Source organism: Amphiura filiformis, chromosome 1 (genome assembly GCF_039555335.1).
Source record: "Amphiura filiformis chromosome 1, Afil_fr2py, whole genome shotgun sequence".
Taxonomy (NCBI): domain Eukaryota; kingdom Metazoa; phylum Echinodermata; class Ophiuroidea; order Amphilepidida; family Amphiuridae; genus Amphiura; species Amphiura filiformis.
In genome coordinates, this window is record NC_092628.1 from 71,376,308 (window position 1) to 71,490,346 (window position 114,039).

General features: G+C 36.2%; 1 protein-coding gene across 3 annotated transcripts; it reads right to left on the bottom strand.

Annotated features, from left to right (window-relative positions):
* Positions 1–3,382: 3,382 nt before the first annotated feature.
* Positions 3,383–84,654, bottom strand: LOC140152574 (D(2)-like dopamine receptor). Of its 3 annotated transcripts, XM_072174975.1 has the most exons (3): positions 14,764–15,144; positions 9,438–10,067; positions 3,383–5,004 (listed from the first exon to the last, which is right to left on the bottom strand). In XM_072174975.1, exons 2-3 carry the CDS (start codon positions 10,042–10,044, stop codon positions 3,827–3,829), a joined length of 1,785 nt encoding a protein of 594 aa, XP_072031076.1. In that variant the 5' UTR covers positions 10,045–10,067; positions 14,764–15,144; the 3' UTR covers positions 3,383–3,826. The 3 variants fall into 3 exon arrangements, with proteins under 3 accessions (XP_072031076.1, XP_072031085.1, XP_072031069.1); XM_072174984.1 differs by lacking the exons at positions 9,438–10,067; positions 14,764–15,144 and adding an exon at positions 84,005–84,654; XM_072174968.1 differs by lacking the exon at positions 14,764–15,144 and having other exon boundaries at positions 9,438–10,108.
* Between the last annotated feature and the right edge of the window lie 29,385 nt (positions 84,655–114,039).

The window sequence follows — 114,039 nt, forward strand, 5'->3', positions numbered from 1 at the left end:
ATGTTGAATTCTTTTAACTGAAAATATAATTTCAAGACAATCTGTATACATCGGGTGAGAAGGCACTACATGATGGGTTCTGATCGGTACCGATTAGTGGTGGACAAAGAAGACGATCACCACAATGCTCCATGCTTTTTAAAAGACCCTAAAGTCGAACAGAGATTTTAAACAGTTCTCTCAACAAATATTTGACTTACTTGATATTTCATCCCACATCCATGTGATTTCATCCCGGATTTCATCAGAAAGTGAGGTAGAACGGTAAACATTTATAGTGACCCGGGCATGTGACCCATGTCACATGACGTGATGATCGGCTTGTCGACGCTGGGTAGCACGTGTCTCCCTTTGTCCTGGTTGAGATCGGGGCATGCTTCTTTGCCTCTTTGATGCTTCTTTGAAGCCAACGAGAGTCTGACCCGTGGGTCACATGACTAGGTGTTTACCGCTCTACCTCACTTTCTGATGAAATCCCATGGATGTGGGCTGAAATATCAAGTAAGTTAAATATTTGTTGAGAGAACCATATACTCTAGAAACTGTTTAAAATCTCTGTTTATTTATCATGGATATAACTCAACAGTTTAACTTTCACAAACCCTAAAGTCGTGTTCACACGGTCGGCCCTAACCGACTTTTTACTGGTAATAAGCGACTTGTGTCCGACCGTGTGAACACGACTTATAACGGGTTCCTGATACATGCAAATTCCCATGAACATAATGTGATGCGATCAAGCAAAATCAGTTGGAACTTGGAAATATCAAATTTTCAGTTTCTTATAGGATAGTAAAAAGCATTTACAAAGCTGGATTTTGCATAAAATCCCATTGAAATTGAACAACCAATTCCAAAGATATGAGCAATTAAAGAGTTTCCAAAACAACAGGAAACAAAAGGAAATAGTTCTTTTGTTTGGCTATATCTCAAAATCAATATTTCTGAGTTCCGACTGATTTTGCTTGATCGCATCACATATGTGACCGTACACTACGAATAAGCCGTAAATCGGCCCGGTCAATTTTTAAAATGGTATATCATTTTACTTAAAACGATATCCAGAAGCGGGGTTTTGGTGTCTCTTTTTCACATTGCTGGTAAATATCAAACAGTCATAATTGGCGGTCATTTCAAATCATCCCCAAGTCAACGAGGTTCAGGAATGTCCTCTCATTGTTAATTGTTGGATATACAAAATGCAATGCTTTGTAACCCACCACTTGAACAGGATTTAGCCAAAGCAAACAATTATTTAAGAATTCTATAGAGATAGGTATATAGAAGCTTATTATCCTCTTCAGCAATAGGATTATTAATTGGTTTTGAAAGGTGTTTAATTCAATTCAATTCAATTCAACCGGTAATAACGCATTTATGTCCGACCGTGTGAACACGACTTAAGTGTGAAATTGGCTATTTGCACATGAAAAAAACATTATGCGAATGTGTGTATAAAAGATGTCATTCAATTCAATTCATTTCAATTTATTTCACTATTACCGGTTGTAAGTCACTTATTTCCGGTAATAACTCACTTATGTCCGACCGTGTGAACTCGACTTTTGAATGATGGGCAAACAACAATGGTCACTCTTTATTATTATTATTATTATTATTATTATTACAAGGATTTATTGAGCGCATTTCCACAATGTCCAATGCGCTTTACATAATAAAAATACATACAAAGTACAACTACAAGCAACAAAAATACATATCAAAAGCCTTATATAAAAATGGCAATATTACCAACTTCAACAACAAAAATATACATAAACATATCTGCATGGAAATTCAAAAGAATAAATTATTATAATATTAAAACCATTGTATTTATATGAAACATCATTCAAAACCAACATACATAAAAGTAGCCAAAATTAAAACAAATGACTACGGCTAAAAACCTTTGGGAAAAGAAACGTTTTTTTCGTGCATGCACTGATATGTAACCTCACTCTCTCAAATTGACCGATTGAAAAAATATTATTTTTATAACTGTTTGTGATACACTGGCATGTGCTGCATGGTTGGAATGAGATTTTAAACTTTTTAGAATTAATATTTTCAATGATTGAATTCTTCAACACTGATCAACAGAGACTAGACCAGCTTAGACCATTTCAAATCAACATCGGAAAAGTTCAGAAAACCAGGTGCACTTAGCGGTATAGCTGAGAGGGGGGGGGGGGAGAAAATCATTCACGGTACCCTTTTGAGCGGAAATACAGGTTTTTTAGCCAATGTCAATGATGGGGTCATCAGGTAACATACCGTATTGAACTAAGGGACGCACCATTAGATTCTCAGGGGGGCATGGGAGTTTAGGTCAGGCAGAATTTTTTTTTTTTCGTGTCCGAAGGCAGCAAATGTTTTTTTTCGCCGCGAAGTATTTATTTTTCAATTTTATAAATGTATATCCTTTATACAAAGTTGGGTGGGCGAATATTTTTTTGTACTCATCAGAGAGGCAAAATTTTTTTTTTCGTCTCACTTGTGGGCGAAGGTTTTTTTTCGTCTCACTATAGTGGGCGAAGTTTTTTTTTCCGTCTCATCTGATGCCCCCCCCCCCATGGAAATCTAATGGTGCGCCCCTAACACCTCCGCTTTTTGGCACTTCATACAATATGACAGTAATGGAAAGAAAAGTGCACAAATGCAATAGTTTTCAGTACAAATATTTTGGACAAACAATGTCGTTATAGATGTAAACATTAATCTCTTATACAAGACATACCACACACGTACTTGATCGTGTCTTTCGTGCAGATTTGTGTTCAGGCTAAATATAATAGTTGGGTTTGTGTTAGCGTTTGATGACCCGGAATTATAAACTGGGTCAAAAAATGCAGGTGTCTTCGGAAAACTTCGATTAGATAAGGTCTATATAAGAAACCAGCACTAACATGACTAAATAGAACACTATAAAATTTTGACGAACAACTCAACTGTTGGGTTGGGTAAACATTCATGAAAACAAAATGTGAGTTGTTATAGGTGGTTCAATGTTGGGTAACGATTTCACAGTGTACGAAGCCCGAGTAAGAAGCACAGTTTTAATGATGAGAACAGAAGCTGACATAATGGATTCGAAGTAAATAAAAAAATGCATTAAGGGCTCAGATAGCGACGTTTTCACAAAAAATACTCTGCATGCAGACGTTGCTATCCGAGCCCTTAAGCCTACATTTCTCAAACGTGTATCCACTCTTTTCTGGGTATCTTCGTCAGTGGTTATCGAAATTCACTCTTTAAGGTGGTACTACACCCCTGGCCAATTTTGTGCCTATTTTTGCATTTTTCTCAAAAATTAAAGCGCATTGGTGATAAGTAAGATATATATATTATAGGGGCAAGGACTTGCAGTATAGTAATACTGCACTGAAAATTTTATTTCAGCACAGACAATTTGTGGAGTTACAGTAAAAAATGAGGGAAAACCAATATTTGATAAATAAAACAATAACTACTTGTCTTGAGTCACTGAAATTTCAGTGTAGTAACTGGATTCCTTGCCCCTGTAATATACATAACTTTTGTTACCAGTGTTATATAGTTTTTGACAAAAATGCAAAAATAGTCACAAATTTATCAAGGGGTGTAGTACCACCTTAACATAGGCTTTGGGCGATTAAGTACGTTTTATTTATATTTTTTTTCTATTTTGCTTACATGCTTTAAAAAATAAATTAATCTTTATAGCACTTTCAACAATTATTTTTTCTATCGCTTATAGAATGACCCAGTTATGAAGCCAATCTTGTTGTCCACAAAACGCCCAAAAAGAATAATTGTTTTCATTTTACCAAATGTTTTCAATAATCTATTCGTGACTTCCGTGAGCATTTTGTGAATATGTTTGATTTATAATCGATCCCTGATCACCTGCTGCTGATGAGTTTAAGCTATTAAGCGATGCTTTGTTTTTAGAACAGAGATTACAAAGGATGGCTTTATATCCTGCTCTGAACCTGTTATTCATTACACCGTATATAATTGGATTACAACAACTATTGAAATATCCTAAAATAAGAGTACTCATATCAAAAATTCTCGGTGGTGGATTTTTACCAAAAACGTTCCAAAACATAGCGACACAAAATGGCAACCAACAAATGATGAAACAAAATATAACAACAACGAATGATTTGGTTAATTTGAGTTCTTCTTGTCTTCGTCTTCTAGTGCGGTCGTTTTCGGTGGCTCTTCGTCGAATAGTACGCGTTGGCACCATCGATTTCATAAGGCTCCCGCCGTGATGGGAAAGTCTGTTTAAAAAAGTTGGGCGATCTTCTTCAATGACCATCGATTGTCCCTTATTAGAATATGCTTCTTTGGTGCTCTTGCTGTTAGTTTGAAGATTTGCTGCGCCTCCCAACTCTGACGCATTACTGATGTTGGAGGAACCCTCACTGCTTATTTTTCTGTCGAGCAAGTGTCCATCTTGTTGGTGACTATTCTTACTATGATTATCATTATCATTTGATTTCTGACCATTGGTTTGTTCAAATGATTTTGAATTCCGCGCATGCTTCTTCGACGGTACCTTCAAGTTATTTAACACTGTATTTTCCATGTGATCAGAAACTGTCGTAGTGTCTGTCTGTCCTGAAGAACTGGATGCACAATTACTTGATGTAACACTTAGTGTACTATTCCGATCTCCATGTAAATTGTTCTTGGTGGTGTTATTGGTATTGGTGGCTTCAGAAGGATGGACCTTTAAGGTCACTGGAGGGATTGGCATACGGCTACTTGTGGAATTTCTCTTCATACTGGTGTCCACACGTTGCCGACTCTTTCGCACCACTCGCAAAATTTGCACGTAACAAAAGGTCATAACAGAACACGGACCTCCAAAACAAACACCAACCATGAAGAATGTGTAAGAGACGCTTGTTGTCCAGTCGCAGAAACAGAAGGATTGTTGAGGAAGATAGTCGTAGATGCCCCAGCCCAAGAGAGGAGGACAAGCTAGGAGACCAGAAAATAACCACACACCTGTAGATAGACAAAAATGGAAACAAAGAATCTATTAATTTAAGTCAAGTGTTTGATTTAGTTTTCGTTTGGTTTTTATAATTTGTAATTCCATTGAATGTGATTGGCAGGAATTGCAGCTTACGTAGGCTAGACCTGATTTCGTAACTCTTGTGTGCTTCCTATTCAAAAACAAAAACAAAAAAACATTTGGACGACACTTGCGTATAAAATCATATCAACAGATTATTGTCTTGAATTTGGAATGGATCCGCTCCAAACAATAGTCTGAAGTTTTATATGAGTGAATCAAGCAAATATTGAATCCAGGGATTATTATTTTGTTTGTAATTGTATCGAATATTATTATGTGCATCCATTGACATTTTCCTGGCAGGTATAATAAAACAATGTATAGGGCATCACTGGTCATGCTGTTGAAACACACATATCGATAATTCTGTCAAAAACGTCTCTTCACGTTGTGCACATACCAAGAAAGTGAGAAATTTCGTTACACCAAAACAAAAGTACTTGACACATTTGGAGAAAACCTTCTGATAATTACAAACACTCGCTGAGCAGCAAGACCTTCCTCTAAGCTTTTAATCCGATAAGCTGATTATCTATTTGTTTTCATGAATTGCAAGACATTCTTTGATGTATTACTGAGCTCAATCATCTGAACTTACTGGAGCGTGAGCCACCCAGGCTGGTGGCTCAGCATAGTATTTTATTAACAGAAGGTTTTCTCCAAATTCGTTTCCTAATGAGATATTTTGTGCATGATTGGTGGCAGTACCATTAATGGAATTACAATGGATTATAAAAAACGTTATGAAAAGGCCCGATCTTTCATTGTCTGCAAGTTACAAGTTGTAAATCAAATACTTGAATCACACTGTTAAACATGGCCAAAGAACACCGACCGAAAACTTTTGGAGTTTTATCCTCCACCTTATCACTCAGGTGAAACGTTGACATTTAACCTGGAAATCGTAGATGTATTTCCTGAAATATTGCTGAATCCCATTCTAAATACAACCTTGGGCTTTCCGAGATAAGATTATGTTCTGTAAAAACGATAAAGTATTAAAAGGGCGTCATATATCGTCCGGATTCCGGAAGATATATAAGCTATATATACACGTGGACTACTAGCACCATGACGGGAACAATTTCGATAATATGATTAAGATCGAACCTGTGGGTAGGGTGCAATAATTGTAGCGTGATTCTACGACGTAAATATTGTTCCGATATTATTTGATCGGTTCACCATGTTCACGAAGACGCACCGGTCGTGAAGACGCACGTCTTAACTTGTGATTGATACGTTTGCTTTACGTGTGATATATCAAACGTAAGATCTATCGTATATAGGGTGTGCGAAATGGATCCAAGGTTGGGATATATGAAGTCGAAAGCAAAAATAATTATAATATGGTCATATTAAAGCAGATGTCAATTATAAAAATATTACAATAACGTCTTGAATCACAGACTGGTAAGAGGGGTTATGATTAGTGCGATGTTAGCAAAATTATATATAGAGACTGTTATGAAGTGAACATTATAATAATAATGGTGAATACAAAATTTATGGCACAACCAATATACATGCTACAGTACAATAATTGTAAAATTAAGAAGAGGATAAAGATCAATATTATCTAATATTACATTTTTGAAAAACAAATATTGCGACATATTCTTCCAATACTACACTCAAAGTACGTGAATCAAAGTACATTATAGTCTCCCATTAGTATAATTCATTTCCTCTGCATTTTGTCAGTATTAATACTAATACAAGTACAGATAATGGATTAAAACACTTAAATTGTAGAAGTCAAATAATTTTCATAAGGCAATATGATAAAACATATCTTCAGGTTTTGTTTAATGGCCCAAATGGGATGCGATTAGGCAAATATGTTTTCTTCAACACGCATCAAAATATCATACCAATATCAAACACTTACTAATTTGATAAAGGCCGGGGAAAGTAATTATTCTTAGACTTAGACATGAACCCAGAACCTCTAATAAAAACATATTTTGTATGAAATATATCAAAATTCATCACTATTATGAAGTAATATCGTTTATACAAATCATGGATGTACGAGAGTCTTTCATGAGCAGATTTAAAGGTGAACTTGTTTTTCCTATAGATTCATTTCCATGCCTGTTTTCATAATCTAATTTGAACCATAGCCACAGGATGGGTGGATGTATGTTTGAAATGCCATGGCCGGTGTTTTTAGCACAACTAAGTCAAAAGTAGTTTAGAAATATGTTATCGCAATCCAGAATAATATGGAAAAGTCAGCATTTAGCAATTATAATGTTGATGATGATCACTTTTAAAGTTCAAAGATGCTTTTTAAAATAGATTAGATTAAATCAATTATGATTCTTGACAAAATTAAAAGAAATGAACAGAGATCCTCAAATTTACCAGATTCTTACCGGGCATGCTTACCAATATTGGTCGACGGCATTTATGTTATTACATAATGGACGGATGCTGTTCACACTTCCCTATAGTGTCACCCAGAACATTACAAGGTCATTGTTACTTTCGCTCGTTTTGGGTGGTTCTGTTGGATGTGGATACCACTTCTCATACAAATATACATCAGGTTCATCTTTGATTTACTATTATCATGATTATGTTATAAATGTAGACTATTAAGTATTATGCTATCCTACATGTTGAATTTAGCGTTGAACATTGTTCCTTGCAATTAGGTTTAACAAATATTAAGAACGTTTTCGCTGATTCTTTTCTTGCAATTAAAATACGTGATGATATAGTTTCAATTAATTTTTTAATTTCTGTACCTGCATTTGTTAATATAAATGTTACATTTAGATTGTAGAGGCCCGTCAGCTGCTTGAAGTTTCTACATTTCATATGAAAGAAATTCCCGGAATGTTTTATATTGCACGTCCAACAAATCTTGTCATTCCAATACATTTTTGTAATATGGGACCAATATCATGTAAAACCATTTTGGAACATCTTAGTAAGTTCAAACCATTAGAACGACCAATTGTTGAACCTTTCTGAAAGGGGTCTCCTGTCATGGTTCAATGCGCCATCCAACAGTTCTGCGGACATACTCTTATCTTATGATGCATCCGCCATTATTCTATGATCAATTCAATGACAGAATTCCGGCAACCAAAGATTGATATTTATGCATCCATGGCACTGCACTTTTGTTCTTAGTACATTTCCGTGGTTTTTCAACTATAAATATTAAAATAATTATGGTTTTGTTCATAATAATGTAGAATGGGTTTCAATTTTATGTAAAGTCACTACGAACAACAACAAGAAAAAAACAGCAAGCCAACATACGGCTTAAAATGGCAAATTTCTTGACATAGTTGCGAAAACAAAACTTTGAAGCTATATTTAGCTACCAGTTTATCCTTCATTCCTTCCTAACATAGAGATAAAAAATATTTTTATCTCGATGTTCATACCGTGTCATCATGGCTGTGTAGTTGAGAAGGAATAATGGCGATATATAGGAGTGATAATGCTTTTGGCAAGTTGAGTGAGTCCACAGTCTGTAAATAAGATATGGTTAAGGCCTTTATGCCCTTAGAGATCGGCTGAAGACAAGGACATGTTATTCCGGAAGGTCTCTGGGTCGGTTCCAGATTCCAAATCACTGGGTACACTTTTGGCACAGTATTAGAAAAGTGCTCAAATGAGTCAAATACATAATGGTGTAAATAATGGTAAACTATCATTCTTAACAATATCCCAGTGGGCACATCAGGAAAAATGACGTCAATACAACGTCGGAAAAATGGTTGTAAGATGGTTGTATACAAGTTATTTTGACGTAAATTGGTTAGTACAACGTTAAACCAACCAAAATTTACCTGTCGTAAAATTATGTTATTACACCGTTGAACCAACCAATTGACGTCAAAATAACTTGCATATAATACAACCATCTTATAATCGTCAGAAATGCACCGATAAATCGTACAGGAGTTTTAATTGACATGGTTAATACAATTTCCCATAGCTTTTATCAATCAAGGATTACATTTTTAGTGAAAAAACAGAACAACTATCGGAAAAAATCTACTTTCCGCAATTGACAACAATGGACAGCATGTACATGCAGAAGATAAAGCAGTTAAGGAAACAGAGGTACAGTTGCTTCGGTGTTTAGTAATAGCATGAATAGTAGTATGTTATGCAGATCACATACCAATTATTATAGGTTGGTTAGAATGATATGCTGCAGCGTTGTTAGTTCTCAACTTGCTATATTAGTCTTTTAATTAATGTTAGTTAGATAAATAAAGCAATATTGATGGTAAGCATTGCCGAGCTGGCATCATCCACCGGTTTTAGTAGTAGATTAGTAGTAGCACAAGCTATAGACACTTCTTAGTAGCCAGCAATAATGACTCACCAGCAATTTTCCATCCCGTATGTTTTCTGGTGTACCATCTTCTAAACTTATCTGGATGTACTATGAAAATATACCGGCATATTCCTATCGCTGCAAGGGACATAACCGAGGCAACAAAAGTCAACATATTTATATATCCTAATATCACGCATAAGGTGTTCCCGAAGATCCATTCCCCTCTTGCGACGGTGAAGATGGTGAAAGGCAGATTAACAACAGATACCAGAAGATCAGCAGCGCTGAGACACAACACCATAGCATTGGTGACCGTCTTCAAGGATTTTTGTTTGAATACAACAATCCAAAGAAGTAGATTACCCCAGAAGGCTAATATCCAGATGATACTGAGTATAATAGTTTCTATGATGCGCTCAGCTGGTATATAATAAATATAGTCCTCATCATATGATTGGCTTGGGTTTGGTGTCGAGACATTCAAATCCGTGGTTACATCAACAACTGTGGTGTACAAATCGTAGAGTGGATCTGTACCGTATACAGTTTCAACGATTTCTGAGAGAGGCGGTAAAAAAGTTGTAGAAACGTCCAAAGGAAATTCCATTCCGTCCAAAATCGTGACAGCGTCTTCTGCTTTTAGCGGCTCCATTATATCATTCCGTGGTTTACATTCTGTAAGAAGTCGTATATAAAATGAGCTTGTTACACATTCAATGAGGAGGTACAGTAAGCAACATAACAAATTTTGAGTGGCATATCTATATGGTTACATAGATAGGTCGTTGCCATAAACAGGAAGATGGGTCTGACGTTCCAATTGTCTGGTGGATGTTTGCTTTTACCCAACTTGAATCAAACCCAGGAAGGCGAGTGGACATACGTGGTCTAAGGTAGACATGGTAGACAAAACTAGTTTATGTAAGAAACACGCTGAACGTACGTAATTATGGGCCTTCAGTTTGAAAAACAAAAACAAAACATGTGCATTCCTCGTAAAATTTTTCGCATATCCTCTGTAAATAATTACATGCACGTACGTTGAATATACTTGCAAACAATGATACTATTAAGCTAGATGATTGTGTGTCTTAAGCTAATAACAGATGCATTGCTTGCATGTAAGCAGTAAGTAAACTAAAAGTATACTACGCCTTTATATCAATATTGTAATGGTATGTAAGTGTTGTGTCAATCCAAAAAATAATCCATGCCGAAATGGAAGAGTGGAAAGTGTCATATGAGCTGATGAGGGAAAATTGGGTTCTACAAAAGCAACGTGAGTTACGTGATGGTTATATAGATTAGTATAAAAGCGTATTCTTCACAGCCTATCACTCCAAAAATAGTTGTCTCTTCTTGTTATAATAATTGAAAGAGTGTCTATTTCATTCTTGTACTCTTTGTAGAGAGTATGCACATGTTGGAAACTAATAGTGATAAAGGTTACTGGAAACTGGCGCAAATATCTGAATATGACACGTTTTGATATCAAACTAGGTCTAGATATTATTACATTTGGCGCAGGATGATAATTCCGGTATACTATCTATTTCAGTTTATGGATCACAGATAATACGGTGCATAAAGACCTTTACCATGACAAGACGCTCGCGTGCTATTACTTTTAATAATTGACCCGTTTTACAGTTGTAGTGCACGTATTACGTGATCAGTTCCTGTTGATATAATGCTAGTGACTTTTTTTTTATTTTGGTTCTTTTTATTTTAATGGAAAGAAATCGCAATAAAAATCCTTCAAACTTAGGTAAAAATATACTTCAGTTTGAGATATTTTGAATTATACTCATCATACTCATGTGGTTGAATTGTCTCTTTCGTCTCAGACAAATTGAATTGGTACTTTCATTTATCAATTTAATTCCTGATAATCAGAAGCACTTGCTTGGCGACATCGTTTTCTATAATTGCTTTCTTTATACACCTACGTTTAAGCGATGTTTCGTATTTTCCGAAACAATAGGTTATTTGAAAGATTTTAATCAGAGTGAATTAGATGCGCATCCAGCTATCTCGCTATGCATGTGAAGCATCACACATGACATAGCATAACTCTGGCTTAAATAATTTGATAATAATTATATTATTCTGGGTTCGAGATTTACATTCAACATAGGTTATGTTTGTATACAAGTTCAGTTGTTAAACGGTGCGCGAGACCGTGGCAGGTGATTGTCTTTAAAGAAATGAACAATATATAAAACTACGGGTATATATATTTTGTTTTGTTTGTTGTTTGTTTACCAAGGTTGGTCCGTAAGGGACACACACTTGAGTCTATGGTAAATACATGGTTCAGACCTATATGTAATCTATTTGGCGGGGGAAATTGATACTCTGAAAAATATTTTTCCTTGTCAGTTTGTTTCATAGGATTTACACACGTGTTTTCTTGTCGTGTTGAAAACTGATATCAAATCTTTGATCATATTAATCTTGGTCTTTGACACTTTGCCCTGACATATAGCATCAATTACATTGTGTCCAATACCGAATGGAAACAACGTGAAGGTCTTCATTTTCACTATAAAAAATAGAATTTTCAAAACTTCAGCATAAGAGTGCATTCCGACGGCGCAAGTATATAAGGGCCGTTACAGACTTTTTATTGGATGTAGAATATGTAATATGTCTTCGTTATTTAATCTATTATCATTATATTTCCAATCATGTGTAACGTCTAACGAATGTTTGATGATGTAAAGTCGATAATATATTTCCACCAGACATTCTACATAACATATTATCGATTTTACGTCATCAAACATTCGTTAGAAGTTAAACATTACATTGCCATGATTACTGAAAATAGAATGACAAAGACATGTTACATCAATTACCCTACGTCACTATACCCAGAGTCTGTATATGGCCCTTAATAGTAATACGGTATAGAAAATTCAATTGTTTGTATCAATTTACTGACTGAGCAATTAAAGATGTCCTTTCACGCTCTATACCCTTAGATAATTACTAGGGCAGTTGGTTCATCCGGTTCTGAATCTAAGGCACTGTGGCAATGGTGTCACGGATCCATGCGTAAATATCAACTGCGGATATCAAAACTATCGAAAAGGCGGAATATCAAGATCTAAAGAAGAAATCCGGTAACACTTTGATAGACGATAACATATATATATATATATATGCAGTCTTCATTTGTTTTTTCTTTAGAGAGTGTCAATTTAATATTCAAACCCATTTCAGTACTGCGCTAGCTTCCCCCATCAGATGCCCCAATAAAAATCCACAATTACGAAAATTCATCTTCTTTGCGGCAATTTTGATATAAATTTGGATCAATTAAAATTCATTACGAGACCAATAAAATAATATTTAGCGTAAAGCACTTAATTTAAATTTATCATTATTGTGTTTTGGACCCAGTATTTTCACACTCTTGGATTCATCGAAACACAATAATGTGCATTATTATGTTTTGATGGATCCAAGTTGTGATAATATTGATCCAAAACATATTAATGATAAAATTGATGCTTTACGCCCAATATTTATTGGTCTCGCTATGAGTTGTAAAATATTGGACTCGACTACGTCTCGTGCAATATTTTAAAACTCATAGCTTGACCAATAAATATGGGCTCAACCGATCCAATTTTATATCAATATTTGTTGATTCCCCCCACTTCAAATTAACTTTCGCCCAATGCTCCCGGAAGAATTTTTCTGGTGCCGCCACTGTATATGAAAGTCAGTGTGTTAGGGTGTAAGTCAATATTTTAATTGCAGATCGAAAGTTTGTATATTGCCCATAGAAAACTATTCTGGTTTCCTATTGCTGTTATTGTGACTTTCCTATGACTTTTCTTCTCACAGTGGGGTTCCGATAACAAAAATATAAGTTTTTACCTGTAGTTTTTATTATAAAAATGCCGTACTACTGTCATTGTGGACACATATACATGTATAGTGCAAGCGTCTATGGTGCAAGTGATGCTGCAACATGTTTTAAAAACGCAAGACTACAACTTATACCAAGCAAATGGACGTACAATAATTAGCTTTTGTTCTCATGCTACGACAATAATAATAGCCAAGTTCAACGAAGTGCGTGATGGCATTTTATCAACTGCTTTGCTAAACGAACGTGACGTTAAACCGTTACTTACGGAGTATTGTCCTATTACGGGTATTAAAGGCCTATTATTATTATTCAGATAAATTTATTGTGAGAGGGAAAATACAAAACGTTTCTCAAAATAAAGCAACTGTTGATGCGAGTGATCCGAATTCTTTGCTAAACTTTGTTTTGACAACGCAACGTACTTTACGCTTTTAATAAATGTTTGAATGCTCTTTTGCAGGTGTCAACGTCAGTAAACATGATAATAGGTCAAATTGGAAACGACCGAAATTTAGCGGGATGGTGCTAAAATGTTGGTAAAATTTGTCCATTTCACCTGCTCAACAACAAAGACTTGTTTCCATCTCGGTTGCTCTTTGAAAACTGTAATCTATTGAAGCGCAGCGACCTATATCTACAAATGTATATAATAACTAATGTCTTGATATGAAAATAATTTGATCACGGACTATTAAGCTTGGAATATTGTTTTGAAATCTATATGTTTTGGCAGGTGATGGTACAGTATTAAAAATTTAACATTTGCGATGATTCCCTACAAATTTCACCATGACATAATTTGCCACTGGTGGGCAATATGGATTATGTGAAATCAAGAAACGACGAAGATCTGATATAGTTGCTTTCAATATCTTTTTAACAAGTAGTTGTTTTCATTGCAAGCGATGTAACTTTAAGGCCCGGTTCACACTTTTCATTTTCGCGAGTATTCAATGCAACAAGTATTCATTATTCAATGTATTTCCACTCCATTTCCAGTCATTTTTAACTTTTAACGAATTTACACAAGATATTCGACGTCAAATAATTGAATGAAAACATTTAAAAACAATAAATTGAAACAGTTTGACCAACGAATACTTGACATACGAATATTTGACGTCGAATGTACTACAGCTTCAATCTTCTTCATGTTCTTATCGTCACCCTACTACGATAATTGCCGTTAAATCATTTTTTTTGTAAATTTGAGAACAAAGTACAAAATGCGGTTCAAGCATGCATCAGTTACGTAATTACCCTAATTATTTCGAATTATTCCCTTAAATTTGTATCATTTTCATTTGTTCTTGTGCATAGAATAGTGAATAAATGCTTGCACCATATTTTGTAATTTGTTCTCAAAATTACAAAAAATAACTTGGGCAATTAGCGTAGTAGGCTGACGTTATGTTGACATATATTTATTTTGTTTGTTTGTTTGTTTGTTTGTTTGTGTATGCAGTCGGTCTTGAACTTACTTACCTTTAATCAATCTATCTAAATGCAAGTGGCAAGAATTTTACATGAAAGGCCCAACTCTGGCTGTTTCAATCTATACTAGTCGAACGAAAATCTACTCCATCAATTCCACCAATCCTCCATAACCACTTCGACCATTATGATACTGGTAGGTTATATATTATCCAAAAAGCCAGACGTCGGAATTTCACAGTATTTTACTCCGTGTAGGCCTATTGATAATCCGAATTCTAAAAAGAATGGCGTTCTATCCGAGTTGTTATTATCATAGCAAAATTCTACACTTTAGATGAACTGGTTCGATCCCGCAGGTATGATACCAATATCTTTTGTCACCAAAGTAATACATTGAAAATGCAAACAGAGACAGTGACCACCACTGCAGTCACTCCCACTGGGTATGGGTGAGTCAGATTTTGTTGCTACTCAACTGGAAACTTTGCGGCGCAGTGTTGTTATTTGCAATATCAAATTAGTTTTGGTAGAGTGCATGGTTCACTTTCAGGAATGCATGCCTCCAGGTTTGGTGTAAGCGTGTAATAGCCTACGCCCACTAGCACCGAGACTGAAACTAAACAATCGTTTTTAAAAAAATGAGAAGATATTGTTTATGCTTAATTTAGAACAAAATACACTTTATTAAGTTCTTTTTAGACATATAACTGAAGCATAGCTATTTTTATTTAGTATCTGTAATTATAATTACATTGGGAAGATTTGGCATAATATTTCTCACACGAAAACCTTCACCATTTTTCAAGTACGAGAAGATCGTGACAATCTTTAACAATCAGATTTACAAATAACATTATTTCGTACGGTTCACTAAGCCAGACAACTTACAAGTCCCTGAACTTCTGAAAGTTTTGGCCGTGAAAATGTGTGATGTTATTGATGTGAATGTGATGTATTTCCAGTTATAAAAAATAAAAGATGGGGCATAACATATTTTGCACAGTTCAGTAAGCCAGAAAAATTACCTTCTAAAAGTTTTAGCCTATATGGACCATGAAAATGTGTGATATTATTGATGTGAATTTGTTGTATTTCCATTTATAAAAAATAAAAGATGGGACATAATTCTGTGGAGTCATGTTAATTGTTTTACCGTCTACAATATTAATATGTAGTCACATGATACTAGCGTGTTTCCAATTCAAACTCGTTTTTACAAACTGACCAAATGCGATCACTTTTAGGTGCTGGATTTTAGATGTTTGGATGTTGTTGTTACTTCATTCATATGTTTGATTTGTCTTGTGGAAAAGCCTTTTGCATCATGATATATGTACATGTAGTCATGGTGATGGCCCACGATAGCCTCATCCCAATGGCATAATTCAATAACCTCAATTACATAATCATAGTGCAACATTTGACATCAAGTTGCAGAGTATAAGTTTTTGTACCTAAATTTTCAAAGGTCATTCAATGAATGTAAAAATGTATTGGGTTTAAGAACTGCGCCCCTGATAGATGAGCATGTTGTGGATCCTAGCGATAGTGCTACAATACAACATTGTTCAAGATCTGTGGTTTTATTGGTTTTGAAAATCAGTGTAGGCCTACTCTGTCCTAGCTCACTCATACAATAAATACAATAATAATATATTAATAATATATTGGATTGTAACAATAATACTGTATTTGTTTTTAACCCAGCCAGGCCTATGTCAATATGATCAACATGGAGCCTATGACCAGAAAATCGACAGTGGGTTAACATGGTTGAATGAAGCACCACAAATCCTGTCACTCGATAACCAATTCTGACCGTGCAAGTTTTCCGCTCCAGATAAGGGTGACCTGGTAGGCTTTCATAGTTGCTATTCTTTATCATTTTGGCAAGAAAAGTAGAACTATATAAGGTCAAATTAAAAAAAAATCGTTTCACGTCTTGGTCATTTTAGCCTCGCGCGAATTCATTCCACTTAAGGGGGTACTATACCCCTACTCAAATTTGAGCCTGTTTGTGCATTTTTCTTAAAAATTATAGCCCACTGGGACAAGTAAAATAGGTATATTATAGGGGCAAGGACTACAACTACTGCACTGTAAATTTTATTTCAGCACAGACAAGAGTTGTGGGGTTACAGTCAAAAATGAGGGAAAACCAATATTTGATCAATAAATCAATAACTACTTGCTTTGGGTTGCTGAACTTTCAGTACAGTAGTTGTAGTCTTTGCCCCTATAATATACATATCTTACTTGTCACCAATGTGCTATAATTTTTGAGAAACATGCAAAAATAGGCATAAATTGGCCAGGGTGTAGTACCCCTTAATGCACCATATTTCATGACAGTATATATGGCAAACTGTTTTGCACGCTTCTCGCACATTTATACCATAGACTAATATTCTGTCGCGAATTTTCGGATTGGTGTAAAATAAAACCCTCCTCATCACCTATCGTGAAACAAATTTTTAATTTTATGTGGCCCAATGTATTTTTTTAGCCTGTTTATTATGCAAGAGGTGTTTATGATCCGCCACATTACCATTTGAAAGTGGTTTGACTATAATAGGAAACAAAAACAAAAATCATTGATCGAGCTATATCCTTTTTATTTTTATGAATTGTTTTTGTTAATTGATTATGAATCAATGGATTGTGCATTCCCGATATTAAATTTAAATTGATCTAATTGATTTATAATGTCTAAACCGTGTTTGAAAATTGGTAAACTTCCTTTGACCTGACGAAAATAGCACATTTTAACCAACAGACTGTCAAAATATTAGTATCTTCATGATAAACATTATTATTTTGCGTTCATCATGATTATTATTTTGTAAATTGAGATTGTATAATCAAAACATTTCCATATCAATCAAACGAAAAAAGTGATGTCAGTTTTGGTAGAAAAAGAGGCAAGCATTTTTGACTATAAAAGTACATTGACAAAACTTAAAACCCACTGTTATAAAAGTAACCCTTACAATGACAAAGCCTAATGTATAGGGCGTCCGTCTAGAGATCGTAAGGTCGTGGGTTCGAATCCCATGCCAGCATATTCCCTTGTTTTTCAAGTTGGTGAGCCGGTCGAGCTTCCGTCAGTTGTGTCTCTGACTTCATCAGTCCGTCAGATGTGTTTCCGACTTCATCAGTCCAGAGACACATCTGATGAAATCTCGACCTCTCACACAGGGACCGATCGTGGTGTACCATGTGTATCGGCACTGTGATACACCGTCGGTCACGGTGGCCGTCGGTTATCACAGTGCCGCCTACATAATGGTGTACCGCGACCAGTCCCTGTGTGAGAGGTCCGAGATTTCACTGAGATGTGTCTCTGGACTGATGAAGTCAGAAACACATCTGACGGACTGCTGAAGTCCAGGGCCGGATTTACCTTTTGGGGGCCCTGGGCCAGGCCAAAATTTGGAGGCCCCAAAACGCACCGTGAGAATGTGCACTCAAGTGGCCAAGTTTTGGTTTAGATATAAGATCGAAGGTGTCGGCGGGGGCATTATAATTTAGAGGGAGACAAGCATATTACTAGGGCATTTGCGCGCGAAGCGAGCGAAAAAATTCAGTTTTAGACATATATTTTAGCCCAAATTAAAGCTGAATATTTGTTACATGAGCCAGTGCTAGCGCAGCGCGCAAAAATGTGCAATTTTGTACCCCATTTTGGCCCAAAATAGAAGATGCACAGGCAATTTTGGGCTCCCCAAAATTTGGGGGCCCTGGGCCCGGGCCCATCTGGCCCAATGGTAAATCCGGCCCTGTTGAAGTCAGAGACACATCTGGCGGAAGCTCGACCACTCACACATGGACAGGTTGCACCGGTAATGTGATAACTGACGGTGACGGTGTACTCGTAGAAATTGTAAAATCTGGGAGTAAAATACAACACATTGTTATGAATATATGCTGACCACTTTATATTATTTTTTCACGATGACAATATTGCACTGTAAAATCAGAGTCCCCTTGAAATCAGTGCTTTGTCATTCAATGGCTCTTGAAAGCGTACTGCCCTTACTCTGTCAGTAGAAAGGCTAATATTGACTGTAATATTTATCATTTACATTATATAAGATAGGAATTCTTTCAAGTTTCAAGTAGAAGCTTACTGAAAGACTCTGAATAATTATATGGTGTACAAGCCGGTATAGATTGAGGACCAACCAATAACCCTTTGGCAAGACTCCAATCATTATACTATAACTAGAGCGGTTACCGCACCATAGCTGACCCATGTGGCTTCAGCTATTGACCCAGGTCTTATGAGGAGTGTTACCCCCGGTGGGAGGAAATAATTTTCTTTATTTTGTTCTTTATCATTTGACACCTCTCAAGGGGTCATACCTTCTTGGCATTTTGAGATATGAAAAGGACCCACATGAATATTGACCCGGGTCTTATGATGAGTATATCACCCCGGGTGTGGAAATATTTTTGTTATATGCTTTTCTTTGTTCTCTTTCATTTCACACCACTTGGGGGACATAACTTCATGACATTTCAAGATATGGCCATTTTGGCTTTTCGAGATATGAAAAGGGCCAAAGCATGAATATTGACCCAGTCTTATGAGGAGTGCTACCCCGGTATGGAAATTATTATTATTATATTCTTTACTTTGTTCTCTTTCATTTGACACCACTCAGGAGGTCATACCTTCTTGGCATTTCGAGATATGAATAGGACCCAAAATATGAATACTGACCCAGGACTTATGAGAAGTGTCACCCCGGTGGGGAAATAATGTTTAGCATATGCTTTACTTCTTTCTCTTTCATTTGACACCACTCGGAGTCATTACCTTCTTGGCATTTTGAAATATGAAAAGGACACATATGAATATTGACCCGGGTCTTATGATGAGTGTCACCCGGGTGGGGAAATATTTTATTATATTGTTTACTTTTTCCTCTTTCATTTGACACCACTTGGGGGTCATACCATCGTGGCATTTGGAGATATGTCCATTTCAGACCAAAACGTTAGTCAGTTGGTAACACATAATCTGACATGCTTAACTCGCGAACGCAAAATCGGAATCAACTGAAATTTGGGAACAAGCTTTTTTCGTGGATATCTACTGAAAAATGTCATTAAATGTTTTATGAACACGATGAAAGCCATTCGCTATTTGATACAACTTGGCCCTTGGCACCTTCGCTTGCAAATATTTAGTGGTATAGGAAATTCACATCTAGCTAACATGAATAACGGTGGCCGCAAATCGCCCTCATACTGCAGTTACTGTCCGTTTTCCTATACACAATACACAATACACAGTGCTCTTACCATTGACGCGAAACCTCTAAAAATAGCGTATGTTAAAAGTATGGGTAATTGCCTAGTTAACGTCGCTGTGTGAAAAATAACCGGCCAATATTAAAAGTACTCTTCTAAAATTCTAGAAAATATAGTTTTGTAACATGTCCTAAATTTTTAGCTAATTTAGATGTTTGGAAATATTCGTTCTTTGGTGTTTTAGCGTATGTTGTAATAGTACATTGCCTAGTTAACGTCGCTGTGTGAAAAATAACCGGCCAATATTAAAAGTACTCTTCTGAAATTCTAGAAAATATAGTTTTGTAACATGTCCTAAATTTTTAGCTAATTTAGGTGTTTGGAAATATTCGTACTTTGGTGTTTTAGGAAGGATATGTAAACGACAGATAACACCAAAAAATATGAAGAAATTATTTCCAAACCGTGTTAAACCACCATGCTTCTCATTTTCAAGAACGCTGGTTAACATTAAGCAGAGTATTGTCTCATTTCGTAAACAAAAGCCCACACAGAATTGTTCTCTAGCGTTCGCTTTATAATCGTTCACCCAACTGAAACTATAATACCAGCTCATTGCTCCATTGTACATGTAAAGCAGAAACATTATATGTTGTGTGGATTTAACCAGAGAAGATATGATTTAATCAGTTGAGCTGTTTTCAATGAGTGTTATCTTGGTTTAATAGCTTTTAATGGGGTTTAAGTCCTGCAAAGGTCGTGGTGAATTTACTGTAGACATGACTGCATCATGTGTCAGGGCTGAGCGTTTTAATTACGTAAGGCATACAGACGTTGGCATAATCGAACGACTGTCTATAATCAAAGGGCCAACCCTCTGCTCAGATTTTGAGTCCCATTGCACTATACGTACAATAAGTACACCTCATTTATTCTCTTGCTTATTGCATATGACACAATATTTGCTTGGTGTACTCTTGCGTATTTACTCCTGTCACCTCTAAATCCAAGATGGCGTCCAAAATGATCTCCTCTTTCACATGCTAAAATTGTTGATCATAAGTGATAATTACGGATTAGTATCATTGAAAAGATAATTAATTGCTCTATATTTTGATACCAAGGTTAACTAGGTACAGGAAACTTAACAGTGAGATTTTGTCTCATTTATATATTAGCGTAATCTTACTTATTTAATGCAAAGAACATTTCCATCCACTACGTCATGTGAATATAATGGATCAATGTTCAACCATGGAGGTATATAAATAAATGGAGAATGATCGCCAGAATTCTAATCTCTTAAGTGGAGATTATCCTATTACCTCTATTCAATGAGTCACCAAACTTGAATGGCCAGCCACTTCAGCCAAGCTATTGATCTCCACGATGGTTATGAGACTCTACCATGGTTCATTGATCGTCACTCCCAAAATTTCCTCATAGGAATTGACCCTACATTGACCCGTACCGGAAGGCTTGTAAAAGAGACTGTATAATGACGTCAGCTAGTCAATTAGCTGTTCAAAGTCGCCAGTTTTGATAGCTTATAGTTTCAATGTATGATTGTGCGAAAAACCGATGAAATTTGGATGTTCTGTTCTCAAGTTATGAAACTGTTTTCTACACTAGTTGTGCCGTAACTTGACAAATATACTTAGTTTTCATGTTCATATATTAAGCTTTTACTGGGGTCTGAGGGAGTTCAAATATAGTGCAAATGAAAGCAAAACGTTTTTACCTTCCGATTGTGAAAAAATTATGTTGGGCCAATTTGGGCCAATTGAGTTAAGAGCGAGTAAGATTTACCGGAAGTACTTCGAATTCAGCTAAAATCTTTTCATCATCATTAAACTTCTCATTTTATAATAAATAATTATCAGTATGTAGGCCTAAATGATTATTAATATTATTAGGGGCCATCATTTTTTTTGGAGGGGCTTTCCAAATAGGCCTATACGGGGGGTCATAACTTTTGGAAAGAAAAATAGGGGTCATAGCCTAATTTAATTTGTCAAGAATCATGACCAAAATGTAGGGGGTCACAATATGACCACAGATATAGGCCTACAGATAGGGTGTTTATTTTATTCAAAAGACTGATTTCAATGCAATTTTTTGGCGAAAATGACATTTTGATATCAAATTTTCTGAAACATGAGCACTTTCCAATAAACATTATAAGTAACTGCATTTAGCACCCCATTGAAATAAATGACCAGTGAAACAGACTTAACAATGTAATCAGCTTAGCATAATCAATATCCCCTGAAATTGCCTATTCAACACTAATTGGTCATAACCAACGTAGTACAAAAGATGCTTGGCTAGATCATTCTCCATTTATTTATATACCTCCATGGTTCAACTATGCAGTTTGCAGAATCTTTTTCAGCAATGCCGCGATACTTTTGTGTTGTGTGTGTTGAATGCGAAGTTGTCCTAGGAATAGGAGGAATATGATACCTTTAATATGAGGACAAGATGAACTCTAGATGGTCTTGAAATGGTACCAATAAATGTTGCGGAAGAGTTAGAAATGTTCATTTATATATATAACTTTGGAGATCAGCTATATATATATATATATGACTGCTGACTACCAAATGAAAAGACAATATGCAAGTAACTTACGTTTTTGTCTGAAATAGTTGCTGTCCAAGAGATCCGCGGTGGACTACTTTAAGTGCGTAGGCTACCGATTTCCAACATACCGATCCACCCAATTCTTTACTTCCGCTCAAAGCAATATTACATTAAGGTTACTATTGGTAGTTGCACTTGCTTTCTTGCCCTGTGGGGCCATTATTATAATATTGGAACTCCATTAATTGCAAGTCCTCACTGTGGGAGTTTTTGGCCTCAGCCCTGCCGGACTTGCGGCCTTGATGTTTTTGTACCGGGGCCAGCAAAGCTGGCCGCGGTACTTATTAGTTGGATATAAAAAATTGATGTTTCTAGGCTATGTATGAAACAGAAATTCATAAAGAAAGCACGTACCTGAATCAAGTTGTTTTGATGATGATTTATGCTTGTAATGTGTCAACATATAACTTGTGGTTGAACGGATATCAGAAATATTGTGTTGATTTTGCATGGTAAGGTAAAATAGGTATATGTTTTAGGAAAATAATTTTTCTGAATCTAGACTAGGAAGTTTTGCTGGTTCTCTTCACTAGAACACTTATCTTGGCAGGCTATGGGATCATGTGGGCAGACACACCGGGTACCATACATGCTTTGTGTGTGTTCAGTATCTCAGTGTGTTGTATGGTATGTGATCCAATATCTCTGGTGACAGCTACCTGCTCAGTTCTGATGACATATTTAATTTACACATCTTACTCTATTCATGTTCCTAGTGCTCTGTCTGTGGTGGTCTGTTATCTTAATATGTGTTGGATAATTTTCAACTACATGTAACATGTTTGACCATGCAACATGCAGTAAACATGGTAAAAGTTGAGTCCCTCACATCGAAGACCTGTAGGCCTATTAATAAATAAGCAAGATCACTGAATATTGGAAATATGTACATTTCCTGGTAACACGATGATGACCAAAAGCTATTGATGCACACATGACCTTCAAATATTTGGGTCTATTTTTATGATGACAAATATGTCACAACTAGAATGAAGCTTTAGGACATAGGTCCTAAGTAATGATTGAATTTTGTTACTAAGAATATTATCAGTAAACATTCAATTCTTTGCTTTAAAGGTGCTATTTTTGGGTTCAGTTTTCGAAAAATAATATTTCTCGAAATTTTGCTTGTTACTTTGTATGCTTTAAAAATTCTCAAAAAACAAAAAGAGCTATGAATGAATTAATCTATACTAGGGCCTATAAGGTGCGAACGTCAGTTGTTTTTTAGGCCACAAGACCATTTAGCAATCCATGTATGTGGGGTATTATGTGTAGGGGTGTTTGTACCCTAACAGTGTCTGCTTCCTACTCATGCCATCCAAACCTGGTGATAATAATATTTGAATAGGAGGACATGTGAATTAGCGTCAACTAGGAATAATCCTTTTCACCATGATTACCACCAATCAATCAGTACTTCCCACCATCCAAAATCTCCCTATTTTGTCAGCCAACAATATCACATAATTATCAGAGATTACCCTATATGTTTAATTGCAAGCATCCAACCAAGGCCAATCAATTAGATGTACATCCTTGAATTACAATTGTCATTTTAAAACTATGTCTCACCTGTCAAATATTACACATTACAAGCATCTTTCAGAAGGATTATTTAATCTTCACATGAAATCATTCCTGTCCCGGTACATCCCTTTTTAAAGGGTTTTTTATTTGTTGATACTTAGACTTTCTGAAAGGCCCGTTGGTTATTTTCCCACAGAAATATTTCGCGACTCGCTGCTCGTCGCTCCGCGACTCGCTGTCGCGGCTTCGCTGCTCCCTCCCTACTTGACAAGGATCGTCGGGAGGGATAGTGAGTCGTCTTTGACAAAGACTAGTTGATACTCGGAAAGCAAGGTGAATGCGTAATCTTAAGTTATCCACAGCCCGTTTTTATGGACAGCCCATAACCCATTTTATTTCTACCCCTTAGCTTCCCTCATTCTTCTGGCCCTGCCGCTCTATCGGGGACTAAATTATAGTTTAAGCTTGATCGCCATTGTTTTTGGAGCAATTATTGTTTCTTTGCAATCCTGCGGGGCAACATTGAACAATATCTTTTTTTACGCAATATTGTTTTTACCCGGGGGGGGGCACTCAACACAAATGACCATACGGGTATGCTCCCCCGGAAAGACCCCCCTTTTTGGGTTTCGCAGCTCCGAAAGACCCCCTATATTTGACCAAAATAACACTCCGAAAGACCCTTGATTTTGATAATTTCAGCTCTAAAAGACCCCAAAATTGCTCATTCCTCATATTTCTTGTTTTTTCAGGCGATTTTCAACCCAAAAGCCAAGAAAGACCCTTGATTTTGACTTTTCGCAGCTCCAAAAGACCCCATTTTACTTGTTCACAGCCCGGTTCGCAGGTCCGAAAGACCCCCTTTTACCGGTACGCCGTCAGCTCCCAAAGACCCACCACCTCAAAATTCCGGGGAGCATACCCACCAAACATTTTGATGTGCCCCCCCGGGGTTTTTTACGAATGAAATGAAAATGGAATGGACATTGTTTGCTTGTCTTTGTGTTGTTTCACTTTTACCTCATTGAATAATTACGGGGAGATATTTAAACAAGCTGCTCGATAGAAACAAAGGTAATATTTTTGTTATATAAAATCACCAGAGTAACAAATCAACATGTTGAGATAAATGTGTATCAAAGCCTGACATAACATCTGTGAAGTTTTCAGATGAACTGAATTCAAATTAAGAATATCATATTTATATGAACAAAAATCACAAAATAACCCAATTCATCCCAAATATTGCATGCCGTTGTTTTCTATCTTGCAGTGATTATTTGTGATATTATCAAGTATATTTACCACTTATGATTATAATATACGATGATAATATACTGAAATATCCATTAAATTGGTCATATGGTTCTCGAAATGTATGGTAGTTCTCACTTCGCTGGAAATAATAATAAAATATATAAGTCTCCAACCGCGAAAATAACACCTCGCGAATGTATGCAATAATGTATTACAAGTTTAGGGAAGGACTGGGCAATCGCGAAAATAACATTCGCGAAAATGTGTCTCTCACTCCAAATCGCGAAAATAACTGTACGCAAAAATTACCACTTATAGAGTAATGTGATGCGATCAAGCAAAATCAGTCGGAACTCGGAAATATTAAATTTTCAGTTTCTAATAGGATAGTAACAACATTTACAAAGCTGCATTTTGCAGAAAACCTCATTGAAATTGAACAATCAGTTCCAAAGATATGAGCAATTAAAGAGTTTCCAAAACAATAGGAAACAAAAGGTAATAATTCCTTTGTTTGGCTATATCTCAAAATCAATATTTCCGAGTTCCGACTGATTTGGCTTGATCGCATCACATATTTGTTTTATGGCCACCTGACTCATTAGGCTTAATCGCACCTGGGTGTGCTGATAGATAGTTCGTTCGTACTTGCCGTGGATGGTGACAAAACATGACTATTTACCTTGTTTATTTGATTTGTCAATTATTATTCCTGACTTGTTTTTAAGAAACTCGCATTCATAATAATTGAATATGGCATTTGAAGCGTTATTTTCTATTCGATCTGTCACCCAGAGACCATTAATTTTCATTGTGAACAGCAACTTTCAAAATCACTGATTTCATTGATCATATTGATTGTTTTCAACAACAAAAAAAGAAAGAAAAAAGCGCAGTGATTTATAGTGCGCTACGCACAGGCACAACGCCTAGACGTTGATCCACAAGCCTCAGCACACTTTACAGGTTGTCGCTGACCACTATGGCCCACATCATTCCATAAACCATTAAACAACAATTCAGGGACTTTGCTGCTTCAAGAGCGCACACCCTAGACATTCCACAAATAACCTTCGCAACCAGAATCAGCTTCCCGAGTTTCGTACGGGTTATTACAACGAGACAAATAAGCAGTAAGTTCCTTGTCCAGGGGAATTTCAAGCTAACTCAATTTTTCCACGAGAGCGTCCTAGGCACCGCCAGGGTTCGAACCCGCAACCTCTCGCACCATAGTCGAACGCCTTATCGATAGAGCTAACTTGACTGCTAAATGGCCTCAAAGTCATTTGAGGCCATTTAGAATTATTACAGAAATTCACTGTTCTAAGCTTTTGTGGGACTGTTTTGGTTGTCACCCAAATGCCTCATTTTTTTAAAAGCCGAAATAGTCAAATATGAGGTTTATTTTAGTAACTGATCAGATGGCAAGACAAAACTACCCAACCCTGCCATGGCGCGTTCCTAAAGAGCTAGCACAACCAAGTTAGTTCCTTTTAGGAATGCACCATTTAGACCTCTGTGAAACTGGTTTCATTGAATACCTGGGTTGAATGGCGACATAAATGTATGATAAATATCGATACCAATTTTAATTACGCCATAAATTTGATTAGTATTTCTCCCTGAAGTACTTGACATTATATTAACATACATACCAGTACGTTGTCTTCATTAGCTTTATACATGTAGCATCAATTTACCCATTTTGCTATATAATTGTTACTTGGTAATTTAATATGTAGGCTTTCAGTTTGGTAGGCGAAGGTCAGTTACGTTCTTTTCTATATAATTACATATATTGATGTTTTTTCTAAGTGATTTTACCAACGTTGAATGTGAAGGTGAGTTACCATTACAAATAAGTTCATTTCTATTTGACTTTATGCATATTGTGATGTACCCTGAGTTATTTAATTTGATTATTTATCTTTGTTTACAAAATTAGAGTTATTTCATGAGTAATGACCTTTTCGAAAATCCCTCTCATTCATTATGTTGATCAAAAACAAATTGAATCATTTCTAATTTTGTATAGTTGGAAATTCCCATTTCAAGAATGTTCATTGTGTTGAACAATCGTGAAAATCCCAATATTGTAAGGTGGATTGGACCACAGTTCCAATATCTGTGATTGGACGTTATATTGGAATTGTTCTTGGGATTTCCCAGATTACATCATATGTTGTGAAGATGTGAATGAAGTAATTCGCTATTAATAGAACGTGACTTTTGTATTTGGTATAGCCTATGTATAAGAAAATGTAAAAACACAATTCTACACAGCTTCAAGGAAATTTCGAACCAGAAATATTTTATGTAATCAAGGAACTACAATCCAGTGCGTAAAAGTAAGGTAAAGGTAAAGGTAAAGGATACGATCCTGTATAAACAGTGATCGGCATGCCCATCTCTCTTTCATTGGCGATTGGGCCAGACTCCTCCATGTAATGTTGCCATAGGGGGATCGCTACACCTCCTGTACAGCGAGTCTGTTACCTTCCCAGCATTAAAGAATGCCGATACCTATTTATACACCTGGGTGGAGAGGAGTAATTGAGATAAAGTGCCTTATTCAAGGGCACAACACGGTGGCGTCGCCGGGGCTCGAACCCACAACCTTCAGATTATGAGTCGGAGCCCGCGCCCGTTCCGCTCGGCCACCGCGCTCCAGTGCGTACCTCTTCCAAGAAAAGAATATATTCCTCTGTCGACCTGCTGAAGTCTGGCTTATGAAACAACACATCTGTCAATGTAAGTGGAAACAGGGAGACAACTGTGAATGGAGGTCTCCATTAGAAATTGTGTGGAAGGTGAAAGAGACCATGTTGCGAGAATTTTATGCATAGGATATAAAAGTCTTCAATGGACTTCGCTGAACAGTGATCTTCGAAGGACAAGTGAATAAGGACATACATCAGTACTTTGAATTCAACAACACGAAGAAGGCTGCTCGCTAAGACAAATTATTACACATAGTATAATTGTGTGTATTTATGTTCACTAATAAGACTATTGTTCAACCATACTTTTCTTTTGATGAAAAGACTCAGATATTGTTAACTTAATTAAACAGTGTGTTTTGTTGTGCATTCTGAGTCATTAACGACTCGTAACAATATCTCTACATGCTTTAAGGATAATTTTGTCTGTAGTGTTTATCCAATTCTAAGAATTCTATTCGCACTTAACGAAATCAGATAAATATATTTAAATAATAATAATTAAAATAATAAATAAATAAATAAATAAATAAATATATAAATAAATAAATGAATAAATGAATAAATACAATTCTCATTAAAAAATAATTAACCAGGAAAACTAATATTGAACAGGTAGGGATGAAATCAAAACTCGACCAGCGGTTGATCGCCGGTTCCGTTTCGTCCGGTTTCTATTGTTCTAAACAATGGAAACCGGACGGAACCGGACGGAACCGGTGGTCGAGATTTGATTTCATCCCTAAATAAATATAGTCTGAAGGAACTCATTTAAGGATAAAAAGTGTTGCAAACGACATATTAAAAAAATACGAAATATCTTCCACGATTAAAATCTTATGGTTCAGCAGACCTTTTGTAGATAAAATGCTGTCAAATATGAAGAAAATTCTAGTACAGTTGGGACATCGTAAGTGTTTCACACGTTTGAGGAATAACCCGGGCAATAATACTATAACAGGCTATGTCTAACTGCAACATAATATTTTTAAAAGATTCGCTTGGCCCTATAATATGATAAACATATCACACACTTTTCTTAATCAAACTTGATTTCAATAGATAGCTTAGATAACCATTAAAGTGTTACTTACACAAAATAACGCAAAATTTGTTAATGAATATTGAAGTGACGAATGTGTCAAGGACAAGTTTTAGGCACGAGAAACACGTAGTGCCATATTTAAAATTGAATTTAATCATCGAGATTTTGTATTTATATCGAGATTATTTATATCTCGATGATTATATAAACGCTAGCAATTGGAATAATCATCGACGTCCATGGTTAATAGGGCGGGGGTGGCACTAAATTCACGGTTTTTATATTAGCCACGCAAAACCTATGGCGAACTTGGTTGTCTTGCTCTCAACAAAGTTAGGCAATTGGATATCGATCGGTTACGAATAATTATAATTCACATCAACTCTTACTCGGCTCATGTGATTGAGGCCACCACATATAATAAAGGTGTCGTAAATTTAGCGAATCGTTCCTGTTGAAGAGAGTAAAAAATGCCCTCTATGGCGGTCACGACGGGCGGAAATGGGTCAACTACTATGATCAGGCAGCAGTGATAGTTTTTCCAAGAAAGTCTTCTAATTTGATCTGGGAATGCCTTTTTGCTATAGTAATGTCGAATTTAGGACTTACTGGCAATAATACGAAGGAAATGCATGACATGCATGAGATATGAAATACAAGTGAGTATTTGAAGATACAAAAACCATGTGATACCTCACGTGACCTTGCATTATGGTGCCGTATTTGTCTGTGTGTTCGCATTCATGTCCTCCTCATTGTCATGTGACATATCAATTTGTAAGCGCACTTAAGCAAAGTCATAGTTCATTGAATTTACAACTGTATGACAAAACAGGCGAAAATAGTAACTTTTTGCACAAGATTTACAATTTAAAGAGAATTGGCCATTGCTCATTCTAGTAGTGTATGGACAATATAAGTCTGCTTTTTTATTTAATGACATAAAATTTGACAAATATTGTAAGGAGGTTTTGACTTTTAAAACCTACATTTTGGTCAAAAAATGTGCTTGGATAGGTAGTTTTCAACAGATTTACCACATTCGTCTTGCTATTACATTGAATTGCGTTATCTGTTGACCTAGTGACGAAAAGTGTTTTTAGGGGGAAGTGTTAGCTTTCGTTTGATATGCAATTCTGATTGGATGAAGGAAACACTTGGGGTTTCGACAAAAACCAAATACAGAGGCCCATTTTCCAGCTAGAAGCTTCACAGCTCATACGATGCTATGCACTCAACCGTGTAGTGTAATTAAAGACTGTATGGAGACAATTCACTGCTTGCTGTTCTCTGCTTGGCAGCTCTTGGACGAAAATATGTGCTCAGGTGTATCGAGGTGGAAACTGTGCGTAGATGATTTATAAGAGAATCGTTTTGTATAGAAACCTTACCATATGATAAAAATATCAATCTTCACTAGTCAAATAACAATGGTATCTGGCTCCCGGCATGAAATATTGATTTTATAAATAGGTAAAGAAAATAACACAATAGTGACTACGGTGTTAGAGTAAAGCACAAATGAACCAAAAAAAGTCTGAGGTCACACTGAGGTTGCAGTGACGTGTCTGGGATTGAAAAGCACATGGGCCAGCCTGCAGTATTTTAAGATTGGCGGCTGGTTTACATGTAGTTAATTGTCATGCGTATACTCGATTGTTATCTTGGTCAGTTAACATCTCTTTTAGATGCTGATAAATCGTGTTTATTGCACATCTACCTGTTAGAATTCACTGTTTCTGTCATCCATACGGGGTGATGGAGTAGAATTTGACACTACTAGATAATATCCTAAAGATTCACGTACAAACTCAAGTTTATACCGGGCCCGGGGGGGGCACTCACATGTTAAGGTGGTACGGGTATGTGCGGCGCTCAAGGGTCCCTTTTTCAGGCTCTCCGGCAGTTCCTTAAGCCCCACATTTGGATCTGCTCCAGTTCTTTGAGCCTCAAATTCTCACAATTGTAGCTCTTTAAGCTCAAATTTGGAAATAATTTAGAAATTTGTAGCTCAACAGCCTATAATTTGGCCCTAATTTCAGTTCTTCAAGCCCCTATTTTGCCCGAAAATCAGTTCTTAGTTCTCAAAGTTCGGCGCTCCGCGCCGCACACCCCTACCAAAATTTAAGTTGAGTGCCCCCCCCGGGATACCGGGGTTTATACACAATAAATTGAACAGTTACAGTTATTTGTATAGAGAAATGGTATACTATGGAAAGCCAATCATTTAACAGCTATTTTAATAGCTCAATTTGCACATTATAGATTTCGAGTCAAGCTCTATCTGCGGATATTACTAGGGCCCTTTAGCAAGGCCACGACGTCATGTTAATAACAATACGCTATTTACATGAGAATTGGACACACGCTTATTTGTGATTGTCACATCCTGATTCTGTTATCCTATTAATCCTATTTATCCTATTATTTTTTTATTAAAAAGGACACACACAACCGGCGTGCCCGTAATCATTACCAAGTTCACAACATTACCAAACACCATTTTTTATTACATCTAGAATTATTTATTTTCATTCATTTAACAACTATTGTTGCACCAAAATAATTCTGAAAAATTACATTTAAAATTACCATCTTTTTTGCAATACAAACATTTTGCCAATATTTTAACACACTACAAATGTATGCCGTTTTTCTTTTAATTCGACACATTATATTGGAATATTAGTTAACATTGTCCTTGGAATCCAGTTTCAAACATGAAACAAACTAAACGAACATGACGAAGGTAATTAGAAAGCACGGTATTATAATGTGCCATTATTTAAAACAAAATCAATACCGAAAGGCCCTCTGTACTCAAAAGTAGCTGTTCATAATTACTGCATGTTATTGTCACCATTCTTCTGCATTGTAGTAATTCAAATATCATGTCTAAAGTGGCAAAAATGGATTTGGGACGATTTCATATAAATCAACATATCTCTCCAACGACACCACCGAATTTGAGGAAACAAACTAACATTTGATTGATCTATTGTAACTGACGGACTCTTGAAGTGTATGATGGATAATTAAGTCGTGCAGATGTAGTCAGTAGAGTGCACAAATCCATTGTCGCGTGCGATTGTCTTGACCTGTGTATAGTCAGTTGTCCTTATCTTCGTCGATAATCTTAGACTGCAGGCGTCATCACACAAAATATCCATCTAAAACCATGTCCCAGCTAAAATCAATGTGGCGTGAATTTGAGCAGTAAAAGCTAACTAAAGCGATAGGAATCTCTGCATTTTATCCGAACTTGTTATTGTATCAGAATATGATGTACTGTTGTTGTCAACACATTATTGCTTTCGAGTTCTGTGTTACATATAAAGGTGAATGATTCAGCACGTGCGTAAAACATAATGGATTCCATCCAACAAAAATTTCTGAATGGCTGTTTAACATTTATATGCCAAGTTCAAACCCAAAGTTTCTTTTATTTGGTACCCAACAATGGGTATGTATAAGAATAACTTCAACAGTAATTTAAACAATATAAAGCATGCATACATTAATAATAACAATATTAAACAAGAATACACAATATTTTACTCTTTAACGATTTTAAATATTAGTTACTAAAGCGAAGCAGTTTGTTACTGTGGAGATACATGCAGTAATCATTTTAGCCATATCGATGTAAAAGATATTTAACTTTTATTTAATGCCATATTGTAACATTTCCACAAGAATGATATGGCCTCTTTTAATTTTGACCCAAACAGATGAGGCAATACAACGCTATTTAATATTATATCACTCATACATAAATTCTAGACAGTTCATTGGTTGATTGCCATTTATCATTTTTACCCTCAGCCTCTCTGTGTGATAGTTTTTACCATCATAGTGCTGCGCCAAGCCGTGCGCTGACTCTTAGACTCGCCGATTTAGTTATGGGTGGACCCCAAAATGTGAAGTATATCACGGTAAAACATGGTGTTATGTTGATGAAAAAATGTATTTCCTACCTTAAATACTATAGTATTTATAGTATATAAAACAAAATATTAACTGTCTTAAATTCGTGTAATGGTCGAAGTATAATCACGAGGTGAAAGATGTATTGTTCCATTCCACTCGCCGTTCCGGCTCGTGAAGTGGAACAATCCATCTTTCACCTCGTGATGATATTTTACACTCATACACAGTTAATATTTGTATACCAGTGCACATGTCGCCAATGCGAGTCACTCCTTCGAACGTGACTCGGGTCGGTTCTTCTGATATGCAGCACCTAAACATTTTTGTTGGGTATCTTACTTTACTAAAGTATATTACAATCGTGTGAAAATATGGAGGGCGTCCTCCTCAGCAAATGTTACTTTTGGCTTTAATAGATGAGTACAGACCCGTAACAAGACTCGCAATGCTTAATCCCTCAAATTTATTTTGAAAAAGTATATACATGACAAATGAGTGCCCAAAATGCATGTCATATCAAGGCAATAAAATCCCAGGTTTTCGCCAGCCCATCGGGCTGGTACCTGTTTCTGGGATCGTGTTTGTATGCTCAAGAGATTAATTTTTATTGGTATTGGAATGACTTTTTGTTAAAACTTTTTGTGGTTGAATTTTTTTAAAAATATTTTAATTCGATGTGTAAGGAAAAGTAAGTATGTTTTGCCGTTTCAACGAATGAAAACAAGTGAGTATTACCAAAGTTATGTTTGAATTAATATGACTTTAAAAGTTTTAGGTATAGGCCTAAAATGTAACAATAATAGTTAATATACAGCATCATATGGTCAGCAGAAGAAAAGTATGTCATTTCAGTGTCTTTGACCCGGGGTCCTTGACCACTGAACAGCGTGATATCATGTTGATAACAGATCTAAGAATCAAAATCTTCATCATATGGAGCATATTGATGTCAAAGTAATTATCTATCCTATCCTGTGTCGTTTTATGGATAAAAATGACTCAAAATGCTATTGATGAAAAAGTTGCTATCATGAACATCAGTTTTGCCTTTTCAACGGGAAAAATCCGATGCAAAATAAAGTTTTTAGGGCCTAGCTATAATATGGGCATAATTTATGCATGTAGGCCTATAGTATTGAACAATGTACCCATTTGACATGCACTTATAGATAAATAAATTGTCTTACTTTATTAATTTAATAACTTCTATGTTATAAATAAAATGACACATAACGTAAGTGAAGCTACTTTCTATCTTTTTTATTTGATTCATAAACTTACAGTCAAAACACACAAGAGTGAAGATTGCAGTGAGTAATCAGTCCTTTATAAATGTTCTTGCCACCATCTATCATATAGTAAACTATACATTGCGAATTAATATCAAATTATTTTAAAATAAAAAATGCACATGTAAGGTGAGTTTATATTATGTTATATGGCGAATTAAAGGAGTATTTCGTGATCCTAGCATCCTCTTTTAATGACATTTTTCAGTAGATATCCACAAAAAAAGCTTATTCTAAAAAATTTCAGTTGATTCCGATTTTGCCTTTACGAGTTATGCATGGTTATGTGTACACAATGTGTTGCAATTTTGTTCTGGTATACCAGAACGAAATTCAAATTTCACGATTACTTTGCTAAACGAATTAATCTGCAAGAAATATTTTGTACATAAACATTATGTAGCCAGAGTCAGTGCAGTGTAGTATTTGTGACGTGGTATATCGAAAGCAGACACTTTTGGGCAGGATCGTAAATGGAGAAATAGCCAAAAATCTACCCGGGGTGATTTTTTTCACGATTTGGGTTTATGATGTTATTAATGTTTAAAATATTGTCTGATCGTTTCAGACCGGAATATAACTGGCATGTTGTATTTTTGAGACATTTTTCAAGGTAATTCCTACTCTCAACATTGTCAATAATATTTTAAAGGCAGCTTATCTATTATTAATATTAAAGGCCCATTCAGTGATTTGCTCATCCGGACGATCGTAAAAATCATCAAAATTGTGGTACCGTACCTTTGTTATTACATAGATGTGCTAAGTCTGCGAATGGATCAGCCAAAAGCCGTGCAGGCCTATTTAAGACAAAATAAGACATTTTACACGAATCTGTATTTTTAGATACTGACAGTATCTAAAATTAGCTACAAGTATTTGAATGGCGGGGCTTGAACTTCGTCAGTACTGCTGTTTTCTTCATTTTTTGCCAAATTTGGCATTTCAAAAATACCAAATGACAATTTGAATGACTTAGGCCTATCGTTCTCTTTTAAGCAATTTATAAACAATTTTAATTTTTTTACTCTTGCGCTGGGATCACTGAATGGGTCTTTAAGAAATGTGGCGTATCATGTCAAAAACAGACATCTTTTGGACAACTTATAAATTTGGAGGCTTTCACATAAAGAGCTATTTTGCTCCACAACGCCGTTTTCCCCAATAAAATCGGACATTCCTAAGCGAAGAAATTGAGTTCGTAAGTTATGGTATTAAAAAATTGGAAATTGAAATATCGTGGGTAAAAAGCTGAAAAGACAAATAAAACCAGAACAGAACAATTTAGAGAACAATAATGAATTAATAATAATGAACAATAATGAATTAAAGAGTTGACAGGAGATTAGGAGTTAATGTTTTCTGCAGTTTCAGTGTACATCTTCTCACCGTTGATGGTTTGGTGGACTGTCATGTAACATGGATGTAGTAAGCCGTGATCCTAAAAATGCCTTTCACATTGACCAAAACTAATTACAAGACCTCTTCTACATTGAGGCTGGCTTTCCCTTTTAAAGGGAATTTTTATTATTTAGGTATTTAAATAATTTGGTTCAGATCCAGGATATGGGCAGTGCTGAATTGGCTGGCGATTTGATCGCTTCAATGTCATTCGTCACCTGATTGTTTAAGCGAAGGAGCATAAATGCTAATATAAGATATGGACAAAATAAGGTCATCATTGTTTTCCAATTTCCCATAATGACTAACCCATGCTCGCCCAAATTATGTTCGTAACTTTCTGCAGATGCTCCGGGTCTGTCGAAAACTACAATACAATAAAATAAAGCAAGAACCCACCATAAAAAGCATGTAATCCGAGTGTATTTCGCTGTAATCGAACAAAAACTGATGTTATCCATTTGATTAAAAACATGAACAAAAGTCAAATCAATAATAAGGTTATTGAGGATACAATTGCAGATAAATAGCACGTGACCCATGAAGTATATTTTAATCTGTATGGTTGAAAAATTGCGGCTCCAGTGATTAATCCGATCGCTATTACATGAATCGCAAACAAAGTGGAACTCTTCAACGAACCTGTCTTGCTGTCCCGGAAATCCAGAAGATTATACAAAAAAACTACACTAAGAGAGTTGATGATGAGATTTGTGACAGTGAGTCCAGTTAAAAGCGTGAATGAATCCATGGTAAGGTCTGGAAAATATTATTCCGAAGTCATTTTGAAACTGAAGTATAAAGATGCTGTTATGGCAGTTTGTACATTCTTGCCACTGAAATGTGTTTACCAAGATAGTTTCGACGGTAATTGCTTAAATTTGCATGCTGGAATCCTTCCTTCAAAACAGCCATCTGCACTTTAATATAAGCTAATATACATCAGCAAGACCTGTTCAATCTAAACTGGTGTACGTTGTTGCATGGATTTGATGGATGGAAACATACTTCTGCAACTTAGTTTACATGCCATTACCACAAGTCCACAACAACAAAAAAGCAATTCTGATGTGCAGTGCAGCGATTTGCATTTTAGTATTACACTCATATCAGTGTCGAATTTTAGTCGAACTTGAAGCTTACTCAACATATTGAGCCAATCGCGTTTGTTGTGTTAGATGAATTGGTGAGTATATTCATGCTAATGTAGGCAGAAAGTCAAGAAATATCAAACGGATCTGTTCTTCGTCAAATCTGTTGTTCGTAGCAAATTTCAACACCATATTCCAGAGCATTGTATCGGTCGCTTTGAATCAAATCAATCCGTTTCATCTATAAACGCACATTTACAGATTACCAAAACAAATTATGTTAATTATTCAAGTTCGCAACAGATGCTGGTACCATTGAAGTACGAAACCACTAATCGATAGACACATTGTGTTGGAGCTGTTAAAACATGGTGAAATACCCTTGCTTATTTATTTATTTATTTATTGATTGATTGATTGATTGATTAATATATTATCTAACCTGGGGTGACCAATCAATGCACTGCCACTGTTCTCCCTTGGTTCCCAGGTGGCACAAGGCCATACATATAATACACAATAAAAACGGCATATAAAACATTATATCAAACGATTGCACATATGTGACCGTACACGACGAATGAGCTGTAAATTCCTCCCCCGTCACTTTTGTTTTATTTCGTGTTTAGAAAAAATATATAAAATAAATAAATAAATTTTGGATTTATAAAGCGCCTTTCTCCAAATCTTAGAGGACTCAAAGCGCTGTAATTTCGCTGCAATGTTGAATCATCACAATCAGATCGCATCAACTAGGCCAGTTGCTGCCGAACGGCGCACACCTATCCGCATTTTAGATTGTACATCCACCAATTATCTGTGCAGCTCCCCAAATTCCATTGGGTGAAGGAAGTTTTTGATAACCAAACAACTAATCACCGATTTTTGCGATACAGGAGGAAACCGGAGATCCTGGAGAAAACCTGTGAGAGCGAGCATGGAATCGGGATAAACCAAGTGCACATGAGTCATTGGGCCGCGCCGGGGCTTGATCCCGGTGCAAAGCGAGGGAACTACCGCTGCGCTAACTCGCCCTCCCATGAGCTTTAAATGGTATATAATTTGAATTCAAACGATATCCAGAAGCGGGGTTATGGTTTGTTGAACTTTGCTCCTTCAACAAAATGGTACCTTTTTCGTTTCTACATGTGTCTCTTTTTCACATTGCTGGTAATAAATATCAAAGAGTCATAATTGGCGGTCATTGACCCCACCACTTGAACAGGATTTAGCCAAAGCAAACAAAGACCAGAGCTATTAAGAATTCTATAGACATCCAAGGTAGAAGCTTATTATCCTCTTCAACAATAGGATTATTGATTGGTTTTAAAAGGTGTTTGACTAGAGCTATCAAAATGAGATACATGTAGCACTAACTTGAGGTACCTATGATTGCGACCTCCATGCACATTTTTAATACACTGTAATTCAAAATACAATTTAGGACATTTACGGCTCATTCGTGGTGTAAGTTCACATATAATGTAGGGAAGTAATTACCACAATCCCTGTTGAGTGTACTAGCCTGTCCCCTCTTTCTTATCCATATTGATTCCTTTACGTGTCTTTATGTGTTTTTCTGTTGGTTTCAATGTCTCTTATTTTGGCTTCATCCCCCCGGGGGTGGGGGGGGGGGGTTCTTCGAAAATAAATTTACGGGGATGTGCCACGCAGACTTTCGGATGCTGACTTTCTCTATACCTACTTTTTGCTTTTTTTGCAACCCATCAGTATACCAATTTTTCACAAAATACGCCCAATTAGGGCAAATTTGGGTTCTTTTTGGGTGTATTTTTCACAAAATACACCCAAAAAGAACCCAAATTTGCCCTAATTGGGCGCTTTTAGGGGCATTTTTGCCCAAATGCGCCCAATTGGGCGCATTGGTCAGCACTGAAAACCCACACATCGATATACCAATATTGCTGAAAAGGTACCCCAAAACCGTGGCACATCCCCGTACACCTTCAAACAGGGAGAACCCCCTCCGGGCTTCATCCCAACCTATCACATGATTTTCCTCAGCGACATTTCTTAGGGGCTCTTTCAACTGATGTTTTTCTTTGGGCCCTGGTATATGGTTTATCCGATGCCAAGTCAGATTCAGTTTTTCTTTCATTCTTATGCCGAAAATTAGTCTGGAAGTTTCACCGATTTATGATTTTGGGCAACCTAATAATAGCAGGGAATTTCATACACGCAAGGTCAAAATCAAACCTTTTTGCAGGTTCTGTTTTTTCATTTCTGTACGCACTAACTGCATCGAGTAATTGTGTAGACAGGCACGGAGCTCTTGAGTGCCTGTCAACATGGTCAAGGTCAATATTGAAACCATTAACACAATTAAGCTCAATTTGCAACCACAAAACATATATCATTAAATTAACGTCAAGGGTATGGTAACAATGTTTTGCATAATGTAAATTGAAAAAAATTCTAATCTGCTTGTTAATATTAAGCCACCTGATAGAATTGATCAAATGATGATATTTTTGTAGACACGCCTAGGCAACATCTGCACAAAATCGTGAATGGTAAAATGATTATATCTGAAGTTTAACTTGAATTTACTTAGAATTAATTCCAGGTGACACTACATAATAAATTTGGCATACTAGAAGACCTACACGTAGTAGGAGAGCAACCACGGATCTACTGTTTTCAATTTAAGGAGCCAGAGAAACTACAGCAATGGAACACGCGACATATCTTTCAAGCCCTTCCGCTGATGATGAAAAACCAAATATAGACCGCAAAAGAATTACTGAAGGTACCAGTTATGACTTTATGTTCACTCCTGTACATTGCGAACAAAGACAAATATGCCAAAATTAAAGCTGGCAGTCATTACTTCTTTGTAACCTTTAGCTCTGATTTAGAATCGGTTGAGAATTAAAGAAACGGTGATTGATAAACGCAAGGAAGGAACAAAAGTAAAAGTTACATTTTATTGAAAGTACGGCGCTAGTTCTCTTATCTTGTCCGAGAACGTTTTAAGTACAAATCTATAGAGCATCCAATGGATCAATCTGCACATTTTGAATTTGCATCTTTCTTGGGATTTTGGATCATCGTGTCTTTATTTCTTGACCTCATTCACGTCCGAGCTAAATATGCAGCCGGTTCTCAGGATAAACAGGCGTGAAAATAACTGGTCATCTTGTAAGCTACATATTGTAGCCTTAATTCCCACGCACACACACCCCAACTCTCTCTCTCTAGGTGCCATATCCTAAGACGTTGGCGATCATGTCATGCCACAATTCTCTGTTATAAGCCATCTCCAGAAGCTCTGTCGCTTTATGTTCAGCTCCCCTTTCTTTTAGCCCGTCTTTCAGATTTGATAACCACATCACTCTCTTCCTGCCTCTGCTCCTTGTTCCTTCTATTCTTCCTGTCAATACTAGGTTCTCGAAACCATCCTTTCTGAGGATATGACCAAGGAATTTCAGCTGCTTAACTCTGATTTCACGTAACAGCTTCCTGTTCACATTTGCTCTACTTAGGACATCGTCATTAGACACTTTATCAGTCCACGGGATCTTCATCATTCTTCTAAGGAACCACATCTCGCAGCTCTCCAATCTTCTTTTAATGTCTGTTGTTATTGACCATGCTTCACTTCCATACATTAATACAGGGATGACATAGCAGTTGAGTACCCGAATTCTGGTCTTTATACTGAGGGCACTGTTTTTTAGGATCTTGTCTAATTTTGAGAACGCAGACTTAGCCAGTGCAATCCTTCTCTTAACCTCCTTAATACATCTGGCATCTTCTGTGATTAGACTGCCAAGGTAGTTGAAGGAGGAAACTTGCTTAATTATTTGATCTTTCACCTTCAATATGCATGTTGGGCTTTCAGTCTTTGATACCACCATACATTCTGTCTTCTTGCAATTTAACGATAAACCTTTCCTCTCACTTTCCTGAACCACCACATCAAGAAGCCTTTGCAGATCCTCCTCAGACTCAGCTAATAGGACAGTGTCATCTGCATATCTTATGTTTGTGATGTTATGTCCACCTATACCGAGACCATTTTCCTTTTCTAGCTCCCTTAGGATCAGCTCACTGTAATAATTAAAGAGATCTGGTGACATCACACATCCCTGTCTGACTCCTCTCTTAATGCTTGTATATTCACTACAATCTCCATTCACTACAATCTCCATCCACCCTTATGCACGCTGTTTGGTTCCAATAAAGGTTCTGCAACAGTCGTAGATCCTTTCCATGCAGGTCTAGCTTACCAAGATCTTCAAAAAGCTGATCATGTCTCACCTTGTCAAAGGCTTTTGAGTAGTCAACGAAACACATGAAAACATCCTTCTGCATCTCTACCGCTCTCTCTGTTATCATTCTCAAGACATAAATCGCATTCCTGGTACCAGCATCTTCTACAAAGCCGAACTGCTCTTTACCAATCTCAGGTTTTATTCTACTTCTTGCACGGAGTAACAGGATTCTTAGAATTATCTTTGTAACATGGCTCATAAGGCTAATTGTACGGTGTTGTTCACAATCCACAGCGCCAGGTTTCTTGGGAAGAGCAATAAAGATTGATTTGCTCAGGTCTTCCGGAAATATCCCATCATCATACATTCTGTTGATGACTCCTGCCAGTTTCTCAATTCCATAATCCTCTAATGCTTCAATCATTTCAACAACAATTCCATCTGGCCCAGCAGCCTTATTTCTGCTCATCATTTTTATAGCTGATCGAACCTCTGACTGCAATATCTTTGGACCCTCAATAGAATCTGGAAATCTTGGCAAACCGTCCCTTACATCGTGAAATAACTCCCCAACATATTCCATCCACCTTTTCATTACATCATCTTTCCCTACCAGCATATTACCATTCTTTGCCTTGATGCACCCAGAGCTTGAACAGCCTGATTTCCTGCCTGAGATCTCATTTATCCTCTGGTACACATTCCGATTCTCTCCAAATTGACTCTCAATTTTAGCACATTCACTATTCAGCCAGGTCTCTTTGGCCTCCTTGCAACGTTTCTTTATTTGCCTGTCCAACTCTCTATATTCTTTCGAATCCCTGTCCATGATCTTTTGCCTATCTCTCATCATTGATAGAATTTCTTCTGTCATCCACTTGCTTTTACTTTCTCTCTTCTTCTTTGGCAGGCATTCCTCTGCTGTTTCAACCAAGATATCCCTCATTGATTCCCATGTCATCTCTTCTCCTTCGTCTATAAGTTGCTCAAACCTGTTCTCCACTTTGATGGAATACTCCATTCGAATCTCTGGTTTCTTCAGCTGTTCAAAATCTACCTTCTTCGTGATCTTCGCTCTCTTCAACTTTCTCAGCTTACAACGAAGTGTGCATACTACTGGAATATGATCACTTCCGCAGTCTGCCCCTGGATGTGTCTTCGCATGTTTCACTGCTCTTCTAAATCTGTCATTAATGGTTATGTAATCTATCTGGTTCCTTGTGCGATCCCCAGGGCTCTTCCATGTATATATTCTTCTGGGGTGCTCCTTAAACCAAGTGTTTGTGATTACCATGTTGTTTGCTTCACACCACTACACCCATCTATCACCACGCTCATTTCTTTCTCCAAGTCCAAACTCGCCTACTGTTTTGCCATCTTGTCCTTGCCCCACCTTTGCATTCAAATCTCCCATGATCAGTTGTATTTCATCTGATTTGCACTGAGACTTTGCTTCCTCCAGTTTATCATAAGAAGCATCAATCTCCTCTTCTGTGCTCTCTGCTGTGGGAGCATATACTACAATAACAGAGATATTGAAAGGTTGTCCTTGTAGTTTGACCAGCAAAACTCTCTCACTTACAGTCCAATAGCCCAGCACACATTTAGCCATATCTGCATCTAGCATTAGCCCAACTCCTTTCTCATGCTTGTCACCACCTGCATAAATCATCTTGAAGTCATCGATTTTGAAGTCTCCATTATTTGTCCACCTGGTTTCATTTATTCCTAGTATGTTGATTTTAAGTCGGGTCATCTCTTGCTTAACATTTTCCAGCTTCCCACTCTGGTTAAGAGTTCGTACATTCCAGGTTCCAACTCTGATGATCTTACTTTTTCGCAAGATGACCTTATTGTTTCGAACAGTAGCTAGCTGACGGTCTGGGCCCACCTGCTCTTCATGGGACACCCTACCGGGCGAGGAGCCGTCCACATTACGTTCCACAGCCCCCTTCACGCCGTTAGTATCTAACATCAAATTGTGACCTTCCATGATTATTCTTGGGAAACAATAAGTGAAGTGGTATCCCGTTGCCTTCTTCACTGCAGCATTGACAGCCGTGTTTGGGGTTGCCAAAACGCCCATCACTAAATCGAGTACTGCCGATATCCTTGAATATATTAAGGAGCGCCAAGAACTCGTACTACATCGCTGCTGCTCGATGCAGGGCTAACCATGTATCAGGGTTGAGCCTGTTATTGATCCTGCCGATCCTGTTGGTGCCATCCAACATCAACTGGCCCCTAAGATTTCATGGTCCTCTTTTAGTCGGCTTTTACGACACGCAGATATTACGCAGGAGGAATTCTTCCACAGCCCCGTCCCCAGGCTGTGAGACATCAAATAGACGAAAAATATTTACCTAATTCAATGCCTAAAGGATATAAAGGAAAGGTTTCAGCATTTAGTCCAGTTTTCACCCATACTGAATCATATGGGGATACACCTGGTCGCCTGCCGAGGAGATCTGTGTGTATGTACCCCTCAGCGGCATCAGTGAAGTCTCGATTTTTCCCAGACTCAGGTGTCTCTACCCTACAGAAGTACCTGAAACAGGTATTCTGTCCTACCATGCAAACGACGTTGAAGACTAAAATTAAAAATAAGCCCTAGCCCTAGGCAACTGGATGCTGAGAAGGAGGAAGAACTAGTATAAGCAGGAAAACACATGGAGCACCCAAAGGATAATAAAACATCCAGTGGGAAACCCAGCCCCTTAAGATGGTAGTAGGGTGCTGGTAAGGGTAACTTTCAGCTCCGCGGCTATAGCCTTCACGGCTATAGCCTCCCTTTCTATATATTCTATATAAAGTTATTCCCTCACAGCATATTTGCGCTTTGGATACAGTCTCTCTTTTCGCCACTGCTTCTTGGTTTTTAATTTCTTTTCACGTGGCGTCAGCGCTCTACGCATGGCCCTGGTCTTCTTTGGTCTCAGATCTAAAGGCTTGTATTTCTTGCCCTTGTAGAACACCACACACAAACACAGGGGCTATTTTAACGTTTACTGGCACGTTTGTGCAGTGAGATTAAAATTCCGTGCAGTGAGAATTAAAAATCAGTGCTTACAATATTTCTATGCACTTTGACAAACTCAACCTTTCCAAAATTTGTTGACATTTTTGACCAAGAAAGCATAAAGAACCTATTCTTTTTGCTCGCTACGATCGCAATTAGGTAAATTTGGACCTTTTTGACCGAAAAAGCATAAAAAAGCAGGGCTTTTCGCTACGCAAAATGGACCTTTTTGGTATTTAATAATTAGGAGAAGGAGCACCCCCCTCCCCGCAAGCTCGCCGCCGCTGCTTGATCACCAAGATTTTACATCGCCAACGTGCTGTGACTTTTTTCTCCCTAAAATAGCCCTTGGTGGTTTGTGGCTCAAGATAGAGTAAAATGGAAGATTGAACGTAGTCTTGATAGATTTTTTTTAATGCACTCAAATTACGCAAAATGTTACAATCTTTAAAAGGTTTCCTCTGACATGCTGAAATTGTAAAAAGACACGAATAGCGCAAGCCTCATTTACGATCTGAAGATATTTGCTCCTTTTTATTACAGTTCTGTTATTAAACTCGTTTCACAGGGAAAAATCGATGGTTCCATATAAAAAGGAAATTCATTATAAAACAGAGTCAACGTTCGTACTTGGCAAATTGAAATAAGAGAGTTGTTAATAACATACCTAAGTACTATGATAGCCTTTAGCATCAAAAAATGCCATTTGTTTTAAATTATTCACAGCAGTATATCCTCGTTTCACGGACGTAAAAAAGGCTAATTCATTATGTTACAATAGAGTAAACGTTGGGTGCTTATTATTAAAACTGAAATAAGACTGCTTATTTCGCCCTGCGCTTGTTGTCTTGTTTGCTACTGAGTTATATTTGAACTTGCCTTCAGTTGCGTTCGGTTTTAAACTACAGCATGTATGTAATGTTTGATATTTCATTTAACATTTTGTTGTCTGTCCTTGAAGAAGAGCAGTATCTGCTTGAAACGTCGGTTTTTTTGTCTGTTTGGCTTTGCTTGTCTGCTATGTGCACAGTGATTTTCATCACTTCCAGTGTACTTTTGTACTGCATTTCTGACACTTCTATAGGCTTTGGAATTTTTAGCCATCGAACTTTGCCGGTTTTGTGCCTACATTGGTTGCTTGGTTTATCGTTTCTGCGTATGTACATATTGATTTTCATCATATGTTCTTGTGCATTTTGTATTCCCATTGTTGTTTTGCAGGTTTAGCACTTCTGTAGGCCTTGGAACTGGTAAGTTTTGGCTATGGAACTTTACCTACTTCTAATGCCAACATTTGCTGTTTTTGTCCCCCTCTGCATACCGCCTAGCCTGTATTGTATTTATACCTTGTTCTTTTCCTTTCCATTGCTTATTGGCACATTCTCCGATAAAGTGTCCAAAATGCCAAATATGTGTCGCCCATAGTTGCAAGTTGTATTCAGACTTGTTTCGTCAGAAAGAAATAACTTTTATTAATATAACTTATACTTAGGAGTTGCTTTTTAAAATGTGTGAGGCTAGAGGTTGTAACATACCTAGAAAGAATAAAACAATAGAGCTGATTATACATGTCCACTGTTTTCCTCCATGTCGCCAGCCAAGGTGTGTTCAGTATAATGTGTCCCTGCTCTCTAAACATGCGCGCATATAATGGATTATAGGTACTTTTCATTAGCTGGTATCATGCCCTAATTCATAAAGTATAAATCATCACAACACAGATTATTAAATTTTTCCAACAGGTCTTTCAGACTATGTCGCAAATATTGTTCACAGATACGTTACCATATTTCTAATGGATAACAATCTGTGAAAAAAATTGGCTAGATGAATGTTCTCATATGTGATGGATCAAGCAGGCTCCATAGTTATATTATATATATGGAACAAAACATAATGGTTTCAAAGTAAAAAAAATCAGGTCTATTAATGGAAAAAAGTCCTGACGTTACGTTCATGCCTTCACAGATACGTTACCTAAATTATACTCCCCTCGGAAAAAACGCTGTGATAAATGAAGCCAAATACCATACCAGACTTTAGTACATTGGGTGATGACTGATCAAGTATGGGTATTAAGTCGGTCAGTTTTTACATTTGCACGATTAAGACAAAGATGGGAAAGGGTTTCACAGATACGTTACCACTGATACGTTACCCCCAATACGTACAAGTAATATTGCTTAAAAATGAAGTATTGTTATAAAATCACCCATGCACTGTTTTGTGTTCTTAAACTATTAAAGTTTACGATTCTGAACGAATTTTATGAATTCTTTGTGGTTGGCATTTTGTCATTCCTGAGACCAAACTTGGACGCTTTAACGGAGAATGGGCCTATAACATTATTAATAATACAAATAAGTAGCCTGAAGCATAACAAATTTTGTTTTGAATTATTCATAGCAGTGCGATACGAACTAAGACAATTGAAAAACAGTTCGCGCTCAATGAAACTTTACTGGTTACCCGAAGGCTGAACCATGAGGCTTGTGTCACACGTTTTGGATTTTTTCTCTTTCATGTGACACCACCCGGGCGTCACACTTTTGTTTACGAGACTATTTCATCGTTCAGCAAAAACACATTAATATACTCTTCATGCCCTTGTATTTGTTTCTTAATTGATTCACACAGAAAGAATCATTACTTACCAATCACCATCATGACTGTATTGGACTTGGTGTAAATCACCGCGTAACGATTACTTCGTACTACCAGAAAATATCTATTAATGCTAATGATGGCCAATGACATAACGGAATAGATGAATGATGACATGTTGAAAAATCCCAATATTTTACAAGCTTGAAGTCCAAATGGCCATCTACTATATGAAATAGTCAGAACCGTTATAGGCAGATTTGTGAGAGCAACCATTAAGTCAGCAAAACTCAAACACAGCACTATAGCATTTGATATTAATCTCAGATTTTTATTCGTCAATATAACTATCCATAGGAGTGTATTTCCGAATAAAGCAGTTATCCAAATCATTGAAAGCAGGCAAATTTCCAGTATTTTCTCGTATGTCGAAATATTATTTGAAGAATCGGTCCGAAAACCTGATGTTGTTGAATAATTAGATGACGTTGTTGTAGCAGTGTCTACCATCTCCATTGCGTTAAGTGATGATTGCACCAGGGAAGTGCCACTAGGCGGGCAACTTATACGCGATAACGGCGTTGCACTTATAGATGGATGTAACTTATTGTGTGTTTAACAATAGATACTAAAAGCAAAATGTATATCTTCTGTGATCATGCGTGATGATTTTCAGGTTGCTTAGGACAAAATATCAAAGCTTAGACTAATTATAGATGTCGTTCCTGTGGAAACTAAAATCCCTTATTAATGTGCATAAAAATACGCTGATAATGATGATCTTTGCAATATGCTTGTTGATGTGATTATTAATAAATAAATAAAGAATAATTAACCCGTCATATCATCAGATCAGTTTTATTTACACTTTTAATGCGTTGATTTACGATTTACAAGTACTTATCACAAAGTCTATGGTCCAGAAATTTGGAATCAAATACCTTATGAGATTAGACGGGCTACCATATGATGACATCAGTTCTCTTTTTAAAAGAGGAATAGCACCTTATGACAATACAAGACGATCTAAGCCTGTTTGCTTCATGACTATATCATTATATTGTTTTTATATGTATATCATCATGGTTATTCTTTTCTGTTCAATAATTGCCTCCACTTAAAGGAGTATTTCGTGATCCTAACATCCTCTATTTATGTCATTTTTCATTAGATATCCACGAAAAAAACCTATTCCCAAAATTTCAGTTGATTCCGATTTTGCGTTCGCGAGTTATCATGGTTATGCATGATTATGTGTATTACACTGCTCCATAGACAATGCGTTGTAATTTCGTTCTGGTGCACCAGAACGAAATTCAAAATTCACGATATCTTTGCTAAACGAATTAATCTGCAAGAAATATTTTGTACATAAACATTTTGTAGCCAGGGGTTTCCAGTGATATAAAAAATCTCAACTTTTTTTGAGAAAAGTGTGGGATGAGGCTGTGGATCACGAAATGCCCTTTTAAAATGCCATTTCAAAGTTGAGTATTCTAGCTAGAATACTTTGGTGTAAATGAGCAAAGTAAACTGTGCGGAGGTGAAGGCCTTGGCATTAGAAATAACTCTTCTGCATTGTGCGGAGAGAAAATTATTTTGCGATCTTCTTGCATCGTTAATTTGTGTCGAATTCATGAGCAATATAATTCACGTAATTGTCAGAAGTCGCAGTTGACAAGATTCAAAATACTGCCAAATAATGTAATTTCATAATTCCATAATCATATCAAAATGCAGAAACTAGAGCAGTATGTGATAAATAATAACAATAAACTGGCTTTCAAATAATTCATTCCCCCAAATGTTATGCTCTTTTTGTGTGATATGGTTTTGAATTTTTTTAATTAAATTTTTAAATTTAGATTTATATAGCGCCCTTTTCCAGATCTTAGAGGATTCAAAGCGCTGTAATTTCGCTGCCATGGTGAATCATCACAATCAGATCGCATTAACTAGGCCAGTTGCAGCCGAACCTGGCGCAGACCTATCCGCACTTAGATTGTAACATCCACCAAATTTTATCTTTGCAGCTCCCCAAATTCCATTGGTGAAAGAAGTTTTTGATAACCAAACAACTAAGTACCGATTTTTTGAAAGCAGGAGGAAACCGGAGATCCCGGAGAAAACCTGCGAGAGCGAGCATGGAATCTGGATAAACCAAGTGCACTTATACAGTCCTTGGGCACGGCCGGGGCTTGAACCCGGGACCTCAGTGATGCAAGGCGAGACCGCTGCGCTAACTCCATCTCGAATTTGTTGCGATACGTTGTGTGTGGATGTTAATTGGTGCATGTTTGCGCGTTGGTGGTGTGTGTTTCGTTACTTGTTTTCACACGGGTGTATGCTGGCTGCTGAGAGTTTGCTACCTTTTTGTGAATAAATTTTGACCACAATTTTAGGGGTAAGGTGGATAACAAAGTTTTGAATTAAATCAAATACTGGAACTTACATTTTTTGCAACTTGCTACGTTGCGTCTGAAACCATCAGACTTCATCAGGCAACTGACCCGCTGGGCTGGTCATGTGACACTTTGAGAGTGATTCTCGATAAGGAGGAACAGTGGCATAGGAGAGGCATCAAGGAAGCCATCTGGGAGAGAGTAGAGCAAGAAAGGGGACTGAGACACAACTTATCTCACACATGGGACCGGGCCATCAAGACGATCCCTAGCAGTCTTTGTGATTCTAACGACTGGAAGACTGAAATGTTCACTATTTTGGTAAGGTGGATAGTTGTTTGCTTACTGGGTCAAATTGATAACGCCGTTTTAAGAGAGGAATAGCTCTAGGATCTTAGCTTCATTTTCCAGACCTTGCAACGTTAACGTCATGCAGAATCTTAATCAAATCTCGAGTACCACTAACTTAATTTGTTTTTGTTTCTTATTTGATTCACACAGAAAGAATCATTACTTACCAATCACCATCATGACTGTATTGGACTTGGTGTAAATAGTCGGGTAACGATTTCTTCGTACCACCAGAAAATATCTATTAATGCTAATGATGGCCAATGACATAACAGAATAGATGAATGATGACATGTTGAAAAATCCCAATATTTTACAAGCTTGAAGTCCAAATGGCCATCTACTATATGAAATAGTCAGAACCGTTATAGGCAGGTTTGTGAGAGCAACCATTAAGTCAGCAAAACTCAAACACAACACGATAGCATTAGATATTAATCTCAAATTTTTATTCGTCAATACAACTATCCATAGGAGAGCATTTCCGAATAAAGCAGTTATCCAAATCATTGAAAGCAAGCATATTTCCAGTATTTTCTCACTTGTCGAAATATTATTTGAAGAATCGGTCCGAAAACCTGATGTTGTTGAATAATTAGATGACGTTGTTGTAGCAGTGTCCACCATCTCCATTTTGCGTTAAGTGATGATTGCACGGGCAACCTAATTTGTTGCATACGCGATAATTATATTGTATCTTAGAGATGGCTGTATATAATTTATTGTGTATTCAACAATAGATATTTGGAGCAAAGTGTATACCATCTATGATCATGCGTGATGATTTTCAAGTAGCTTAGCAACATGTGACAAATAGGCCTAATAACGATAAATTGGGTTGCAAATAATTCATTCCCCCAATGTTATGTTCTTTTTATGTGATATGGTTTTTGAATTTGTTAGGATACGTCGAATGTGGATGTTAATTGATGTATATTTACGAGTTTGTGGAGTTTGTTTTCACACGTGTGTATGCTATGGAAATAATCTATTCAAACCTACTTTGCTGTGAAAGTACTAAGAAATCGAAGGCAAAGTGTTAATCGATAAATTATTATTGAACAAGCTTAGGTTAATACCAATATAATCTATATTCCTCATGCACGGTTGTTTGATGGCATGTAAAACTACGTCATTTTAAGTAAAGGTGAACATCTGATGGCGCTATTTATCTTAAATCGTGTTTTCATATTTACAAGGGATAAACACTGGTATAATGCCATTAAAGCATCAGAAAAAGAGTAACAAATAGCAAGGACATTTTCAAAAACTTTTTATCATGAAATGTAAGGAATACCGTATATTATTTGGCTAAATTAAATTAAATTTAATATGATGTTAATAGCGCCCTCAACTTTCACACAAATATACAGTTTATAGAATAATAAGTTTTTGAATAAGTCGATAAAGAAACGAAAAATCTTTGTTACAAATAGCTACAAATGTATGTATTATTAGTGTGATAGCTGTTGGTATTGTCCAGGTCTAGAATTGAACATCATTATATATTAGACAATATAATAAATGACCACATCAAACAACCGTCCATGCACTGCATAATTAAACCTATCTATAGGTAGAAAACCAACTATCATGACTTTTCAGACGTCACATGGAACTTGTTGAACATTTTATTATTAATTTAGGCTTAAATAACTTTCTTTAAATAACGTAGCTTTAGTATAGAGCCCCTGCCACTAAATACACAAGCAACATCGGCCTTCGGCGCTACGCGCGTCTGCTCGCGCTAACGCGCTCGCTGTCCAGTTGGACATCACAATCCGAGGGAACTGATTGAGTTTTTTTTTAATTATTATTCCCTGTATTTGGGACTGGAGGGGGAAAAAGACACACGACAGAGCCACAAAAAACTCCTGTGAAAAGCATGAAAATGCTCGAAAAAGAACCAACTCAAACAAACCCAGGAGGTTTCCCGAAAACTTACATCTCTGATACAAAGACAATGACCACCAGCCCCCTGTCTTAATCAACTACTGTTCATACAATCAAATCACACATCATGCAAAGTTATTTAAGATTAAAATACATGGAGATGATCTGAAAGGGAAGCACATGGCAAGAAGCACGGACAGCCAAAAAGCTGGCAAATGACAGACACAGATCAACCCAATAGTTGCATTGACATAATAAACAACAAAATCATGAAGAGGAATCATTATTCATAAGAAAACAACACATAATTAATTGTACACAGTAGTTGTAAAAAAGAAGTGAAACCATTAATATCAGGGTAAGAAGATAAACCCACACCAACCCACCCCAACACATACAAAACAAACAAAAACGGATGGTGTAATGATGTGGCCTAAAAAGTAATAACAAAGAAAAACAAATATTAAAGGGGTAAAAAGAGGCTTCAAGATCAAGGGTCCATTTGTAAAAGACTCCCCAGACACACTATTGATTAAAAAGCATAATTCATCTGCATCCCAAATAGGGGTAACCTTAACACATTCACAAAATAAATGCACAAGTGTTTCAGGCAAATTGTTGTAAAAATAACAGTTTGGCGAGTCAGCTCTACCGATTCTATGAAGAAATTTGTTAGTACAGATTGCCCTATGAAATAATGTAAAATAAAAGGACCTCAACTGAGTTTCAATAGTGCAATTACAATTAGTACTATGAATATCATTCCATTCCACTTGAGTTCTAATATCAACGAAGTGAGTGTGCGAAATATCGTAAAGTGATGACCGATATGGCACTAAAATTCAATTATTATCAATTACATGTTTTACTTAAGCCAGCGGTAACCATGGTAGCCTACTTCTCTTTAGGTATCATGGTTAAAGGGCAGGTCTATTGCAAAAACAAGTTTATGTCTATTCGAAGAGATTAAGAGAATAATTATTACATTACAAGTTGACACTTGTTGCCATTTTTTATGTGTATTTCTCATGAAAACGGAGAAATTGTGTGGGTAAAGTTCAGCCTCGTACGCGTTCTTCCCCCATTTGAAGCGTACGTGTTCTCCCCCCGTTTGGCTGATGACGTAGGTAAACGAAGCGGACAATATGACTATCTCATACAATCACAATCACTTTGACAAGTTTGACATTAGCAACAATGAGTTGTACTATCATTTACCATAACAATGCTGCATAACAATATGCAGACTATAATTGTTCTTATTTCGGGAAAAAAGCACATACAGTATTGTTATTATGCGTTTGCTTTGTAATATTTCATCCAACTGAAACTATAATAACTATAGCAGTGCAACATACAGGGAAATCAGATACATGAGTTTGTGGACTTAACACGGTTTATATACTTATGCTAGTCTCAGATGAAATTCTAAGCTCAAATTATGTATTTATTTTTAGGCCTAATATGTCTCATGATATTGATATAGGCAATCACAATTTACTAATATATATAAAAAAAGAAGCGGCTGATTTTATCCATATGTTTAAAAACCATTAAATTTATAATACTTAATTTGGATTTTTTTCCTGTGAACAACAACAGTATACGTTCTGCGTTTATAGTCCCTTTTCTCAAAGCGGGCACATCTCATTTCATAACGACACCTTTTTTCTAGGCCAAATCTGTCTCGTTCGAAGGAACTCACCGCTTAAGTTGGGTTTTGCGGAATATAAATTTTAAACGTCTTATTTTCTCAAAAAAGGAGTAATTTTCATTGTCCTCATAATATTAGCTTGCCAGTGATATGATGTTGTTTTTGCAATAGACCTGCCCTTTAATAGCAGGAGCAATAAATATCCTGCCTAATTAACACTATTTTTGGGGGGCGCCCTCTACGGAGGCGTCCCACAATATAGGCATGAGTTTGTGAGTAGCTTCTAATTTCACTCTTACTAGATTTACTCCGCAATTGTTTTGCTAAAATTATGCCCTTGCTCAGAAATAAAACCACAATATGCTTGGATTTTATTTTATTATTGTTTTGTGTTATGCACGGGATAAAATGGTGTGCGTATATTCTTTGTTTAAAACACAAAATTAATGGATTTGTAAAAACACCAAATAATCCGTGACCTTTGTACCTTTGTAGGGTTTTAAACTGGTTTAAAACCAGTTTACCGCCTCTTAGAACCCGATAGACGGTGACCAACACCATGGACCACAATAGCCTAATCTCAATGGCATAGTCCAATAACCTCAATTAAACAATCATAGTGCAAAATTTGACCTAAGTTGCAGAGTATGAGTTTTTGTACCCAAAGTTTCAAAGTCATTCAATGAATGTACAAATGTATTGGGGTTAAACCGATGGCCTTTGTTTGTTAATTACCATAAAATCCATATAGTGGTTATTGTCAAACTACAGTTGCCAAACTTACAATATGGTGACCCAATAATATGATTTTTATTTGTGGATGAATTTTGCTGTAATCAACGGAATCTGGCGAATGATTCAATTTCAGTCCAGATTGATACCAAACCCATTAAAAGTTGGTACATTTGGATGAAAATGTGATATTTTCTTTTGAAATAATGCTGGGCTTTTCTTCTTACCAACAAGAAATCATCACCACTACGTATGCATTATTTTTGTGATGACCTTCAAGATAAATTGGCTATCAGAAACAGAGATAAGGTTGTTTATTCTATTATACCAGAAGAATTTAGGCAGATATGAAATATGTTCGAAGTTTTATAATACTAGTCAACAGTCGTTATCAGGTGTTAATTCTAATGATATACATTTTGCAGACATGCTGGATCAGGGAATAGATCCATTGTCCATAGGGGAAGTCTTATAGATAATATTATATCCTGAATTTAAATGCTATGAATGATAATTATAATTAAGATCTTAGACATCAATATTGTCTTTTCAACAGAAACAAGAACTACCTTTAAACAAGAATTTGTCTTTAAAAAAGACAAGTTCACGGATCAGGTGTATAGTACATGTGCTTTGAGCTACTTTGGTCTAACATTTAATATTCATATCTAACCTACTCTGCACTTATTCGACAATAAATAAGTGATATGAGGCTTAATAATGATACCTGCGTCTTGACTCTGCAAAACAATATGTTTTAAAAACCTCATTTTGCATTTAGTTTTTTAAGCCTCATCGGGAGCCACCTACAGGATCTCATTTTGCATTTAAGTTTTTATTGTGTTGCAAAGTAGCAAAACTTTCTTTTATGTGGTGCAATTTGTGCCTGGAAAAGGCTATCCCCTCTTACAACCTATCAACAGGTCTGATTTCTATAATGAGGTGTCACCGGGTTTGCAAGAGATAATAATACCAAATCTAAACACCATGAAATTCACCACATCACGACCAAGCTCAAATTGGGCGCCCCATTCCTTTTTTAAAGGAATTTTTATTTAATCTCCGCACAACATAGGCCTACTAAATCGTCTTCTGTTTTACTGTTCACTTATCTGCTTATAGTGTGCAGCATCCAGGGGCGTAGCAAGAGCATCGGGGGTCCATGGACAAGGAGCAGTATTGGCCCTTTTAACCAGGGCGGGATTTTCCTTGTGGAGGCCCGAACTCACGTGCCGAGGAAGGCATCCTCAGTCAGTTTTGGTTTACGTATAATATAGAGGGGGCTAACATATTTTGTTCCGATATTACTAGGACATTTGCGCGCACAGCAAGCAAAAAAAATCATTTTAAGACTATTTTAGCCCCAGATCAACATGAATTATATGCTATTTGAATGCGCGCAAAGCGCGAAAAATTGTAAAATTTTGCCCTATTTTGGCCAAAAAAACCTGCTGTATTTGTGATTAAAAGAAAGATGCATAGGGCAATAATTATTTTGGGGCCACCAAATTTTGAGGGCCCTGGACCCGGGCCCATCGTAAATCCGGCCCTGCTCTTCATATCAGCCCTTATTTAATTCTTGAACCCACGTACCCCCGCTCGCCACGCCCCTGACAGCATCCCAGTAAACACACAACTGTTTTAAAACGTTTTAAAACTCAGGTAGTGCAGTTGTTAGCGCAATTTGACATGATTGAAAGTGTTATTGGAATAAAATGAATTTTTGCCTGCATACGGTCCTATGGGGTCATTTGGGCGTCTTTTTGAGGGTTACGGTTTCAAAATATTGCTTGGCAGACAGCAGATTTTTCCAAAATAGAACCAGTCCAGTCTAACATAAGATAATGACATTCTTCAATCTCGAGCGGGCACTGGGTACATTCCAAACGCTACCACAATAACCAGTCTTTCTTTTCAATATTTTGACATTTTGTCCATGCAGGGCTAAATACATAACTTGTAGTATGTTCCCCTCCCTTTCCGTCTCAATATTGGGATTGAACAAATTCCGTCACAAAAATATTCTTGAACAAATATGAAACGCAGTAAGGGTCCAGAAGACTCCGCTAAAACTCCTACATGTCCAAAATTCCTGGCTAGCATCACAGAAGAAAGATATCGACCAATCAAGGTAACTTCAATCCGGTTGCGTCACGCCGTCACAAAAAATCATTGCACTATTATCATGTTATGGCTGCCGTCCCGCGGGAAGTTTGAGTGTATTGCTCAAAATTTACAAGTCCACAAATCACACTACTAAAGTTTAAAAACATCAAAATCTTTCCACACAAAACGTAGAACGTCCAAATAATCGCGAAAAGCCGAAATTTTAAAAGGCAAAACGCCGGATAAAGATGATTTAAAGTCGCAAAGATTCTAAAATGCAAGCATCATTCGTGGAATTCAAAGGTCAAAAAAAGCCTTATTGTAACATTTGCTGATGGTGGACGCCCTCAATATTTTGCATAATTCTGTTTTTTGCACCATTATTGTACTTCATTAAACTAAGAATAATAAGACGGTTTACTATTACGATGGAAATGTTAGTCGAACGCGTATGCGATGTTAACACAATACGTTCCCCGGTAGCAATATGTTTATCCATAATTAACATTTGATTAGGAGAAATTTATATATATATAAGTTTCCTAACCCTAACCATGCTAACCCTAGTATACAGTTGCTTAAATTGGCGCTGGTAGTAAATTCCAATTTTCTTTACTTGATTTCAGTTATTCGGCTCAAAATTAAAAGGGGACATACAGTAAACATGGTAAAAAATAACATTTTATGGAAAAGAATACTAATCTATTTTTATGGAAATGTTACAATATGGCTTTAAATGGGTAATATACTCTCTTAATGTAAAAGAGTGACTAGAGACCAGTCCTTGAAGAGTGAAAATCACTCTTTGTAAAGAGTGAAAATATTTCACTCTCAAAAGAGTGATTTCTCACTCTTAAAAAGACTGAAACCCACTCTCAAAAGAGTGCAAATGAAATAACTCTCACTCCAAAAAAGTGGTAATTCACTCTTAATTGAGTGAAAACTAATCAATCTTTTTAGAGTAAATTATATTACTCTCTTGGAGTGAATTATATTTTAGCTTTTCGGAGTGAACCATGGTCATTTCAATAATACTTTATTCTCAAGGAAGTAGTATCAGGGATATTGGCGGTCATCATAATAGGAGGCAAGTCTTACGGTACCTCCGGATTTATTCAGGGTGAGTGTGTACTTGGTGTGCTTATTTACAAAATACACAAGAGTTCCAATTATACAAGTTCTGTTTCACTAATCATAATATCATATTTATATACTCTATGCAATGTGTTCTATAGCAGTTTGTGGCAAATCTCTTCTTGACTATTCTGAAGGCTGAAGCCTCTGTTCATTGTAATCAGAACGCTGTAAACAGAGAACTATCTGGCTGTGGTAATAGTTCTAGAATCATATTCTAGGTAAAATCATAGAGAAAGACTTTATAGTATTACTTAATCAAGATCATAACAAAATTATTGTGATCAAATTAAATCACCTACATATCACACACTTAAATAAAAATTCCCTTTAAAAGGGAAAGCCAGCCTCAATGTAGAAGAGGTCTTGTAATTAGTTTTGGTCAATGTGAAAGGCATTTTTAGGATCACGCTTACATCTACATGACAGTCCACCAAACCATCAACGATGAGAACATGCACACTGAAACAGCAGAAAACATTAATTCCTAATCTCATGTCAACTCTTTTAATTCATTACATGTACTCCAAATTGTTCTGGTCTGTTTGTTTTGTTGTTGTTGTTGTTGTTGTTGTCGTTGGTTTTTTTGTCTTTTCAGCTTTTTACCCACGATATCTCAATTTCCAATTTTGTAATACCAGAACTTACGAACTCAATATCTTCGCTTAGGAATGTCCGATTTCACTGCTTTCGATATATACACTGCCGGTTTGAGTTAACTTACATGTACATTTTATTTTAAAATAACTTAATTAATTCGCAATGTATAGTTTAAGCCTACTATATTATAATAGATAGTGGCCAGCACATTTATAAAGGACTGGTTACTCACTACAATCTTCACTCTTAAACTGTGTTTTTCTGAATGTGCTGATCATGTTGATTGCTAGTCGGAAACTCCTGCGAAGCTATGGACATGGCATCTTACATACTCCATTCTATAACAGTCTGCCTAGTGCCTTGTGTGTTTTCTCTTCAATCATTTTGTTGAATGTAATTTTATGAATCAAATAGTTATGTGTCATTTTATTTATAATAAAGAAGTTATTAAATTAATAAAGTAAGACAATTTATTTATCTATAAGTGCATGTCAAATGGGGTACATTGTTCAATACTATATGCATAAATTATGCCCATATTATAGCTAGGCCCTAAAAACTTTATTTTGCATCGGATTTTTCCCGTTGAAAAGACAAAACTGATGTTTATGATAGCAACCATTTCATCAATAACATTTTGAGTCATTTTTATCCATAAAACGACACAGGATATGATAGATAACTACTTTCACATCAATATGGTCCATATGATCACAGATTGTTGAGAATCTGTGATATGATCCGGGATATGATGAAGATTTTGATTCTATAGATCTGTTATCAACATGATATCACGCTGTTCAGTGGTCAAGGAGTAAGGACCCCGGTCAAGGACACTGATATGACATCATAGGTGATGTCAGATTTTCTTCTGCTGACCATATGATGCTATATATATTAACTATTATTGTTACATTTAGGCCTTTAAACTTTTAAAGTCATAATTAATTAGTTCAAACATAACTTTGGTAATACTCACTCGTTTTCGTTCGTTGAAACGGCAAAACATACTTACTTTTCCTAACAAATCGAATTAAAATATTTTTAAAAAATTTAACCACAAAAAGTAAAAAAAAAATCATTCCAATACCACTAAAATATAATCTCTTGAGTAAATTAACACCAAACCAGAAACAGGTACCAGCCCAAAATAGGCTGGCGAAAAAAAAAAAAAAAAATCATTCCAATACCACTAAAATATAATCTCTTGAGTAAACTGACCCCAAACCTGAAACAGGTACCAGCCCCGAATGGGCTGGCGAAAAAGCAACAAAAACAACAACCACAAAAAAGACAACAAAGCAGTAACTAACAGCAACGCCTACTAAAGGGAATCAGGAAAAGAGCAACAAACCGAGATGGCAAGGACGCAATTAGCGCGGGAATCAGCTGCACAAGGATTTTTGATTCATTCTTCACAATCACGTTTCAACGTCACAGCTTTTAATTGAAACATTCAATGTCTGCGGGTATCATTAGTAGCAGCACATTAAAGACCCATTCAGATGTTCAGTGATCCCAGCGCAAGTGTAAAAAAAATTAAAATTGTTTATAAATTGCATAAAAGTGAAGGATAAGTCATTCAAATTGTCATTTGGTATTTTTGAAATGACAAATTTGGCAAAAAACGAAAAAAAACCAGCAGTACTGACGAAGTTGAAGCCCCATTCAAATACATGTAGCTAATTTAGATACTGTCAGTATCTAAATTACAGATTTGTGTAAAATGTCTTATTTTGTCTTAAATACACGGCTTTCGGCTGAACCACTAGCAGGCTATGTTAGCACATCTATGACAATGACAAAGGTACCAAAATCGGAATTTTGATGATTTTTGCAATCGTCCGGATGAGCAAATTACTGAATGGGCCTTTAAGACATTATTATAAAAACAGCAATTTTGCTTTTAACAATGTTGTTGACCCCCGCCAAATGTAACAAGCACAATAGAAGTAAACTTAATGGATTTCAATGTCAAAATCGTAATAATGAAGAGGAACATTATTTTATATATTGTGGAGACATTATAAAAGCAGCAATTTTGCTTTTAACTATGTTGTTGACTCGGCAAAATGTAACAACGCGATAATCACAATAGAAGAAGACTTAATGGATTTCAATGTCAAAATCGTAATAATTTGTAATAATGAAGAGGAACATTATTTATTGTGGTGCAATATCAAGTCCAATCAATATCAAGCGACATGGTCACCTACTTACGACCGTGATTTATTGTCAAAACTTGCGTTGTCATGACGTCACTGACTCATTTGACGAATCTGCATTTTTCGTTTAAAGGAGGATTTTGTGATCCTAGCATCCTCTTTTTACGTGATCCTAGCATCCTCTTTTTAAAAGCTTATTCCAAAAAATTCAGTTGACTCCGATTTTGCGTTTGCGAGTTATGCATGAGTATGTGTATTACCCTGCTCCATAGTCAACTGTTGTAAGAACGAAATTCAAATTTGACGCGTATTTTCGCTAAACGAATTAATCTGCAAGAAATTGTTGGTACATAGACATTATGTAGCCAGAGGTTTCCAGTGTTATAAAAATCTCAACTTTGAGAAAAGTGGGGGGCGAGGCCGTGGATCACGAAATGCCTTAAAATTATAATTGATTTCGTTTTGTATTTTGTGTTTCTCATAAATATACAAGAGTGTTAACAAAAACAAAGGTTGGAAGGATAAAACAGCGAATAAGAGGGAAAGGGAGCATGTGGGTGGGAAACGAGTGACAAGAGAGAAAGGAAGCCCCGGAATTAAGCGAGGGTTATAGTTTTAGTTGATATTTGATCAAGCTAAGAGTTCTTTAAAAAATATGATATTACACAATAAAAAATAAATATCCAGAAAAATTTATGAAATTACGCAGGGTCTCATTTACGTAAAAAGAGGAGAATATTTAATATTGGCATTTGTCTCAATGCTGGCTGTAAGTTGACCATTGATCCAATACTATATAGTATCCTGTCGATTTACATGACGTACTGGATAGAGTGTTCTTTGCTGAAATAAGTAAGATTAGGAAAATAAATGGAATGGAAGGTGTCACTTGTGGTGACATCATGCGCATATTCCAGTGCTTGCAATGGCGGGAAGACGGAATTCCGTTTGAATGCAGAGACGAAGATTAAGAGAGTAGGTTCCGATGCCCGGCTTTATAATGATCTCTAACTGGTTCAATTCTGCAAGGTATCAGGAAAAATGGTGGGAGAATGATTCATGGATGTGTCGGGTGGAAGAAATTACTAGCTTTAGAAGACATGGGTCCTTCAAGGTCTGGAGGACTCAGAAGAAATAACGGCAACGTGACTAGCCCATAAGGTATACCGGACGACCTTGAATCGCACCAAAAATAGTGTCCTGTGTGTTCATTACGTGTTTTAATGCCTTTATGGAGTAACCACGTGACCTACCCTTACCAGCTATCTTATGTCAGCCATCTTTGACTGTTATTTTCATCCAATCACAACTTCCGTGCAACCTTCTTCCGTAACCATTTTCCTGATACCTTGCAGAAACCGATTAATAATGATAATTCTAAAGGCATCTGGACATTTTGTGGACTAAAGTTGCTTTGTCTCTGCATTCCAACGGATCCCCGTTTTTCCGCCACTGTAAGCACCGGAATAGGCGCATGATGTCACCACAAGTGATACTAGTACCTTCCATCCCATTTATGAGCCTAATCTTTTACTTCACTTGTGAAATCGACAGGATATTGAATCAATGTTCAACTACAGTTTGCGGAATTCTTCTTTTTTCAGCAATGCTGCAATACTTTTGTGTAATGTGTGCATGGTGTGTAGATGCTTTCACGTTTCCGAACGATTTATAAACACATGTACATTTACGTTTGTTCCAAAAATGAAACAAAAACGTTTACAGATACTGATAGTTCCTTGATCTTATAGGCCAAGAAAGAAAAGTAATCAAATACCCTGAAAATGGGTGACCATTTTGACCCCTTTGCACATTTTCTAAGACGGTGGAACTTAACCCCCTCTCCTTTGGACTGCGAACCCGTTTATTTGAAGCCCTGGATCCGTATCTCTGGAAGAGCCCGGGCTGCTTTGCTGACAGCCACATCTGATGGGTTTTAAACTATGTATTTTGTCCGGGCATTATGTGCATACATACTGTATTCAACATAAATAATCTTGAGAAACGTACACTAAGAGAAAATTCAAATCAGGAAGCCGGTTACATGAGTGCCAGTCTGAGATTTCTCAACAAATTATATATATAGATATACGCAAATTAATGTGTTCTCAGCCTTTAAAACGTGTCCATATTGTACGATTGTATTAGTAATTTATCTAAGAGACTCATCATCGTGTCTTGAAATAACCAACACTTTATCCAATTTAATGAAAATTTATAAAAAATTAATTGATCGTTGCAATTGTATAGCTTTGGATACAGGTAAGCTCCGCCAATTCCTTTTGTGATTGCAGTATAAACGCCAGAGTTGATTGGAGAAGTAATTTCTGTAGGTCAACTCAAAACAACCGTGGCATGGCAATAACATAACGTGCTACTGGTATTCCGCAAATCGTTTCTTTAGTATCTGAGATATCAACGTATTTCCCGTGAGTGAAGCAATAGCGGACTTGAATTGTCTTTCTGCAATCTATTTCAAAATATTTTGTGTTCCCTGCTCTTTGAAAATAAGAAATGAATGATTTTCAAGTGGCTTATAGCTACCCCCAAGAGCTACCTAGAGTAAAGGGTGTGTCCCTAATTAAGAACTGGGACCTTACCTTTGTTAGCGTCGTTTTATTTTGTGTTCACCATTGGCAATTATTTTTAGCAATTATCGAAACAAACAAACTAACCTTAAAACTACCCAAGCAAAATGGTTCCAAACGTCTTTAAGGTGGTACTTCATCCCTGATAAATTTTGTGACTAATCTTTCATTTTTCTTAAAAAAATAACTACACACTGGTAATGAAAGTTATGTAAATTATACCAATACGGGCAAGGAATCCAATTACTTCACTGACATTTCAGTGATTCAAGACAAGACTTAGTGGTTCATTATATATGTTAAGAAATGAGGTACATTCTAGCGGTACCTCTTTTCTTATCATAAATAACATACCACTTGTCTTTAGTCACCGAAATTCCAGTGTAGTAACTGGATTTCTTTTGTTACCAGCGTGTTATTATTTTTTGAGAAAAATGCAAAAATATTCACAAATCTATCAAGGGGTGTAGTACCACCTTAACATGAACAACCAATGGACTGACTTGTCCATGTGTCCGATTGGAACACTAAACATTATTGGAAAATGTTGTATTCAATATTCGGGAGAGTCAAGTCCAGGTGACTTGTAGGCAAATCTGACTGAAATACATCTGACTGGGCGTTTTAATTACGTAACGCATAAAGGCTTATATGCTTCATTGAAAGATATCAACAACTGATTTTGAACAATAGTGACTAATTTGCATAAATCATCAAAATTGCGAAAATCATCTGTCCATTACTTCCCTTTGTAGTGGTTTTTCGTATAGATTGTCCTATACTCTGTGTCTACAAAATTTAAGAAACAAGTATTCGTTATGAGATTTTTCAACTTTTGAGAGCCAAAAGCTCAGCCATACTTTTATATATCAGGAAAATACTTGTATCTAGATATAATTTAACTCATACAAAACATTTTGAATAAAAGTTCATGTCCATTAGGCACCACATCTTATTTGGTCCTATAGCACTATCGGTGTCCGGTTAGGTACCGATGACATTTTTGTCATACTCTTGTGATATGTGACCGTACAGCACGAATGAGCCGTAAATGTCCTCAATTGTATTCCGAGTTACAGTGTAAAATGGGCATGAAGGTCATATTCATAGGTATTTCAATTTGGTGCTACGTGTGTCTCATTAAATGAGGTACACGTAGCACCAAATTGAGGTACCAATGAATACGACCTTCATGCCCATTTTACACTGTAACTCGGAATACAATTGAGGACATTTACGGCTCATTCGTGCTGTACGGTCACATATAAGCAATTTGATTAAGCATAATAATTAATATTTCCATAGTGTTATCGTTTTAAATTAAAAAAACAAACCCGAACACACTATGCAAATGTTCCGGGTACGATAGAAAGAGTATTCGGTATGTATCGGGGCATCGGCCGTGCTATAGGACCAAATAAGATGTGCCTTAATTTCCTTTGTCATGCTCATGATGGCAGGGCAGTATTGACATGTAACCGCTTTTTCTGTTTGCGACGGACGACTCAAACACACCTTTGGGCTGTATAAGAACTAAAGCTACCACTTTTTCAAGTGGGCACATTCACATGACTTTTATTTGATCATGTATTAACAGTAGTTTGCCATGGTAAAGCGTTAATACGCTGCCAGGTCAGTTACCCATTTAATGACAGAACCCTTTTGTCCAAAACAAAAGGTACCACCAATATGAATAGCTTGTCGGCAAATCAATTCGGTATCAAAGGAACGATGCGTTACGTAATCTGTTGCATCTCCATGTTTGTATAACATCTTTGTCAACATGGTCAATAACCTTATAAACATCAAAGCAAATAAAAATGTGAGTTCATTCGTCAGAAGAACGAACTGACATTTGAAAAGTTGACATTTAGTAGCGTTAGTGCTTGTCACACCATTGCAATTAAGCCAAGGTTAGACATGCATGACTAAAAGAAAATTGACATACTGTATATTAAAACATAAAACATTTAAATGGTGAAGATGTAGATGTTATCTCTAGATCGTTATCACCCAAGGTTGTCAGTCTCAATACTCAATTTCCTCACCTCAACAATACAAATTTATTTGCCTCCTTATGATGCATTCGAGTACAAACATGCTGAGTATTTGTTAAACGGTTCTTGATCATAAAAGGAAGGTTTTATTTCAAACTCTAATGGTGACCCGCAGGTCAAATTGCTAGAATTGTACATTAAACATACCTAAACAGACACAATGCAATTTGCAGGCAGCAGCTTAATCAGCGCCAATATTGCAACATTGAAACAAACAACTATCCAAACATCCAATCCAACCCCATCCCCCAGTAGGCAATGAGGATAATGTGCCTTGCCCAAGGACACAACACGTTGGCACGAGCGGGGCTCGAACTCGCAACCTATGGATTATGAGTCGGGCGCCTTATCCACTCGGCCACACGTGCTCCCAATGTTGTAGCCTAGCCATTAGGAGAACAATCAGATTTGTATAGGTCAGGCTCCTTTTGTCATTAAGTCCAGCTTCAAATTTGTTCACCGATGACTTCATATTCGAGGCTAGAGGCGGAGTCCAAAGCTATCGAAATCTAATACGAAGCATGACACCTTGCAAGCAATGGAAGTTCAGAAGCAACCACAGCAGGTCACGAAGGGCGATCAAAAATGTTGTCAAAATTGCCCTTCAACTCAATTTTAGACTGTAAAATTTGCAACAAGATACAGATACAGGTAGTTGGCACGTCAAAACAACTATCATCAGAATGTGCGTGGCAAAAAAGTCAATAACGCTGATCTACCGAAAACGATAGATTTAGATCTACCCTCGAATGCGTGGTTGTGCAAATTCGAGTAAACGAGTTAACGAAGAAGGGTCATCCCTTGAAAAACCTACAACTTATTACTACTGCCAATAACCAATTTTACGTGGTGCAACAAATTGTGATTATCTCGACTGTGGTGAAAGTGGCTCAACCCGTTTACTAGACCCTTTACATAATCGGATATAACTTTTGAACCAGATCATCAGTGGTGTAGCGTCATAGGGCACGGGGGCGCGTGCCCCCAATCGATTGCAAATTTTAGAAAATCACATAGTAAAATTGCCGACAAACGGCTTGTGCTCCCCCCCCCCCCATCAGACCCGGTGCCCCCAATCATGCCCCCCATATGATGACCCACGCTACGTCAATGTAGATCATGAAATGCTCTAGACATTAATCTGGACAGGAAACATTGTACCATCAGCATTACGCGTTTTTATTCATTACTTAGAAATAATGATGTGATTTGTTTTTTCGTACAGCTTGTATAATTATGAAACCAAAATCTTGTACCTAACCTTAATTATAACCCTTATTCTTAATAAAAGTACTATACACTAACAGGGTACCGGTTGTTTACATCTTATACTAAGTTATAGCCTACTAAATATGGCTATATACAAGCGGAGGATTCAGGTAGTAACCATGGTAACGAATGTTTATATACATTAAGTTAAAAGTTAAAATGTACCCCACATGTACTCGAAGTACACTGTAATCATATCTGGCATTAAAATAATGGTGCATCCATTATTATAGGATCTGTATTCCTAATTGGTAGTTTTAATTACCTGAATACATTTAATATTGATCTTTGGACGCCGAAACCGCTCTTTAATCATATTAATAGCATCTACTTCTGAGGTGAATGTCATATTGTGTTCGTACTGAGAGACCGCAATACACTGATAACGGTTTTTATTTTATACTGACTATGCACTTCGAGGGTTCAGAACCAGAAAGCCTTTTTGGCCATTTTGAGATTTTGGTACCTAAAAAGCATCCACAGAGATTCTTCCAGTCATAGAACTTTAACCCAATCAAACCTCATATTGCTGATAAAGCACATTTCTACTTAGCTACATCTCAATTTAGCCAATTGCAGTTAGCCAGAAATCCTCAACTCTGAGTTGAGGCTTTCTAGTCCGAACCCAATTTGTTCAAACACTGAGATAAGTCTTTTTGGGCTACATAAGTATATTTGCTAAATACAGTACATACATTCCAAAAATGACACAGTTTGACCATTAACCTTCATGCCACTAGAGGTTAACAATTACAGTTTGTCCACTCTGAAGTACAAAGAGAAAATAAGTCGTTTAAAATTGCTATTCCGCAAAAAACAACTGTAAGCGCTGAGTTCCTTTGACCTACAAACTAGTATGATGTCATGAAATGAAGTGTGCCAGCTTTGAGAGAATGGACTGTCAACACTCTCAATGCACAGAACGTATACTGTTTTTGTTATCAGAAAAAACTCTGAATCAAGTATTACAAATTTAATGGTTTGTACACATATTGATCAGGCCACTGCTTTATTATATATTAGTAAATTGTGATATTACAATTCATATGTATATCAACTTGATTAGAAATACTTGGACTAAAAAATAAAAAATAAATTCAGATAAATGTTACCGTGCGAGCTTAGAATTTGAGCGTGATGTATATCCATGTTGTTTTATTATGCAAATAAACAATTTCAATGGCCTTTTGTTGAACCTTTCCGATTTCTCGTGGTACAAGTTCGCACATTATATACATGACTGAGTATCAAAGGATATATCGAATGAATGAATGAAGAATGTGTATGTAACTCTTTGTGAACATTTACTCTTCATTTACTGTGACGTCATCAGTCTCCTGCATTGGCAATCAATTCGCTTCGAACGGGGGAAGGATCATACGAGGCAGCATTTTACCAACACAATTTCCCTTTTTTCAGGAGAAATACGAATAAAAAAATTGCAACGAGCGTCAACTTGTAATGTAATAATTATTCTCTTCGAATGGAGTCAAACTTGTTTTTGCAATATATATGCCCTTTAAACATGTTAAAGTACTTTTATGAGTGTAGTTACAGAACTATTATAATAGATTATTGAATGGTCATTTTTATTTTATATTTTTGCAAAAATGGATAAAAAAGTAAAAAAAGATTAGAATTTAAAAAAAGGGGACAATTCGTGATTCAGCTTAAAAATGTGTGTAAAAAATTGCCGACCGACCTACCCTAATTTTTTTTTCATGTTACGCCAATCAAACAATAATAGGTCTTACAAAGAGATTATAATAACACGTTTCATTAAAGAAAACCGTAACTCAGAAATTATTTCAGTTAGCACCAGAGCTACATAATAACTCAGTACTTAAATACTACTAAAGAACATCTTAAATTCCACTGTTCTTTATCAGAATTGACAAATTTTGTTATAATGAATAGGATTAGTTGTAAATAGCTCGCAAAATATTAAAAGTTGTTTTTCTCTAAATGGCATTTCTTGAATTAAGGCATTCTGGTTCTCAACCTTCGACTTCTTTCGTCCATTCGCCCATCCCATGTTAGCTCTACGCCAAAAAAAGAAACATTTTAAACATGGAGGAATTCGAAACAGCTATAAAACTTATATAAATTCATGGTGTCCAATGAAATGTAGTAATTCATTATTTTAGTCGGACCACTCGATCTTGTTCATGCGTTAATCTTTATCAAAGGTAAAGTGCGCACTTTTTGTGGAAATGTCAAAAGAAGAGAGGAAATACCTCAAGCTGATTAATGATGCTACCTGCCTATCCTGTGTCACGGCGACAAGCTTTTCCTGTACAAGCGGCAAGTGCGAAACGTTTGCACTTTTGCATAGCCGCTAGGAAAATGATAGCAAATCTATTGTAGCGAAATACGTACAAAAATGGTAAGAATGGCCTAGGAAACAGCAATAAATTTGCATTGACCTTACCACGAATTCTTGGAATGGTTTATAAACTGTAATTCTAAAGGAGTTTGCAAGAAAGGCCAAGGAACATCAACACATCTATTGTCTTCGATTTGTACTATTGTAGAGCGCCTTCCAAAGCTCTCTAAGGTAATTATTTCATAATGCACTTACATACTGAGCTGACAGTATTGAGTTGAAACTTCCAAGCTTAAGGTTCAGTAGCAACTATTTTAAACTGTTGTGATTTGGTAGTTCCTGGTAGTTCACAGTAACTAGCGAATGACAGAGAGCTTTGGCTAAATTTGCATTGATCATTTCACAGCGAGTGTGCAGAATAATTCAAATATCACAGATAGTTATGTTGTAAAGAGGAACGAAACAACAACACAAGCAAGTTTTCAAAGTACATGTATATGATTTGTAGAATGAACTTTTGCAAAACATCAAAGTGTTATTTTTCAATAATATACTTATTTAGATAATGAAAGTCTATCTTTTTTGGCCGCTTCGACCAACAATACCTCGACTACCCTTAAGGTACGTAGGGTATGTACCTTTCAACACTAAATGAAATGTCTCGGCCAAATGATAAGCCAAATGTTGATGAATGAATACAAAAAAGCATTAATTCGTTAATTAAGCATCTTCATTCTTTGCCTGCTGCGGTAGTTTCTTCACGAACACTTTTTGTTTTATGATAGGTTGAACTGCGAATTAAAATAGATTGCCATGACATCGACATGAGAGACTTGCAAGACCAAAAGAAGGAAGGAATAGTATTACTAAAGACTATTGACCTTGACAACGCGTATGTACCAGTGCTAGTGCCGGTTGTGGGGACTCTGCACAGTGTATAATTCTGTATACCCATTTGGACAGGACGAATCACACTTTCGACAACAAGGACGTTGTGATTTTAGACAGGTTCATTCTCGTCTTTTCATCTTTTCGTGCTGGTCAATGACCAATCGGCGACAGATCAACAGACGGCCTGAAGATGCACCTACCGTCGTTTTATCTTTTCAGTTTCTGTTTCCGTATCCGTATCCGTTTTTGTAAGTCATTGTTATTCTGAAGTGGTAGCCTCCCAGGCGTGACCAATCTTTTATTCTAGCCTTTTGTTAGTTACTAATAATTTGAAGCTCGTGAATTTCAGTTTTCGTTTTGGTAAGTTATGTTAATTTTTGACATAAATCCTTGAGATGAGAGGTTGGGTGCTAATCTAGACAAAAGAAGAGTCTAAATTTTACGGTCCTAAATTCGCGGTAAATTGTACGGCTTCAATTGACTTGTGTTTGGTGTATATGCACTTACGCCAAGGCGTAAGTAGCTCGTAAAAATAGTCTTGCATTGAAATATATACTAACCATGTTGCCAAGTTATAAGCAAAAGTCTTCATATTGGCGATAAAACGAGCGTCTGAAATAGCCAAATATCTCCCAATGAGGCGCGTACAAGTGGCGATTTCGTAATCATGTTTTATATTGAAATGCAATACAAAAGAATTGCATTGGAGCAAAGATAATTTATTCTATTCATTCGTACAAATGGCAAGCTAATCTGATAATTGGTTGGGCCTATATGCAAGACTCTGGTTTGTTTTAAATGTTTATTTAAACTGAAAAGATAAAACGACCCCTAGGGTCTTTTTATCTTTTCAGTTTTCGTAAGTCTATTGTTCAGATACGAAAACGCAAGGGATTCAGTAAGTTTACTGTAATTTGACTTCATTGTTAACTTTGAAGTACCAATCAGCTTATTTCAATAGAGGCGAATGCTTATGTCAATAAAGCCAGGAGAGAAAAGATTATGTTAACACCAGTGTTTTTAATGGTCTAGCGCGCTCTCGTCTTTAACATTGGTAAATTGATCTACATTAATGTGACAAAATGCATGCCAATCCGAATGACAAAGTCCACTTTTTTCTGTTGCAAAATTAATAAGCCCTTAAATCACAAAAGGTCTGCTTATGAGCCTGTCGAACCCCAATGCACTTGTGCATGGCCACAGTGTCTCCCTATTTTGCTTCCTCCTGCCCCCCCCTGATCAGTCTCCCCACTCCCTCTCCGGTCCCTACTCTCTCCTCTAGAGTTCTTCTCTTTCTAGTCTTTCAGTCTCCCACTCTCCTCTCTTTCTTCCTCACCCCTCCCACTCTCACTTGTTCAGTCTCAAGTATCTCCCTCCATCCCCCTCCCTTGCGAAATGTATCAGTATGATCCATGACTGAAAATAAGCTCTGCAAAAATAAACATTTAAAATAAACCCGAGTCTTGCATATAGGCCCAACCAATGATCAGATTAGCTTGCCATTGTTACGAATGAATAGAATAAATTATCTTTGCTCCAATGCAATTCTTTTGTATTGCATTTCAATATAAAACATGATTACCAAATTGCCACTTGTACCGGCCTCATTTGGAGATATTTGGCTATTTCAGACGCTCGTTTCATCGCCAATATGAAAGACTTTTGCTTATAACTTGGCAACATGGTTAGTATATATTTCAATGCAAGACTATTTTTACGAGCTACTTACGCCTTGGCGTAAGTGCATATACACCAAACACAAGTCAATTGAAGCCGTACAATTTACCGCGAATTTAGGACCGTAAAATTTAGACTCTTCTTTTGTCTAGATTAGCACAAATGATCATAACTTACCAAAACGAAAACTGACATTCACGAGCTTCAAATTATTAGTAACTAACAAAAGGCTAGAATAAAAGATTGGTCACACCTGGGAGGCTACCACTTCAGAATAACAATGACTTCCAAAAACGGATACGGATACGGAAACAGAAACTGAAAAGATAAAACGACGGCTAGGATAAGGTGTGAAACCGTAGAGAAATGTATATTATAAATTTGATTCCGTAAATGAATATGGACATTGTCTACAAAATTGATACAATTTTAAATGGTTGAGGTGCTCATCCACGTCGGCTCGTTCTAATGATTGCAGTTAAAAAACATTAATCCTAAGCATCCTTATGGCGGGCCTTATGGTAAATAAACAGATCCCAAAATAGATCCGTTAATGAAATAATGTCCTTAGTAATGCACATTAGTATGTTTAATTAGGGAAACACGATACGGATAAACCCAGCGCTTGTGAGTATAAAAGAGGACTTCATTAAAAGCTGAATGCTTATTGAAAAGACTTCCAATTCAATATTATTCAAAAACACAAGACTGGGCATGTAGATTCTTTGGGTCACTTTAATGAATAAATAAAATTGGATTTATATTTAGATTACAATTAGATCGCATCAACTAGGCCGGTTGCAGCCGAAGCCGGCGCAAACCTATCCGCACTTTTAAGAGTGTAACATCAACCAATTACATATGGAAAGGTTTGGCTACAAAACGATTCTCTTATAAACCATCTATGCACAGTTTCCACCTCGATACACCTGAGCACACAATTTCGCCCAAGAGTTTCCAAGTAATCAGTGAATTGTCTCTACACAGTCTTTGATAATACACTACGCGGTTGAGTGCACAAAAAGAAAATGAAAAAAAAAAGAGTTGAGCTAGTGTGAGCTATACATGTCAGCTGTGCAAAACCGAGCCTGAATCTCTGAGACATTTCCTGCTGCTATCTGACTGTTTGGAGCAAACAAGACATCATCATATGTAGCATCTGCGGCATTCCATCTCAACATTGAATGTGAGCGATGAAGGCATCCTGTATGATGCAGAACATTATCGACTGTACCCGTGTTGGAATTTTGCCCTACCTTCCAGATGACCAGAGATTTGAAGCCAGTTTTGCTCTCCACCGGATAAGGAATTTCATAGGTGATTAATCACACCTACTTCATCTTGGAGCTGATTTACCATGTATAATCTGACGTGGTTATATATGCGTCGTTACTGACGGCATTGGACGTGTTGTTTGTGTTATGGCAGATTACGTCTTAAGCTTGTTGGGTGCATGTTGGAAGAGGATTTACGGGATTTTGTTTTTGCTTTTTCATCTTTATGATTCTTCAATATTTTTTTCTGACCACCCTGTTAATCACCCAGTGATCAGGGATGCGCCAACGTCAAGGCGGGAACTACGATATCAATATTTGAGTGCAAACATTGGTAGGTAATTTGCTCCCCTCCGACTGGCTTTAAACAAAAGGTCGTGTTCCATGAAACGGCTGTGAAGACAACTTACAACAGGTTGCGGTCGTTCCATGAAACCCATCTTAGATGAAATTTGTCATATTAAGGGGGTACTACACCAATTGCATTTTTTTGCATTTTTTTACATTTTATGAAGAAATGAGAAAAAGAAATTGGACAAAGTGGTATGCAAAATGAAGGGGCAAATCTTCTCGTTCAATTTAATTGGTGGCATCAGTATCAATGACGCGTACATGCTTCTAATGGTATAAGCCAAAAAGTGGTACATCACTGATGTTTTAAATTCACTTCATTTTGGAAAGCTTACTATCAACGGATTTCGTTAAAATTTTGGATATGTGTTGCTAACACATTAGGGAAATAATGTTGATATGTAATTGTAAAATGGGAATAAGTGGTCCCTGATTTCTTTTATGACTTCATGAACTTGGTGCTCCACAACTTTAAAAAAACGAACCGGTTAAAATGCTTCTATTTTCAATGTTGAGCTATATTTTGTATTTTGAACTTGCGACACTATTTCACTGAAACTTAATTAAGCCATAGGTAACAGGTTATCACAACCACACTACAGCAATGTTGAAAAAGATTGTATTTTTGTCACCTATACCACCATATTAGGTAGTTTTCCGTAAGCTTCATTTTTGTGATTTTGGTAACTATTTTATATTTATTTGCCCAATCCATCTCAACTAGGCAATCTAAATTGTACTCACCATTTACATCCCAAGGTATTTTAGTATATCCACCTCACACATTTCCATTATATATCCAGTAACAGACAAAATATCAAAATTGATGCCTCATTATGACATGTATGATATCACAGACTATCACATGTATTCAGAATTGATGCCTGAATTTGACCTGAACCAATTGACCTATAACCTGACCTTTGATGACCTTATAGCCTTTTTAAATCTCTTTTCCTAACAACATATTATAGAAGATACATACATGGTGTAGTATTAAATTGTCTATGTGGAAGAGATTAGGCCTATTTAATTTATTCAGTGTTATAATCAGTGAGTACATTTCTATAGATAGTATAACAAAGGATTTAATGTATTCTATTCATGTATTCTACTTGGACATGTTCAATAGAATAAATTATGGTTTGTTATGAAACACACATCTCAGTTACTAGGATACAGTAAACAGAAAAATATATAGGGCTAAAATGATTTTCTAAAATGGTTTAAAATCACTTTGTAGGTAGAGATATTTTATAAGTTTAGGACATGAGATGATGAACATATTAATGTAGTTCATAAATTTGCAAGAAAAAAAAGAAGAGGGGTACTGATGAAAATCAGGGTATTATTCCCCCTTAAAAATAAAGATACTATCAAGACCCTATCGGAGCGGATGACTTGGTCAATGTCAAATTATATGGAATTAAATAATATGAAAGTGGGCAATAAATCAAGCTCTCCACCCACCCACTCTTATCAAACTAGACAAGCGTGTCAAACAATACGAAATAAGAATTAATGGTACTAGTATATAAGATGCCATCCATTAAGATATCTTTCATTAGTCAGTACATGTAGCGTGAAAAGTAAATGGAAACCCTTGCAACTGAGAAGGTTAGGGACCATTCACAAACACTTGTTAGGGGGGGGCTGATGCAAAATGGGGGCCCTTAAAAGTTATGACCACAAATTGTCCCGGGAAAATTGAGTTTATATGCTTTTCTATGGGGTTAACCCATAATTTTCATATAATTTGTTTGCATCAAGCCCCTAACAAATGTTTGTGAACGGTGTCTTATCTTCTACAAAAACAAGTTTGTCTAGCACCGATAATGCTGATAATTGCTTGGTTTCAAAACTCTATTGTCATGTTCGTGGTATATGCCTTATACGAGGGGCAGTCAGTAAGAGTTGACTCGTGACGTCATTTGTGGATCGTTTTCATGGCATTTCTCAATGATTACATAAACACTGTACCTTTGTCTTTCAAATAACACATGTAAAAATTATATCACACATATGATTACGTAACAGCATTAGCATAAAATCAATGGTCTAGAGTCACCTGGTGAAATTGAGTCGTTTTTGTTAAGGGAAATAAGAGGCTGAAATGAGGTATTGTTGTATTTTCTATATTTTCTCGGGAATTAAAGAATGGAGAATGCTGCCTTTTGGAACAGTAATAGAACACAAACTATCAGCTCATTAAACCATGTTTGTTGGGTTGTAAAGGTTTTAGTTTATTTAAAATGCGTGGTCAAATATGTCTTATTTTTGACAAAAACAAGGCTTTTTTTTTCTTTAAAAATCTTGATATTGCCAAAAATAGCAAACGTGGAAATTTAATTTTTTTGCCAGTTCTGTTGACTAATCTCCAAACATTTAAACGGGAGTCTCCCTAGAAAATATTTGAATCCGTGATTAAAATATAACTGTTATTCTACCATTGTTACATTTATACAAAAAGTAGTGGTACAAAGAGAGAGGCCATCGTTTGAATGAGAAATTTTCATCAGTACCCATCTTCTTTTTTTTGTTGCAAATTTATGGAGTATATTTATATGTTCATCATCTCATGTCCTGAACTTATAAAATATCTCTACATACAAAGTGGTTTTAAACCATTATAGAAAATCATTTTAGCCCTATATATTTTTTTGTTTACTGTATCCTGGTAACTGAGATGTGTGTTTCATAACAAACCATAATTTATTCTATTGAACATGTCCAAGTAGAATACATGAATAGAATACATTAAATCCTTTGTTATACTATCTATAGAAATGTACTCACTGATTATAACACTGAATAAATTAAATAGGCCTAATCTCTTCCACATAGACAATTTAATACTACACCATGTATGTATCTTCTATAATATGTTGTTAGGAAAAGAGATTTAAAAAGGCTATAAGGTCATCAAAGGTCAGGTTATAGGTCAATTGGTTCAGGTCAAATTCAGGCATCAATTTGGAATAGGCCTACATGTGATAGTCTGTGATATCATACATGTCATAATGAGGCATCAATTTTGATATTTTGTCTGTTACTGGATATATAATGGAAATGTGTGAGGTGGATATACTAAAATACCTTGGGATGTAAATGGTGAGTACAATTTAGATTGCCTAGTTGAGATGGATTGGGCAAATAAATATAAAATAGTTACCAAAATCACAAAAATGAAGCTTACGGAAAACTACCTAATATGGTGGTATAGGTGACAAAAAATACAATCTTTTTCAACATTGCTGTAGTGTGGTTGTGGTAACCTGTTACCTATGGCTTAATTAAGTTTCAGTGACACAGTGTCGCAAGTTCAAAATACAAAATATAGCTCGACATTGAAAATAGAAGCATTTTAACCGGTTCGTTTTTGGATAGTTGTGGAGCACCAAGTTCATGAAGTCATAAAAGAAATCAGGGACCACTTATTCCCATTTACATCAACATTATTTCCCTAATGTGTTAGCAACACATATCCAAAAATTTTAACGAATCCGTTAATAGTAAGCTTTCCAAAATGAAGTGAATTTAAATCATCAGTGATGTACCTCCTTTTGGCTTCTATCTTCAAAAGCATGTAAGCTACATTGATACCGATGCCACCAATAAAACGAGAAGATTTGCCCCTTCATTTTGCATACCACTTTGCCCAATTTGTTTTTGTAATTTCTTCACAAAATGCAAAAAAATGCAAAAAAAAATCAATGGGTGTAGTACCCCCTTAAGTGAACGCGAAAGTCCATTGAGTTGATTTTTAATGCTATGTAATTAGAGTCACGCGGTAGCCGTGACCAGCAAGTTTAAAAAAAAAAAGACTGATAAAGAAGACTAATAACAGATGCTCCCGCGAGACTATATTTACACCTAACATTAAAACACTTGACTTCTATTGTTCGATGTTATTTTTCGCTGGGTACAAAATGTATCTAAAACCATGCTAAATGTTATTTACAGTCCCAGGTGTAATATCGTGACAACTCATTAATTCCAAAAGGGCCACCAATCCTACAGTCAATCATTGTTCGTAATAAACAAATATTTTTGCTTCCATTTCACGCGGTATTTCATAGCGAAAATTAGTTGCAAATCATACTGATCCAGAATTATTGGACACTGCTACAGGTCTACCTGGTTATCACCTTCACACTACTTTTTCAGATTCACTTCCAAATATACCCTAGCAGTTTCCTGGATACCCTACATACAAATTCTGAGCCACATTCGCCAAAAAATCAAGTTTTTCACCATTCTTTTGTTCATATCGGACGACGCATCCATTTATATAATAAATGCTGTATTTCGACACAGTAATTTATAGCAGAGGCCCGTGGTCTAATGGTTAGGGCGCTTGACTCCAGATACTCTATCCCGAGTTCGAAACCCGGTGACCAACTGATTTTTTTCTTCAATGTTTTATTAAACAATTTATTGTCATTAATCAAGGATAACATAATTTTAAACATCCAGTGCTATTGTGATATTATTTTTTTATTAAAGCAAGTTGTTTGATTCTCATGGAAATTGTTTATTGTGTTAAGGGCCTATTTAAAAACACAGCATAATGAGATACAACACCATCAAGGATCAAAAGACATCTGAATAACCAAGAAACTAGATCAGGTATTATAGGGTATGCAATACGACGTTACTCATTGTTATTCTCATTTAAATATATTTTGTCCTACCACGGGCAAATTCGCATGATAATAGGACAATAAAACATGATTGTGATATGTATGAATGGTTGTTGAATCAATTCAGAGACCTGACTCTCTGTCATCTTCAGCTATCGTAGAACATGACAATTGTCATACCGTCCCGGTAGGTTGATTACAAACACTCTGTAGGTGTGGAAAATTGTTCCGCTAGTATGGAAGGCCAGCAGGAAAAAAAATATCCAAATAACATTTATCAAGCATATATAGTACGGAAGCGTCTATGTGACACAACTTGACAAGATAATTATCTTGCCATGTCGACTTATTATCAGCATTATGTCAACATGACGATATAAAATATCTCGCCAAGACAACTGAACAAACAAATCAACATGGCAAGATAAATTGTCATGCTAAGTCGACATAAAAAAAATGGATATCGTCTTCGCGAAATAAATTATTATGCCAAGTCAATTTAGCAACAAATTAATGTCTACATAGCAGGATATTTTGTCACGTCCAGTTGACTTAACAAACAATATAAGTCAACATGGTAAGATTAAATTATCATACCAAGGAATAGTAATTTTTGAAACCGTAGAATTTAAATTATTGAAAAGCATCCTCGGGATGTAGAGGAGGGGGCGGCCCGAAATTAAAGGGAAATTAAATCTCAAAAGACCGCCGACAACCGCCGCTCAATAGGGATATCCAACTAGATTGCCCCGCAGGGTTACAAAGAACCACAAACCGCGAAATTTGGATATCCAGCTAGATTGTCCCGCAGGACTCAGGAACCACAAATCTTGAAATATGGATATCCTACAAATTAAAACCACAAACCGCGAAAAACCGCCAACAACTGCCGCTTAATAGAAATATTCAACTATATTGCCCCGCAGGGCTACAAAGAACCACAAACCGTGAAATTTGGATATCCAACTAGATTGCCCCGCAGGGCTATAAAGAACCATAAACCGCGAAATAGGGATGTCCAACAAGTTTTAACTATAAATTAGCCCTCGATAGAGGGCAAAGTTTGAAGGATTAGGGAAATTATAACCACGAACCGCGAAAGTTACCTTAACAAACAATATAAGTCAACATAGTAAGATAAATTATCATACCAAGTAATAGTAATTTTTGACACCGTATAATTACAATTTTTGAAAAGCATCCTCGGGATGTAGAGGAGGGCGGCCCGAAATTAAAGGGAAAATTTAATCTCAAAAGACCGCCGACAACCACCGCTCAATAGGGATATCCAACTAGATTGTCCGCAGGGCTACAAAGAACCACAAACCGCGAAATTTGGATATCCAGCTAGATTGCCCCGCAGGAATCAGGAACCACAAATCTTGAAATATGGATATCCTACCAATTAAAACCACAAACCGCGAAAAAACCGCTAACAACTGCCGCTCAATAGAAATATCCAACTAGATTGCCCCGCAGGGCTATAAAGAACCCCACACCGCGAAATATGGATGTCCAACAAGTTTTAACTATAAATTAGCCCTCGATAAAGGGCAAGGCTTGAAGGATAAGGAACATTATAACCACGAACCGCGAAAGACCTCCAACAACCACCTCAATAGAGATATTCAACTAGATTGCCTGCAGGGCTACAAAGAACTACAAACGGCGAAATTTGGAAATCCAACTATATTGCCCCGCAGGGCTACAAAGAACCACACATCGCGAAATATGGATATCCAACAAGCGTAAACAATAAATCAGCCACGATAGAGGACAGGGTTTGAAGAATAAAGGTATACCACGAACCGCGAAAGACCGCCAACAACCGCCGCTCAATAGAGATATCCAACTAGATTGCCTGCAGGGCTACAAAGAACCACAAACGGCGACATTTGGATATCCAACTAGATTGCCCCAGGGCTACAAAGAACCACTTACATTTTAGTTATAGGTATAGCTACATATACTCGTTTTTTTTATTATCATAAATCAAGGATAATATTATTCAAACTATTTTTCGCTTTATTCGTCTTATGGAGTACTTCGTAACCGGATGACTTTTCAAGCTTGGAGCTACTCGGCTTCATTCATAAAAAGAAAGCAAATCTACCAAAAAACGTTGACAACGTAAAGAAAGCAGCAAGTTTAAAAAGCCCCCACCTCGGCTCACTTTTTGAAACTTGGTCCCATTTGTAAAAGATACTGATTTAAACTTTGTCATAATTATCAACTTAAAACATTTGCAGAAGTGTTATGTATCTTTAATTTGCCGATGCGATATTAAGTCGTCAGCATTCTGGAACGATCAGAAAGGTTGTTCTTGGCCAATATCCTATATATGTTTTGTTTTATCATAATTATTAAGGGAGGTGTTATGAGCGAACCGTGGTTTGGATTCCAGAGGGAGGGTGCCTGTAAGAGGCACAGCCATCAGAAAATGAATAACTGAGATCGCGCGCCAAATAAACTTACTGCAGTAATTTTCCAAGTCTTTAAAAAATAGACATAGGTGGGAATCGAACCCGGCACCTTCCGGTTCTGAATCAACAGATAGTATCACTAAGCCAACTTCCTATCTGCAATAAAACCTGTGATATTAATTCTTGATGTTTCACGGAAAAATCAATACTAATGTACGATGTCATTCAAACTCTAATAGAAGTCCCACAACTAAAGTAGCAATCGATAAATCTGCTCACTCAATCATCAAATAATCAATCGAAAAATAAATAAATAAATAAATAAATAAATAAACAAATAAACAAATAAATAAATGTGTCCGTTCTCTCGAGCCCCAAAACGTCATTAAATAAATAAATAAAAATAAATAAATAAATAAATAAATAAATAAATAAATAAATAAATAAATAAATAATACAAAAAGAAATTATATTATAAATTAGTTTTTCTAGGACCTACCCTGGAAAAATAAATCAGCGCATAAGAAAAAGAAACAGACGCTCGGATTCGAACAAGCGACACTGAGAACAGCAACGAAGAAACCACAATGCCTTAGACCACTCGGCCATAGAAGCACACAGTCTTCTCCATGTCAAAAATATATATTAACCTTTAACGTTGCGCAATATTGGCACGTGACACGGGCACATGTCTGTGTGGGTAAAGATACTGCATGATAGAAAGGCGTGCAAAGGATCTATCCCTGAAGTTAATGGTCATTGACATGTAACCAATTTTTTTGTATACCAGCTACACTCAACCTATACAAATAAGTATATTATTAGGCGTTGACGCAATCATGAATGCGGGAAGTATAAAACCATAGTCGCCACTCGTGCACTTGTTTGAGTCCACAGGTATTCCGGAAACAGCATTCAACCCCGAATTCAGAGGTCGATTTTGGGTTGTTACATGCAAATACAAACTAATTATATGATGAAAAAACCCACCAAGAGGACTACGATACTTATTCAGAGCCAATCTACATTCTGTTATTTACAAAAGCCGACGGTCAAAGTAAAATTATAAAAGGAGCAAGACCAGATATCAACGTTAAATCACGGTAAGCCTAAAATCGCATCGAAAACGCAAAATGCAGTCACAAAATTTATAATATTACTAAATCACCACAACGAATTGTAACGTAGGTATGCAGAAAAGAGTTGTATTAGCAATAACAAAGTATGTGCAAAAAGATTTGTCTTTGGCATGTCGCTTTTTTGAAATTTTTACTAAAAATATGAAATTTTGGAAAAACGCCCCAAAATTTAAAACAAACACGAACCTTCCAAAATAAATATATATTAGCACTCGGCGGCCCAGTCACTACCTGTCGCTGTGATTTGGGGTAACTCGTTGCTTCCCTTCTCCAGATACCTGTACTTCAAGGTCGCTCATACCCCAGCCCTTAAGTTCATGATCAATGATTGAATTAAACGAATAACAAGTAGGCATGTTAATGGCAATGATGCTATTGCTGTTGATATTCAAAATGGGACCAAGTTTCAAAAGGTGAGCCGAGGTGGGGGCTTTTTAAACTTGCTGCTTTCTTTTCTTATGCTACGTCTTTTTGGTAGATCTACATTACCAGTCGTTCTCCATGGATCCGAGGGAGGGTCTAGCTCTCAACACGCGATATTCAAAATTCCCACGCCGAAATTGTCTAAGTGCAATGACGTAATGGTTACTTATGCTCATTGTCGTCAGCATTCATTGTATTGCTGTGACGTCATTGCACTCGACAATTTCAGCGCCCGGTTCTGAATATCGCGTGTTGAGTGACGGATGTCACTATGGTCAACGTGATTCGTGCTTGACAATTATTTTTCTTACATAAGGACTAATGTTGTGATTGCCGGAGACTTCCTTTAACGATTTATTTAGTACAATAATTGGATTCAAGTCTTTGATCTACAATTTGTAACTCGCAGACGAAGACAAATTTGGCATTTGCGCAACGTTTCTGTAATCCGTTGTAAATCAAATCAAATCACAGTAGGCCTATTCGCCATGCTACTGATCATGCATAAAATATCTTCCAAATGATTTTCTGTTGTTTTTACGAAATTCCTTAGTACCTTGGTATATTATATGCACAACGTGAAGACTGCTTATTGGCATGGTTTAGAAAAATATCATCTAGAATACGTGATGCCCTTCATTTCTTTTGTTACACCTGGCAGGGAATTTTCAATGAATGCATATATTCGACACAATTACAAAAACTAATCATCCTTTGATTATTTTTGTTTGATCCACCTGTACAAGGTCTTGCAGGCGATATGAACAATAAAACGTCAGGCTATTGTTTGGAGTAGATAATTACACATTCCAGACAAAATTAGTTGTCAGCCCAGACTTTTTACATGATTTACGGATATGTCATCCAAATGTTGTTGTTTTTTAAAATTCTGAACAGGAGACACAACTGGTTTGATCAGGTCTTATTTTAAGCTGCAGACACTTTCAAAGGAATTATAAATTACAGAAACCAAACGAAAACTAAACGTCGAAATGTTTTTTTAATTCTAAATAGGAGACACATGCATCCCAGCAAACACAAAACGTTTTCGACATCATTCGCAAAAGGTTATAAAAGGTTGTCAGAAAACGTTTAAATGTCGGGTTATATAAAGGGTATATTAAGAGTATAAAACGTTTTCATAACGTTAAAAAACATTTTTTTGATAATCTACTGCTCAGCAAACAAAAATGTTTTACAGAAAACGTTTAAATGGCGGGTTATATAAAGGGTATAAAATCGTTTTAATAACATTCCAAAAACATTCTTGAAAACTTGATACAAAACATTCTAAACAGAATGTTATTTTGGGGTTGAAAAAATATTTTGCAAAAAATGTTTGCCTAAAATATTTGCAATAACGTTTGAAAAACGTTTTCATGACCTTTATATAACCCGACATTTAAATGTTATTATAATGTTTTGAAAATAACATTTGAAGAACATTTCTGTGTTTACTAGGTTGAAATATTTTAACATGTTATTTAAGTATTGACAAAATATTAGGTAAAAATATTTACAATAACATTTTTTGAAAACATTAAAAAATATTGTTGTAGTGTGTTTTCATACAAAACGTTTTAAAACGTTATCATGACCTTTATACAACCCGACATTTTAATGTTATTAAAACGTTTTTACCTAAACCAAAGGCCAAAATATAACTTATTTAAAACGTTTTAAAACATTTTTGTGTTTGCTGGGATGGGTAAGATCAGATCTTTTAAAAGCTGTAAAGCACATTCAATGGAATTACGAAATTACAAAAACAAAACGAAAAGACTCAAACTAGTGTATGTAAGAGGGCGGTCCAATCAACAACACCATTCACACTTTTTCTCCATCAATATGGATAATAGTGACCTTGTAAAATTTAGGGCTGAAAGATGTTTTATTCGGAATTTGTAAGCCAAAATGTGTCAAAAGTGGGTTTATTGACAGAAAGTCAAACAATAGCTTCGAACAACAAGTACGCTTTAAAATAACAGTAAGCTGCACTTACGACACATTAGATTTAGACACTACAACCTGTTTCAAAAGATTACGCAATTGGAAAGCGCCATCTTTGGCATTTAGAAAATACTGTTGTGACATGCTGCTTACATCAACGTCAAGGGAGCAGTCCTATAGCTTTCAATTACCATTTGTTTCATTCATTTTGGTTTCGACAATCCAGAGATCTGCTTCACTAAACACAAATGTATGAAAACCCTTTTGTGTCACTTGTTAAGAAAATTGAATATAATGTTATATCCAAATACCTGTACAGTATATACAGTTAGTAAAAGAACATTCATTTGTAGGATTAGAAATGATTAAGTAACAATTTTTCAATTCAAATTTCAAACGTATACGATATGCAATATTTTGGTGACATTTTAATTTTACAACACAGTGCGCAATATTTGTTTCTCTTATAACATGTCTTGAGTGACAAAAAGAACAGTATTTACCATGATGAAATCATTGACATGTACTAGTACATGTATTTAATTTTACAACAGAATGTGAATTTTTTTTAACCTTTTAATATGTTTCAAGTGGAAAAAAGAGAATCATGATAAAACAGTGAAAATAATTTTGTATTGTTGTGTAATCGATGCATTCTTTTGATTGCACGAAGGAACTCTTGATAAACTTGATGCTATCATTGATTTACATGTACAGCCCTTTTCCCTAGTAAAAGTGGCACGATTGTGATTTTACCCTTTCGTTGTTAACTATTAAAACATATCTCGAAATTAAAACAATCAAATTGAACAGAATAAACGGCATTTGAAAGCTAAGACTGCGTCCTTGACAGTGAATAAGAATCATGTCAAAACAGTATTTTTTAATTGCCAATTTGGGCGCTTTTCACTTGCACAAGTTTTTTGTGACAGGCTGTATAAACAAAACAGTGTAGCACACGTTAATCTTAGATAATGTAAGAGGAACAAAGTTAGTACTTAAACAAATTTTTTTTAAACACATAAATACACCCCATATTTCACTCCACGTCTCCACACCCTCAAGCACAAAAGACGCGTGCAAAAATAAAATTGCCTAATTTGATAATAATAGAGAGCAAAGTGCGTTTGTATTATACTAAATAATCATAATGCCAGTTATAGCTGAAATAGGAAAGGTTTCATTGCTAATTCAAATCGATGTTTAACTTACCAGCTATCATAAAGCCCGTGTTTTTCCTTGTATAGACTTTTCTAAATCGTGGCTGATGTACAATAAGTACATATCGGTTGAAGCTTATGACACCAAGAGACATAACTGATCCAACGAATGTTAACATATTAAAAAATCCAAAAGCAGTGCAAGCTCTTGATCCCAGTTTCCATTCTCCCAAAATAATGGTTGACAGAGTTACCGGTAAATTTATAACCGCTACCATTACATCGGCGCTACTAAGGCACAAAACTAAGGCATTTGAAGTTGTTCTTAAAGCTTTGCTTCTAAAAACAACCATCCAAAGTAAAGAGTTTCCAAAAAAGGCAAAGAACCATATTGTTGCGAGTAAGAATGTTTCGATAACCTTTTCCACAAGTGATATTTGATGTGGCGCTGGTGAGAAAAATGCATCGCCTGTTGATGGGGTAACATTTTGAAATCCTGTCGCCGAGTTTTGCACACTGAACGTAATACTCGAAGTCGTGTGTAGCACCATTTCATATAGCCGAGAAATATCTTGTCTATAAAGTCAATCATTGAAATATCCAACTAACAGGCATCACACAAACTGTAAGCGGCAATGATTAGAAAGCAACATAACACAATCTGACTAGCTAAGTAACAAAACATTAACGCCGGTAACACCTGTTCTTAAGCAGTAGAGATCGAGTAATGAAATATTTGCCATATCATTGGTTTAAGAGTAAGGTGAGATGTGACTGTTGCGCGCGCAGTGTAAAATATATAATTGGTTTCTGTTCAATAGAAAACTATCATCCAGATCTATCGCTTCAAGATGAACGATGCTTAAATTTTGCTGTTATTCTTGATATTACGATAATTTAAAAATGTGATATCCTCACACACCATTTGTATAAGCTTATATATTTCTCGTGTAATTTTGCATAGATCCACATTGCCATTAGTCTCGCAGATTATAGGGTCAATGTTGATAGTGAAGTCGATTTACCATAGCCTGGGTGCCCGTAAATGTTTTTCTTTCGTATACGGATACAGGTGCTCTATTAAATATATAGACATCGAGAAAGTGGGTACAATCTAGCATACGGGATACGTACGTTCAAGTAAAAAACGCATTTAGCAGATATATTGTCTTTTTAGTAGCTATGAATAAACAACACAACAGATATTTTATTTGGAAGACAGATATGTTGGGATCAATCTGCTCCAGTATCTGCAGTAATTAGCAGAGCAGAAACTGCATTTTGACCTGGGAGAATATTTTAGATAGTGGCAATGAGAACTAAAGCATCATTAATATAGTATACATCCTCGCCTTTACTCGTGTAACAAGCTCGCCCATGATTCCGGGCAGAAAGACCTCGACCCGGGCCTCGACCGTTTATGCAAGTCAATGAATAAACAAAAAAAAAGAGGAAACTAAGGACGAAAACCGGAGGACAGCTATATTTACATCACTAGTTTTCAGTGTTACTCGTGTATTTTCTTTCCACAGCATACTTAGGGTCGTTTTATCTTTTCAGTTTCGGTTCCTGTTTCAGTTTTCGGTTTCGGATCTCATTGTTATTTTTGAAGTGTTAGCAATGAACGTGTGAACAATCCTTTATTCTAGTCTTTTGTTGCTCACTGGAAAGTTGAACGAAGACAATTTCTGTTTTCGGTTTGGTGAATGTTAATTTCTGACATGAAAACGTGAGATGAGAGGGTTGGTGTCAATCTAGACAAAAGAAGTGTCTAAATTTTACGGTCGTAAATTCGCGATTATTATAAGTTGTACGGCTTCAATTGACTTGCGTTTGGTGTATAGGCACTTCCGCCTTGGCGGGAGTGGCTCGTGAAAATAGCCTAGCATTGAAATATATACTGACCATGTTGCCAAGTTATAAGCAAAAGTCTTTCATATTGGTGATGGAACGAGTGTCTGAAATAGCTAAATATCTCCCAATGAGGCGTGCAAGTAGCGATTTGGTCATCATGATAAATAAATAAATAAATAAATAAATAAATAAATAAATAAATAAATAAATAAATAAATAAATAAATAAATAAATAAATAAATAAATAAATAAATAAATAAAAGATATTATAGACAACACATGTTCAGATGTTTGGCACATGTAGATAAAATAATGAGCAACATTGCTCCAAAAATGTTATAAAACCGACCAATGAAGTCATTGATTAAATGGCCCGTTTCACAATCGTTGTAACCACGGTAACTGTCACTAATCACGAGTTTTAAAACGTGTATCAATTAATGCGTGGATTAACGATTGTTTTGTGGCTTGGCAAATTGCAGCGAGGTAGTCAGGCGATACATTAGACGAACATTAATCGAATGGGAAAGTAACTTATCGACTGTAATATTTGACTGTCAAAATCAATTCATGTATTATATTTTTTTTTTGATATCAAACTTGTATGTTGGGTATGCGGGCGTAGGGTGTTAAAATGTTTGACATTTTGCTGGCCGTGGAAAATGCACAGTGATATCAAATTTGCAAATGGTTTGTATGTCATTGATTACAACATCTGACATGAATGTGTAACCTCATTTTCTGTTTTCATAAAATACCGTAGTTCAGCAAAAGAAGGACTCCTCACTCATTTATTAATAAAATTGATTAAACAATAAAATCTGTTTCACGTTCGACTACTTTCAAGTACCGACAAAATGAAGGTATACATAATGCTGACACATGTATACTAGTCTCAGACATAATGTCTATAACATTGTATTGCTATTGCTATTATATACATAATTATATTAATGGGGCATTTCGTGATCCACAGCCTCATCCCCCCACTTTTCTCAAAAAAGTTGAGATTTTTATATCACTGGAAACCTCTGGCTACATAATGTTCATGTACAAACTATTTCTTGCAGATTAATTCGTTTTGCAAAGATATCGTGAAATTTGAATTTCGTTCTGATGCACCAGAACGAAATTACAACGCATTGTCTATGGAGCAGTGTAATACAAATCATGCATAACTCGCAAACGCAAAATCGGAATCAACTGAAATTTTGGGAATAGGCTTTTTTCGTGGATATGTACTGAAAAATGTCATAAAAAGAGGATGCTAGGATCACGAAATACTCCTTTAATTGTTCAAGATGGCATCACTCAACTTACAGATCCAGAAGTGAACAAGAATAATTATAACGTCTATTTCTATATTTATTGCTTAAGGTAGTTCGTACGCTAATCAAGCTTGTAGCAAAATAGCCAGAATAGCAAATCAGAATTGTGAATTAATTTAAAACTTAGAACAAACTAAAGATAAGTCGTCACTCCATCAATATTTAGAGTTTCATAAAAATTGTAACATTTCTTATGTACTTCTTTAATTTTTTGAAAATTATCTTAAGTTTTCCACATTTAAATGTTTAGCCTACATGAAATGTGCAATGGTGTAAGATAGCGATATTTTATTTCGTCACCCTTATTGTACCTACAAACAGCGGCGTTAACTAATCTTGAAAAGTGGGGATGGGGACATCTGACATGAATTGTCAAACCATGGCTGACAAAACCACTGAGTAATTTTGCCACAAGGTGGAGAGTGCAAATAACCCTGTTCCCCTAGATTGACACCCATTCCTCCAAACAGGATACCCAATAGAGGTCACATTGGTTGCGATTTCATAATTATATAGGCTAAATGCTTGCCAATTACTTAACTGCTGAGAGACAAATTTGGCAAAACAATAATGTTCGCGTTGATGATTATTTATTAATGCTGAATTTCCGTTCCCCTATTATCTATACACCGCAATTATCGCATACGTTTACATATAACATTAAAGGCTTATTCGGTGTAAAATAACTCAATCATTTTTGGCGTAGCCGCCGAACTCCTCTGTGCAATTGCTGAGCCATTCCTAACTAACGCGCACTATGTGGACCTATTTTGCGGATAGTTGCTTTGATTTTCTGTTTAGATTTTCTAGGGCATATAGGGTGAAAATTGTATAAGATATTGAATTTGACAATAACTTCAATGTTTATATTTTTCTGGCATCTATTAAAATCTTATTAAAGGCACAGTTTGTACGCACTATCATCTTTTATTTATTTATTTATTTATTTATTTCTTATTTAACCTGGGTGACCAATCGATGCGATGGCACTGTTCTCGCTTGGTTTTTGATACATTATTAACACGAATCATGTTAAATGCATGCCTATTACAAATTATTATTATTATTATTATTATTATTATTATTATTATTATTATTATTATTATTATTATTATTATTATTATTATTACCTGCCATATGTTGTAGAAGAAGCTAATACTCTGGTAGAAATGGAAAATATAAAAAGCTTTGATGTGCTTGAAAACAAAAACTAAAAATTGAAAAGAAACAAAAAATAAGTCTGAAATGTTACTATGGTTACGAATCCAGAAAAGGAAAGATCAATGTATGATTTGCATCATTTAATGCACTATTCTATTTATATCAATATTTGAAAAATGATTTTAAGTAAAATAAACAAGTAGGAGGTTATTTTAAGGTATAGTATTATATTAAATGTAAGCGAATGAAGCGTATGTTCAAAACGTTAAAAAAGGAAGGTTGAGTACATGTAGGAAAGAAAATAATTTCAGGACTCGGGAAGGCATGAGCTGGTTATACTAATGATTACTGGGTGAGGGAAAGCCCTTCCAAGACCATTTCGCTGTCCAATGGTACGGTATCATTTAGTGCAAAACCGCACACTGTAGCATGGTAAAATAGTATAAAAACAAATAAGTGAAATAAACAAACACACACATTATCAAAGACAAAACAAATCGCACCACACTCTATCACCTGACCACCAAACACATGCTGCAGTACATCTATCCGTATATAGAATAGAAACGCGAATGAAGGCAAGCGAAATTATTTTCATATAAAATGAAAAGATATGAATAAAGATCATAGACAAAATGGTGGTAAAGGAGATGGGACAACATTGTCATTGTTTAGTTAAATTCATCATGTATAACTCACCTGCAATCATAAGTCCTGTGTTCATCCTGGAGTAAATTGTTCTTAAATACTGCCGATGTACAATAAGTATGAATCGGTTGAAACTTATGACACCAAGACACATAACAGATCCAACAAAGGTTAACATATTGGTAAATCCAAAAACAGTGCAAGCGTGGGACCCTAATCGCCATTCCTCAAATATCATGGTAAAGAGAGTGATCGGTAAATTTACCAATGCTACCATTAAATCGGCGCTGCTGAGGCACAAAACTAAAGCATTTGATGTTGTCTTCAAAGTTCTGTTCTTCAAAATAACCATCCAAAGCAATATGTTCCCAAACAAGCCCAAGAACCATATTGTGACGAGTATTAAGCCTTCGATAGCCTTTTCCAGGAGTGGTATTTCATTTTCCGTCGGCGGGTAAAGTACATCGTCTGTTTCTGTAACATTTTGAAACATTGTTGTCGAGTTTTGCATACTCGAAGTTATATGTATCACCACCGCGTATATATTATAGACAAGGAAGAATGGAATCTTTGAATATTCACTGTGTTGTTAGTCTAATTATCGTCAAATATCTTCCAGTCATCGCATAAACTTCAAACAACACCTGACGTTTTTAGCAAAATATTATCAATTGATGACACTTGTGTTTTAAATGATGGCAAAATGACCGATGTCCGCGCAGTGCACTTAGCGTCTTTTACATTATCTAATTGTATTCCCCAAGTACGAATATCATCACTATTTCCAAATTGTACGTAGTTGACAATATCCAATTTACAAAGTTCAATCCTGTGCTGTTATCCAACACCAACAGTGCTCTGAAAGCCTCAGTGTTGTCAGATTCCGTTTTTGAATACATCGTAATACTGACATTTGAAATTCTTAAGAAGATTGAAATTTTATCCAAAGTAAGGATTTTAAATTTCAAGGACACCTATCAGATAGGACAACCTATATATCACCTTAGTTACATCATCTATATCAAAGAAAGATATGGATTTCACAAATACCATTAAAAGCACTAACCTGTCGGAACTTAGTTCTTAGGTGCCCAATTACACCTTGTTCTTTTATTGAATTAATACTAGACCTCTTTAATTTGGGCCAGATACCGTGTATTATTATTTTATTTGCTGTTACTTGCATTTTATCAATTTATTTTGTGTACATTAAAATATGCAAGTGTGTAAAGGACAGAGTTCAAGTACAAACTTAATCAAATGTGTTTTTTCCAAACTCATAAATATATTACGTGGTCGAAGTCTTATTATTCAATTTTGCAATTAATGCTTTATTGATTTCGACTAGAACCGTCTTAAATGGACGAATAACATACAATAAGAAGTTATAGATTTTCTTTATTAAATCATTTAATTAAGAATGTTTTGCTTATATTGGCAGCAGATAAGCTGAAACGTGGAGCCAGAGGCCCAGAGTTCACTGATGGGTGCCTCTAACATTTTACCATAATAATGGTAATGATGTAACTATTTACCACTACCAATTTTCAATTTTACCGTACGAACAATATCATATTGATCTCAATTATTTAGATGTAGTAATATGCCCTTATTTTAGGTGGCCATACAGACTCCGAATAATCATTCGCGTAGAATATTCAATGCAACATGTCTTCCTCCTTATTTATTCTATTCTCATTCTGTTTCCAGTAAATTACGTTTGACGTAAAATCGACATTATGTGTTATGTAGAATATCTGGTGGATATAATATTAGCGATTTTACGTCATAAAACATTCGTTAGAAGTCAAAAATACTGGAAATAGAATGGGATAACGAAGGCATGTTGCATCAAATATTCTACATTCACTCAAAAGTCTGTAGCGATCCTTGATTTGGTATTACACAGAGGATGATTTAAGTACTTACTATACCCAACAGTGCCAACACCTCATTGGGTTATAAAGCATAACAATGTAACTCAACCAAGAAAGTATCGAAACGATTATAGATGGTCGGATATATCGGGAACGGAAATATGTAGCAAAACTTATTTAATGTATATAAAGCGCAGCTTTCTCCTGCGCATTTTGATACCTCTTTTGTTGCTCTACGATATCATTTGGTCGAGTTATGGGCGCTTGAGTGGCTTCAAGTCGGATTTTGAAAGTTGCACCCCTATTATTTATAATAAATACATCTAGGATATTCCAATATTTTCAATACAACCGACCCCCCCCCCACACACACACACCCAGTTTATCATTTTTGTATAGACGAATCCAATTTCACGCATTCCTACACCTCAATGGCAGCCATAGCTGGGTCCCCCCTTAGGTTAATACCACCTAGGCCTAAAATGTGAAATGATGTGGCCTTGGCGGGGATATTAAACTGCATTCCATCACCCGTGTTACACGTAGACAAAAGAATGATGAAAGTTTACAACACAATACAATCAACATTGATTTTTAAGCGGATTTAAACCACCCAATTGGGCAGTAACAACACCGGTTTGGTGCAGACGGGACCTAGTAATGGCCGACTGAATTCTGACCTGCATCACTTGGCTCGTTGGATTCGTCTATAAATGCCCTACCATTCAGCAAGCCGGCTATTGAGTGGTTTAGGACCTGGTCACTACATAATCCTACAAGGATCACAGTAGTTTGACAATGGAGGGAAATAACCATTATTGATTAGGCGCGGATATTAAAAGCACAGCTCCTTTGCGTGTATAGCGGAAGAAAATTTGAATAGAATGTTTGGAATTTTGTTACTAATTTGATTAAATCAGCCAGTAGTTTATTCTCATTAATTACATATAGAAACACATGAATAAAATAAGTAGTCACCAAAAAAACAATAATTTTATTATTATTATTATTATTATTATTATTATTATTATTATTATTATTATTATTATTATTATTATTGTTATTATTATTATTATTATTATTATTATTATTATATTATTATTATTATTATAATTATTATCACTGCCTGGGTGTCCTTTAACAAATTTTTGTCCTTTTTACTGTCACTTATTTTATGACCATTCATTGAATATTTTACTTGTATTAAAAAATATCTATATAATTTGGAGTTCAACTAAATGAGTTCATCATGATTAATAACATTTTTTATTGATCAAAAATCGATTATGGTATATAGTACTTTAGTAGTGCATGCAGAGAGACAAAGACGTTGGCAATGGCAAACAACGGTAACGATTCATTGATAATAGAGAGTAATAAAGTAATACAATATGCAGCAAATTAAGGAAATTAGATCATCTTTATTACGCTTAAAAGCATTTGAAGACATGTCGGTTTTAATATAAATCGGAGACGGAATTGCAAAGTAGTGGACCGTGTCTAATGGTATTTTGAGCCAAATCATAATTAAATGTTGCGGGGCTAAGCAAATCCTGTGGATACCCTTATTGTTTACAAAATTAGGTTAGTATACTGAAATTGTACATAAACAAAACTAGTCATCATGGTCATAGATATTTAAAATGTATAGCTGAGAAAATCACCGTCGGAGTTGTATGTGCGAGCGAAGCTAAGTTAATACATTGTAATACATAACTTAATAATTCGTTTTTGTTCAACTAATATTGTGTTCAAATTACAAGTGTTGGGATCTGCTCAAACTTCCAATAGTACAATAATGTGTTATAAAATAACGTATTTCAGGGGAGTGTATGCTTCAAATAAATTAAATTAAATTAAATCACAATGTATCGCGTTTCAAACGATATTGGCAACCCAATAATTATGATCATACAATATGAAAGATTCATAAAGAATAAACACAAGATCTTATTATAAAATTAAAAGGAAATGGGGTTTCAAATTGAACTTTGGAAAAGGGCAGCTTATGCAAGGGGTGAAATTTCTAAGTTGGTCAAATCATAAGGATTCAGAAAAAGTATATCTTGGCCAGTCTTCGACATTTTGGGGTCCACAAGTGTTTACAATATTGAAATATGCTCCAATTTAATCCAACTGGTCTCAAATTGTTCCTTTGGCAGTTGCATTGTTTTGGATGTTTTGTTGCATAGGTAACATCACAAAATATATCAAGGGCAAGGGCTCGGTCACCCACCTTTGCAAAGTATTTTTGAGGGACCTGAGAGCACATCAGACACATCAAATTGTATTCTGATTACGAGGAATGGCCTCCTGATATCAAATAGTTTTGAGTTTTTGAAATTGGCAATATAGTACAAATTGTATGGCAAATTATTGAATTGATATTTTTGACGTTTTTAACATTTAACAGGCCTCAAATGAATCTAATTTAAAGTGTATGTAGGTGGTACGAAAAGACTACCATCATATGACAATGTTGACCTTTCATATTGAAGATATACATGAAGAATCCCAAAAGATAATATTTTAGGTCCCTCATGAAACTTCATGTATATCTTCAATACGAACATTTTTCATATGATTATCGCCTTTTCATCCCAGCTACATTTTCGAAGACTGCTAAATGTCCAAATTGACAAATTTTGATAATTTACCATAAAAGTTAGATTACATATCGCGAATTTCACAAAATCTAAATCTATTTGATATCAGAAGGACATTCCCGTATTCAGAATGCAATTTAGTGTGTCTGCTGTGCTCGCAGGTTCCTCAAAAATACTTTGCAAAGGTAGGTGACTGAGCCCTTGCCCTTGATATATTTATCAATATAATAAAGAGATCAAGAAGTTCAAACATTTCGTTACAAATGGGTTGAAATTTGATTTAAAATCATATGATAATTTGATTATTGATTAGTATTTGTTTTAGAGTTACAAAGTGCACAATTTAGCTGCCAATGAAACTTATGAAACCGTTGTCACCGACTGTTAAAACTGAGTATAAAGATATTTTTAAAATCGTATTAGCCTAATGGAGGTGCAAATTAGTGGAATGTAATGTCAGAACACGATCAGAACAAACACCTATATTATATTCAAGCAAATAATCAAATGCATAAGTCCATTTATTTCCCCAGGTTTCAAACATGTCAGGATGTGACAGTGACACGGATCGCGGAGAAGTAATATTTTTTAAATTTAAAATAGAGTTTCACAAAATTGTATGGAAAATATGCTAAAGACATATTTTTAACTTAGTAATATTTCATTACTGACCTGTACAGAAATCAAACGCATCAATTATTTTTCAAGTTCAAGTTCAAGTTTAAGCTTATTTGTTTTCATCTCAATTCACAACAAAGTTATAAAAAATGGAAATGCAAGATAAGAAATACGTAATGGTATCACTAGTTATATAAACACAATAAGAACAGTGAAGAGATGTGGATGCCGCAATGACGCAGGGCGCGGGCGTGGCACTCTGAACAAGATGGAAATTTAACTTACGCTACAATATTAATGATGATATCATGTTGCTAAAATAAAAATGAAAGAAACATAATTGTAAGGAATCATTAGACCAGATAATGATACTCAAAAGTACAAATTATATAATAAGAGATGTGTTCTAAGCTATAACATGATTAATGTAGCGTTCAAATTAATTCTCAAATTTTATTACGTGGGCGTTGTTTAATATAAAAGGTAGGTTAAGGTTGAGGTTCATTCGAATCTCTATTCTGCTCTTATGCCAGAAAGCACTATGAATTTATTAATATGCCATAATACGCAATACAAAGCTGAACACAAATTATGTAACTTTCTTTAACCCATTTTTAACTATCCCGGGGTCCTTCCAGAGAGAGAGAGAGAGATAATTTTCTTCTAAAGGGGTGGGGTGTATACTATTAAAATAATATTCACAAAACTGTATCATGGAACATTTGCTAAAGAGACATTTTTAACTTGAAATTATTATTTCATTAATGCTCTGTACAGGTTTCAAGTATCAATCAGATACGAGATGAATTCGCTGAACAGAATGACACATGCGAGAGATTAGATTCAATCTAGTCAACCAGATTTTCCAACATACCTTGGAGCAACCAACGTCGCGGTCAGTACCACTGATCTTCAGCTGGGTTGGAGTCGGGACTCAATGTGTTTAACATCACAACCCAGCTAAAGGTCAGTGGTACTGACCGCGACGTTGGTTGCTCCAAGGTATGTTGGAAAATCTGGTTGACTAGATTGAATCTAATCTCTCGTTTACGATTCCCAGATGATTGAGAGTATTCAAATCAAAATGACACATACTCCCAGCAAACACAAAACATTTTCCACTTCATTCGCAAAAGGTTAGAAAATGTTGCCAGAAAACGCTTAAATGTCGGGTTATACAAAGATTATAATAAAGGGTATAAAACGTTTTCATAACATTCAAAAACACTTTTTGATAACTTACTGCAAATATTTTAACATAATGTTATTCAAGTGTTGGCAAAATATTTGGCAAAAAATATTTGCAAAAAATATTTTACAATAACATTTTAAAACATTTCAAAAATATTTTTTAGTATGTTTTCATTCAAAACGTTTAAAACGTTTTCTTGACCTTTATATAACCCGACATTTAATGTTATTAAAAGATTTTTACCAAAACCAAAAATCCAAAATATAACCTGTTAAAAACGTTTCGTGTTTGCTGGGGTGTCATTTCATAATGTAGCGTTCAAATTTCCCAGCGAATTCTGCGTGTTCAAGCGCCTGTATTAAATTTTAAATTGTATTACGTGGGCGTTGTTCAATTTTGATATGAAGGACTAGAAATTTATAAGAATAGTAACGAGATTTGATTCGTCTCAGTGTTTTGGCGAACGTCGGATCTTTTTATATCTTCAGTAGACATCTTGATTGGTAAGGACACTGTAAAATCTCGAAACCTCAAATCTTTTAAAGATTCCGTGTTGTCGAAGAGGTTATAAATAACACTTCACGTAAACACGCAAATAGACAACAGTTGAACCACAAACTTACACCTGAGAACACTGCAATATCAGATGGAAGATGGTCTAAATAACTGACATGTGAGCGGGGATTTATAAAGAATTCCCATACTATGCCAACGCCACGGTAAAGAGAAATTGTTTTCACTTCTACATTTTAAATTCATGTTGATCGAGTACATCAGCTACAGTGAAGATGATAATAGATGGTACGCTGTGACCAAAACTGGATCTGGTAGCACAACAACCGGATTACTAAACAAAAAACAAAAACAAAAACAAAGACAAAAATATCAATTGTTTATACCTAAACAATGCGAGTATCCAATCAAGTAACCTTTCTTCCCAAATTTGTCTCAGAATTTCATAATTTTAAGGCAAAAAACTATCAAAAAAAAAAAAAGGCGTCAGCTTTGAGACAACATTTTTTAGCCTTATATCGCGAATTTCAAATTTTTTAATATTTGATATCACGAGGACATTCCTCGTATTCAGAATGCAAATTGATATGTGGCGCTCACCCAAAGACTCCATTTAAAAAATCAAATTCTGAATATCAATTTGTAAGCAAAGTCTTTAGCAAAGTGATAGTTCATTGAATTTACAACCGTATGACAAAACAGGCGAAATCAGTAACTTTTTGCACAAGATTTGCAATTTAAAGAGAATTGGCTATTGCTCGTTCTATCTAATGCTAATGAGCCTAGTAGGCCAATGTAAGTGTGCTCTTTCATTTAATGACATAAATTGGAAAAATACGGTAAGAAACACTAGAGGTTTTTACTCTTAAAACCTACATTTTGGTCAACAAATGAATGTGCTTGGATAGGTAGTTTTCAACAGATTTACCACATTCGCCTTGCTATAACATTGAATTGCGTTATCTGTTGACCTAATGTAAAAAAAAGTGTTTTAGGGGGAAGTGTTAGCTTTCGTTCGATACAAAAACAATTCTGATTGGATGAATTGAACACTTGAGGTTTTGGCAAAAACCAATCACAGATGTCTATTTTCCACCAGATCTCACACAACTCTTATGATGCTATGCACTCAACCGTCAACCGTGCAGTATAATACAGACTACGTGGAGGCTAGACTCGCTGTGCTGGAAATATCTGTGTACTCGGGTGTATCGAGGTGGAAACTGTGCGTAGATGCATTTATAACAAAATCGGTTTTGTAGTCAAACCTTTTCATATGTGATGTGCTCTCAAGTCCCACAAAAATACTGTGCACAGGTGGGTGCCCGATCCCTTAACGAAACTGAACCGAATTAAGACAATATAAAACACAAATGTCATAAAACATTAATGGTAATGTATTTAGTTCAGCCTTAGTGAGGTGATATTTTATGGGTTAAAAATATAATAAACAAGATCAAGAAGTTAAAACACACATAGTTACAATGGTTTTGAGATTTGATTTAAAAGCATTTGATAATTTGATCATTGATTAGTATTTGTTTTAGAGTTTCAAAGTGCACTATATTATAGCTGCCAATGACTAGGCTTATGGTGTATGTGAGCAAAGATTTTAAATTGTAATAGCCCAATAAATTAGTGGAATGTGATCAGAACAAACGCCCATATTACCGGTATATTCAAGCAAATACGTCCAGTTCTCATTTATTTCCCAGGTTTTAAACATGTCAGGATGTGACGATGACGGTGAGAAGGCGAGACAATAATTTTCATCAAAAATTGAGTTTTACAAAATGGAATGGAAAATTTGGTAACACACATTTTTAACCTAGAAATATTTCATTACTGCCCTGTAGAGATTTCAAGCATCAATTAGATACGAGATGTATTCGAAGCTATAAAAGAATTAATGTAGCGTTCAAATTTTCCAGTAAATTCTGCATGTTCAAGCACCTGTAAATATCAAATTATATTACGTGAGCGTTGTTCAATTTAAGTAGAACAAGGTTGAGGTTCTTCCGATTCTATGTTCTGCTCGAAGTGCTCTTATGCCAGAAAGGACTATATAGAAATTTATTTGCAGTGTGTGAGTTTCATCATTTGAAAATGCCGGCAGAGATGGATTTTTCATAAATAAAAAGTATAGAGAAGGTTCGTCCAAGTGTCACAGCATGTACTAGTATTTATGTCCACAGTATATTGGCAAACCCACAGCTAATAAACGGAGAGGATTAAAATGTATTGCGGAGGATCCTTGAGGAAGTTATATCCTCTGTAATAATGACATTTTTGGGTAAAATTGTAGTGAAAATCACATAAAAAGTACGTTTTTCAACCTAAATATCTGAAGTCATATTGAAATGTTTCGCTTAATCCCATATCAAGAATTATTCAGCGTTGTAAGCTCTACATCTGTGCCAAATTTGGTGAATTATGATTTAAATAAAATGACACAAAATTACTGTACATGGCTGCTGTTTTGGAAGTGCCAAAGAAATATTCTGGATATGTTTTATCATTTTAATATTCTAGATATTTTTTATGCATTTTCCTATGCCAATGGTTTTATATTTCATATTTTACCTAATTATATTATGGAACTAGATAATGTGACGGAAGCCATCATATGTCATGGATATATTATACCAATAGTTTAAAGTAGTAGTATAAAGCACCAGCACATGAAGGAACCTGATAATGAAGCCCTGTTGTTATGGTAATAAATGCGTTAGGCCTATTTACTTTTATTTGATCATAAATGATTTGCAATTACTTGGAAATTTTCATTATTATATTATGTACAACTAATATTGTACACTTGAATTCCAATGTTACATCCGTAATTTTGACAAACTACAATGGCCCAAATGATATGCTTATCATACCTTTTAAACCAGAAATTGAAGTGAAATTAAGGTGGTACTACACCCCTGATCAATTTTGTGACTAATTTTGCATTTTTCTCAAAAAATAACCACACACTGGTAACAAAAGTTTGTATATAGGGGCAACAAATCCAATTACTTCAATGAAATTTCAGTGGTTCAAGACAAGTGGTTCATTATAATTATTATGTTAAGAAATGAGGTACATTCTAGCGGTACCTCTTTTCTTATGACATGTATAATCATAAATAACTTACCGCTTGTCTTGAGCCCGGGTCTTGAGTCACTGAAATTCCAGTGTATATAGTAACTGGATTCCTTGCTTATAATATACATACTGTAACTTTTGAAAACATGTTTGTATCATGTAGCAGGTCAAAAAAAGTCAAATGCGAAATGCGGTTTTTATTTTTATTTTTTTTATAATCCATGTCTTCAAGTGAAAAGAAAATACCCTTTTTGCTGCAAATTGGAATGGAATTTTTTTTTTTTTAGCTTGTCAACAAACACTCCGTAATGGTGAGCGGGACCATAAATAGGTCTGTAAAAATAATAATGAAAAATAAAAGCTAATAATAGGCCATGTATGTACGTCATCCACCAGTGGAGCTCCTGCGCCCCTCCGCAGAACTTCCGGTAGTGGATGTTCTGCGCTCGGGGGCGCAGAGAATCCACTGTCGGAGTTGCTGCGCTCGGAAGCAAAATAATAGATTTTCGTATTATAATAACGGTGGATCATTTCTGCGCTCGGGCGCAGAACATCCACCATCGGAGTTGATGCGCCCGGGCGCAGTCCCTTATATGTAACGGTGGATCATTGCTGCGCTCGGGCGCAGAACATCCACTGTCGGAGTTACTGCGCTCGGAAGTAAAATAATAGATTTTCGTATTATAATAACGGTGGATCATTTCTGCGCTCGGGCGCAGAACATCCACTGTCGGAGTTCATGCGCCCGGGCGCAGTCCCTTATATGTAACGGTGGATCATTGCTGCGCTCGGGCGCAGAACATCCACTGTCGGAGTTACTGCGCTCGGAAGTAAAATAATAGATTTTCGTATTATAATAACGGTGGATCATTTCTGCGCTCGGGCGCAGAACATCCACTGTCGGAGTTCATGCGCCCGGGCGCAGTCCCTTATATGTAACCCCAGACAAACAAGAACCTAGACCTATAACTTTGGTTTGCGTAGTGAAGTCAACACTGCTTAGCAACGATTTTGACAAGGACGCAACCCGGACGCAAACAAGCAGACATGTTCGCGTCTGCAGAACATGTTGCGTTTGACGCGGGCAATAACGGCGCAGCAATCACGCAAACGATCGCGTTTTTCGTTCCAGACATGAACGCTTATTTCTCCGCGTCCGACCACCCGACCATGTCTATGTATGTAACGGTGGATCATTGCTGCGCTCGGGCGCAGAACATCCACTGTCGGAGTTGCTGCGCTCGGAAGTAAAATAATAGATTTTCGTATTATAATAACGGTGGATCATTTCTGCGCTCGGGCGCAGAACATCCACTGTCGGAGTTGCTGCGCTCGGAAGTAAAATAATAGATTTTCGTATTATAATAACGGTGGATCATTTCTGCGCTCGGGCGCAGAACATCCACTGTCGGAGTTCATGCGCCCGGGCGCAGTCCCTTATATGTAACGGTGGATCATTGCTGCGCTCGGGCGCAGAACATCCACTGTTGGAGTAACTGCGCTCGGAAGCAATATAATACATTTTCTTATTATAATACTGGTGGATCATTTCTGCGCTCGGGGGCGCAGAACATCCACTGTCGGAGTTGATGCGCCCGGGCGCAGTCCCTAGTTATATGTAACAGAACATCCACTCCAGGTAGCTAACGAGGTAGAATTCCACGATCTGAGAGTAAAGAGGAGAGCACACAAATAGGCCAAATCATTGATTTGAGAGTCTCTCAGATGCGCTAAAACATCGATCTGAGAGTCTCTCAAATCGAAACTGAGTTTCTCTTATTTTTCAGAAAATTAATTTAGAGGATGTCGTTTGCATGTATGATCAGGCTGGAATTCAATTGTTATTATTACTATTGTTATGTTTCTTTCTTTCATCTATCATGTGTATGACTATACCTTCCTGCACAGTGCACATCATATTTCTTTACTGATTTCTAACAAACGTACACCACCGTCAAATACCGAGAAAGAAAACTCAAATTCGGATTTATGCGCGCAAAAGTAACATTTTCCATTTCCGCGCTCGATTCTTCGAGGGGGTGTGTTCGTGAAGGTGTGTGTTGTGTATGGGGGTGAGGGGGTGCGTTTGGGGTGTGTGTGCGGGAGTGGATGTAGAGAGAACAAATAAACAACCCAAGGTCAATGAGAACGATTATAGAACTACAGGAGAAAGAAAACAAAACACGCGCGCAAAAGTAACATTTTCCATTCGAATACAGGGTATAACAATAAAATTTATACAATTGAATTTCGACTTTTCAGGAAAACACTAAAAGAGTTATGCCACAAATGTTATATGCAATATAATTAGTAATATCTCAGCTAAAAGAAGACGTTTAGTTGGTCTCTCTACCGGCATTGGTTCAAAAGCTATGTCCGATAAACTAAACCGTCCAGAAAACGTGTTGGGCCACTTTTGCCATATCAAGTTTGCACCGCGTAAAATGCTAATTGTGCATTAAACATCAAGAGCTGACACAAAAGAATCATAAGTAGTTTTTTCTTCTTATAATTAACATTAACTAAATAACAACATGATATTTCTTTAAATGAAGTCATGATATTTCTTTCAAAATATCTTATAAATAACGTAATTTCTCACATCCCTGAGATATCATCATGGGTAAAACTAAGAACAGTTTTTGCATCCATAAGTACAAAATAAACGGTAAAAATGCTTTGAAATGAAATTCAGCTGGGCTTGTAGCTGTTCTGGGGCGACCACTATTGCTAGCATTTCTGTTGGTACTCTTACTGAATTCTACATACTTCTCCTATTTAAACGTAAGTGTAGGCCTATGACTTAATGGAAGATGTGATTAGGCCTATACACGTGAAAATGGATGAAAACCATGATGCAATAATAATAATAGTAACAGGCACGAAAGAAATATAGGCCTAAGTATTTTATGTCAGTTATAATTATACTAATATTTTAGTGTATAAGCCTATATTGGCCTGAACATGCAAACGACTTAACGCTGACCCACTTTCTATGCTTCCAAATCTGGGTGTTTGATATACCAAGATATGGAAGACCTGTATAATGTGTGCTCGTTAACAGAAACGTGTTTTCAATAATTTTAAATTTAATTTACCGGGCGCAAATCATTGAGCAGAAACTATATAGGAAAATAATGAGAGACACAAAAGGCACGAAAGAAACATAGGGCTAAGTATTTTATGTCAATCATAATAAGTATTTTAGTGTCATAGGCCTAAGCCTATAATAGGCCTATGGCTAGCCTGAGTTGAACATGCAAACGACATAAAGCCGACCCACTTTCTACGCTTCCAAATCTGGGTGTTTGATATACCAAGATGGAAGACCTGTATGTGTGCTCGTTAACAGAAAAGTGTTTTCAATAATTTAATTTATCATGTTTGGGGAGGCACAAATGTGATACCAGCAGAAACTATAGAAGGAAATAATGAGAGACACAAAAAGCACGAATGAAAAAAAAACACGTAATAAATATTTTTGACAAGTGCCAATTATGTATAGGCCTAGCCTATATCTGAACATGTAAACGACATAAAGCCGAGCTATTTTCTATGCTTCCAAATCTGGGTTAATATACCTAGATATGGATGTGTGCTCGTGTATATGAAAAATAACGAACTCAGAAAAAACTAGAAGTGTTTTTAATAATTTAATTTATCATGTTTATATGAGGCACAAATGTGATATCACCAGAAACTAGAAGATAATAATGAGAGAAACAATAGGCACGAATGAAAAATGCCTATATGAAACAAGTAGTATAGGGTTAAGATGACTATTATATTGACCCGTTTAAGGTCCAAGAACAGAGAAAATGTAGAAAATTAAAACCCGATCTTAAATCAAGGTGTATGAAATAGATTTGGAAGGCTATGTCTACTAGGCCTATACATAATTATTATCATGATTATAATAATTATTATCTATGCATGTAGCTCACTGGTTTATATGGATGAAAGAAAAACAAAAATGTGCACGAATTGAGAAAAAAACAAAGCAAAGAATGAATAGTAAGACTGATAGAATGGATGAATGAAATAATTAAATAGGCAAAATTATGGTAAGGCCTATAATACGGTAATCGTTAACTTTGCATACATGTAGTCCTACGTGAATGAAAGAAAACTAAACAAGAATGTGCACGACTATAAGAAAAAAAACCAAGCAATACTAAAGACTGATTGAATGGGTGAAATATTCCCGTTACCCATCAACGTGCCTGCGGCCGGGATAATAATAATTATAGCTAAACTATAGGCAAATTCATCAAATGGGTAACACCGTGCATCATGATATATAATTTCTGTTTTATACGCCTGTCTTTTCTGTGCAGTTGTCACCACTAATCGTTTTTCTGTTACTAGCAAAGTAGAAAATGACGTATCTCAACTAAACAGACACAATCTTGTCAAATTTCGTTTCGGCCCAAGTCAATATAAAAATGTTAGTATGAAATAATAACTAAACTGTAAACGACTGCAAAAAAAGACTACCACGTCATAGCGCCACGGTCATTACCGCGTCCGTTAGGCCATTTCCCTACGGCCGTTTGGCCTTTTTTGCACTAACGGACGCGTCCATTACAACGTCCGTTACGGAGTTTTGAGTAACTTAGATACCTGCAAATCGGCTAAATCGTCGATTTTCGGCTAAATCATCGATATGAGAGTATTGCAGATTCAATGGGTTATTGATTTTAGAGGAGGAAGTGCACGAACGGATCGTTGCTCCCGGATATGGCCCCCATCAATGGTCTGTATTAAATAAAGCATATCGCGACTCGCGAGTAAACATTAAATTTCAAAATAATTAGGTGCAAAGTTTTCATGGTTTTCAGAGCATTTTTCAGTTCAACTTTAAGATACTTTAATTTGAATTTTTGTTCAATAAGACTTCTGTTGTAGTCGTTTAAAATTTCGCACGTGTGATTTGACCAAGCTTTCTTTGGTACGTGTTTACGATATCGGCCTATCATAAAAATGAATACTGGTATCATTGCCGGCGTGTATTAGAAAATAATGATATTATTAGGGAGAGGCTTATAGTATAAATAATACCGGTAGGCATTAAGAAAATTTATTGCATCTAATTTCAAACATTGAATGTTGGAAGCATTGTATAAGCCTATACACATGCAAAAACAAAACAAAACGATCATTTTTATCATAATTATTTTTTTTCATAGACTTCCGTTGCAGTCGTTTTGGAATTCGCATGTGGTTTTTCGGTCTTTTGTCATTCCACCCTTGATGAAATATTTGATTTCCGAATTTGAGAAATTTAAGAAAGGAGTTTATACAAACAAAATAATGCATTGTTAACCAGAATTGAGGCGTCAGATCGTGCCTATGTCCTTAATACCGAGTTGCCTAATTTGTTCATAGACTTCCGTTGCAGTCGTTTTGGAATTCGCATGTAGATTTTCGGACTTTCACTCGCGCCTCTGTCCTTTGCAGACCGAAGTTGGTATGCTGGCGGGTATGCTGGTCACTTTTGAGAAAACAAAATGACATGATGGACGAGCAAACAATCTTTGTCAAATGAGCTAGATATTTGTTCTCTTTGCACTTAAATAGACCGGATCTCTTTCTTTGTTCTGTATTTCTTTCTTTCTTTTTCAGAATGTCATTGTAATGACAAATTGATAATTTTAGCCCATTATTGATAATTTTAGCCCATTATTGTACCACAATAAATAGGCTTACATGCGCACCCCTAAAACCCCCCTGTTTTTGTTTTGTTTTTGTTTTTTGCATGTAGGCCTATGTTTTTTGTTTTTGGCCCGTTTACCCCACCGTATGAGACCTCATATTTTACTAGTGCCTTCCCAAGATTCCCCAGCACCATATTTTTCTTGTTCTCCTCCAAAAAGGCAATTAATGCTCTAATATTATGAGATTCATGCAATCCCCGACCCCATAATGCCTTGTCATTCCTCCCAAAAATGCATATTTTTGCACCCAATACCCTACTGTTACAACACTCTGCTCCAAAAGACCCAATATTTAGCATCTGACCCTATACTGAACCCATTTTAGGATCTTGACCATCTTTAACGGTCATAGGGTGAGCTGAAACAATTGACTCTGATCGACTCATAGTCATAATTCAGCTGAACATTGGAGTGGAAGAATCCTGGGGATTCACTTCAATTTGAAATGGATATAGGAGTAGGCACTTCCGCACTAAGGGGCATTCGGTGAGAGCAAAATGTAAAAAATATGGGGTCATTGGGTGAGAGCATGGTTTTAAGCATTCGGTGAGAGCAAAATGTAAAAAATATCATCGGGGTCATTGGGTGAGAACATAACCTTTTTTTAAATGGAATCTTTGGGTGAGAACCGAAACAGCGCCACAGAAACCTCGAAATGAATCGAATTTCTAGTTCTAAATGGCTTCAAATGTCTTCATTTTTCAAAATAAGCAGCAAAATCAGTGATAAACCAAGTTGCTGTTCAAATTGAACTGGCAAGGGTCTTTGGGTGACAGATCAAATGGAAAAATAAGGGTCTTCGGGTGAAAGAGCATCATCCGTCCATATCTAGGTATATCAAACACCCAGATTTGGAAGCATTAATAGTGGATCGGTTTTATGCCGTGTGCATGGTCAGGCTGTCGACACAAATAATAGCACCTATTTCTTAAATAAAGTAAGGTGACTTTCTTTTTCAAATTAAAAATATAATATATTTCTTTCTCTCTTTCAGTAACTTTCTTTTAATTTTATTCCACATTTTAACAAAACATTGCTTTGTCTTTTTAGCATGTTTTTGTCTATAAACACTCCCCCTCAATATACTCCAACATGTTCAGCATTCAAACATGTCATCCGTCCATATCTAGGTATATCAAACATCATCCGTCCATATCTAGGTATATCAAACACCCAGATTTGGAAGCATTAATAGTGGATCGGTTTTATGCCGTGTGCATGGTCAGGCTGTCGACACAAATAATAGCACCTATTTCTTAAATAAAGTAAGATGACTTTCTTTTTCAAATTAAAAAATATAATATATTTCTTTCTCTCTTTCAGTAACTTTCTTTTAATTTTATTCCACATTTTAACAAAACATTGCTTTGTCTTTTTAGCATGTTTTTGTCTATAAACACTATCCCTCAATATACTCAAACATGTTCAGCATTCAAACATGTCATCCGTCCATATCTAGGTATATCAAACATCATCCGTCCATATCTAGGTATATCAAACACCCAGATTTGGAAGCATTAAGGCGATATAATACCCCGATTTTCATCAGTACCCCTCTTCTTTTTTTTCTTGCAAATTTATTAAGTACATATATATGTTTATCACCTCATGTCCTGAACTTATAATTCAGAAGAAAAGAGTAGTATATTTTGGGAAACACGTATAGTTTCCTTAGACACGTTGAAGAAAGTAGTGTTTTGATATATATAATATATGTATCATTAAATGTTTCGTTTCTCAGGTTTTTATAAGTTTCACAAGGTGAGACATATTTCGGATATTTTCTTTTATATTTATACCCTTTTGTGGTTTTGATTTTGGACTGGATTCAGGTTCTGACCATGGGCCCGTTATTTCTTTTAATTTAATTTACTAATATAGATACCGGCGACATGAAACCACGTTTAGGCGACGAAAAAGAAAACCCTGTTCTACGGGCCCGACCGACCCAGATTTTGAACAAATTGGGAATTTTTTTTTTTTTTATTATTTTCTCAAATTGCAAATTATTTACAGATTTTGGTGATATTTTTTTTTTTATTTCGTCGCGACCTTATCGGTTCCTTTTATCTATTAACCACAAAATAACGCCGCATAATTATCCCCATTGACATTGTTCTGAATGTTTTGTGTGCCGTGGATTAAAATTGACATTGATCTTCGGTTATGCTAATTTTAGACCCCTCCGCTTATTTGGGAATCCGATGGATTTAATACACCTACTTAAAAAAGGCCGAATTGCAAGTGGTCATGTGTCAATCAGAATTATATTTGAATAGGAGTTATTTGCGGTTACATGAAAAGTACCGACAAGGAAACGTGAACGGAAAAAAAAAGATGAAGAAAAAAGAATGAAGAAGAAAGAAAACAGTAAAGAAATGAAACTTGTAAAAAATTGCTTATATTCTTTGTAATTATTATTATAGTTATATTATTATTATTATTATTGGTATTAAAGTTGTCCTATATTTTGTGCAATGAGATGAGATAAACTATGAAACTCCGTTTAGTGGATTCTCACTTTGACAACAAACTTTTTTTTAAAGCGACCTGGAATGTTCTTGACAATTATATTAGGAATAAACATGACAAAAAAACCTCGAATACACACCAATATATTTGGAACAAGAAAATCAATATATAATTATTGTAATGATAATGTCAATACATTCGGAGTTATAGTTATTATACGCATGCCTATATATTATTTTGTTTTATTATAATCTGAGCTTCCAAACGCAGCAACTCCGACAGTGGATGTTCTGCGCCCGAGCGCAGCAATGATCCACCGTTACAACTGCGCCCATCAGGCGCAGCAACTCCGGCAGTGGATTCTCTGCGCTCGAGCGCAAAAATGATCCACTGATATTAGAAAATATGTAATTTTATTTCCGAGCGCAGTTATTTCCAAAAAAAATGGCCGACCCTACTTGAAAGGTCCGTCCGCCCGTAGAACAGGGTTTCTTTTTTCGGCCTTATCGGTTCCTTTTATCTATTAACCACAAAATGACACCTACTTATCTGGTGACTAACAAAGGCCGAATTGCAAGTGGTCATGTGTCAATCAGAATTATATTTGAATAGGAATTATTTGCGGTTACATGAGAAGTACCGACAAGGAAACGTGAACGAAAAAAAAAGATGAAGAAAAAAGAATGAAGAAGAAAGAAAACAGTAAAGAAATGAAACTTGTAAGACCAATAGACCTAATAGTGATAAACTTCTCCGTAGCGCTAATATAATAAGTTTGATTATAATCTGAGCTTGCGAGCGCATTATATAGACTTAATAGTAAATATCAATAAACTTCTCGGAGTTATAGTTATTATTATACGCATGCATAGGCCTAATAGTAATAAACTTCTCCGTAGAGCTATTACAATAAAAAATATATTATTAATATAACTAGCGGGATACCCGCGCTTCGCGCGTATGGGGTTATATCAGATGAGCAATTGTTTTTAGGTACCGCACCGCTCCCCGCAGCCCCGCACTGCTCCCCTGCAGCCCTGCACCGCATTCCCGCACAGCAGAGGCTTGGCTATAATAGTCGTCCATTGGCTAATTTTGAAATTTGAAATTTTTTAAATTTAGAAGCCCATTGGGTTAATAGGGTTATGGTTAAAGTTAGTATTTATTATGAATATTTATAAGTACAGGGTGTCCCAAAAATTCCTTTAGCATTAAAGTGATCTCTTCTACAAATTATCATGATATGGATGGATTCGTGCAAAGAGGAAACTTGAACAATTGCTTTGATACCTTTACTTGACCAGTTTCCTTGTGAATGTTGAAGCATATCAAATCACGTGTAATGTTTTACTGGTTCTCTCAAACATTTTGGTTTGGCTTCCTCTCCCTTACAATAATAGACTTTGTTTTAATAGACTGTGTTTTAACAGTGTTGATCACAAAACGATGCATAGGCCTACAATGTTTAAAAATGCTTTACGATATCGACACCTTTTCCTAATTTCATGTTGGTGTTTCTATTGCTGCTGAAGTTCAAGATTGTATAAATTAACAGAGCAGCGTTTCATTGCAGGGAAAAACACATCATATCATGAGTAAAATTAAATCATTTACTTGAATAAATTATTATATGCCTTTTCCTTGGTCTCAAATGAAATTGCTTTAAATATAAATGATAAACGCAGTATCAACTTTGAAGTGTATGCAGGATGAGGGTCCAACATGAAAATCTACACAAAAGGCTTGCCATTTCAACCATTTAGCTATTCAAACCCATAGTTTAACCATGGGGTGTTTTTTGTGGGATTTTTAAAAACCTCCTTTTTCCAACATCCCCCTCTTCCACACTTCCAGAATAATGAATACATTATGTAGTGTCAAAAATAGCTCTACGATGACCTTGACGGACGGTGTATACAACTTTTAGCGGTGCGGGGCTGCGGGGAGCGGTGCGGGGCTGCGGTGCGGGGCTGCGGGGAGCGCTGCGGGGCTGCGGTGCGGGGCTGCGGGGAGCGGTGCGGTACCTAAAAACAATTTCTCATCTGATATAACCCCATACGCGCGGGTCCCCGCTAGATGAGTAAATGGGAGCGTTCACTATAACATAAGGAAGAATTTCTGAATCATTGAAAAGGTACCGGTACATTTTATTTATCTAAATGTGTCTCTTCATACATTTTCTTTTTTAGTTTCTTCTGCTTAGCTTGTGATTTTCCGTTTCCATGTTATTTATTTAACCCCGTTCCCATTATTTCTAAATCTGTTTTTTCTTACATTTCCCTTTTAGCTTCATTTTTTATTTGCTGCTTGTGATTTCCCGTTTCCATGTTTTTTTATTTTAATTATGTTCTCATTATTTCATTTAGTTACTTTAACCCGTTGGCTATTACTCGTACCTTTTTTGTCCTAATTTTAATTTTATCTTTCGTTATAGTACCGCTTCATGTTGTTTATACAAAACACATCTTTTTCCCGTTTTTATTACGTCCTCTCATAGCGTGTCTGCGGACGTGTTCACCCGTTATCATAATCCCGTGTTATCATGTCCACTGGTCTCTGGCTCGCAAGTCTCGTGGCTCTGCGCCATTTACGCGCGCATTGGCGTAGTGCGCATTACGCACGCGGCGCCGACGCGCTGCCGGCCAGCTGCAGTGACACGTAGGCTGGCAACAGATTTTCATAACAAAACCCCCGTTTTTACCCATATTTTCACTGTTTTTGCAGCCAATTCTTGACCGTTTTCAACTAAATTTTCACATTACCGTCTCGGTATATTCCCCGATCTCCCGTATGAATTTGGCGACATTTGGATCGAAACTGACGGAGCCTTTATATACATGCAAGATGCAAGATACATAGATACAACATTCCCCTATTTATAGTAAGATAAATACTTTATTTTGCTTCCGAGCGCATCAACTCCGACAGTGGATTCTCTGCGCTCGAACGCAGAAATGATCCACCGTTATTTTAATAAGAAAATCCATTATTTTGCTTCCGAGCGCAGTTACTCCAACAGTGGATGTTCTGCGCCCGAGCGCAGCAATGATCCACCGTTACATATAAGGGACTGCGCCCGGGCGCATCAACTCGGACAGTGAATTTTCTGCGCCCGAGCGCAGCAATGATCCGCCGTAATTTCAATAAGAAAATGTATTATTTTGCTTGCAATTTGGAGTTATAATAGGCCTAATACTAGTTATTATACGCATGTATATTTATTAATATAGGCCTAATAAGAAATTGTATTATTTTGCTTCCGAGCGCATCAACTCCGACAGTGGATGTTCTGCGCCCCCGAGCGCAGAAATGATCCACCGTTATTTTAATAAGAAAATCCATTATTTTGCTTCCGAGCGCAGTTACTCCAACAGTGGATGTTCTGCGCCCGAGCGCAGCAATGATCCACCGTTATTATAATAAGAAAATCTATTATTTTGCTGTCAATTCGGTTATATAGCAATAAACTTCTCGGAGTTTAGTTATTATACGCATGCATAATTATATTTTATTAATAAAATAAGAAAATAATTTATTTGACTTCCGAGCGCAGAAGCTCCGACAGTGGATTTATGCGCCCGAGCGCAGCAATGATCCGCCGTAATTTCAATAAGAAAATGTATTATTTTGCTTTCAATTTGGAGTTATAATAGGCCTAATACTAGTTATTATACGCATGTATATTTATTAATATAGGCCTAATAAGAAAATGTATTATTTTGCTTCCGAGCGCATCAACTCCGACAGTGGATGTTCTGCGCCCCCCCCGAGCGCAGAAATGATCCACCGTTATTTTAATAAGAAAATCCATTATTTTGCTTCCGAGCGCAGTTACTCCAACAGTGGATGTTCTGCGCCCGAGCGCAGCAATGATCCACCGTTACATATAAGGGACTGCGCCCGGGCGCATCAACTCCGACAGTGGATGTTCTGCGCCCGAGCGCAGCAATGATCCACCGTTATTATAATAAGAAAATTTATTATTTTGCTGTCAATTCGGTTATACTATAGCAATAAACTTCTCGGAGTTTAGTTATTATACGCATGCATAATTATATTTTATGAATAAAATAAGAAAATAATTTATTTGACTTCCGAGCGCAGAAGCTCCGACAGTGGATTTTCTGCGCCCGAGCGCAGCAATGATCCGCCGTAATTTCAATAAGAAAATGTATTATTTTGCTTTCAATTTGGAGTTATAATAGGCCCAATACTAGTTATTATACGCATGTATATTTATTAATATAGGCCTAATAAGAAAATGTATTATTTTGCTTCCGAGCGCATCAACTCCGACAGTGGATGTTCTGCGCCCCCCGAGCGCAGAAATGATCCACCGTTATTATAATAAGAAAATGTATTATATTGCTTCCGAGCGCAGTTACTCCAACAGTGGATGTTCTGCGCCCGAGCGCAGCAATGATCCGCCGTAATTTCAATAAGAAAATGTATTATTTTGCTTTCAATTTGGAGTTATAATAGGCCCAATACTAGTTATTATACGCATGTATATTTATTAATATAGGCCTAATAAGAAAATGTATTATTTTGCTTCCGAGCGCATCAACTCCGACAGTGGATGTTCTGCGCCCCCCGAGCGCAGAAATGATCCACCGTTATTATAATAAGAAAATGTATTATATTGCTTCCGAGCGCAGTTACTCCAACAGTGGATGTTCTGCGCCCGAGCGCAGCAATGATCCACCGTTATTATAATACGAAAATCTATTATTTTACTTCCGAGCGCAGCAACTCCGACAGTGGATTCTCTGCGGCCGAGCGCAGCAATGATCCACCGTTACATATAAGGGACTGCGCCCGGGCGCAGCAACTCCGACAGTGGATGTTCTGCGCCCGAGCGCAGAAATGATCCACCGTTATTATAATACGAAAATCTATTATTTTGCTTCCGAGCGCAGCAACTCCGACAGTGGATTCTCTGCTCCCCGAGCGCAGAACATCCACTACCGGAAGTTCTGCGGAGGGGCGCAGGAGCTCCACTGGTGGATGACGTACATAACTCAATAGGCTTTACCCGTCTATTTACATTCTGACCAGGGCCAGGGTTTTTATCTGCTAATTGTCTAAGGAGTCTTGGATTTTGGCTGTCTCCTTTTACATACCAGTAAGGGCACCAGAATTGTTTTTGCCCCCGGTGTCAAAAAAAAAAGAAAAAGTTCAATATTGCAAAGTGAGATCGGAGTCAGATTTGTTTTTTGTCATATAAGGTAACCATGATATATCTATTTGATAGAAACGTCATCTCAATGACAAACGAAAAGAAAGGATCACGCTTCTTGAAGCTTGGCTTTGCACATGCACGGGTCTTTGGAACTTTGCACCAATCACTGTAAACACCCATGATGGCACCAATCCTGGTCTAGGGGGCACACCACTAAATCAATGCGCCATTTGTGCAACCCTACTGAGTTCCGGTAAAATTCAGAAAGTTTTTGAGGTATTATGGGCTGCTCTTTGGACTAATAATCAGAAAGAGTAGCGAATTATAGCTTAAATAAAAGTGGAAAGCCTGTGCATGAATTTGAATCACTAAAAAAGTCGCATTTTATAATTATCGAGAAAATAGGTCCGCGTATTAAAAAATGGGCAGAAACGGGTTTACAGTCATGAGAGCATGTCAAAAACAGTGAGGGCGCTGTTTAGCGGCTCCTACCGGGAAAACGAGGTGGAAGACTACCCATACATTGAAACATATGTTAAACTTCCATCGATTTGCAATCGACTGGTTATCATTAAAATTCTCAGAAAGCGCCGAAAAGGCCTCAAAACGAATAAATAAAACTGGTGTTTTTACACGTATTTCAATGGGACGATTATTTAGTGGTGTGCGCCCTTCGAAGGGCCTAGGAGTAAAACCGTGCTTTTCAGAGATTCAGCCCAAATTGAAATGGCTGTTGATTAAATTGCAGTGTTTTCGATTTAATTAAATGGTTTACATGTTAGTGAATATATTTAATGCGTTTTATATGCAAGTCGCGCTAAGATTATTCCCTCAGAGGCCTTCAAAGTTGAAGAAATTGCCACAATTTGTGTGAAAACGCGATTTCTTGGATTTGAAGCAATTTGGGCTTAAGGTGACAAATCGGTGCATGCCTTTTAAAGCTGCCAAATCTTGGTTTTGTAGGGGACGGGGGGGCGATTGTTATAAAATCATTAACAGTAGACCCTTGCAATTATGAAACGTAATTTACTCTCATTTAAAACCGAATTTTATCAGAAAGACGGTCAACAACTATCTAGAGAATTGGAATTCAATGCAAATTTAGAAGAGTAAGCATGAATGGTCAAAATGTTGAAAATTTGCCTATTTTCGGAATCCACCATAGAACTTTGAAAGGCTCGTACGCTTGCTGTGAATGTCACAGAGCACTTAAATTTAAAGTGTTTTACTCAAAACATTTTATATTTCAAGAAAAGATAAAAGAACTCAATTTTTGAACATCAAAAAACCCTTGAAGGGGCACACCACTAAATCAATGCGCCATTTGTGCAACCCTACTGAGTTCCGGTAAAATTCAGAAAGTTTTTGAGGTATTATGGGCTGCTCTTTGGACTAATAATCAGAAAGAGTAGCGAATTATAGCTTAAATAAAAGTGGAAAGCCTGTGCATGAATTTGAATCACTAAAAAGTCGCATTTTATAATTATCGAGAAAATAGGTCCGCGTATTAAAAATGGGCAGAAACGGGTTTACAGTCATGAGAGCATGTCAAAAACAGTGAGGGCGCTGTTTAGCGGCTCCTACCGGGAAAACGAGGTGGAAGACTACCCATACATTGAAACATATGTTAAACTTCCATCGATTTGCAATCGACTGGTTATCATTAAAATTCTCAGAAAGCGCCGAAAAGGCCTCAAAACGAATAAATAAAACTGGTGTTTTTACACGTATTTCAATGGGACGATTATTTAGTGGTGTGCGCCCTTGTAGCGGGCACACCACTAAATCAATGCGCCATTTGTGCAACCCTACTGAGTTCCGGTAAA

Bases quoted from the DNA above. Each gene is read 5' to 3' on its own strand.
- LOC140152574 (XM_072174975.1), bottom strand. From the start codon at position 10,044: ATGGAGCCGCTAAAAGCAGAAGACGCTGTCACGATTTTGGACGGAATG. The intron at 5,005-9,437 runs GTGAGTCATTAT...GTCTATCTACAG, and splicing joins TACGGGATGGAAAATTGCTG to GTGTGTGGTTATTTTCTGGT.